This window comes from Nicrophorus vespilloides, unplaced genomic scaffold (genome assembly GCF_001412225.1).
Source record: "Nicrophorus vespilloides isolate i.1.1-1 unplaced genomic scaffold, Nicve_v1.0, whole genome shotgun sequence".
NCBI classification, from domain to species: domain Eukaryota; kingdom Metazoa; phylum Arthropoda; class Insecta; order Coleoptera; family Silphidae; genus Nicrophorus; species Nicrophorus vespilloides.
In genome coordinates this window covers 1-110626 of record NW_017098835.1, presented here as the reverse complement: position 1 = coordinate 110626, position 110626 = coordinate 1, and the positions used below count along the sequence as shown (strand labels likewise).

The 110626-nt window shown below is 33.4% G+C and overlaps 20 protein-coding genes across 26 annotated transcripts; 9 read left to right on the top strand and 11 right to left on the bottom strand.

Moving 5' to 3' along the window:
• Window positions 1-11506: 11506 nt before the first annotated feature.
• Window positions 11507-33482, top strand: LOC108563316 (the record flags this gene model as incomplete). The annotated part of the gene is made up of 5 exons (XM_017921953.1): window positions 11507-11718; window positions 27457-27614; window positions 27678-28074; window positions 30962-31138; window positions 32579-33482. Coding segments are annotated over 5 exons (1145 nt in total), but the record flags the coding sequence as incomplete, so codon positions are not given.
• Window positions 33483-34340: 858 nt separating this feature from the next.
• On the bottom strand, window positions 34341-35707 carry LOC108563319 (60S ribosomal protein L23). The gene is made up of 3 exons (XM_017921959.1): window positions 35612-35707; window positions 35324-35407; window positions 34341-34753 (listed from the first exon to the last, which is right to left on the bottom strand). Exons 1-3 carry the CDS (start codon window positions 35622-35624, stop codon window positions 34428-34430), a joined length of 423 nt encoding a protein of 140 aa, XP_017777448.1. The 5' UTR covers window positions 35625-35707; the 3' UTR covers window positions 34341-34427.
• A 917-nt stretch (window positions 35708-36624) lies between these two features.
• LOC108563322 (metaxin-2-like) lies at window positions 36625-38199 on the top strand. The gene is made up of 4 exons (XM_017921962.1): window positions 36625-36755; window positions 36835-37172; window positions 37223-37464; window positions 37946-38199. Exons 1-4 carry the CDS (start codon window positions 36719-36721, stop codon window positions 38106-38108), a joined length of 780 nt encoding a protein of 259 aa, XP_017777451.1. The 5' UTR covers window positions 36625-36718; the 3' UTR covers window positions 38109-38199.
• A 396-nt stretch (window positions 38200-38595) lies between these two features.
• Window positions 38596-41338, bottom strand: LOC108563330 (digestive cysteine proteinase 1). Its single transcript, XM_017921971.1, has 10 exons — window positions 41193-41338; window positions 40630-40741; window positions 40205-40570; window positions 40037-40152; window positions 39757-39981; window positions 39518-39700; window positions 39340-39466; window positions 39171-39279; window positions 38928-39115; window positions 38596-38864 (listed from the first exon to the last, which is right to left on the bottom strand). Exons 1-10 carry the CDS (start codon window positions 41239-41241, stop codon window positions 38678-38680), a joined length of 1662 nt encoding a protein of 553 aa, XP_017777460.1. The 5' UTR covers window positions 41242-41338; the 3' UTR covers window positions 38596-38677.
• Window positions 41339-41949: 611 nt separating this feature from the next.
• Window positions 41950-43360, bottom strand: LOC108563321 (39S ribosomal protein L39, mitochondrial). Its single transcript, XM_017921961.1, has 5 exons — window positions 43132-43360; window positions 42896-43078; window positions 42597-42839; window positions 42097-42539; window positions 41950-42028 (listed from the first exon to the last, which is right to left on the bottom strand). Exons 1-5 carry the CDS (start codon window positions 43211-43213, stop codon window positions 41954-41956), a joined length of 1026 nt encoding a protein of 341 aa, XP_017777450.1. The 5' UTR covers window positions 43214-43360; the 3' UTR covers window positions 41950-41953.
• Window positions 43361-44658: 1298 nt separating this feature from the next.
• On the top strand, window positions 44659-45899 carry LOC108563323 (NADH dehydrogenase [ubiquinone] 1 beta subcomplex subunit 9). Its single transcript, XM_017921963.1, has 3 exons — window positions 44659-44847; window positions 45447-45589; window positions 45661-45899. Exons 1-3 carry the CDS (start codon window positions 44747-44749, stop codon window positions 45852-45854), a joined length of 438 nt encoding a protein of 145 aa, XP_017777452.1. The 5' UTR covers window positions 44659-44746; the 3' UTR covers window positions 45855-45899.
• An 812-nt stretch (window positions 45900-46711) lies between these two features.
• On the top strand, window positions 46712-48109 carry LOC108563315 (potassium/sodium hyperpolarization-activated cyclic nucleotide-gated channel 1-like). Its single transcript, XM_017921952.1, has 4 exons — window positions 46712-47126; window positions 47181-47492; window positions 47542-47765; window positions 47819-48109. Exons 1-4 carry the CDS (start codon window positions 46712-46714, stop codon window positions 48107-48109), a joined length of 1242 nt encoding a protein of 413 aa, XP_017777441.1.
• A 963-nt stretch (window positions 48110-49072) lies between these two features.
• On the top strand, window positions 49073-51888 carry LOC108563318. The gene is made up of 4 exons (XM_017921958.1): window positions 49073-50143; window positions 50871-51008; window positions 51065-51305; window positions 51361-51888. Exons 1-4 carry the CDS (start codon window positions 49120-49122, stop codon window positions 51503-51505), a joined length of 1548 nt encoding a protein of 515 aa, XP_017777447.1. The 5' UTR covers window positions 49073-49119; the 3' UTR covers window positions 51506-51888.
• A 409-nt stretch (window positions 51889-52297) lies between these two features.
• LOC108563325 (low-density lipoprotein receptor-related protein 1) lies at window positions 52298-72936 on the bottom strand. Its single transcript, XM_017921966.1, has 12 exons — window positions 72396-72936; window positions 66239-66865; window positions 65355-66173; window positions 64371-65303; window positions 63797-64318; window positions 62035-63741; window positions 56212-61770; window positions 55517-56150; window positions 54231-55435; window positions 53891-54171; window positions 52532-53830; window positions 52298-52468 (listed from the first exon to the last, which is right to left on the bottom strand). Exons 1-12 carry the CDS (start codon window positions 72478-72480, stop codon window positions 52343-52345), a joined length of 13797 nt encoding a protein of 4598 aa, XP_017777455.1. The 5' UTR covers window positions 72481-72936; the 3' UTR covers window positions 52298-52342.
• A 2711-nt stretch (window positions 72937-75647) lies between these two features.
• LOC108563327 (trafficking protein particle complex subunit 12) lies at window positions 75648-77920 on the bottom strand. The gene is made up of 8 exons (XM_017921968.1): window positions 77462-77920; window positions 77231-77407; window positions 77041-77174; window positions 76788-76992; window positions 76583-76726; window positions 76334-76524; window positions 76046-76277; window positions 75648-75987 (listed from the first exon to the last, which is right to left on the bottom strand). Exons 1-8 carry the CDS (start codon window positions 77711-77713, stop codon window positions 75742-75744), a joined length of 1581 nt encoding a protein of 526 aa, XP_017777457.1. The 5' UTR covers window positions 77714-77920; the 3' UTR covers window positions 75648-75741.
• Window positions 77921-78179: 259 nt separating this feature from the next.
• LOC108563328 (GPI ethanolamine phosphate transferase 2-like) lies at window positions 78180-79001 on the top strand. Its single transcript, XM_017921969.1, has one exon. The coding sequence runs from the start codon at window positions 78313-78315 to the stop codon at window positions 78976-78978; it is 666 nt and encodes a 221-aa protein (XP_017777458.1). The 5' UTR covers window positions 78180-78312; the 3' UTR covers window positions 78979-79001.
• Window positions 78934-80735, top strand: LOC108563326 (GPI ethanolamine phosphate transferase 2-like). Its single transcript, XM_017921967.1, has one exon. The coding sequence runs from the start codon at window positions 79020-79022 to the stop codon at window positions 80733-80735; it is 1716 nt and encodes a 571-aa protein (XP_017777456.1). The 5' UTR covers window positions 78934-79019.
• Window positions 80709-81151, bottom strand: LOC108563329 (probable splicing factor 3B subunit 5). The gene is made up of 2 exons (XM_017921970.1): window positions 81068-81151; window positions 80709-81011 (listed from the first exon to the last, which is right to left on the bottom strand). The coding sequence occupies exon 2, from the start codon at window positions 81000-81002 to the stop codon at window positions 80745-80747; it is 258 nt and encodes an 85-aa protein (XP_017777459.1). The 5' UTR covers window positions 81003-81011; window positions 81068-81151; the 3' UTR covers window positions 80709-80744.
• A 220-nt stretch (window positions 81152-81371) lies between these two features.
• On the top strand, window positions 81372-82897 carry LOC108563317 (40S ribosomal protein S7). Of its 3 annotated transcripts, none has more exons than XM_017921955.1 (4): window positions 81372-81441; window positions 81835-81996; window positions 82352-82684; window positions 82784-82897. In XM_017921955.1, exons 2-4 carry the CDS (start codon window positions 81835-81837, stop codon window positions 82859-82861), a joined length of 573 nt encoding a protein of 190 aa, XP_017777444.1. In that variant the 5' UTR covers window positions 81372-81441; the 3' UTR covers window positions 82862-82897. The 3 variants fall into 3 exon arrangements, with proteins under 3 accessions (XP_017777444.1, XP_017777443.1, XP_017777445.1); XM_017921954.1 differs by lacking the exon at window positions 81372-81441 and adding an exon at window positions 81448-81531; XM_017921956.1 differs by lacking the exon at window positions 81372-81441 and adding an exon at window positions 81469-81492.
• A 498-nt stretch (window positions 82898-83395) lies between these two features.
• LOC108563314 (WW domain-binding protein 1-like) lies at window positions 83396-84093 on the top strand. The gene is made up of 2 exons (XM_017921951.1): window positions 83396-83859; window positions 83915-84093. Exons 1-2 carry the CDS (start codon window positions 83490-83492, stop codon window positions 84091-84093), a joined length of 549 nt encoding a protein of 182 aa, XP_017777440.1. The 5' UTR covers window positions 83396-83489.
• A 125-nt stretch (window positions 84094-84218) lies between these two features.
• On the bottom strand, window positions 84219-85284 carry LOC108563333. The gene has a single exon (XM_017921978.1). It carries the CDS (start codon window positions 85221-85223, stop codon window positions 84312-84314), a length of 912 nt encoding a protein of 303 aa, XP_017777467.1. The 5' UTR covers window positions 85224-85284; the 3' UTR covers window positions 84219-84311.
• Window positions 85285-85516: 232 nt separating this feature from the next.
• Window positions 85517-86880, bottom strand: LOC108563332 (PIN2/TERF1-interacting telomerase inhibitor 1-like). Its single transcript, XM_017921977.1, has 2 exons — window positions 86670-86880; window positions 85517-86591 (listed from the first exon to the last, which is right to left on the bottom strand). The coding sequence occupies exons 1-2, from the start codon at window positions 86740-86742 to the stop codon at window positions 85525-85527; spliced, it is 1140 nt and encodes a 379-aa protein (XP_017777466.1). The 5' UTR covers window positions 86743-86880; the 3' UTR covers window positions 85517-85524.
• Window positions 86881-87478: 598 nt separating this feature from the next.
• On the bottom strand, window positions 87479-89290 carry LOC108563324 (protein Fer3-like). Its single transcript, XM_017921965.1, has 4 exons — window positions 89172-89290; window positions 88036-88174; window positions 87793-87977; window positions 87479-87721 (listed from the first exon to the last, which is right to left on the bottom strand). Exons 1-4 carry the CDS (start codon window positions 89214-89216, stop codon window positions 87554-87556), a joined length of 537 nt encoding a protein of 178 aa, XP_017777454.1. The 5' UTR covers window positions 89217-89290; the 3' UTR covers window positions 87479-87553.
• A 5708-nt stretch (window positions 89291-94998) lies between these two features.
• On the bottom strand, window positions 94999-98665 carry LOC108563331 (protein Malvolio-like). Of its 5 annotated transcripts, XR_001891088.1 has the most exons (12): window positions 98468-98665; window positions 97745-97882; window positions 97502-97691; window positions 97284-97443; window positions 96984-97228; window positions 96712-96920; window positions 96603-96650; window positions 96158-96540; window positions 95825-96100; window positions 95653-95697; window positions 95451-95522; window positions 94999-95385 (listed from the first exon to the last, which is right to left on the bottom strand). XR_001891088.1 is itself a non-coding variant. In XM_017921975.1 (11 exons), the coding sequence occupies exons 1-10, from the start codon at window positions 98474-98476 to the stop codon at window positions 95682-95684; spliced, it is 1674 nt and encodes a 557-aa protein (XP_017777464.1). In that variant the 5' UTR covers window positions 98477-98665; the 3' UTR covers window positions 94999-95385; window positions 95653-95681. The 5 variants fall into 5 exon arrangements, 4 of the variants coding, with proteins under 4 accessions (XP_017777464.1, XP_017777462.1, XP_017777465.1 ...); XM_017921975.1 differs by lacking the exon at window positions 95451-95522; XM_017921976.1 differs by lacking the exon at window positions 94999-95385 and having other exon boundaries at window positions 95397-95522.
• Window positions 98666-102107: 3442 nt separating this feature from the next.
• Window positions 102108-105727, bottom strand: LOC108563320 (inositol oxygenase). The gene is made up of 6 exons (XM_017921960.1): window positions 105596-105727; window positions 104469-104655; window positions 102992-103200; window positions 102799-102935; window positions 102513-102743; window positions 102108-102452 (listed from the first exon to the last, which is right to left on the bottom strand). The coding sequence occupies exons 1-6, from the start codon at window positions 105605-105607 to the stop codon at window positions 102344-102346; spliced, it is 885 nt and encodes a 294-aa protein (XP_017777449.1). The 5' UTR covers window positions 105608-105727; the 3' UTR covers window positions 102108-102343.
• Between the last annotated feature and the right edge of the window lie 4899 nt (window positions 105728-110626).

Genomic DNA, 110626 nt, shown 5'->3' with positions numbered 1-110626 from the left:
CCTGTAGTTTTCAGTCAAAGTTGAAAAAACGTTTTTTAAGCCTATGAAAATCGAGTGTCTTCACAAATTATCAATTTTCTCAATAACTAAACATTACACAATTATAAATGAGCACGTAAATTAAAGCTAAAGTTTGTGATTTTACTCATCATATTTGAATACTATTACAACTATTACAGTTTTCCTGTAGTTTTCAGTCAAAGTTGAAAAAAGTTTTTTAAGCTTCGGAAAATTGAGTGTCTTCACAAATCATCAATTTCTCAATAATTACATAGACTTACAACTTATAAGTATTCAAATAAGAAAGTTAAATGTTTGTGCATTTACACTTTCCAAAGTGTCATAACTAAACATTACACAATTATAAATGAGCACGTAAATTAAAGCTAAATGTTTGTGCTTCTAACCATCATATTTGATACTATTATAACTATTACAGTTTTCCTGTAGTTTTCAGTCAAAGTTGAAAAAACATTTTGTAACTATTGCGGATTTCCTGTAATTTACGGTCAAAGTTGAAAAAACGAGAGTCTTCACTAATCATCAATTTTCTCAATAACTATACACGACACAAATTACGGTCAAAGTTGAAAACGTTTTTTTAGCCTCGGAAAATCGAGTGTCTTCACAAATTATCAATTTTCTCAATAACTATACACGACACAATTATATAATGAGCACGCAAATTAAAGCTAAATGTTTGTGCTTCTAACCATCATATTTGAAAATAACTATTACAGTTTTCCTTAGTTTTCAGTCGAAAGTTGAAAAACGTTTTTTCAAGTCTCTGAAAATCGAGTGTCTTCACAAATCATCAATTTTCTCAATAACTAAATATTACACAATTATAAATGAGCACGTAAATTAAAGCTAAAGGTTTGTGATTTTAGCTATCATATTTGAAACTATTACAACAAGCGACTATTACAGGTTTCCATAACTTATGATTAAAATTGAAAAAAACGTTTTTTAGTCTAAAAAATCGAGTGTTATAATTCAGTCAAAGTTGAAAAAAACGTTTTTTAAGCCTCTGAAAATCGAGTCTCTTCACAAATCATCAATTTTCTCAATAACTAAACATTACACAATTATAAATGAGCACGCAAATTAAAGCTAAATGTTTGTGCTTCTAACCATCATATTTGAAACTATTACAACTATTACAGTTTTCCTGTAGTTTTCAGTCAAATTTGTAAAAACGTTTTTTCAGTCTCTGAAAATCGAGTTTCTTCACAAATCATCAATTTCCTTAATAAATAAATATTAGACTTTTAAACTTATATATTCAAGAAAGCAAAAGTTATCTTTTGTCATTACTTTACACTTTCCAATTTCTTCTTTGTTCCTAATTTGTTATTTTCCTTAATCCTGACACTTGCGACGAGTTTTCCGAACGAATTTTCCGTTGCAAAACAGATGCTCTCCCCCACTTTCAAGCAATTAATTTCGAAAGGAAAGAAAAAAAAAACATAAAAAGTTTTAATAACAAAATTTTCGACAGCAATCGACTTTCGTGCATTTCTCATCCAACTTTAACAAGTTCTCTAAACTTTACCAATAAAAAAATTATAATATTTCATTTTTCATCAATGACTCTTTATTTCATTGCAATTACTTTGAAAGTTAGAAAAAGTGAAATTTTCGTTTGTGAAGACATCAAAATAATTGAAAAAATATCGTCATATAGTCAGAAAATATACAAATAGTTGAAAATTGAGTTTTCTTATTCAAATTTTACAGTTAATAACAAGCGTATGATAAATCTATTATTTAGTTTTTCTTTTGGAAAGACCATGTTCCATAATCTAGTTAGCGTCTGTTATCAAACAATTTAATAATAAGTTAAAACTGTTTTAATATCTTAATTTTTTTATTTAATTACTCGAAAAATCCCAATATTTCAATCAATAATTAAGATTACGTTAATTTTTTTATATCAATAGATGCGTAATAGAATATATTTCCTTTTATTCAAATAAAATATTTAAATGAAAAATGTTAATAGAAGTCAATTAGTAAAATGCATTTAAATGTCCAAATGGAAAATTTCCACCCAAAAATTAAATTACAGCAGAACAGAGATGAAATGATAATAAAGCGAAAAAAAAAGAGAAATGAATGAAAATAAAACTGAATCCAATTAATCGTATAATTATAATGATGATTATGATGATGATGTTGATGATAATCATAATGAATAGAATAGAAACGGTAATGTTTTTCAATTGGGTTTTCCATCGTCCGCCGCTTAAATTGCTCGCCATTATTTATGAATTAATTGCCTTTTAATTATATTTACATCGCATTATTGTTTTATTCGAATGGACGTGGGGCCACGATTTACAGTGCAAATATATATATATAAAATAAAATTAATTAATGCGAAATTATTATTTCGCTCGCATTAGTTTCGAATGGATTATTCATATTGGCAAAAAGGTTTCGCTTCTGCCTCTCTATTCGCGATTTTATCGAACATTTACCCATTCGGATTTTGAGCAAAACAGACAAACGCGTGTATTTATTACAGTTTAAACGATTTATACAATTACATTTCAGCTATTATTTATATAATTTTAAACGTAACTTTTAAGTGAAGTTTGTATTTGCATTGTAGAGTACCATCATATTTCTAGTAATTTCCTTTCTCAAGAGTTTTATGTTTTTCTTCTTCTGTGTGTGCTCGAATAAATCCGGCATAAATAATTACGAAAATTGAAAGATGCAAAGAAGCGAAATTGCGTGGATGAGGGCAGGGCGGTTGTTGAGGGATGAGGCGTATGCATTTAAATATGTAATTTATTCAAATCTCAATTCCCTCTTGATAAACATCACAAGAATTTACATGTAATTATGAAACTCGCGGTTTAAACCCCGGTAATTCGAGCCGGAGACGCTTTTCAGAGCTTTCAGCGCGATTCTTGCTGAAGCTTTGATGTGAGCAAATTTAATAAACCGACTACTTTAACATAAGCATACACACACATACACATTACATGAAACTAAATGTGTAACGTCGCAAATATGTAGAAAAAAAAGTTATTTTATTTCATTTTAATTGAAAAAATAATGATTGGAGAAATGTGAAAGTAAACATTTGCGCAAATTAAATTTTCGATAGATTTAATTAAACACGCTCGATTATCATCAATAAACAAATACAATATTTGCGCGGAAATCAAATGTATATAATGTATTTTCGTTATTAATTTGCAAGAAAATTTCGTTTTTCAATTAAATATGATCGGAGGGGGCTGCGCAAATACGCGCGCCTCGGTTTCAAATTAAAATTTCATAATTAATTTGCAGACGATTTAATTGGATCAAAATTTAATTCATTATATGAAATTCGTTTTGCGCGAATCGCGTTACCGTATTTCGTTTATTTTTGTTTTCCTTTCGCCAACGTTGATCGCCATTATTTCTGCATATTTTATCATTCAATTCAATACTTTAGTAACAGCGATTTATTGCTTTAGTAAATTTCATTTATTTAGCAAAAAAACTGCAATCCTTATATAATGATTCTGTTTTACTAATTAAAACAGGAAAATCGATGCGGAATGCGTTGAACGTTTCGTGTATTACTTTTTTTTTTCTCTCTTAGTTTCTTGCTGTTATAAAGAAGGAATGCATTATTCGTTTCACAATGTAGCCACGATTAAATCTACAGTAAATAATTCTTGTTAACCCACTTTTCCGAAAAGTTGCAACACATTAATTCAGAGAGAAGTGTACGAAGTTAAATGGAGGGAAAACAAGGCTCTCTCACTCGACCTTCCAAACGCGTAATAATCTTTGCAATTAGTACAAAAAAAGAAATAATTAAAAAAATAACATAGCATGAATTTATTAAGAACAAAAGCTAAATGATAATAATGTTTTTAGTCTGTGTAAAAGGAAAATGAAAGAAACTCTAGTCGAGATTTTTTTTTATGCGGAATAAAGCGAATGGAAATTATTTTTCATTTAACTTTGGGTTATTACAGATGGAAAAAGTTGGAGCTTTCGCATAAAATTAAACTGCTCGCAAAACTTATAATTAAAGGAAGACTTGATAAAATATAGGTGTGTGTAGAAAAGTTCGCTTCGTAATTGTTTTTTTTTTCTTCTTCTCTTGTTTCGATCCGTGTCTTCATTAACTTTGCAAATAGAGAATTCAAAGAAGGTATTAATAAAATTTACTTTATATTTCATTTTAAGTTAATTAAACAATAATTCTATATTGATAAATCAACTTTAAAGTAAACGTCAAAGTTTATGACTTTTGATGAAAAACAAAAACAATCATGGCCGTCCATTAAAATATACATTTTTTTCTTTCAGTAAAATTAGGTTAGATTTGCATCAAAATCGAAATATCTCAAACGTAATTGATTTAATGAACGGAATTTCGCGATTAAAGTCTATTAAAATAGAATCCCGTTGTAATTAGAAGCTTTAAAGAATAATTTTAAGCTTCGCCATTTTCATCTAAAGTTGATTATTATCTCGAAAAAGTTTACTTTTCTCTTTTTTTCGTAAATTTATAATGCGATTTGCGTTAATTAGGTTTGTGTTTAATTAGCTAAAATCTTATTACGCAGACTCACGCAGAAAAGAAAATGAAAAACTTCCCTCCATTCAAGGGACTCGTTTTTTATCGTTTGCGGACATTCGTAATTAAACACGCCGCAATTAATAATTGAAGCGACGGATTTAATTGATATCCTTTTATTATTAGCATGCCTTATTTATTGCTGAATAGTTTGCACGGACACGGGGATTAATTATGGTAATTAGTGTACTAATAATCTGATTATTATTATTGACTTGTAATGATTACAATTTGCATATTTTGTATTTTAATGAGTCAATCACGAAATTACGTAATTAGATATAATATCCGTGCAATCATGAACAACAATAACAAGAACAAAAAAAAAATGTTAATGAGAAAAGCTCCATCTATTTGAAAGCACAACAAGTTCGGTATGAATAACATTTGTATTACCAAATTTAAATAATGAAAATTAATTGCTTCGTTTGGTAATTTGTACGTTTCAGCTCCATCTAACGAAAGATTAATAAGTTCACGATTTGTGTAAAAAATGACAGATGCAGTAGTTGCCTTAGTAACCTTAGTTACGAAATAAATAATCAGTGTTTTTGTTACTTTTATAACAGGAAAGTATTTTTTTTTTCTTAAAGAAAACTGTGTTTAATTTGTTAATAGTGCTTTTGATCGGTGCACGAAGACACTTTGCATGTAAGTTTCATATTTATAGATCACTTTAAATATTTTACGTCTTCCATCATTTTATTAAAGCTCGTGTATGAATAAGGGGGAAAATTGTACCAAACACACCCCCAACCTCGTGTATTTCTCGTGGGACCACTTCCGGTGCATATAACATCCATCGATTTCGAAATACGGATTCGAAACTCGAGACATTCGAATCGGAAAGATGCACTCTTACGTCAGATGAATGTCAAAATTTCAAATATGGCAGTCAAACAAAAATTATCGTGGCCATCTATTACATAATTTTTGTTGTATAATTTTATTCACAATCTGTTCATCATTGAGATCTTAAGATGAACAGAGAGTAAACATTGAGAACATAAGATCGCGGTTGATATTCATTAATTGTTCTGAAACTTTTTTTTGTAATATTTAAGTTTTACTTATTAACAATCAAAATGTTTGAAATTGAAATTCTATAGGTTAATTAAAAATATGTATATTTTTTAAATTTAGTGTTTATGGGTATAACGAATTGCCTATGCATTTTGTTTCTGCAATTTTCTTTAATTGTCGTTGTTCCTTGATTAAGCGCTAACTGAAGTGATTTGTTTGTTGCAGCCGGGGCGTCGACAGTTACATAACGGAGGCAGCAGCAGCAAAGCAAGAGGGGAAGCGGAGAAGGATTAATTAAAGAACTGCATCTGAATATCGCGTAAGTTCTATTTCCGTGCAATTTTCTTTCATTGGATGACCCTTGCAGATCTAAAGATTAATGGAACACTTACAATCTGCTCCGAGGAAATTGATTTTTTGTTGCTATGCTAACTTTTCAAACTTATAACATTATTAGCTAATTTGTAATTGATCTAATAGAAATGTTATATAATATTCTCTCTTTTTTAGTTTTATAATCAATGTAATATCATAATATGAGAAAAGGGGGAAAACCATCAAACGATGTTGTAAAATTTTGAAAAAAATATGTAATTTCATATTCGTTTGCTCTGTTTCTTTTTGCAAAAGTTGTTTTTACTCTCGGTAAAAGGAAATTACGTAGCGCACGAACTTTACATATATACGTTCAATTTTATTTTTATTTTTTTGTTTATTTCATCTTTCATTATATGTATCGCAAAACGTATTTGATTCGGAGGCGAACTCAAAGGCTGTTTGTTCGGCGAAGCTTTTGATCCAATATTTATACTAGAGTTACGTCCTATCAGTGATATTAATATTTGTTTTAATAATTTCGCATTTCGCGTACAAATTGTTGAAGAAGAAAATACATTTGAAAATAAAAAAAAAAAGTTGCGAAGAATTGAGTCCACGGTTCTATTAATAAACCCAAATCTATTTCGGAATCTGCTATTTTAATTTCGTCGGTTTATTGATTCGCTAATACCTCAACATTTCTTCCTACTTCATTATTTGCAGAAATGTTTCATAAATTTTAGCTAAAATTGTGTTTGAAACGAGTGAGTCTAAATTAGTATATTTCGATGATAAATTTTCTTGGATTCGAAAATAGATTCGTGATGCAATAGTTTTTTAACTTACTGGGATTTACGATCTAACGCTTCCTGTGTGTTCACAGTCGTTTTTTCTTTCTTTCTTTAATTAGCATTTATATTAATGATAATTGCTTTTATGCATGCTCGAAGCCTATATTTAAACCAAATTAATTAATTTGCTATAGATATAAATTAACAAACATGTGAACCGAAATAATTTAATTGGAATGTTTTCATCGTAGAGATTAGGTCGAAATCGTTAATTGACTTTCACACGCATTTATACAAATGATTTTTGTTTTGGAATCGAATACCGTGGTTATTGATCTGTAAATGCAGCTGGATAGAAGAACATTAACTTAGAAAGTTTACTGTTTCTTAAATGAATACGAAAAGAAATGATAGGTTATTGGATATTTTGATTTATGATTAAATAGGTTAATATTATGTAATGATCGATTAATGTTATCTGCGAGGGGTCAAACGGAATAACAGAATAAAGTTAATTCACTCAATCTATTATAGATAAAATTAATGGATCATAATGTTATTTTTTTTTTGGTACTTGGGTGAAGATAATCAAATAATATTTTATTGTTAAAATGGGAATATTGCAATAAATGTGAACATTTCAGGAATAAACGTTGTTAATAAATGATTATCGAATCGTTTGCATGATGTGAGTAATATTATATAATGGTTGGAGTCGCTTTTAATCAAGCCGGCTCCGCTAATTTTAGAACAATTGGTTAACAAATAAGTGTAGTCTGTTCGATAGTTTCGCAGGCATGTTTAAATTTATTATCGTGTTAGCCTGGTTTCATGTTTAAATAAGTAAATCAGTGCTTGGCGTGTGTACATTAAGCGTTGATTGAATGCATGCATTGTACGTTTGTATCTATTACAGATAATTCGGTTTACATCGGTTTTCCACTTTAACATCTCAAATCCTATCCAATATATTTAATTGTTAATTGTTTAACTCCATAATATCCATTGATTAATACAATATTTTTTAAATTGAAAGAAATAATTCTGAAATTCAATTAATTATTTTGTTTGAAAGTTAATGCTAGTATTAGATTTTCTTAATTTGAACAATATTATTTTATTAGTATTATTAAATTTAACATTAAAGAAAGTAAAAAAAAGTTTTTTTATAGTGATTTTGAATGCAACATTGGCGTTTGTTATATAAGCATAAACAGCTTAATTGGACCATTCAGGACGAAGTGTTCAAGAGCAATGTCGTAATTTTTTCGTCACTCTATATTTGCATTCAACTTAAAGTCAACCATAAAGTTTGTAATTCGGTAATACAATTTTTGAATCGATCCCATAAATGTGTCATTTCTATGCTTCGATGCACATGTGTACATGTACAACTTCTTTCTTATTCCTACTATTACTTTCATCTGCTCTCTTCAAACTCCGGAATGGTGATGTTGAGTTACTGCAATCCGAATTTATCGCCGGCTTATTATTATGTAAGCAATTAATTGGAGGAGTTGTGATTTATAAAAATGATTAGGACGGTCCCGGCTTGACATCAAGTGGCTCGTAAATTTATTTTTATTTGTAACCATAAACCAGATATTGCACGCACACTACATATAGATTTACAGACACATATAAAGTATACACTTGTATTTATACATGTACTTGTGTGTGTAGTCGCAGATACAGGCTCATAATGCAAACCTCGAGCACGGTTGGATCGATGCGTTTACCTTTTCGCCGTGTAATTAGTAATAAGATAACATAAATTGATCGTATCATTTTCGTCCGAGCCTTACTTAGCCTTTGTTATTACGCTGTCAATAAATAAGGTTGTCGAGGGTGGTCGAAGGGGGGGGAGGTTTAGGTTAGCAGGGAGCAGATAAAAACGGATAGTCGTAAATACCCATTTTGGTGAAGGTAATCATTTTCTAGATGGTAATTAACCTTTTGCCTAGAGGCTATTACACGGAAACAATTGTATATCATTTTGCTAAGCCTATTGTTTCATAACTTGGAAAGTTCTATTAGATCATTTCCAATATGAATATTGTACTTTCCCAAATCGATACGAATTCCAATATAATTTCAAAATCATAACTTATTTATTAGAAACATATGTTTTTTTTGTTATAAGTAAATTAAAATAGATCAGATAAGAATATACGTGGGGTCTAACAAAAGTTCGCTAAGTTCGCTGGAAAAAAACAAAATAAGAACAATTTCATTTTAATATTTAAAAAAAATTGAAATGAGAACGTTCGAAATAGCAGTGTTTTTACATTTCATTGATTTTCTCGAAAACTATAATACATAGAATTAATCCAAAAGATGCATATGAAAGCTAAATGTTTGGGGCATGTAGCAAGTATCGATATATTACTGTGCTCTTATCCATATTGCTGTAATGCGCATTCGTTTTATGAAAGGGGAGGCGCCAAATGATTACATACTTTTGAGGGAGGCGTAGTAACTTCAAGTTTGGAAACCACTGATTTATACTATGAAGTAGCTACGCCACTGGTTGTCATGGAAACTATTGTGTTGCTACCATGTAACATAAAAGTTAGTGAACCTTACACCGCACTCTATGTGGATGCAACATTAAATAATCAATCAAATATTAAAAATCATGTTGTGGACAAATTGTAAAGAAATATTTTATTTTAATTTAAGTATGTTGTTGTTAAATTATGATTGCAAGGAATGGAAGTAATAACAATTTCCTTACGGTAAAAGACGGAGCTGATCGTATCTTAAATAAGAACGTCTCGACTCTTGCTGAATATATTCCACGCAAGAAGGCTTACATCATCTCACGTAATTTTCTTGACTTTCGACACTTTTTTAAACTGCAAATGGGACGAAAAACAATACATCGCATGTTCATTGAAGTGTTGCAAATTATATGCATATCATGAAAAATAATTTCTAACAAAAAATTTAAAAAAACAAAAATGTTATTATAAATTTAAAATATAATATTCAATTACATAATTAATTTCATCTTTACACCAAAAAAAATGCTATTAATTTTAGTATTTATGAAACATGAAATTTGTAAATTTAATTACAAAATTTATTTTGTTCTCAAATCAAATATTTTCTAACAATTATTAATCAAAGTTTATTGCTATAATTAAGTTTAACAAAAAAATTTAAAGTTAACTGTAAATTATATGTAAAATATAAAATTTATTCACGGATTTGCATTTTTGATCAAAACATTTGGTTTTGTTAAAAAGAAGCGTACTGATTTTTTTTTATTGAGGTCAAAAAGTGCGAATTCTAGTGATTTACAACTGTACAAAGTTGAGTTTAATAACAAACTGAATGCCAAGGTTATTCACTAGATTTTTCAAATTCTAATCTAGTGAGAATATATATTCTTGAATTGAGTCAATATTAATCAACATGAGATCATCATACATTTTTTTTATTAAAGTTCTAATGGATAAATCTTCAAAAAAAATTTAACTAATTTTGTAATTAAAAATCAACTTAATGTGAGCTATTAAATCAATCAATTATAGGTTATAAATGAAAAGTAGTATAAAAGATAAGCGGAAAAATTACATATAATTTGGATTTTTTGTGCTTTATCCTTCGGATGTGGAATATAAATTGTCCGCCAAACCCTGTTGGCATTCAAATTTCTCAAGGAACATTTCGTGACTTTGGCTTTGGATAAATCTTTGAAAAATATTCTCATCTACCTTGACTACGTATTAATTTACATCAGTGCATTAGGTGTGAATTACAATATCTCAACATATAATTAAATTACATTAGTTAATAAAATAAATATTTAATTTTATACAAATTGACGATTAAATAGTAAAATTTGTAAAGTTTTCTATTACAAACTTATCTTTCAACATTTATTATATGTTTACTTAGCAAACTATTAATACACTATGATTTGTTTCATAAATATTCAACTATATCAAAACATTCAAAAATAATAACTTTACTAATAAAAATACAAGATTTCTGGTACAAAATTATGATTGAATTTTACTTCAATTCTAAAATAAATAAAAAATGTTTATTGTAATTCATTAAATAATCAATATTAAAAAAAATCAATTCTTATTGAAAGTCATCACATAAAATTTTAGATTCTAACTGTAAAGTAATTAGAATACTAAAAATATTTATAGTAAATGATTAATTGTTTGAATCAAGTATTTAAAAAAAAATGATGTTAGTACAAGCTTATAAATAAGTAACTGTAATGTCGTTGACTTTTGATATATTGATATAAACAGAAATAACCATGATGCCCATTTGTGGCATACTTTTTTTTTGTTATTGGAAATGGGACATAATTAAATTTTTGCTAGTAAATTTAAATGAATTCACCGGATGAATCCTAATTTGAATATTGTCTTAAGTTGGTCAAATTTGGTCATCTAACTGTGTTTAAACGAAGCGCGAATTAGATTGAAATAAAATAAGAATTGCAAATTTATACGTTATTCGGGACGAACGCACTCTCGTACAGTTTGCGAAGAAACGACTAAGGTGGATCCCACGAAGGTAGAAAAGAACCGTGCAACGATCCCACCTGAAAGCAATTCCGCTGCGTTATCCATATTATCTCCATGGTGGAACGCAGCTTATGTAAATAAATCACGTACAATTTCCCCGACGTACATAGGGGCCTTATGGTCGTCACATCCTGTGGTGTTTCTTTAATTATTACTTACACTTTTCTTTTATTTAATTTTTTATTTATTTATTTTTCTTTTCTTTCTTCGATTTGTAGAAGCACCGGAAGTCGCGTCGGACATACGCGTGGAATGCAACAGCGACGAAATGGTCGTAAGCATCGGCACGAAGACGGGACGTTTCAACGGTATGATCTATCCAAGAGGACTCTCCAAGAACAGCACCTGCATGGGCGAATGGGTTCAGAGGAAGGCACCCATCAAGTACACACTTCCATTAAGAGGTTGCAACACGATGAGCACCGAATTGGTAAGTCATCATTACAAATTAAGGATTTTTTACAAAAACCGGTTTTCCAATTTCAATATTTCCAAATAAACCGGTTTAAATCAGTTTTCTAAATTGTACAAAAAAAAATACAACAAAAATAAATATTTTGGAACTACAAAATATTATAAAATAAATTAAAAAATGTTTACAATTTTTATGGAAATTGGTTGGTTGCCTTAAATACTGAAAATGTAAAATATAATTGTTTTAATCTTTTTCAAATTTATCCGAAAAACCGGTTTTCAGAAAGCATATTTACAGACTATGCAAATATCTGTTACCCAATAATTGCAACTCGCTTCTCTCAAGATCACAAACGCACACACTTCTCAAGATCACTCGGTATAATATTGTAAATAGGTTGGAACCTTGAAATGCATTCTGTTACATACATATAGACATACGCGTGTGTTCGTGTCTGTTTTCTTCTATCACAGCTGTTATTGTTTTGTTTGTTAGTTTGTTGGCTAGTTCAGTTAGCGAACGTTCGTTTCTTGCATCGATTCCTTATTTAGCCGATGAACACTGGACTGATGCAACTTCAAAGGCAGAAAATTCAAGGCGGTCGTCGCACGTTGCGCAATGTTGTTGTTCGTTTGTTGTTGTTGCTTCTTCTGCATTTGGTGCGATTGAGGAAAATTGGATTTCCAGGCCGAATGCTTTGCGCGAAGAAAGTTTTTTAATAGACGTAAACGGCCAAAGCAATTAAGAAAATCCGAAGAACAGCATTTCTCAATTACTATGCTTGTACATTTCGATTTCTTTCATAAATAATGAAATAGACATCAATCGTTATTTACAACATTCAACAGCAAACTTTACTTGAAGAAATATACTAAAATTGATTGATTTATTAGTAATAATAGTTTCATGTTTATAATAAAACATAATGCAAATGTGATTGAAGGAATATAGTTATATCAAATTTAAATTTTTAAGCTTTGGAAACTTCTTCACAAATCATCAATTTTCTCAATAACTATTCAAGATACAATAATGAGGTTACACGCATATTGAAGCTAAATATTTGGGCTTTCAAACGTATAATGTGTCACATTTGTAACTATAACACTTTTTCAGTAATTTACGTTCAAATGTCGGGCGAATGTCAAACAGTACTGGTTGGGTCCCCGAATCATTAAAACTATTATTTCATTATTTAATTTGTTGACACAATTGCATACTCATTACTGAATGCAAAGATATATTTCTTAACAATCTCTCACCTAGAAAATCATTTAGTTCTATTGAAAATCTCATTTAAATTGTAAATCAATGCCTAGAAATAAGACTGATGTGTTTTCCATCTTACCATTAATTATCATTCAATTAGTAAGAAACTGTGAAACAAACAGAATTAATACACGTTTAAACTTTAAATATTTTCTTTACTTTTTATATGCATATATAATTATACAATATAAATATAATGCAAAACAAACTTCTTATTACCATCACATCTTCATTGCATATAATTCTTGTATATAATTACAAGAATTTAAATAAAAACACCAATAATTTTATGTGTTTATCATTAGTTTCTTAATAATTACCAATTACCTATTTCTAATAATTATAAATAGTTATAAAAAACAATTTGTTCTAAGTAGCAAACAAAATTTCATTATATATTTAATTTTTACATTAAGTTCAAAACTATTATACAAGATTTCCGTAATATATTTTCCAAATTAATAATTTTATCTTAAGAAATATTTAATTAAGAACAAAAAAAATATTTGATTATAAAACTAATATTGAATTAGATGACTAATGTATTTTCGTTTCGAAATGTTGTGAAACGCGTTCAAATTGTTCCAATCCAATTTCAGTGATTTTGACTTTCCAACGTCTTTGCGAGCTCATATAGCAAATTTAAAATCACCTTGGGAGCAACAATTCGTAACGAGATCTTACCTTTTTTTTTGCAGACACAATTGCACCACTTTTGCTTAACGCAAATGACCATAACACTTGCAAATAAAAAGTTAATTGTCGTTAAAGCAATTAAGAAAACTTGTTTATTATTTTGAACAATGAATCATATCTTTACATAATTCCTAAAGTCCATTTTTTATTTTTCGTTAATTATCAAATAATCTTATAATTTCTTAATCATTAGATTTAATACTAATTAAAATTCAAATTTCATTCATAAAAATAATCAGTTATAGTTAATAAACAAAATAATCAAAACAATTATAAACTGTTATGATTATGTTAAATTCAATATTCTAACATTTATTGTTAATTAAAAAAACTTGTATTTACCAAATAAGTTCATACACATATTAGTAAAAAAAAAGTAGTAGTAGGTTGTTGATATGAAATGTATGCTAATTACTTTACAATCCATTCAAAGGTCATTTAATATCAATTAGAACCAGATGAATAAGTAGACGTAATATCTGGTGAAAATCTAAAAAATACCAAAAAGTATATAAATAGATTGCGTCTGCACAGCATCGGTCATGCATTAAATATGTAGCTATTCCATATTCGTGCAGGTATCATTTGATTCGATGAAATCCTGCAACCCGGATCCAATGACGCCATTTGTTTCTAAGCCATGTCTGAGCTCAAGAACGGAATGACTCAGAGTAGAGTACCAAAAGCGCCAACGCTCGCTCACCTCAGTTCTCTCCTGTATCGTTCGTTGGTAGCTCGACACGCAGAAAATGAATGTGTGCAATTCGCAACACATACATGGAGGGACCGCACCCACCTACCACAGTCGGATCGAAAGAAATTACCTTCGCAGACCATTTCGAACACCTACAAATACTTTTAGTTTATTGTTTGTATCTTTTTGGCAAAACGATTTTTGTACTTTCAAAATAATATATTTAACTTACGCAAAAACCGCTAATTCCACGAAATTGCTTATAGGAATCTATCTAGATTTTTCTTTAATATACTTATTTAACAGTAATTCTATCTATATTACTTTTTAAGTAATGAAGTAGATTATTATAATTCTTCAACTTTGACAGTTTATTACGTAAAACCTAATATCACCACGATAGTGACTAATAGCTCATTAGAATATATGTAAATTTTACATAAATATTCATCTTTAATCTCTACTCTAACTAAATCATTTTTGGAGTAATTAAGTAAAAAGTAGAGATCTAAAAATTATGTCTTCAAATTTGACAGTTTATTATATAAAAACCGCTACAATTAAGAAATGAAAGATAGCTTATTTCAATCTTTGTTGTTTTTTCTTTAATATCCATATAAAGCGTCTATTTTATCCTTATTAATTTGCGAATAATGAATTAAATCGTAAAGATACTATTTTGTTGAGCCAACTTTACGAAAAGTGTCTGACAGGTCAATGGATTTAATTAATGGATTGAATAATTTCTCGGAATAGTTGATTGAAATAATTGATTTTGTTCTGGTTTAATTTTTTATTCACGTTACCAGTGTTATATAAAACCGAGACCTTCGAGCTCAATGTCGGCCCGTTTTCTATCCGCACAGCAGAAATCCGCATAAATTGATGCAGCGCATGCGATGATGCGTTACGCAACGGCAATCATCCATACCCGCATGTGAAAAAAGAACCAGCCCGATCCATCACCTCAAACGCTTAACGTGAAGCTTTTCCAAAACAAAAGAAACCCACTGGATGGTCGTGGGATGATCCGAAAATGGAGCTTCGAACAAAATTTTGAGAGCGCAAAAAGGACACGCGAGAGCAAAATGCGAGAGAGAACCCACAGACACTTTCGATTTCACATTTAAGAACCGCGGCAAGGTCGTCCGAGCATTATTAACTCTTTAGTCTTTAAGCGTGGGACTTGGAAAGGTCATTTTTAACTCCCAAGTTGTTGTGTGTTTTTTTTTTGTTCTTTCAATTTGAAAACGACAACAACAAAGGAAGGAATATGAGCATGATAAAACTGTTCAGTTTTTTTTAGCTGTTTCGCTTCATGGTGTGTTATGTAGATATTTTTTCTCTCTGCATGTAATTTAAAGTTTATATTGTCTTCGGAGTGCTCCGTTCTTTGTCTTCAGACCGGCTCGAAGCTGTGTCGCAATGTTCAATGGGATCGCACGTATAATGCCAATCAATTATGTATTGCCTTTAAGAAATAACAACCACGTATCCTTTCATGTCCAACAAATAACCCATATAATTTGATTACATTTAATATAATTTACCATAACATTGGAATAAATGTTTTAATTGTATTATTTCTTATAAATTAAATCTTTAGGAATTGCATCAAATATAAATCAATTAGGTACAGTACCTAGGGCCCACGGGGGACCACAAAAAAAGAAGTAGAATTCACTAAATAGATATTTTCTTGCATAAAAATAATAAGGAAAAGGATTTATATAATATTTTAAACCATAATTTAATAAGAAACGAATTTATTAATTTAGTTAATATTTAGATATTGAAATTTTAAATAAAATACTTTATATTTGAAAATTAATTCAAATTAATGTATATACAAATCAATGTTACCATTATTATTGATACAATAAGATATATAACTAAAAAAATAAAAAGAATCAATAACTAACTAAATATTTAATCGATCTTTAACAAGTGTCAACTGAAGGAAAACATCGATCATGCTTATTCAAATCGCAACAGGTGTTCTGCAATTGCTCGTTTGATCTTTTTGGAAAGTGCAACGAGAAACAGAAGATTGATGCGTCCTAATCAAATCAGCGTAACCTGCTGAGACCACTGCAAACTACGACCGCAACTATATTTATATAATCGCCGATTGTGAGTTTCCTCGCTGATTCTCAATCGCGCTGCGTTCCATCGGATTGTTGGATAATCGCAGGGAATTTGTTATTTATTTATTATTTTTTATATGTCAGTTGTTTACCATAAACAAGAGATCTTCCAATACCAGAAACGTCTAAGTACCAACATGCGGATGCTCGATGTATGCAATTATTTTAGATAATTCGTACGTTGTTCAGCAACTGAAGACTCATCTGTCTTCTGTATAAGCAATATTTAGAGATCGTTGATGCGCACGTATTTGTACATCCTTATGTATATACATTGTAATTTGAATTTCATTTATTTCTAATGGATAATATCTACAGTTTCCTATTTATTAAAAAAGACGTTATATAATTATATAAATTAATTTAAAAGTAAACCTACTATTCAATTAATAATTTTAAATAATTCACATTAAAAATATTTGGTAATAAGTTATTAAATTAATAAGTAACTATTTTTAAACTTGAATGATGCAATTAAACGTATTTGTAATATGCAAACAATTAAGTCTGGTGTCTTGTATAAAGGTCATCCATACAATCGGACATGACCGGAATAAGTATCGTTAATAACAAATCGAAAATTAATATTGCAATGGAAATGCAATTGAGTTTAGGTCATCGTGTTTCAATTTTATGCAATCAAAACGTTTCTGTAATGCTCAATTGTGATCAATTTTTATTATATTTTGTACTTTGAATGAATAAAATTTGTTGTTTTGGTAAATTTAGTAATTGTAAAATTTTTAATATTTTTAATATTTTATTATCATTATTTTTTTGTTTGTATTATGTTTGATTTATAAATTATTAATCTTCAATTAAAAAGACATTTTTTTGGAAGTATTAATTATCGTACATGTTTCTTCCACATTTATTGCTAATTCTTATAATTTTTGAAATTGATAAACTCTGAAAATGGTAACGCTTCTTTTATGACACTTATGGGAAAGATGTCATTAATCCTAATATTTTTTAATCATTGTTAAATGTTACATGTTTTGATTCGTCATCAATTTAATAACTTTATTTAATTAAATCTACATTTTATAATAAAATTATTTATTATTAGTATTTATGAAAAAATATGTCACAAATCTTAATAATTCCATTAATTGTTTAACATTTCATCATTTAAGTTGATTAGTTTTCATTGTAACAAATTGATTTAAAAAAAATGAATCTACATTTCATGATGAAATTGGTATACTTCTAAAATGGTAACGTTTAAGTTTTATGAGACTCCACATTTAGATGGAAAAAGGTCAACATTTCTAATAACTTTTAGTTGATCGTTTCATATTAGTACCATTAATATCTCGTCTCGAGTCTTGCATAACCCCAATAACCCAACTTATCTGATCCGAGCGGACATAACCTCGCCCTGAAATATTTGCTTTCTCGACAAAGTGTAAACTGATTTTAATAACGGCTTTGTGCAATGTTTGCTCGGCCGATTAACGAGTTTCGGTGGAAGAAGAAATAAAGCGTTTTCAAGAAAGCCTGACAGAATATTAAAAGAGAAGAAAAAGAAATGTATAGTGGTAATAACGAGAATTGGAAAAAGCCGCTCGCCACCCGTATGCACCTCGTATTTACCTCCGCGCATGAATATAAATAGTTACGTTACGTAACATATTTGTAGTTGTTACGAATGATATTCAAAGCCGGTAATTATACAAAGAGAGAGATTTGTGACAGAAAAGTGAATGTGTTTTAAATAGCCGCGAGGTTCGAGCCCGCGCCTTCCTGATCCCAATTGATTAAAGATGTAAAAAAAAAAATATTAACAATTTTTGCATATTCCAAGCAGGTGGCATCGGGCGTTTCGCAATTTGCGCATTGCGAAAAACCCGTTTCGCATTGATGGGACGGGATGAGAAGAAGGCGTAAAAGTCCATAAATCCGATGCGTTTTTTGCGTAATTAATTCATTCATTTCGCTGTTGAGAAACTGCCCAGAAGCGTTAGCTAATTCCAAACGACTGCTATATTTCGATGAAGCTATCTTGGAAAAGTCTTGCGGAGGTGTCTCGGTTGGTAATTTATCGCAGCATTCCAGAGCTTCTTCGATCTGCTCCGATATTGGGGTGGAGAAGAGTAAATAATTATATCAACAACAACAAAAATAAATATAGTGAAGTTATTTCGTTGGTAGCGCGATGGTAAATTAAGATTGCACGAATGCTGTGTATCTTTGATTACACATCTCGATGCATTGCGGACTCTCCTCTTCTGCATCGGAACGTCGGTGAAGAGGTGGAGGAGGCTGCACAAACTGGACGCTGTCTACGCAAGAGCAAAACGAAGGAACGTACAGCCCAGACGACCGGTTCTTCAGGTTCGCTCATTTTTTTTTTGCTTTGCTTAGCTTTTGCTTGCGCTCACTCGCTTATTTTTGCGCAAATTCTTTCCGAAAACCGATCCTTCGGACATCGCTGAAATAAGACAAAAAGAAAGGAAGAAATGAGCAACAAAAGAGGACGAAGGGTGCACGCTTGTATATATATACCTGAGAAACTGAATTATTCATGCGGATAGCGCCTTATTCTCGTTGTTTCGTGATGGGATGTATATGTTTAAGGCCGTTTTATCTTCTCCAACGGCGGAGAAATTATGGACACGCTAAAGTAAACATAACGGACCTCCAAGGAAAATTACATATAAATAACGCACATCGTTGCGTAACACGCAACACAACGAAAACGAAATCACGATCTTTCTAGCACCTCTCTCGTTGTTTTTGTAGACAACTCGAGCACGGGTGGAGTTACTTTTACTTGATTCCGATCCACGCATCTTATATAATTCGATTCGTTATTTGAAAAACGACTTTACATATGTCGGAATTGGGAATTTCTTCGTCTCGGTACTTTCTATTGTTTCTACTGGATTTAAGCCAGCTTTGTTCTCTTCCTGTATACTACGCTGTAATAGCGCAAATAGAAAGGGGATAGGCTTTAAATTATGTTTCCTTTAATTACCAGATAACAACTAGTCTCACGGAATTATATAATAATTATCTAGACTTTTGCTCGCAATTTCAAAATCTAATTTATTAAATACCAATTTCCAATTATCTTTTATCAAATTATTAGTTAATCTTAGAATCTAAAATTAATTATTTTATCAACATTTTTTTTTCAAAATTTGACAAATACATAACTTCTTTCGTCTAAATTTTTGTTATAGTGAATGTAATTTTATCATCAAATAAGTTTTCGTTCAAGGACGAATTTTATTTTATAAAAAAAAATAGATAAAACCACCTATAAATACATGGATTCTTTGCGGCAGGTTTTTTTATCATCATCGAAGAGCAATAACTGATGTAAATACGTCGCAATTACGTAATAAAACAGCTTTTAAACCTAATTTTAATGCATCTATAAACGTTCTCCATTCGACCGTCGTCAGAATGAGCCCAAGGGATTCCATTAGCATCCTATACTTCAAGTAAAATAACAATAAATAAATAAAAAAAATAGACAGAAAAAACTGTTTTATGCACACCACAAATTATAAGTAATTGAAAACCAGCTTTATGTTGTTTTTTTTTTGTTAATTATCTTTCACGTAACTATTGTCATTATCATCACTTACATTACCCATGGATCAAAGATTTCCAACAATTATTTTTACTCTTGTATATCTTCATATTAATAATAAAGGATATTTTGATCCTTATTAACATTATGAAATACTATTGATTATTTTTGTAAGTTTTACTCCTTGAAAAGTATAGTAATAGTCCTGATAATCGTTTCCATCAAAATCCCGGATTATTTGAAACCGGACTAATCAAAGACATCGAAAAAAAAAATAGTTTATTTATCAAAAATAATTTTGTGTATTAATTTATTTTGCTCAATTAAAATTTAGTTTCTTTTTTTGAAAATCCGAACTATAGTGAATCCAGGTTGATTAAAACCGGACTATACGAGGTATTGATGTATGTATTTTAGTTGAGAAGAAGAAAAAATATTGTTTAAAGTAAAATTTCGTTTCTCGTGCAAAATATTTGCATATCTATATAATAATGCTAATAACTTTCGTTTATTGCAAATATTATTTTAGAAAATATATATTTTTAAACAGTCTCTCAAAGGTGAATCTTATTAATACAGAAACTGATCAATTTACATCATAATCTGGTAAATATTCTATTAGAAACGTATATAAAATAGTAATAATACGGAAGAGAAATTAATTGGCGCATTGTTATAAAATGTTAATTATTCACATAACAAGCATAAATTAAACATTGAGTGAGAGAACAAAATAATATCGTTATATCATCAGAACATAATAAATTTCACTTGGAAGATGCTGCGAATTTCTCCTTGTTTCCGTAAAGGGTCAAGTGTTAATGTCAGGAAACGTTTGATTTAAAGCATGTATAAAGAAGAAAAAAAATGTTTTTTTTTTCCTGCTTGTTTTAAAAGCCCGCCGATGTTACGTATTAAGTCGATACTCGGGTCCGAAATTGACTTTCACTCCTGCACACACGAGATAAACATTTGAAACCAAAATCGGTCGAGAAAGTCGAGACTCGCGAACTTGTCTTTCGGTGGTGGTTTCGCAACAGCACGACTTAAGATATTTAATACGCAATTTGTGTAGAGAGACCCTTGCAATAATAGAAGAAAAAGAGAGCAGTTTTTTGTTGTTGTTGCTGTTGTCGAAGTTAATTAATTTATCGAATGTTACTTTTACATTTATTTTCAAGGACTTTCTACCGTTTCTGGTCAACTAATTTGAGTATTACGTGTGTTAATTAATTTATTTTCGGCAATTCAGGTTACGAAAATCATTGGGAAATGATATAAATCAATGTTTTATGTTGTGAAAATAAAATACAGACAACATTTAAAGATATATTTTGTTAAGATTTTTAATCATTAAGAAATATAAATTAACGTTTTTAGTCGTAAAAATTTTTGTAAAGCGATTTTTGATATTTAAATCAACGAAATTGCTACAATTCACTTGAAAAACTTATTTTTATCTTAATTAATTGAGAACAACAATGCGCAAATTTATGCAATGAACAATTAATTACTGAACTTAATTAAAAGTTGTTTAATTCTATGCCAAATTTACTTAATTTTTACTTGAAACTTGTTTTTGTGGCAAATCAAATAACGTTCAGTTTTAAAAATAATTTATAAATAAAATTTACTTTTTTATATAATATAAATACAATTAAGAAATGATGTTTATTAAGGAATTAATAAAAAAAGGATTTTAATAATAAAATATAAAAAAATCTGAATTTAAGTTTGATTTTTATATTACGTAATGAAACAATATTTACAATCACTGTTGAAAGTCTTTGAATCTATAAAAATGATTACTACTTTTTTTTTGGTTCGTAATCCAATTTGTTTCGAAAGTGAGTGAGAAATAATACAATTCACAATTTAGTGTCGTGATGGAAAGAAAAACACTGTTCAAAAGTCCTTTTTTTATTGAGCAACGAATTTAGATCATCAATAAAAACCTGTTGTTGCGAACTGGAAATTATTATGATCATTGCTCGTAACTTAATGATTCCAAAGTCCTATGTGCCGTTTTACAGTATTATAAACGGCTCGTTTCATATCTCCCAACAACAACATAAGCAAACAACAAAAGCAAACAACATAACGCTGTTGTTGCAAAAGCATCTCTTTACGAGATGTTCAAATGGGAGTTACGAAAAGCCGAATCACCGTTAGAAATGTTAATACCATAGAACTATTATTATTATTGTTTTACCCAAAAGCGTTATTATTACTTCCCATTCCTCACAACCTTAAGATTGTTTTAACAAATATTGCAATATCGAAGGTCATCGACCCATTTCCGCCCATACATTTTCTTAATAACGAAATAATAATCTCGAAGGTAATTAAAAAAAAATAAATCGTGGTACGATTTTCTGTACGGTTTCCGCAATTGAATCCTCCCGGATTGATATTGCTCTAACGAGCTTCAAACTACCGTTATTTTACGAAAAGAAGAAACAATAAATTAAAACAATCTTCGTGATTAATTAATTTTTTTTTGCAAAACCATTAATGGGAAACAAAAGAAACCTTTATTAATTTTGCAGCTCACGTGTAATTCGACCCACACATCCGAGTGGGCTTTACATTTTTTTATTAACTCCATTCTCTTGTTCATAATTACGGTATTAATATAATATGAGCAGGATCAAATCACTTCACGTCATATACATCCAACCATTCCGAATCTACATCCATCACCAAATCAATAGCTTTTTTTTGTGTTGGATTAGTCATGATCGGATGTAAGCATAAAAGAACGGAGCCAAATATGAAAAAAGAAAAAAAGGAACCGTTCTTCTTCACCTTAAAGATATTAAAGATACCGTTAAGTTTCAGCCGAGGAATAAACCGCACTCACACCGAAAACGCCTCAAGCCGTCTCGTCCTCTTTATATTTTTTTTATTATTCTTTTTGTTTCATCTCCTTCAACACTTTAGCTCGGATTTTTATAGTTTACGAAACGCTGGGAATACATCATATGGATATGCAATTACGTTAATTGTAATATAGCAAAGCGAATTTTGTGTCATTAGAAAGTATTTAAATGTGGGAGCGTTTGCAATAATTAGAAATGAAAAAAAGCACTTTAATTGTGCGTGTGAGTGTATGTGACTTTTTTTTTATTAGTTTTAGTAAAAATTTACAATCAATCTCCGCTCTCTTAATATGTTACACAACGCTGATTCCTATTCATAATGCGACAGGAAATTTCCAATTTCTTGAAGCCAATCCAGTTTCAAATCATTTACTAATTTCAAATCTCTAGAGTCTTATGTAATGTAATTTACATTGAATTCGCCACAATCGTTAGGAAATTGTATCTATATTTCTATTTAATAACTTCAAGAAAATATATTTACCACAGATATTTCAATCATAAATTACAAGAAAATAAAAAAAAATCAATGGAAATTTTCATACTTATATTGTAGAATTTACTTGAATTGTGATTGTGAAATTATTTATTATTAAGTTATTTAGTTAAGCTTTGTAATCAAAGATTTTTAATTACAGTTATTTCATTAGATACTCTTAACTTCTTTACTTTCTTAAAGAATTATGAATATTTACAATGATTGACTAAAAAATTAGTTAGTAATTAATTGAAGTGAATAAAATATGCAAACAATTCAAATATTTTTAATACAAGCATTTAGTATAACTCGGATAAAAAAAAATATGCATCATAAACATATAATTCAAAATTTGTACTTATTTCCATTCAGTGAGATTTTTCAATTGAATAAGCTTCATCTTTATCCACGATTTCTTCTTATGTTCTTCATTAATATTGCGTATCTGAACTTTGTATATTATATTTTTAAATTAAATTATAACTTTTTATTTGATTTACTGTCAAAATTGTTATTTCGGTACTTTAATAAACAACTTTTCTTTAATTCTTTAATGCCGACGGTACTAACTTATTACGCCATCTTTCGGCTTGTTTTAGAAATTTTCCAGTGTATCTTATGCAATTTAATGAATAAAATATTATTATATCATTCTCAAACATTAATTACTAGACGATAGAAAAAAAACATATTTTAAACTGATATAATTGAGGTGTGTCCAATCTTCATTCACAAAATTATTAGTATGAGATGCAAAAGTTTCCACGGAATTCTAACGGCTTTTGGGATTTAAATTACGGTTTAATTGGACTGGATTGGGAACTGGATGTTTTCTGTCTGGATGGAAGAAACGGATTTCGTTGAAAAATGTAGTGTCAGTTATTGCGTCTCGGAGGCAATTTTATTGGAGGATTATGCATTGCTTGTGCAGCATTCTGATTGTATTTCCTGGTGAATTATAAGTCAATTATTCATACTCCCAACAGGTTAATATATATTAAAGATTCCTGAGATGCAACAACGATTACCTACGGATATGCGAAGCTTCCTTTATATATTTATATACAACTGACAGATTCTCGTTATCATAATTACAGTTTATATTCATTCATTTTATTTTACCTTTTACAAATCAATATATTAAAACATGAATCAAACAATAATTACTCACAAAATTCTTTAGATATTTATTTTTTTATTATATTCTAACTTTATCTTTAAATGGATAAAACTTATAAATAATTAACATTTAAAAAAAGTCATTTTTAATAATAGATTATTGATATTATAACTGTATTAGTTACAAATAAGTAGTGATCCCACACAAACAAGTGTTTATTATAATTCATTTATTTTTCACTTTCGAAATTCAATAATTACTTATTCATTCAAAGTAATAGTGAAAATATGTTATGGAATTATGCATCATAGCATTAACGGACTTCCGCTTTAATCACGTTTAGTTAGAATTAAATAGTTATTAATGGTTTCGCTTTTACTATAATGTTTAATTATTGGTACAATTAGTACAATCAGTTCCACCTTTAAATGTTTACAATTTATAAATAATTTAAACTTATTTACTGATTAGTATTCGGTATCAGTTCGATTTTTGATAAAATCAATCATTTTTACAACTTTAATAGTAGATTAATTTGAGAAATATCTGTAAATTTAGCTTCTAGAAACCAAAATAATTCGAAGATTGATAGTCTACAGCTAGGGGTTGGCAACCTTTTGGTAGCAAAGAGCCATTTCTAAGATATTGCTTATTATATCGAATCGCACGAAAGCTATTTGTACTTGTGAAATTAATTTTGGAATACAATCGCTATTTGAGCTGGGAGCCGCAAATTATCATAAAAAGAGCCGCAAGTGGCTCCAGAGCATTAACTAATTTTTTAGAGAACGCTATATGAGCTGGGAGCCGCAAATTCTCTTAATAAGAGCCGCATGTGGCTCCACAGCAGCAGGTTTTTTGTACTTGATTGTAAACTACTATAAACAGATACTCTTGAGTTTCTGATCATCAAAACAATAATATCTTCCAAGTTACTTAATACACTCTTAATGATATATTGGTAAATGGTGAACTCTGAACCTATTAACTGTAATAATTTACTGAAATAATTTCGTTAATAGTTATACTTAATTGTTTTCAATCGAATTACATCAAAGTATCTTCGTAGAAAATACTTTTAGTAATTTCATGTTGACCTTCAATTCTTTTTGTCTTCAATTACGTTTTATTTTATTTTGTTATTAAATATGGATAGTTTTTATGAATCTCTGTTAATGCATGCACTTAAATGTGTATTAGCTACGAACCGGTAAGTCTAAGTGTGTGAAAATTGAAATGATTGTAATGCGATGACTGGCATACCGAAATGCACTTTCAATTCAGTAATTCCCATTATATAAATAGCAGAAGACGAAGCAACAATGACAACAAGAACAACAAAAAAACCTATCCAAATGAACCGAACGTATTAAGTGAGAGAATAATGTCCTCGTCCCACGGAAAACGATAATTTCGAAGGACAATTTGCCGTTTTCGAAAGGCTTTTGCGAATCGTTTTGTAGGTGTTTTTATTTTGTTGTCTTCTCTCTGAACGATTTGGTATAAAAATTGTCACGTGGGCTGTGTTGGATGTTAAGAAATCTTCAGTTGGAAATATTAATGTCTTTCGCCCACTTCTAAGGACGAATTTGATGGTGATGATTTATACGCTCTGTAGGTTCGGTTTCATCCTGTTTTTATTGGATTTCTCGGAACAAGTTTATCGAGTATTATTTAGTATTCAATTCGATTTATTAAAATATGTCATTTAGTGTTGAGACTGAATGAAAGTTATTAAAGTTTTTCTTTAATGAAGGAATGTTGATGAAAGCTTCTATTTTTCTTGTTGTTGTCAAGTTTTTGTCTTCAATAAGGATAATGCCGAGAGCAAATGCATTAAAATAATCCGAATGACCTTAGTCGAGTCAACCAATCACAGAGCCACGGCTCAACGGATTCGAGTTCGTGATTGGTGGAATTAAATGACATCAGCGATAAAGTCATGTATCGCATTCTTTATTTAATCTTTAAATCTGAAACTTCAAATCAATTGATTAATCAATACATTTCATAACAGATTTCCAACCAAATACTTAATTATCTGGATGACTTGCAAATAAACAACTTAAAAATAAAACCTTAAGAATTTTTTTTTTATAAAAATAATTAATTTAAAACTATTTAGTGTGTGTATTAAATGCAAATATTGTTTACAAATATTCTTGCTTTAAAATTTTTTCATCAAAAAAAACTTGTTCACATCCAAATATCGCCTTCATCTTAGCCGTTGGATCTGCGAAGGTCATCCGGTCTATACACTCACAATATTCGAATATTGGTGTAAGCATGAACGTTCCATACAACTAAGAATTGCATTTTTTTCAATGCACAGTCATGAAAATCATGCATATGGTAAAGTAACTCACGTCCGAGTAATGCGAGTAAAAATAAATAGAAGTCAAGGAATGTTTATCACTATTTCTTTATTTTCTTAAATACTTCTTAGAATAAATACAATCACTTGAAGGACTTTTAATTTTGTAGCATTTCTTATGTAGAATTTCATGGAATTATGAATACTTTTTAAGTAACTAAAAATATTTCAACTAAACTATACACATATAATCTAAAGATTTATTTTTGCAATTATTCATATTGAAATTTATGTAATAATAAATTGAAGAATTTCTGATGTCGTTTTATTAATATTTTTAGAAAGTGATGGAAAATTAATGTTGTAGCTTCAATGAAATCAATTTAACTTATATTAAATTGAAATATATGTTTATTGAAAAACTAGTTTTAACTGATAAATCAATACCATATTTAGACCAGTAATTAATTGAAATATTTATTGTAGTTTCAAACGCTCCTTTATTTTAATTACACTATTAATGTTAATTGAAAATCTGTTTTTTTTTATCAATGTCGTATTTTTTATATCTTATTCTTAATCTGTGTATTTTTGTCCTTGTTTTTGCAGGACGACGGCGGCATTGAATACTTCAACACGATCGTGGTCCAACCTCATCTGAAATTAGTCACGAACCAAGGCAAGGGTTTCCACATCAGATGCAGATACAACACCAGGAACAACACGATAACGAACACCATCCAATCCAACGATAACCTGAAAGTAGAGTAAGTTTAACAATTAGAACTAATCCTGAAACAGTTTGAAAATAATTGTAAACTTTCGTGCAGTTTGATGCAAGCTGATCCGGTGACGGCATCCGCCACGATCCCCGGCTGCACCATGAAAATCTTCTCCGGCGATTCGGATATGAAGGAGGTGGCTGAAAACGTGAAGATCGGAGATCCGCTCACCCTTCAGGTGACCATCGATCCTCAAGAGGTGTTCGGCATTCGCATCACCGATTGCTTGGTTCGGGACGGTTTGGGCTGGGGCGAGCAGAAGCTCATCAACACTGACGGATGTCCTCTAGATCCGGAGATCATGGGCATGTTCCAATACTCCGTGGAGAAGACCAAGGCCGTCGTCAACTTCCAAGCGCACAAATTCCCGTACAGCCCTTCGGTCTACTACCAATGCAACGTCAAGTTGTGCTTGAAATCTGACGGTGGATGCGACAACTTAACGGTAAGCTTTTGTAACAATAGCAATTGTGATTTTGACGAAACATTCGTTGGTATCTTTTATTATTCGGAGACGTCGCATTGTTTCGGCTACTTCAAAAGAGAAGCAGTTCATTGATCCGGTTAATGTCGTTCAACAATCCAACGTCTAATTGCTACAAACCACGTTTCATTTGCGAAGTTGTTGTAGTTTGGGACTGTTGTTGGTTGAACCATGCGCGCACATGTTAATGACATTCGCGCAAACGAAGACATGCATATATGATCGGGTTCACCTCTTTAACCTTCCCATAAACTAAAAGCTAACGGTGCTCTCTCTCAGACGGGAATTTTGTGCGACCTCTTGAGCATTGCAACTTGCGAGGAGAGGAGACCGATGATAATAAATATCATTTTGCGCTCGGAACGGACGACGTCGGATGAACTGTGCGATTACGCAAAACGGCGAACAATGCATATCCGTATGTACCCACCCATTCCATATGGTTGTAATATAATGATCGGCGTTTATGTTTCGTGGATTTTCTCAGCCGTTTCCTGATCTTCCCCATCGGCGCCGCGAAATTCATTTAGCGCCGCAGCAGCGCTAGGAAATTGCCCAGAAATTGCACATTCTCGTAATATACATAATACGTAATATATATATTTTCGAAGCGTCGTTAACCGGCCATTTTTAACGGCCGACGGATTATACTAATCCACAGGTCAATTGCTTTTATATATGTATATACATATATACCTGTGATGTGAAGAACACGCGAGAACACGACACACGCTCAACGAGATTGCCATTGCCAGATTTATGGCTTTACTGTATCTTCTTCAACCTCATATTCTTCATCCATACACCATATCCTCCGCTCTTCTAATTCCATGTCTTTATTTGCTATTATACGCTACATCCCACACACTTTTTACTTCCTGGATCAACTTCCATTTAACACAATATACAAGTTATCCACATTCTTACTACAAACTACAATTCCAACACAGCAAATTCAGTATTTATTAATTAAACTATTATTTATAATTAAAATTTATAATTATATGAAACATAAATAATGAATGAGAATAAGACTATTCAATATTATTTATCTAAATCCTCTAAACGCAAATAGTAATCCAATAATTCACCTCTTGCATTTATACTTCAACTCCATTGATCTTTGCTTCATGCAGCTTCGTCGTAAATTGTTAATCACAAGGAAACTAACTAAAAATTGAAAGCAAACTTTCCTCATTTACTTTATAGCCTTAATAAATCAACGTAATTATATGTCAGATCGAGCAAAACGAAAATTTACTGGTTATGATAATTATTTCACAAATCATTCAAAAACAACTTGCTTATGAATGCATCTCCAAATAAATACCCACACTTGATTATTGTGTAATCTCTTCAATTAATGATGCATTTTGTAAAATATGTCTAATTTATTATACGAAATTTGCATACTATTTTCCTGTTATGTAATGTCTTCAATTGATTGAGACGTTTTATAAAAATATTCAAACTTGATTACATGAAATTTTAAGATTGTGTAATCTTCTCATACAAATTTATTGTATGAATTTTATGAAATCCATTATTCTCATCATTTTCCATATAGAATTTCGAGTTGTTTCATAATAAGTTTTAAAAAAGAAAAAACGATTGTAATTAAGTGTCTTTCTTAATATGCACGTACTATTGGAAATAACTTGTTGATTGACGCACTTCGTTTTAATAGTTGATAATTAGGATAATTTCTAATTCATGTATTTTGTTGACTTCATAGAAAATTTGTGAAAAGTCAGGTTTTAAATATTTATCATAAAGTGATAGTATAAAAAAATAATCGTAGGAAATTTCCTATTTTATACATCAATTTTATATATTTACATTTTTAAAAAGAAAAATTACTTTCACATGCAATAAGATTCGATTGCTTTACATATTGGATATAAATATTTTATGGATACGTTTCGCATTCCCGAATTCATTGAATATTCTGAAACATGTTCAATTGATGATGTACTTTACAAGACTAATAAAATATGCGAGATTTATTACATGAAATTTGCTAAAAGTGATGAGCGAGGAAGTGATTTCACAAAAGTTGCAGGCCTTTCCACCAGGACTTTCTAACGGCGCAATAAAAACGCGGATTTGCAAAAAAAAACAATAACAACAGCAAACATCAACCAATTCATCCGACAAGTAGAAAATGCAAAAATTATAAAAAACATATTTGAATTTTGAATATTTCATTAATCATAAAATATATAAATCGTTAAATAATATTAACATTTAGTTGAAAATGCAGAATTTTAAGTTTTAATTTATTGTATTTTTGGATAATTTATTCGCGAAAAGAAATTTTGTAAATGAACTTTCGATTATCAATCGAAGCGAACTTTCGTTTTTTGCCTATTGTGTTCGAATTTTAGAGACTAGAAAGAAGTTATTTGCATGTTACACCTGCGACATTTTTTCAAAGTTATATCTCTTTCCGTTTGAGGATATGTAAATAACGCCTTCTCCGCGGTGATGAGATAATCAACTTTCTTTTTTTCCATGTACATTTTTGAAGGAAAGTGAAGGTGTTCCGTGATATTTTGCTCTTCAAAGATTTATATGCCTTTTAACTTTATTTTTTTGTCAAAAGGTCAGATATTTTGTGTCTGTGTACCTTTCGAATATTCCAGTAAATTCCGGTGTCCATCAAATGAAGATTTATCTCTTGCATAGTGGTTGTTGTTTCAGCGAGGATAAATATTTTTCCTCTTCGATAATATATGCCTTTGTTTTGCAAAAGGTTACATACATATAAAACTTTTCGAATTTAACTGCGAATTCCGATGTTCATTGAGTAAGATTTATCTCTTGTATTTTTGTTTGTTTGTTACAGCCTCCAAACTGCGGGGGAAACAGATTACGTAGGCAGGCGGTCAACGGTGGAGGTGGTGCTGTTGAATCCAGCGAAGGGACACCAGCTACCATCGAGGTGTACAGCGGTCTTTACGTGAACGAAGCCAATGACCTTTCCAAAGCTGGCTTGGACGAGGATTCCGTCTACAGTGAGAAGGTAATGATATTTTTAAACACAACAATGTCGCATGCACATGACACGGCCCAATGCAATTACCGTTTCTGCTGCTATGAAATACATGTTTTACGATCGGAGCCCAAAGAACAATGCTCCTGTTGCTGCAGTGCTGAAGAAGGAAGAATCGACGGAACGCACGAAAATCGCGAAAAAGGATGAGATGATGATGGTGCGGCGAGTCACGGTTCGAGGAACTTACAGTCGCAGGATTCTTGTGGCAGAAGAAAGGACTCTCTGAACATCGATGATTACTTCCTTGTACTCGCTATATGCCCTTAAACGGACGTACAATGGGATGGAATTCTGTATTTCCTTTTTTCTCCCCTCCGCATCTCTATAGCTTTATATACATAACGCAATCCTTTTATCGCGCATTTCAATGGAATTCTATCTTTAGATTTTCCTCGCTTCCACTTGTCTTCTCTCTAAATCCGAATAATACTTTTTAAATTGAAATTCCTCCATATGCAACAGAAACACATTTATCAAACGTTTCCAGCTATTTCATACATCCAATTAACAACATCTTGGAATCAGATCAATTTCACATTAATTAAAATTTCTTTATCAATTAAACAATCAAAATTCAATTATCTTTATAGTTTTACAAAACAATATCAATTTTATATTATAATAAATAAACGTAAATTTTCATAACCAGAAAATTTACATTTGCAATAAATTTGTTATTACACTATATTTTTTTAAATATTTGACAAATATTGATTGAGATTCCAAGCTGTGGTTTTTCAAATTTACTTCACTTCCTGCTGTACGAAGAAGTTATTTGGAAACAACTCTGCGAACACCTCGCATAATGATCGTAATATTATTTCCTCTTCTTAACCGATCTTCTCTTTTTTTTTCTTTGGCCGATCACCTAATAAACTTGAAAAGGAATGGTTCGTTCCTCGCGAACGAACATCCACAACCGTACAACCACAACAATGCAAATAAATAATAAAATAGAGCGAAATAAAGATTCACCAACTCTTAAGAATCTCTCGCTCGACTTGACGTCTCTATTCATGACGATCTTCCATGCAATTTAAATAATTTGAAAACTCATTCATATATATGTTTTGTTGTTATTCTTCAACTTTGCAACGCAAATATGATCTCATCCTTCTTCGAGAATTGAAAGTGCAAATATTGGCGCAGCAATGGAATTTCGAAGAAGACGTTGCGCAATATTCACTCTCAGTGTCAACTGCCCTGTTCGTTTTTATTTTTTGAGGTCTATCAAACAATTGCACATTTGCATACATTTTAATTGCATTTATTCCAATATAGCTTTCACCTCGTCGCGTTGTGCAAATTTTTTGCAAGGCTTCAAAAATTTCAATAATTGCGCAACGGCGCCGATTTCCTTATCCGATTTATTTTTTGATCGAGTTTTTCGTTTTCTTTGTTTTTCAGACTCCGGAGGATAGCATCTGCATCTCCCAGAAGAGCTTCGCTATCGGCATCTGCATAGCCGGTCTTGTTCTGATGCTGTGCGTGATCGCTGCTATCCTCTTCCTTCTGGCTAGGAGGAGACACAAGAAGACCACATCGAATCCGAGCAGCTCCATCTACAGTGGTCCTTACACCAACACCGCCTACAGTCATAGCAGTTAAACGATAGCAAGAAGAAAAACGAAATTTTCGAATACTTATAGGTGCCATTCCAATCAAACAATCAATCAAACAATCCCCTATCCTCAAACAAAGTCCTTAATACTACGTTTTTGGCACTAGCAGAAAGTTAACATAACTGAAAACGAAAACCTCAAAGTTTCCTAAATAATTTATATACACACAACTTTTAAAACGCGTGATATAATATTTAATTAATTCTCCTCCTTCCTTGGGTCCGGTGATGGGTAAACAGAATATTTAAAACAATACTCTAAAACAAAAAAGTAATTAAAAAGTAAGCGAATAAGCAGAACGAATGTAATGGAATTTTGGTGAATCCAATTTTCGTGAAAATTCGAATTCGGTTCACCAAATTTTCTTTTTGAGTTTAAAGCTACGGGGATTTTCGGAGGACTTCTCTGAGAATCCCCGTCGCCGAAGATTCTGAATCACAGTCACAACATTTCTCTTGGCAGACGGACAATAAATTCTGTAAATATTCACTCCTGACGCTGTCAAATGTTGCTCTGGTTCACTATCTGTTCCTCTTTAATCATTTTACGTTTTTCTTATAGATATTAACGATATCAATTAACAAAAATAATCAATGAAATGTTAATCAAAAGTTTTTTTTTAATATATATATATATACGAAAAAAAACGGTGCTTAAATAGAGATGAACATGAAAAGAAAGGAACATGTGTATGTAATGTAATTCGAACAAAAGTAACTAATTATTTTTAAAATGTGAAAAATAAAAAGAAAATTTAATTTTATCCCTTTTGTCGTTATTTTTATTTTACATCCAATGAACCTACAATAAAAAAACCAAAATCAAATAAATACATATTTAATACTGATATTTGCTAATTAGTTACAAAATGTTACATAATTATTACTAAAAAATGTATATGTGAATAAACAAAACATTTTAAATACATGGCGGTAAAAATAAATAATGAATTATATGTAACTACGTTAATTTGCAAAGAAAGAAATCGAATTGAAGAATTTAGTAACTAAGTATTTGTAATTGAAGACTTAATTATAAAGTATTAAGAACAGCGCCAAAACTAATGAACTATAGTCTTTGTTAAGTGGTTTGCCTTCTAACTATGCGTTTACGCCATCTATGATAGAGTTACCAAAGATAGTATTTTTTGAGTTATTTTAATGAAATTGTAATTACTAATTAGTAATCAATTTCGATACCATTTAATGTTTTAAAGACTTGAAGGAATATCAAATTGAAAATATTGAAGTCAAATTTATTGATAATTCTGTATTCAAGTGTTCATAATTATCTTAAATTTAACAAATTGTTAAATTAGTATTACTTCAAGACTTACTGATGAACAAGAAACAAATCACGAATTGGGAAATTTTGTTTAATTTCTTGTTGATTAGTAAACCAACCCTCAAAGTTTGCTTTCGACCACGTGTTCTTCAACATTTGACCAAAGGGAAACAACGTTATTTTTGCAATCTGCTATTTTCTGTTGAAACAGGATTAAGGAAGAGGATGGAGTAATGTGAATAGGATAATAAATCGAAACATGCCGTTTCTATCTCAAAGGATAAAATGCGTATATTTACCCCTCAAAAACTTTTCTTTTATTAAATAATCAAAAAACTTGTGGAGGAATCTTAGGCGATGCTGCTGGCATTGGACGCTATCCTAGGCCACAAATCGGCGCATTCCTTTGCGACTGGTCCTGTGATAGCGGAGCCCTTCATCTCACCCTTGTTGTTGACAATGACGCCCGCATTATCCTCGAAGTAAATGAACGTTCCGTCCTTCCTGCGGAAAGGCTTACGCTGCCTGATGACTACCGCAGGCATAACCTTCTTACGAAGTTCTGGTTTACCCTTCTTGACGGTAGCGACGAACATGTCACCAGAGCCAGCAGCTGGCAGACGGTTCAAACGACCGCCGATACCTTGTACAGCAATTACATACAAGTTCTTAGCTCCTAAAAAAAAAGAAACGGAAAACATTTTAGTATTGACACTTCAATATGAAAATAAATATAAATTTGTTATTTAATCAATCTACCTTTCCCATGCATAATTGAATCAACACATGGTTATGGCAAATTAAATCAATTTTCACACATGCAAAAATTAAAGGTTGAATCTTTAGGTTATAGACACATTACAAATCTTTAGGTTAGTGCATTGCTTGTGCTATGTGAATTGCTAACTATGCATGTGTTTTTAAAGAAATTTGTAACTGAATCTTTTAAATTAAAATTCAATAGTGAAAAAGTAATTAATTTATAACAAAAATCATAACTATATTGAGTTTAAAATATGTGCAACATGTATTAAGTTATAGCGCCAAATATCAAGTATTTGGTATAACATAAACAATATGCTTAATTTGTACAACTTTTAGATCATTTCTAAGGCTTTAAAACATATGAAAAGCTTTAGGAAATGTTCTAAAGAGATTGTTCGCAAATTAATCAAACAAGCCAAACAAACACATGTTTAATGCATGCAAAAATTGGTGAACAAAGTAATGAAAATATGTTTCTTACCGGTATTATCAGCGCAATTGATAACAGCACCAACGGGCAAACCCAGGGAGATCCTGAATTTGGCTCCGGCGGAACCACCACGTCCTAAAACAAAAATATACAATAGTACATAACCTCACCAAAACTATATCGGCCGAAAATCCACAAAACATCGCAATCATCGTTGAAAATTTTGCCGCACATCGGTTCATCGTATAGATGATCAACGTAAAACGTAACGATTTACTTCATATTTACGATGATGATTGGAATATTCGAAGATTTAGCGCCGGAGACCGAGAAACGTACCTCTCTTCGACATTTTGTTGTGTAGAAAAGGAAGTTGACGGCGGTCGCTGCCTGGTCCTTCTCAACGCTGACGAAAATGCCGCAAGGGGCGCTGTATACCGGTTTGTCAGTTTGGCGGGCAATTGAAATTTTACTGAACGATGGATAATCTGAATAATAAAATTGATACTATCGACGAGGAGACGGAGGACACCTTGCATACAGAACCCACATTGAGTACAGACAGTATTTATGGAGACGCCAAATCTGATCCAGGTTCAAATTAATTTATTTTTTTTAAATTTCCTGAAAATCATTAATTGACAAATTACTTCCAACGCAATCTTAGCTTTAGCCCAGGAAAGATCTTCTCAAACCAAATATACAATAACCCACGCACCTGAGGAACTCAATCAGAATGAAAACGATGATATTGGGTTCGGCACCAGCGAACTTAACTTGCCCTTCGTCACCAACGTGAAAAGCTTGCACAATTTTCAAATAGAACAAACTATGGAAGATGTGCTTAACGAGCTTCAGCAGGAAGGAGTCCTGATTATACCAAGCGTGCAGGATTTGAATAAAATCCCATCCACCGATGATAATTTGGATCAGTTTCAAAGTTTCGAAGACATCTGTGTTCAGAGTTGTGATCAAATTAATAGCATCGGATTGAAAAATGAAGCTAATCAGTTGGAACATACGCATAAAGAAGTTACAGATTCCAAATTTGAAAAGAAAGATTCCAAAGTTACTTTACTTTTGAATGAAATCAATAAGCGCATATTTCCGGATACCGGATCAATCGGAAGCAATGTAAAAGAATGCGAGATTTGCAAGTATTGCAGAGTTATTGGAAACGAAATTATGTACAATCACGGTAAATGTTATAAATTAATTATCGTATTTAGTTATGATGCAGAATTGAATAGCTTTTAATATAACAATTAGCTTTCTATTTGCAAGCTGATTTTTTTTATATTTAAATTGTAATGCATACAGGCAAACAATTAGCAGCAATGTATAGTTGGTTGCATGACAACATATCCAAATATTATCTGATCTGTCACATTTATTCTTAAAAGAAAGAATATTATTGCAATATAGTCAAACTGAAAAAGTGTAATTATGTCGCTTTACGATAAAATCCAATTGGAAATGAAAGGTAATCTATTTCACTGTTTTATGTTCATTCAGTAAATCAATTTATTTGTGATGTTTTACATAATAACACCCTGCTTCAGCTCAAGAGCCTTGGCCTAAAGATGTGAGACTTTTTCAACCCTATGAGGTGGAGCAAATCCTGCTACCTGACAATGCCAACTGCTTGGCTGTGCAGACATTCCTGAAGATGTGCAATTTGGAATACAAAGTTGACCCGAGGCCCAATGCTGAAGCCATGTCACCCACTGGTAAAGTCCCATTCATCAAGTGTGGGGCATTCATCATTGCTGAAATGGAACCAATTGTGCAATTCGTCGGAGGCAAAGGAATCACATTGACTGAATCTATGTCCATGGAGGATAAGGCAGATATGAGGGCCTACATGACCCTTGTCAATAATGTCCTTGGAAATGCTGAGGTAATTTATTATATTTAGATTATCAGTGTGTAATTGAATTGAATTTTCAGATGTATATTTGTTGGTGTGATGATGAGACTTATAGAGAAGTTACAAAAGCTAGGTATGGGTCAATCTACCCATGGCCATTAAACCACATTCAAGTGTGGACAAAGAGGAGTGAAGAGCTTAAGAGGTTGAAGGTTCTGGGTTGGCAGCAAAAGACTTTGGAGGAGGTGTACAATGACGTGGAGACGTGCTGCCAGGCTTTAACGGATCGCTTAGATAAAAACGACTTCTTCTTTGGATCTAAGTGAGTATTAATTTATCAAAATCCATCCTCCAATCCCAATCCTTTCTCATCCTAGGTTTACAGAGCTGGATGCTCTAGTATACTCCCACCTATTCCTCATACTGAACATACCCTTGCCAGCGCATCTAGGTATGATCGTGAAGAAATTCGACACGCTCGTGAAATTCTGCAAAAAAATTGATACTGAAATTATGGGAAGGGAAACTGATCTTACACCTCGCCAATATTACAAGCAAACCAAGCATGTTGCATTCCGAGTAAGATCTAAAGAAATTAAAGCAGTATCTCTCAATATTTTATTAAAATACTTTGAAGGAACGACCAACAAGCAGCCGTCCGAAGTCCGCAGTGAAAGTGCGTCGCGAGAAAATCCTATCAGAATCCTCCCTCTCCATTCAAGTTTGAATCCAATTCGTTTTGCAACATTCATCATCTTCCAAACTGCATATTTATAAAAATTCTTTGTTTATTTGTCCTGCAGACCTACCGAACTCGAGGCTCTCATCTTTGGACATCTGTACACTATTTTGACAACGCCATTACCAAATTCCGCATTAGCCGATACAGTTAAAAACTTCCCGGAGCTTATCAATCTCATCAAGAGAATTGAAAAGACGTACTTCAAACGGGAAACAAATCATTAATGTTATATAAATACGACGAAAAGTAGGTTTTATTTGTATATACAATATATATTTAGTCCATCCAAATACATTGCAATTGTTAATTCTTTGTTTGTTTTTCTCTTCTTTTTTTGTTACTTATTGATTTAACCTAAATTAATTGTAATCATTTTTATTATTTGAGTTAAGTCAGTGACTGATTGTCATTAATTGTTTTAAATAAATATATTTAATACAATCTAATAATCATTTTTTATTACGTGTTTCAACATTTTTAATTGTAGCAACACAGGAGAATATATTTTTTTGTATCACATTGAATACTACAGCTTTTTAAATCATCAATATCGTGTTTTAATAATTAATAAGTTAATGGAATTGATGCCAATCAATTTCATAACATGAAAAAACATATTTAACTTTAATAACTTTGTAAGATTTTGTAGAATTCTATTATTTCTAAAAAAGACAGGATTTTTTTTGCTGGGTAAATATATAAAACAGGGTAGTATTAGTTGTAGAAATATTTGTTATTTATATTATATTGCTTTCGTTAAAATCACTAATATTGTAAACTTATTTAGTTCTTCCTACATAGTCACGTAAGTAGGCGTAGTCATGACGCCGCAATTGTTGTTCTCGGCCGACATCAAAATGTAGCCATCGTTGCCCCAATAATTGGACCAACTGTTCTTAACCAACCAATAGTCTTTACCATTGATGCTACCGTATCCAACAGCGAGAACGGCGTGATCCAATTCGTCCAATTTGTTTCCGCTAAGAAACAAACAAAAAATATAGAAGTTTATAAAGAGACAAGATTAGATAATCTTAATTTACCATTTGGGTTCGTAATAAACACCGTTCGAATAGAAGCTGAAGGAACGTGGACTGGCGTCAATGGCAACGCTGATTGGTCCGTGCTTGAGCAAAGCCAGCTTCAAAGCGTTTTCATCGCCGGAAGTAACGTTAACGTAACCGGTGATCTTAGCAGTCAAAGTGACATTGTTGACGTGGCAATAACCATCCTAGAATAGATATTATTTTGAGAAATGAGCGTTTTGTCTTGTGCAGAGAACATACTTGTCCCAAGTAAGGTCCATATTCTTCTTCGGTTGGAACACCTCCGTGTTTAAGCATCCATTGGTAAGCGCGGAAGTCTTCACCACCATCGCAACCATTATTTCCGTATCTTTAAAACAAAAAAAAACAAAAATTAGTATATAAGCAATGGTCACGTTTTAAATCTTACCCCCAAGAGCAATCAACCAAAGCTTGCTGAGACAAACGAACCAAGTTACCCCCATTCTTCAAGAAATACGCGCCTTCAATAGCTCCGATGGTACCGAAAGACCAGCAAGAACCGCAAACGGATTGATCTGAAAAAACAATCAATTAGTATCACCTACATTCAAACGATTGATAATTACCTTTAACAGGGGTCACAGCTCCGTAAATTCTCCAATCGAATTGAGTTGGTAATTGATCGGCTTTGATATTGGTATAAGGGAACTTGTCTCCGCCGTTGTAACCTCCGGAATTGATGCGACCTCTCAACGCCTTCAGCTCGACCGGAGTGCGATCGGCCAAGTGATTCACGGACATAGTGAAACCTAATCAAAAGAAAACATTTAAAAGAAAATCACAAAAAAATACAATTTAAACTTACTCTTGCGTTGCCTGTTGTGTGCGTGGATATATCTGATGTTCTGCCTGAAGACTTCCTTGCGTTTGAAGTGTTCCATGTTGCTGTATTGTTTACCATGCTTGTTCACAAATTTCTTGTACTCAAAATCGACGTGCGTGGTTGTCGCCGGATGGATGAACTCCTTCATCGGGTTAAAGGTGTAAATGTGACGATCTCCGGGTCCCGGAAAAGCACTGCATTTCATACCTAAAACATATTTGTTTAAATGAAATCAATGAATTAGGTTGAAGATTTAATTTACCTTGATCGACTTCGAACGTGTTTGGATCGATGTTATTGATGTCATAGTAATCGTATTCCAAGTAATAATGGTCGTAGTGCGAACCTAACAAAGTGTTATATCCCTTCATTTCGTATCTGAAATAAATCGTAATTAGATTATGATTAAATCTGATACGATTTCATTTACCTGACTGGAACAGCGTATTTAATGTCCTGATTGTTCTGATCGTTCTTCCATTTCATCCACATGGTGTATTTGTTCGATTTTTGGCCGATCTTCTCGGTCATCACCCATTTTTCGGTAGCGGTTCCATCGATGATCTCTTCTCCGACGCATTCGAATCCGGTGAGGCTCGGAAGAATCGCTTGTGGTTCGATCGAATATTCCTCGGTCCCGTTCACTTGCAGACAAGTGTTGGAGTTCAATTCGGTTTCGGTGGTAACCGGAGCGATTTTCAAACTGGTCCCGAATCCTCCGCTAGTACCAAGCTGATAGGTCTTCACCATTCCACCGTAATAGTCGATACGAGATTGCTTAGCCGGAGCATCGTACCTAATATAAAACGAATCGATAGAAACTTTCTAATTCTCAACTTTTGAAAAATACATTACCAAGCGTAGAAGGGTTCGCTGATTTCCGCGTAAGGTATAAACAAAGTGCCTTTTACAGTGTAAACTGGACTCCAATTAGGATTCTTTAGTTTACGCAATTTCTTTGCTTCACCTACAAAATAAAGAAAAAATAATGCGTATTTATTAAACAAATCATAATAAACTCTTAAAACGAAAGTAATAAAAAGAAATAATTGCAAATAATTACGTCAAGCTTTGCTTTTAAAATAAATAAACAACTAAGATATCGAAAATGTTTCTTCAGCTGAAAAGAAATTCTTTCGATAAAGACGTATTTAAAAATAATCGGAAAAGATTTGCAGTAAATATTTTGCATGCGCTTTGCAAATATAATCTAATCTGTTTTTGTTTGCAACAGAAGAATTATTGTTGCATTTAAACGTTTCTCGGTGAAAGCAAAATCGATAAGACGTGTAATTTTAGACGTGCTTTGGTTAGGATGAGCAATGTCGAGAGAACGCAATAATTGTAATTCGCACGACATTCTTAATCGAATCACACCGCGTTCGTAAACCCATTGTTCATTAATATAAACCAATTACCTGCAAGAACCACCAAAGCGAAAGCGGCTAAAACGAGGATCGTCTTCATCTTCGTTGCGAACAGTTCGTGCCTCGGATCACAACTGATGAGGAGTACGGACGGCCGGAGAAGCGGAGCGAAATTTATTTAAAAATCCTGACCTCTTACAGAGAGCAAAACAGATGATAAAAGTGTAGAAGGAGGTTTAGATTGACGAGCGGCGCGTCAGCTTTTTACGTATCGAAACCACTTTTCAGGCTCAATTATAGGGATTTCTATTTCAGCCGTGCACCTGCATATGTATAATCCTACCAGGTAGAAAATTCAAAACAAAAATAAAACGAACCCTCCTACCTACTTTTAAGAAAACTACTATTTTCTTTTAAAAGCGCATTATTGATTTTGTGAATACAAAAATCCCACTGGGTTATCTCCGCTCATTGTTCTTTGTATTTTTGTTTGTTTAGGTTTTAATTCTCTTAACGCATTCCTGCATTGGAAGACTTTGTTATTTCGTATGTCTGTTTACTCTATGAAAAAAAATCTATTATCAATTTGTGTCGTCGGGGTCAATAAATTAATAATTTTATCAGAGAGTTTACACGAGCAAGAAGTTTCCGTGTTTCGTTTGCTCAAATACAACACCAATATAAAAATATTTGTTTTTTTTTACATTAGAAATCGGTTGCATTGTTAGTAGTTTGTAAGCGAAAAGGTAAATATCGTAATATTTAAATTTATTTAAAAATACAAATTACTATTGTAATAAATAGAATTGGATTTAGTTCGTCGCTTGAGCCATGAAACTGTTATCCTCTGTGGTAACGTCCTGAGAGCCTGGAATCCTTGCAGAATTCTAAAAAAAAAATCAAATTTGAAATCAATGAATCCTATATAAGTAGACTTTTATCAATGTAAACTCACCAAATTCTTCGCTCGTTCTTCCAATAAACCATAAGCGAAATGATTCAAAACGATGCTACTCGGCAAGGCGACACCCTGGAACCTGTAAACTGGACTTCCTTTGATATCCGTGTCCAATTTAATAACATTCGTCACGGTCGTTCTGCCCAGCTGATTGGTATTAGCGATCATCGGGCCTTTCGAGATATCCACATTAGGTCCAGCTCTGAACAGTGTAACTTTTCCATTATTGTTAGCAGCGATGTCCGGAATTTGCATCGTCTTATGCGGATTCTCCTTAAACAAAACCAACGCAAAATCTGCCGTCACATCGAGACACTCGATCGGATGAGCCTGTTGACAGAATTTGATCATTTCCATTGATAACACCCTGAGCTCACTGCTTGTAGGAACCCAATTGTCCAAAGACAATTGTATATCATAAACGAAACTTCCGGATTTGACTAAAACCAATTCAATCTTATACTCATCAAATTATTGTAAACTCATGTAACAATCACCATTTGGTATGGGGAAACTGTGCAGTTGAACATCAACTTTATCTTTGAATGCATTGCTTGCTACAGCACCTAGCAAAAAGCTGCACGTCCTCCAGAACGCCTTATTCACCTGTCCAGGCTGAGATACTTTGTAATCCAAAAACTCCAATTTGCAAGAATCTGGTAAAGGTTTGTGCATGTGCCAAAGAGTTTCACCATTGATCAGAGCCACAGCTGTTTTATTCATTATGGTTTCATTAAGATCTGAAAAGAAATACAACTATAGTTTTTTTGCATTTCAATTAATTAAGTTTGCATACGCCTTGCACAATCATATGGAGTGGAAATTAGTTTATTCATGACATAAGTCTTTGACTCGGATTTACATTGCACTTCTACTTCAATCTTGTCAATCCTTCCAATCTCTTCCCTCTGCCTTTTCTTCTCCAAATCAAAGAGTTCATTTTGTCTGGTTGATTCACTTTGCAAGTTACCCAAGAATCCTGAAAAATTATAATAGAAAATTGTATTTCTTTCTTCAAATTTTATATCTTACTTTTATTCGTGCATTTATTCAATCTGCTTCTAACGAAAAGCGAATACATTTTGCTGGTGGATAAAGTAATTTTCGAGTTCATTTCTATTTATTTTCATTCATATAATTCAATAATTCTAACCTATAAGAAATCTTAGGTTAGGTCCAGCTGTTAGAAATATGCATATAATGGACCACTCATATACTGGACCATCAACAGAGGGCGCTGCACGTACGGGCACTACCAACTGCAGGACTTACATCACCAACTGAAGTACCGAAACCAATTAGGAGCCTTATGCAAATCCAAGCGATAAATGTGGCCCACATCAGCCCTCATACCGAGCTTAACACATCGATAGTCAGCTTTGCAGATTGTCCTCTATTGGTGGTTCGGCATAACAGTGGTCCGTAGTACGTATATTCCTAACACAAAACCTGCAATTTCGACTATGGCGCCATCAACCAGAGAATACTGCAATTAATGTAGTAAACAAAGGGAATTCAAATTGTTGCAATTGATTTTAACACATTTCAGTGCTTATTCAATCACAAATCGACCCTTCCATAGGTCTATGAGTGCTTAAATATACAATGATTATTATTAAGTTTACACCTGGGATATTCTTAAACTTTTTCATTTATAAAAATGCTAAAAACTTGGTTGCAGTTCGGCTGATCTGCTGCATCTTAGAAATATAATATCATGACTAAAACCGCGTGTTATCGGAGGGTTACCTGTACTGTCGAGTACCAGGAGATCAGAGAAGCGAAGAGTTTGTCTTTGTCGTTTTAAAACGCGCGCAAATTCTTTAGAACATTGCATGAATTTCAGTTTCGAAATTTTCGTACTAGGATAACATGAGTTGAGAGATGTGCAGCTGCTGCATTCTTGATGGTTGTTAGGCGTGCATCATATGGGTTAGAACTAGCTGTAAAAGCGACCTCTTCTATTCATAAGCTCCTGATATTCAATTTTCTAAAATCCCGTTTGAACTCATTTACTTATTCTGGGGAAAACGAGGAAAGTTTAGTTTGTAAATAAATAAATGTAGAAAATAATTATAGTACAAATATTAAGTTTTTGAAATATTTTAACATAAACTTTGGAAATAAAGCATTAAGGTAAAGACAAATTATATAAATAAGTATGTTTATATCATATAAAAGTTCCATTTATTGATCCGAATAATTATTATATTGATAATTTTCCAATTGGATTATAAATTTTATCTAATATGTTACTTTTTATATTATTTCTACTACCAGATGAATACTAACAATTTATTTCTTATTATACGTATTTTATATCAATATTAGATTGTTCTTCGTAAGGATAGTAAAGTTTTTAATTATTAACATTATGATGTGTAAATTAAGTTGCCTATCTAGAATTATAAGTTTTAAAAATTATTAATAAAACTTGAGTATTAGGTACATTTAATGATACAATTAAAGAATATTTCTGGTTATTATAGCTTCTTGCAATATTCTAGAAAATATTAAGATCTTTATTTTGAGCTCCATCTGAATGAGATACATTTAATTATCCTGACATCAGCTGTCGTTCGTTGACAGTTGAAGAAATTCAGTATTTTTTTAGAGATCCTAAGGGTGCGCTAAATTTGAATTAAGAATGGCCCAATTACCTGTTTTGGGACTAGTCTCCCATACCAGGAAGGTGCAGAACTTATACAAGAGATCCCTGCGTCACCTGGAGAACTGGTACGACAGAAGGTGAGTTTGAGGTTATGTTACATAACCCACTATGTATAATAATGAAGAGATCCACTCGTACAGAGCTTCCAAAAGGAAAACCCTTGAATGTTACCCATACCTAAATCCCTATTTCCATTTATTCTTATAGGAAGAAATGCCTAAGGAGCTGCAATTATCCTGTTATGCGAATGGAAGATTACTTTGGCTTGTTGCAGATACAGGAAAACTATGATAACCAAGAATGAAATAGTGAAAAGGGTCATTTTTATTGAGTGCCAATTGTTTACATATCTTCTGAATTCAAGTTCTTCCACACCAGTATGAAAAATGAGAAGAGTGCACAAAATTTAAGGAAAACATACAAATCTTGAGGTGTCTGTATATCAAATTCAAGAATATCATTTATTACTTCACCAAATTTCGAAAGGCACTCAAAAATGTATTCAGATACCTGGAAATATATTGAGACATTAATATTGAATTCGATATTTGCAAATAAATTTACCATCTTATATAATTTGAAATTTTTGACAAGTGCCAAAACTTGAATTTTTTGACTTTGCTAGAACAGTTTAATTTTGAATTTTATTGGAAATTTTGTTGTTGTTTTTTTTTAGAGAGGTCTTCAGATACCATGCTGTGCTTATGAGGAAGAAGTTCGATGATAATCGCGAAATCAAAGATATGCGTATCGTGAAAGATCTTATGAATAAAGCGGAAGACGAACTTTTCCAGAAGGCTCATTGGCACCCAAGGAAATGTAAATATTGCTTGTTTATAGGAAAAAAAAAATATTACGAAGGTTTGTTATTACATTCTAATGATTTTTAGTCCCGGAATCGCCCGGAGGTGTTGCCTACGCAAGAGAAGTCATCCCACCAGATTGGGTCCTCGACTATTGGCATCCATTGGAGAAAGCCCAATACAAAGATTACTTCGCAAGGAGGGAACAACGCAAGATTGAATTCATCAGGGAGTGGGACAAGAAGTACGGAAAGACTTCGCCGGTCCCCGGAGAACATTAAACTGTTTATAGACAAATAGAAAATAAACACATGTACATTAGTTAATAATAATCGTTTTGCTGTTTCCTTGATTCGTGTATGCACTCTGTTTAACCTTCCCAGGAAATACCGGATAATTAACTAAGAAACATGTTTACTATGAAGTCACGCTTATTTGAAAATTAACCAATTTGTTTTTTTTTTAAATACGTTTTATCTAACTGGTTACCATAGATTCAAATAAACATTGAGACTTAAAGTTTTATCTGCAAGCAGAATTTGCCGAAGAAGCGATGCATTTCTACAGCAATCACGTGTGCACTTTGGATGATGACACGACGCAAGCTCTGAAGAACATGAAACGCTGGAGGTTGAACTTCTGGAGCATCAAATTAATTTCGGTGCGAAATCCGATGACGAAGTTCTACTTTCGCAGCTTGGATTCCATCGACAAAGAGATCAAACGCCATATGTCTCTTAAATACAAGCACATTATTCATCCGTTCTGTTTATTCAGGTATTCCTTTTTGTTGTTGTCGATAGGTGAGTGACTTCTTAATGTTTTGCAGAGTTTGGTGGGAAGCTATTTTCTTGGTGATTTTTTACATATATCTGTTCATCGTCCCGATGAATATTCTTTTTATGCCCAGTAGCATTGACACGAATATCGTTGGATATTTTGAATATACCTCGACAACAGAAGTTTTTCTAGATTTTCTTAACCTTCTGGACTTAATTCTTCAATTTTGCACCGGTTTCTGCATACAGAATAAGAAAGAGGTCATACTTGCGCCTTCGAGCATCAATAGGTGAATAATTTTTTAAAAATTTAAATGGATTTTAAGTATATTACATAATTTATATAATCTAGACATTACATGGCTTCATTCGGATTCTACTGCGATTTGGTGTGCTCAATACCGATATACTTGATAACTGGTGTAATTTGTAAAATATACCCGAGTTTGCGGATATCGAAGGTCCTAAGGATCTGCGAGATTGTGACCATGTTCAAATTTCTTCGCATCAAGAAGTTTTTAAAGTACTTGGGTCACACCACTGAACTGATCAGACATTACTACTACTCTAGGCGAAGCCTCAAGTATCTCTTAGTTTCCCTTTTGGCGCTTCATTGGTCTACGTGCATGTACATCTCTATATCCGAATGGTTTTACTACTTCAATCACGATAATGAGTACCCAATTCCCAGTTTATCAACGAGAAACGCGCTTCTCTACGATTACCTATCCATTTACTGCCAATCTCTGCATAAGGTCAGTTCGTATCTCTTAGGTAACTACTTCGAAAACGTATCTCGCGTAGGTAAATAAGTTGAAGAACTTTTAGGCGTATCGATTGTGACTGGATTTCGCAGAACAGTTTACTTCCAAATTACGGAACCCCGCGAGCTCACCTGCTTCTTGATTTTCTCCCCAATCGGTTACATCTTCTGCAACTTGCTTCTGGTGTTGGTTCTTCAGATGATCATCTCCATGAACTCCTCCGAGATCAAGTACAATGAGATTCTATCGCAGGTGAACTGCTACATGTCGCACAAAGATTTGCCTAACAACATGAAGGAGCGAATCCTTTCTTATTACGATTACCGCTTCCAGAAGAAATATTTCAGGGAGAGCACCATAATGGCTATGCTTTCCGGTGAGTACTACTAACATTGCCATCCTCAAATCACAAATCCAATTTGCAGAAACTCTTCGGAGAGACATCAATTTACATTCTTGTCGCACGCTTATCGACAGTGTTCCACTATTAAAAGACTTACCTTCCGAAATCATCTCGGAGGTCGTTCACCATTTAAGGCACGAAGTCTTTCTGTACAATGACATAATTGTAAAGGCAGGTGCAATCGGTGATTGCATGTACTTCATATCTAATGGAACTGTAGCAGTATCAACGCCAACCGGAAAAGAAGTTAATGAAACATTTCCATTAATTTAACATAATTGTTAAGTATTACCTTCCAGATTTGCCATCTGCAAGATGGGGCTTACTTTGGCGAAATCGCTTTAATATCCAAAGATCAGAAACGCGTTGCCAATGTTGTTGCAATTGAAATCTGCGAGATTTACAGGCTGGACCGAAGGAATTTCAGAAACTGCTTTCCCACTAATTCAGTGTTCTACAAGAAAATAGAGCAGATCGCTCAGGAGAGAATGGAGAAGACGGTTTTGCTAGAAGAGCTACATAAAAAGTATGTTTTAGAGAGGACAACGAAGCACAAAGCAGAGGAAGCTCAAAATATAGATATTTTCTAATTTCGTTTTAATTATTTAATTTGAATAACTTTCATTAATAAATTAGTTATTTATTTGTATTAATATTTTAATAAACAGCGTATTTCTATTTATTTAAATTTTAAGTTTGATTTATTGCAACAATAAATTAATTATTTAAAAATTACAAATATTTAAAGCATTTGAGAAGATATAAATAATGTTACTCTTTATTATGTTATTTTTTAATTATAGCGCTTGATAGAATATAAAAATAACTTTGTGAAAAGTTACATTCATAATATTTATAATTTCTTTTAAATGTGAATGAATTGTTTCAATTATATTTTATTAATTTATACAAAAATTGTAAATGAAAGTAGTTTTTTTTGTAGACTAATAAATTTAAAATGTATACCTTACGTAAAATAATTGGAAACTTTTTAATTCGAAATATGTTTATGATTTGTTCTATAGAAATTTCGATAAGCAATAGGTTTTGAATCTAAAAATGATTCTTAACGAAAACAATCTCTTGCGTGTTTGGTATGAGCGCAAGATTTTTCTCAATGCTGTTGGAAGTTTTAAATCCTGTTTTCTTTTACGTGCGATAATGTTAATAAGTAGAGGAAATGATGTGTATAAATTCCACATTATCATCAATAAAATTCTTACACAATTTGATCACTAATTCGTTTGTAATTATGCTAATTCCATATTTTCAAGGTAACAATGAACAAACGAAAACAAACAAACAAATGCGATGTATACACATTAGTGCAGCAAGAAGATGATTCGGCCTCAAAGCGAGTGCGATTGCCCAAAAAATCTGTGTGGAATGTTAATCGAAATGCCAAAGGTTGCGTGCTCGATGGATGTTCCGAACGTTGAATTCGGGTTTGGGCCCGGAACGGCGCTCGTATTTTATTATTTTGAAGGAAGGTGAGGGATGCGATGAGTTGAGATGAGAGAGAACAGGTTTAAAGGCATCTAATTATATATATACGATGCGACGGTGATTTCTTGCAGTTTGTGCGCGGAAAGTGAATGAGATGGAATTGCCGGAGAGCAAGCAGGATGAGGCGGAAGAAGTTAAGAAGCGGACTTTCTGGAAGATGAGCGCCGGGGAGAAGTTTAAACATCTGAGGGAGGTGATCACGGTGGAGCCGATGCTCGCTTTATACATAATCGCGACGGCGATCTGCATTACGTCTATTTATAGTCTGGAGATTGAGAAAGGGTGCAAGGCCGATGGAAATTTCACGGACGAAGTTTGCGATGCGATCCTCGAAGGAATGGTCAAAAACTACACGACGGAATACAAGAAGGTTCAAGTGGTGATCACGGATATGAAGACCTGGAATACTCCGTTTCAGAGCGCCGTGCCTATCATCTTAGTGATCTTCTTGGGATCCTACAGCGATCGTCACAAGGTGCGGAAACCCTTGATGATCATCCCGATTATCGGAGAAGTCTTCGCTTGCATCAGTCTCCTAATAAGCGTCTTCTTCATGCGGGAACTACCGCTTTGGGTGAACGGTATTTGCCAGACTGTAATCCCTTCATTCTTCGGTGGTCAACCGATCCTGATCATGGCTCTTTACACGTACATAGCTGATATAAGCACGATGGAAATGCGTACCGTGAGGATCGGTATTGTTCAAATTGTTTTGAGCGTGAGCGTGCCCTTGGCCCAATCTCTCAGCGGAATTCTCTACGAATTTGTAGGATACTACGGGGTCTTCACTTTGGCCCTGATTCTGTACGCCTGTGCCGTTCTCTACGGAATATTTTTCATCAAAGAAAAGAGGGAATCCAAACTTGAATTCAAGAAGGACTGCCTCGTCGATATGTTCAATCCCACGCACGTTCTGCAAACGTTAAATTTACTCGTGAAGAAGAGTCCGAACTTTAACAGAACCAACATCATTTTGCTGATGACCGTCTCGTTTTTGATCAGCGGATATTTAAGCGGCGAAGGGTCTTTAGCTAATCTGTACTTCCTCGAAACCTTCAGCTTGACCTCTGTTGGTTTCGGATACTTCCTTACCGTTAATTTTTGCGTACATTTAGCAGGTAACAATTATATTAATACAATTAAATCACAAACACTTAAATCAAACAGACAAAAATTCCAATCACATTAAATATTTTAGAAAATTTCTTAACATTTAGATGTCAAGGTTGCAAAAAAAAGTAAAAGTATTCACAAATACAATAATTTCTCATAATAATATTGCTTATTCTTAAAGCAAATAAAATTTCAATAATAAATAAAACAAATTCAATAACAACTCATCAAATTCTTAGTAACTAATAAATAACAATGCAATAATTCTTTACTTCTAAGAATTATATAAATAATCTAATTATCATTGAAATTGGTAATCTCACGAGGTCAAAGAAATAGTCTTTGATAAATTTAGATAACTGATTTTTTTTTATCAGCATTATTTTTAACATGTAATGATTAATATACGTGAGCGAAAAAGTGGATCATTTCGCTTCTTTATTTTTTTCTTCTTCTAAATTTAAAGAGTTGACATTAATCTTAATCACAAAGAATGCGTATTAATAGAGTGGAAGTCGACAAACTCACTTTCTCCCAATTAAAAACAGAATTTTAAAGGCTGTTCTTGCATCAAACACTTTTTTTATATTATTTATGTTCAATAGTCAAATAAAAATATATTTTAGTTATTTCTTAAACACTTAGTTTCAATAATAATTAAAGATTTTATACAAATCTAACTTAATTACATAAATTTGTTGATAAAAATGATCCAATTCCGTTTTATTTTAGGTGTTATTGTTGGAGTTCCTTTATTTACGAAACTATTGAAATTCACCGACTACGGCATCATAATCTTTAGCATAGTCGATAAGATGATCACTGTGGTGATATACGCTTTGGTGAAGACGATGACCGCAATTTACATCGGTAAATCGAACAAATAAAAGCTGTGGGCATTTTTCAAAGAAACCTCTCGATTCCAGGCACAGCCGTGAGCTTCTTCATAAGCTTGTACGTCGTAGGAATGAGATCCTTAGCAACAAAAGTCGTCACCGACGATGATTTAGGTAAAGCCCAATCGCTCTTCACGTTGTGCGAAACCTTAGGTGCTGTCATCATCTTACCGATCTTCACGAAGTCCTACCAATACACGCTAGAGTATTTCCCAGCGTCCTTTTTCTTAATGGGATTCTGCATGTACTTAGTGTGTCTGGTAATTATAATGTAAGGTGATCGTAATAAGTAAAAGTTGAAGAAACTAACGAAAGTGAAATTTCAGCTTTATGTATATAATGAATAGAAAGGAAAGCGCAGCCCCGAAGGACGAGGAAAAGTCTAATCAAATGCAAATGTCCGAAAACGTCGGAAAAGGATACGAGAACAGCGGCCTCGAATTAGACGAAAATAATATGACGCACATATAAAGGAAATGAATGTAAATTGTGTACATATGTATTTAAATGGTAATTTTAAACTGTTACTTAATGTAAATTATATGGAAATGAATTACCTAGATTTAAGTTTTAAATAACAAATGTATGGTATTAATGATGGTGCAACGAAGAAGGTGGATTTATTTGATTTATTAGTTCTCAGTTAACACAATACGTCAATTAATTTATTCATCGTTTAAAAATAAAACACGTAAAGTGATATTAATACAATAATTAATAATCGTATGTATATATAAAAAAGTCTTATGTGTAAATATAATCAAATTTGAGCAAAAAACGTACAAATTTACAACCACAAATCACAACTATTTTTTCTTCCTTTCTCGTTAGTATATTCATCCGAGATGAATCCTCTTTGTATATATATATATATATATATATTTATTTATAAATATGTGTCTATCATATTATTGGCACATACAAGACGAAAAAAGTATTTACATAAAAATATATTTATTAGTATTTTATTTCATATTAATATCATTTTTTTTAAAAAATCAGTCACTCGATTTGTTTTCATTCTTGGACGCATATCAAATGTTTGTATTTTTTTTTATTCGAGGGAGGGAGGGCGCTCATTTTCTTTTCTTCTTTTCTTCCGGGTGGCAAGAATTCGTCAAAGATTGTAAGAAGAAAAGTAGAGGTAAAAGATAGAGAGAAACATGGAAAAACCTACTCTTACATTATATCTAAATTACGACGTAAAAAAAACATAAAGAAACAAATGGCACATTTCACAGCAAACATTCTCTTGATTTAAAAAAATAAAGAAAGTTAAAATATGATAAAACTGATATGTAAACCATTCTATTGCTCTTGGATTGTCGGAGGGATGTCTTCGGTGGATTGCTGCAGCAAGCCGGTCTTTTCGTCTTTAGCGCTGCTCGTTCCGTTGTAGACCGTTTCGTAAACGGGGTTCAGGAAATTGTTGGGCTACGAAAGATTACAAGTTATTTATATTTACTGTTGTTTGAGACAATTTCTTGATCCTATTACCTTGTCAGCGTCTAAAGAGAAGGGTTCCGCGTCTCTCTCTTGATACATTGGGTTATTGAAATCGCTCTCTTGAAGGATTTCGTGAGCAAATGGTCTTCGCTGTCTGCGAATGATGTAGTGCACGAGAACAGCGAGAAGAATTAAAACGAAGATAGGGGTGAGGGTGTACGTGAAGATCTTCCAAACGTGCGTGTCGCCGGTTTTCTTCATTGCCGTTTCTTCGCGATTGTCGCACTGGGAACCGCTGAAGTTCGGAGGACATGTGCATTTCGGAGCGTCCTCAACGATGTTGCAGATGCCACCATTCTTGCAGAAGAATCTGCACTTGATGGGATAATCGCATAACTCTCCCGTCCACTCGTTCGTGCAGTGACAGATAGGAGTCATATAAACACCACCTGTCTGACAAATTCCGTCGTTCTTGCAGCGATCCTTGCAAACGTTATTGTTTCCAATGTAATTATCGCAGGTTTCTCCGCCCCAAGTATCAGGACACTTGCATATATTCATTCCGCCTACGGTAACGCATTCTCCGCCGTTTCTGCAGTTGCAGCCTTCCTCCGAAGCGCACCCTGCCGGAGGCGAAGATCCTTTGCAGAGATTAGTCTCGCATTTGCGACCTCCGAAGAGAGGTGGGCACACGCACTCTGGTTGTTTATTGCTGATCTTACAGGTTCCACCGTTCTTGCAAACGAGACCGGTGCACGCGTACTGCTGGCATTTATTCCCAGAATATCCCGGTTCGCATTGGCACGCAGGACCTACCCTTGGTCTTATAACACACGTTCCGTGATCGCCGCAATCGTGGTCCTTGCAGTCGGACACTTCGCAATTCGGACCGCGGTAACCGGCAGGGCATACGCAGTATTCCTTACCGTCCTGTCGCGAGCAGACGCCACCGTTCGAGCAGGTGTGATTCCAGCAATGCTGGCATCTGAACCCGGAGAATCCCGGTTTACAATCGCAGGAAGCGATTCCCAATCTCGCACTGTAGCATGTACCATTATTGTAGCAGCGATCCGTGCAGAGATCCACCGCAGTTTCGCATAGTTCTCCCGTCCACTGAGGTGGACAAATACACTTAAACGGAGCGACTCCATCCGGTCCTTTAGCCGACAGAAGATCCGAGTAGCACATACCTTTGTTGCGACAGAACTGTGAGCAACGATAGTGTTCACAATGAGGTCCACTGTATTGTGCGGGACAAATGCATTTCGGTCCAGTCGCGGATAATTGGCAAGTGCCTAAATTGCAGTTCAAAGTGCAATTGGGAGCATTGGAGTTGATAACGACGCAACTCTATAAAAATAATAAGATATTAATATAACTACTAACCATATGTGAAAATGGAATACTAACATTGTTGTCTTGAAGAAGGTAACCATCCGGACAAACGCACGTTGTTCCTTCCGGTTGCAGCAAGCAAAACTGTGTTGAGCCGCAAGCATTCTGACACGGATTCGTTAAATACTTCTGCTTCTGCTCTTGAATGATCAAAATATCGGCAAGTCTAGGTAGTTCTTGAGCCAAATGCGAAGAGTTGCCACGTCCGAATTTGTTCATACGCAAAACATTGTGAGATTGATGCGTGGTGAAATAAACGAAATCTTCAAAAACGTCCAGTTTGTACGGTCTTTCACCTGCAAATTGTTAAATTATTAAGAATTATAATAATTGAATAATAATAACGCAAACTTACTTAAAGCTAAGCGTTTGGCAATTTGTCGATCGCTTCCATCGAACTTGGCCGATTCGATTACTGATGCTTTAGGATCGGACCAGTAGATACGTTCTGCTGGATGGTCTATGGCTAATCCGCTTGGCCAGAGCAAATCTGTTAGGCGAAGAGTTTTCCTGAAGTTACCATCCATGTGTGACGATTCTATCCTAGGTATTAAACCCCAATCTGTCCAGAACAACAGTCCTTGATGAGGAGCCACTACGATATCGCGCGGTTGCTGTATTTCACCAGAAACCAACGTGTAAACGCGCGATCCATCCAGAGAACAAACCAAAATCCTGCTAGAATCTGTGATGTATAATCTCTTCGCAACCCAATCTACCGCAAGACCTCGAGGATCTTTAAGACTCTTCAGAATGATCTTGATGTCGCTATCGCGCGTCGACCTGCTTGAACCATCCAGAATCATCAGTTGCGTACTCTGCACCTGCTTATTGTGATGATCCGTCCAGAAAGCTGTTATCTGCTTGGACTGATATAGTATATCAACGGCATCAAGTTTGTAATTCGGACCTGACCCAACCTTCTGTTTGTTGAATTGACTTGTCGATCCGGAAACGTAAGGAGAAATCAATCTCAATTCGGCTTCCACAACGACGACCAAATTAGCAGCGTGTCCGGTAGCTTGACAACCTCCATCTCTGGACGGTTGAAAACCTGATATGCATTTGCATATGTGGCTACCGTTCTTCCTCTCGAAGCATTGCTGAGAGCAAAGCCCGTAATGGCAGATTGAATTGTTGCAGTCCACCTCGTCTGAGCCATCGCCGCAATCGTTTTCTCCATCGCAGCGAAGTTTCTCGTCGATGCACTTAAAGTTGCTGCATCGGAATTGATGAAGAGGACAAACGCCTAGGACTTTGCAGGTGAGGGATTCTTCGTCGCTGGAATCGCCGCATTGATCGATTCCGTCACATAGCAAAGACATCGGGATGCATTTGTTGTTCCTGCATCTCAAACGACCGGGAGGACAAGCCAAGCTCTCGCACATCTCAATTTTCTCATCAGAACCATCTTCGCAGTCCATTTGTCCATCGCACCTCCATTCTTCGTTGATGCACAGTCCACTTTCACACTTGAAACCGTTATCGGGGCATCGATCGCTACAGTTTACTTCATCGGAACCGTCTACACAATCCATGTCACCATCGCACTTCCAATAGCTAAAAAATACAAATTATAATTATGTTATTTCATAAATTTAACTGACTAGATAATTATTATTTATTTTTTAAATTACTTACTTTGATATGCAATAATGTGGATTTTGGCATTGGAATTCTAGACTTCCGCATTTCGTGAAGCAATCCTCTTCATCGCTTTTGTCCTCACATTGGAATTCCCCGTCGCAAATTTGATTTCCCCTAATACATTTACCATCTCCGCACCGGAACTCGCTTTCAGAGCAATTCCTCGGCTTACATCCGATTTCATCCGAACCATCGACGCAATCAGAAACGTAATCGCATCTCCATCTACCCGGAATACATCGATTCGTGTTGCACTTAAAGTAGGTCGGTTCACAGGTGTGGAAATCTGCTAATTTACATGATGGAGGTTCGTCCTCGTTCTCCGAGCAATCTGAATCGCCGTCGCATTTCCAGGACATCGGGATGCACCGTCCGGAATTACATCTGAAGTTGTCCGGAGAGCATGTACGGTTTTTACAAGTCTCAGGTTCATCTGAATTATCGCCGCAATCGTTGTCCAAGTCACAGACCCAAACCTCGGTGATACACATGTCGTTGTCGCACTTGAAGTTACGCGGAGGACATTTCGATGGTGGACAACCTTCCTCGTCCTCTCCCAGTGGACAATGTTTTATTTTGTCGCATCTTTGATCTCCAGGTATGCAGCGAGGAGACACGGTCGAATTTCCTAAATTAAATACAATTATATTAATAATAAATAAAAATTATAAAAAATAAATATAAATTACCTTTACATCTAAATTGCTTATCGAGGCACGTATAATTTTTGCAATTCTTCTCGTCGCTGTTATCCTTGCAGTTGTTTTTACCATCGCACAGATTCGATGGATGAATGCATTCACCGTTGTCGCATTGGTACTCTCCTGGTGAGCATTTGAAGACGGGACAATCTTCCGGTTCATCGCTGCCGTCGCCGCAGTCGTCCTGCGTATCGCATTTCCACCAAAACGGTATGCACTTGTATGTTGTCTTACATTCGAAGTGTGCCGATGTGCAATTCGAAATGCAACTCTTTCCGTCCACATCCAAGATATAATTTTCCGGACAAGCGCAGGTATAACGTTCCTTATTCGGTGCTAATAAGCACAGAGCTGAACAGTTTGCGTTCAGGCAAGGATTATCAGTCTGAGGTTGCCTTAAAGGATGAACGACCCTCAAATCCATCGGTCTGTGAATAGTTGTTAACACAGTTTTGCAATCATTTCCATGGTACTTGTGACATCTCTCGATGGACTTAGTCTCCCAGTCGGTCCAGTACACGTAATTTTCCCAAACTGCGATTGCGAAGACGTGATGCAATTGCAGTTCAGCATTTTTTATTCTCTTAGCAATGATGCGAATGTTTTTCCCATCGAAATCGGATACGGCGATGTAATCTTCACGTGCATCCGCCCAGAAGAGTTCTTCAGTGTCGAAAGCGATTGTTAAAGCGTTTGGCCATCCCAAGCTCGAATTAGCGTCGAGCAGAATGGATGGATTGGAGCCGTCCATTCCTGCTTTGCCGATGTGAACATCAGAGCCCCAATCCGACCAATACATGTATCCCCTGATGGGATCGACCGCCACGGCTCTGGGTTCTTGAAGACCGGAAGATATCAACACTTTTCTAAATTTCCCGTCGAGCGTGGAAACTTCGATCGTATCTAAGCCCTTGTCCGCCCAGTATAGATTCTTTCCGACCCAATCAACAGCCAGACCATCAGGATTCTGCAGTGTGGCAGAATGAAGGAGAACGGTGTTGTTTTGGACGGTACCGTTGCACAATTTCTTGATGTGACTGCTGATGGGAGAAACATCTGACCAGAAGATGCACTTTGATTCCCAGTCGTAATCAACAGCTACAGCATTTGATAAATTATGCCTCAGTAATGTTGAATGACCGTTCAAATTCAATTCTCGTATGTAATACTTATTGGCAAGCAACAACTTTGGAGTCACATCACTATCGGCGTGGCAGGAAGATCTGTCCGATAGAAGGGTGTAATTTTGAACGCAGCTGCAAATGTATGATCCTAAGGTGTTTCTGCAAACCTGACTGCAAGGCTTCTCCAAGCACTCATTAACATCGTCGCACAGCGACTTGTCTTTTACGCTGACTTTGTAACCATCGACACAAGCGCATTCGTATCCAACTGGTTTTTCTATGCATTTCTGAGAGCAAGGACTGACCGCCGTCTCACATTCGTTTATGTGACATTTACTTTCATCGCTGTAATCTCCACAATCATCCTGACCATTACATAAAAGAGTCTCGTTAATGCAAATTCCATTATTGCAATGGAAGCAATCCTTATCCAATACAGGCGTTGCGTTTGGACAATTCTCCTCGTCGCTATTGTCTCCACAATTGTCTGTTCCATCGCATCTGAAGATTTCCAAGATGCATTTCAATGAGGTGCACATAAATTCTCCAGAGTAACACTCATGCTCGCACGATGAAGGCTCATCACTTTTATCGCTGCAATCAAAATCTCCATCGCAGTAATACATTTTTGAAATGCACGATCGATCTGCGCATTGGTACTGGTTATTATCGCATGTAGAAGGTCTGCATCCCTGATTCAAGTGTTCATCAGCACCATCAGTGCAATCCTCCTTTCCATCGCAGATCCAATTCATCGGTATGCAACGACCGGTCGAGTTGCAACGGAACTCCGAAGAATCGCATTCCCTCTTCAAACAATGCTCAGTTTCATCCGAGTAATCAGCGCAATCCGGATGACCGTCGCACTGCCAATCGAGAGGAATGCATACGTTATCCTTGCACTTAAATTGGTCGTCCATACATTGCTCTTGGCAACCTCTCTCATCGGATCCATCCTCGCAATCCGGCTGTCCGTTGCATCTAAAACTACCGGGAATGCAAAGACCGTTCCCGCAACTAAACTGATTCCCTTTACAACTTTTGCAGTTCAATTCGTCCGAACTTAATGCAGCCAGATAGGAATCCTTGCAATCGGCGTGTCCGTCGCATTTCTTCGATAAACTTATGCACTTTCCGTTTGAACAACGGAATTCCAAATCGGTGCACACCCTGTTCGTGCAATTCTGTTCATCCGAGTTGTCCCAACAGTCGTTCTCGCCATCGCAGATCCACTCCGGTCTAATACAAGCTGTAGTATATTTGCAATTGATTAACGTTAAACAATCCACTGGCTTACACCCAATCTCATCGCTAGCATCGTCTTGACAATCGGGGTCCAAATCGCATTTGAATCTATTCAATATGCACTGACCGTTTCCGCATCTGAAATGCGTTTCTTCATTGCAAGTGCAGTTCATTTCGTCGCTGGAATCACCGCAATCGTCGATATTATTGCAAGTCAAGTTGAAGGGTATGCAGCGTTTGTTCAAGCATTGGAACATGTGAGGGCAATTCCTGTTGCTACAATAGCCTGCATCTTCGTCGGAGCTATCGGCGCAATGCGCGGTACCATCGCAAGTTAACACAAATGGAATGCAACCCCCATCGGAGCAACGAAAGGAATCATCTCTGCAACTCGTGGCAATAACGCAAGTTTTTCCATCCTCGGATATAGTCTTTCCATCGTCGCAACTGCACACTGCTTGACCGGAAGCCGAAAGACTGCAGAACTCTTCGCAGCCTCCATTAGCAATGCTGCAAGAATTCGAAAAGCAATCATCTGTATCATTGGCGACCGCAATTATTCCCATCGGTCTTTTAACGTCTCTCCTCAACCAAGTAACATCCTGTCCCGTCAATTTGTCGGCTCTTAAAACGGCGCGCAACATCCAATCGGTCCAATAAATTAGATTACCATAAACTGCTAACGCGAATGGATGTTGAGGCATAACTTTGGCAAGAACAACCCTATTAGTTCCGTCGTATTCGCATCTTTCGATCTTATCCAAACGAGCGTCACTCCAATACAGCTTCTGAGCTTTATGATCTAAAGTCAATCCATTGGGCATTCGAATATCCGTCGTTATTATAAATTCCTTATAGAAACCGCTGAGTAAGGCGCGTTCTATGCTCGGCTCAGCGGAATTCCAATTGGTCCAATACAAACGTCCTCCGCAGCTGTCCACAGCAATACCCCTAGGTTTATCACGAGTACTAAACTTAATCACAACTTCAACTTGAGTCGCATTCAAACCATCCACCGTTAAATTCACTTTGCTAATGCTAGGATTATTATTACAAGTCCAATAAAGAGCGTTATTAATTTGCTCGTAAGCTAAACCTTCCACAGAACCTTGTCTTTCAACAATAACAGCATGACCGCTCCCATTGAAATAAACAGTATTTATCAATCCGTGCTGAATATCGGAATAGAATATCCTCTGCTGTTTGTAATTGAACGTTAAACCGATGGCATTACGCATGAAGCACGAATTTTTGATACTCGGGAACGGAGCGTTCAATTCTCCAGCATCCGTCATGTGTATAGAATCAATGCTGCTGACCTTCGAAAACATCACGAAACTATCGTACTCCTGGCAAGACTTTCCATCAGGAGCCAAATTACCATTGGAACAAGCACAATTCGGATGCGTTCCATTGAAAAGACATAGCTGCTCGCAATCTCCATTATTCTTCGCGCAAGCATTCTTACCCATCTGTCGCCGGTTCGAAAATATCTGTATATCTTTCAAAGAATCTCCGGCTTGTCTCAGCAACACTTTGTAACTTTCCAAATTGTTTATATTAGCAGATTTGATGCTTCCCCTATCGTGCGTCGAATCCACCCAGTACAATGTATCGTCCAAAAGCGTCAAAGCCACCGGGTATTCAAGCGAATCGTTTAAGAGCACTTCGTGATCGGTGCCGTTGTAGCTGATCCGCTCGATTGTTTTACTGGCAGAGTCGCAGAAGTAAATGAATTTCCTCTCCAAATCCAAAGCAACGTCTTTTATATCGCTGTTGGTGCCGTTGATGAGCACCATTCGATTCGAACCGTCCAAAGTGGCCTTCTCAAGTTTGTTTCCTCCGGCCCATACCATGATTCCGGATAACGGATCAACGGCTATGAAATTAAGCCTTCCCACGTCATCAGAAAGCACGACGTACCTCGAAGAACCATTCATTCTGGCGACTTCAATCACCCCGTGTTTGGGATCGCTCCAATATATATTTTTGGCAGACCAATCTATCGCCATTCCAGTCAAACAATCCACTCCAACAGATTCAATTCCTTCCGATTGTTCGACAATAGTTTTACGCAGTGTTCCATCTCTGTTAATGCTGGTGAGCACTCCGTGATCGCTGTCTCCCCAAACGATCTTATTTTCACTCGCCAAAAAATCTATCACACTTGCCATGGATACTCTCGAGATGGGACCAAGTACTTCGGAGGTGTTGCTACCGTTCAGAGGTAATCCTCGAATCTCCCAATTTAGGGAATAAAACAGGAAGTCTTCGTATCCCAAACAACCCCTACGTTCCCTGACGTCGATATAAAATCCTGTAGCACATTTACATGTATATCCGTTGGCCGACATCGGCAAGCAGAGATGTTGACAACCTCCCTTGTTCTTCCCGCAAGGATGTTCTCCAACTTGTTCGGACGGATCGTAAATTCTCAAAGCCAACACCCCGGTGCTGTTCCTCAAGAAAGTGTCATTGGCTCCGGTCGTTTTATGAGCGGACCTCACCGACTGATCATCATCATCAGCATAATAGATGAGATTCTTGTAAACTGTAGCCGCAGCAATACTGCTCTTATTTAAAACCAATTTAACGGATTCACGAGAAGTCAAATTTAGGAAAAATATCTCGAAGTCACTAACATAATACAGCCTGTCCAATTCATGATCATAACTCAAACTCTTCGTGGCCATAGTCATATTGTAAATAAGCACTTCGCGTTTGCTGCCATCCATTGCGCTCGTTTCAATTTCGGAGTAATTTTCGAAAAGTGATATCCAGAAAAGCCTTCCGTTTTTAGGATCAGCAGCTAAGCTAACTATGCTAACCTGATCGATCAAAACCGAGCTCAATTCCCCATCCAAGTTGCACACTAATATACCGGATGGTGAGCCGACGAACAGTAATCCTGCAAGCCAATCGACGGCCAAACCGGATGGATGTTCGATGCCTGTGTCGATGAGAGTCTGCGATGGGCCTATTGTTAAACCTGATCGTTTAATCTCGTTGGTTTGAGAATCTATCCAATAGAGAGTATTGTTCGAGGCGAGATATTCTATTTGATTGGGGCTTAACACTTGCGGTATGCTAATGGTTGGAATTGTATGGTAATCCGGTTGCTCCAAATCGACTCCCCTAATCTCGTTCGTCCTTGCAATCAGCAAAACTCTTTCATTCACTGAAACAAATTATAACTATACAATTTAAAAGTAATTTTCAAATAATCTAAACTTTATTATTCAAAAAACACATTCTTGGCAATAGTGGTTGATTGAGTTAACTTGTCAAAGAGCATAAAAATAAATTGTATAATAAAAATTAATTAAAGTTTTGAGATGTGAGTATGCATGCATTCTATACTGATAAGAAGTTCATCGGTTCACATTTCATTGAACATAAAATACAATTTGCTTCGAATGTAAATGTTTATATTTCAACTTACCGACGCATGTTCTATTATCGGAATTCAGTCGCATGACGTGAGGACAATCGCATCTGTATTCCCCTTCGATGTGGAGCAGACAGAGATGAGAGCATCCGCCGTTGTTGGTGCCGCAAGGATTTCCCGTTCCTCTCGGCTGACGACTCGGATGCAGAATTTGAATATCAAAGGGTTGCGTTAAGGTTTTCTGCAACAGGAAAACGTTGCTGCCATTCCATTTGTTAGCCCTGACCACGCTGTTCGTCCTCCAATCGGTCCAATACACGTTATTCTCAAAAATGTTGATGGCGAAAGGATGCGACAACATGTCGTGATGCGACATCACCACCCGATGATCGTGTCCATCGTAATCGACGGTATGAATGGAATCCGACAAAGCGTCAATCCAGTAGATTCTTCTTGGGATGTAATCCAAGGTCAATCCGTTGGGCCACAATCCGCGTGCAACCAAATCCACGCGAACCACCACCGATCGGTTCAGACCTGCTAAAGAGCAACGTTCGATTCTCGGTGCGGATTTGGCCCAATCCGTCCAGAAGAGCCATCCATCCCTCGGATCCAAAGCCACAGCTCTTGGACTCTCCATGTCTCCTGCGACCAACGTTCTGCGGAAGCTACCATTCAGACGGGCCACTTCGATCTGATCCAAATTGCTTTCCACCCAGTACAAATTTTCTCCGATCCAATCCACTGCCAATCCCTCAGCCGTAGCTAAACCGCTCTGAACGACTGGCTCTATATTGCTCAAAGAGTTACCAACTAAAGTGCCTCTATAAATTTTATCATCGATTACATCAGTCCAGAAGATCATATCAGTATCATTCGTATGGAAGAAATCCAGAGCTATAGTATTCTTCAAACTGGAAAGGAACGATTTCACGTTGAACGTATGCAAGTCGACTCCCTTAATTTCGTGCCGATTGCTGAAAATTACGTAGGGTACTCTACTATCCAAACTTTTGCAGCTGAAACCATCGCTCTCCAATGCGTAACCTGGCAGACAACTACATTTATATTGACCACCTCTAGTCTCGCAAGTTTGTGAGCAAACACCCCAACTATCGCAAGGATGCGTCTGCAAGCAATTTACTTTATCAGACTGCAGATGCAAAGGTTGAGGACACGAGCAAACAATCCCTTCTGGAGCATTGTGGCAATGATGCGAACACTCCATGCTGTGCTCACACAACTTTTCACTACACCGTAAACCCTCATCGGATCCGTCAACACAATCAATCCTATCATCGCAAAGTTGTTTAACATCAATACATTTGGTCTTGTTATCACAGTAACGCGAAGGATGCGCGCACATTAACCCATCAATCGGAGGCTTAACTGTCGTAGAATTATGCAGATGTTCGCAGTTCTTCTCGTCCGAACCATCGACGCAGTCCACATTTCCATCGCAATAGAAAATCTTCGGTATGCATTCCAGAGTCTCGCAAGCAAATTCATTCTTCTCACAGATCGGCTTATAAATGTCGCATTGCATCTCATCAGATCCATCCGCGCAGTCCTTGATTTTATCGCATTTTTTACTCAGCGGCAGACACGTATCGTTGCAAGGAATTGAAATTGTTAAATTGCATTTACAATTTATCTCGTCGGAAGCGTCCATGCAATCGTCGATTCCATTGCAAAACAAATCCGATGATATGCATCGATTGTTGGCGCACGTGAATTCGGTTATATCGCACTTGGGGACTTCTGCAAATAAATAAATATAATATTTACATTTCATTTAATATTACTTTCAAATTACCGCAGTTCTCTTCGTCGGTTTTATCATCGGATCCGCAATCGAAAGCACCGTCGCATATCCAGGACTTGTGGATACATCTTCTGGTAACGTTGCAGATGACTTCGTCCGATGCGCAAGCTGTCGGACAATTCTTTGGATCCTCATCGGTGCCGTCTTTGCAATCTTTATCGCCATCGCACAACCAGCTCTTAGAAATGCATAGGTATTTATCGCATCTGAACTGGACTTCGTTGCAAAGGATGTCCCGACACGGACCGCCCTCTGCCATACTTTCATCTGACCCATCGCCGCAATCGTCCGTCCCGTCGCACACGTATAATTCGGTGATGCATTTTGCAGTTGATTTGCATTCGAAGTAATGATCCGGGCATAACGAAGGCATCGTATAGTTCAACGATTTAGTGCAGCTCTTCCCACCAGGCGCCAACTCGAAACCATCCGAGCAACCGCATACCACGGTATTAGGAATGGTCAGACAAAGCTCCTCGCATCCAAAGTTATTGTTCTTGCAGTCGTTCGTACCTAAAAATCAATACAGTAAATAACACCAAAATAAATCATTTTGAAGAAATACCTGTTTGCGATTTAGCTCCAAATATCTTTATCTGCGACAAGGACGATTTGAAATTGTAGATTAAATTTGACGTTTTATTCATTAAATCATAATTGAATATTTTACCACTTGAGTACTCAAAATAAAAGAATGACTTATTCCAAAAGTTTACGCTGTGGATGTAGTGCTTGTCGCTGAACGTTATAGTTTTTCGATTCTTCCCGTTATAATCGAGACTTTCGATAGTGTTCGACGTTCCATCGGACCAATAGACCACTTTGTTTTCTGCATCTATCGATAAACCGCTGGGCCAACTGACTTCGATGTTGATGAAGACTTTTCTATTGCTTCCATTCATCCAAGCACTTTCGATCGAACCGCTTACCGAATCTGTTGGTGGCCAAACGGTCCAATACATAATGCCGCGTTTCGGGTCTAAGGCTATAGACATTGGATTCTTAGATCTATCCACGATTAAGGTCCGCTTCAGTTTCGTATTCTTCATGCTGACCACACTTATGGAATGATATCCTTCATCCGTCCAATATAAATTTCTTGCCATCCAATCATACGCTAATCCGTTACACTTATCCAATCCCGTATCCACAATAACCGTCTTTTCACCACCTTCTATCATAGCTTTTTCTATCCCCGTACCGTCCGCATAGAATATAGACCTTGTATTCACGTCCACTTCGATCGCTGTCGGTTTTGTCAATCTCGTTATGGGAATCATCGTTTCTGAACCGTCCATCAAATCAAGACCCTTAATAATAGCAGGTTTTCTTCTTGCCACCACGACAAAAGATGGAGGAGTCTGCACAACGCACTGTCCCTTATCAATTAGTTTGTAGCCTGCAGCGCAAATGCACGTCGGAGTCGCGACATTGCGATTCCAATTCGGCACGCAAATATGTTGACATCCACCATTGTTGGTTTTACACGAATGCGCAACTGAAACAACAAATAATTAATTATGATCCAAGAGCCGATGGAATATATTACCTTCTGGTTGCCTCTGTCGATGGAAAATATGTAAATTGAATGGACGTGAGATGTTGCTGACAATTTTGTTGAACGAAGAGTTTTTCTTGTCGTAACGCCAAACTGTATGGTTGTACCAAGAAGACGTAAATAGTTTGTTCTCGAAATAAACGATGTCGTAAAGATTTATCACAGGAGATCCCTTCTCGATTGTTCTTCTATTTTTACCATCGTAATCGATTTTCTCGACGTGATCCAGGTACGTATCTACCCAGTATATATGACTGGTGGCGAAATCGCAGGAAACTCCGTACGGATAAACAATCTTTTGTGTTACGAGCGGCTTCCGTTCCGTACCATCCATTTTGCTCCTTTCCAGCATCGCAGGTGAGTGTCCCCATTTCGTGAAGAACATGTAACCGCGTAGAGGATCGAGAGCCAAAGATCTGGGTTTCATCAGATCGCTGTCCATCAGGATGTTGCATTTTTTCAAGTCGTTCGTGCACAGAAAGAACATGTCGCGAGTGTCGTCCAGAAAGTACCAGTTATTCGTCACCCAATCAAGGGCCATCTGATGTATGAGATCAACTTCCGGGAAGATGGAGGGCGCATCCAACGTCCATCTCTGATTCAGGTCATCGATATTCGAGCAGACCAAAAAGGATTTGCTCACGTTATGGTGCACGTAGCAGACGGAACGATTCCTGTGGGAGAACTCCAGGGCGTTGCTGTTCAGGAGATTTATCGTAGAGTTTCCAGGGAACGGACGTCCGTCCAACGTGACCCTTTTTATCATTGAAAGAGTCGAAATTAGGAGAGACGGAGGTTCGGAAACCGGAACTGGAAATACAGTTACAAAATATGTTGAAAACAATTAGAAATAAGTTATTTCTTTGAATTCTTACCATTAACTGCGATGCATTCGTTATCAGTCTTCTGGTATCCTGGGACGCAATCGCATTTGAAGGATCCCAGAGTATTCGTGCAGAGTTGATCGCAGGATTTCTCCAATTCGCATTCATCCGCATCCACGCATTTACTTCCCTCTGGTCTGTAGCCTTTGGTGCAATAACACTTTGGACCATCAAGGGTTACCTTGCATTTATATTCGCATGGGAAATTGGCGACGTCGCATTGTGTCGTGTTACGACACTGGTCCCATTCGTCGCTGTTATCAGGACAATCTCCTTTGCCATCGCAGAACACTTCTAATGGACGGCATTCGTTGTTCTTGTTGCAGCGGCCTTCGTTCCAAGAGCACGTCCTGTGCACGCACATCTTCGGATCTTCATCGGAACTATCCTGGCCATAGGTAGGCGATACTCCGCAATCCAATTCTTCGTCACAGACGAACCCTTGCGACAAACACTTGTGCGTGTACGTGCATTGAAATTGTCCTGGACTGCAAGAAGTGATGTTCTGACACTGCATCTCATCTTTGCCATCGTCGCAATCCCATTGCGAATCGCACACCCAATGCAACGGGATGCACTTTCCTTCATTACATTTGAATGAGTCTTTTTCACATTTCACTAGAAACACATAAAACAATTATACAAATATATGCAGCTAATTAATCTAAATATAAATGAAATTGAAAATTTCAATACAGTACAACTTCAAGAGAAAAAAAAACAGATACTTCTGATCAACTTAATATAATTAAGTAATTAATTTGTGATACAATTGATGCGATTGTGTTATTTTATGGGAAATGCTTTTAAAGAGTGTAACTATTATAGCAATGAGTCATTAGCTTTTAAGTGGTAAATGGTTAAAGACAGGTGATTCATTTAGAACGAAATGAGCTAATCAATTTAAAAGAACTAATAGACTCAAGATATTTAACGAAGGATTTTGGTTTTTGTGAAGCGATTACGGTTTACGTTATCAAACGTATTCGGAAATGTAAACCATTTTACGACACTTCCGCAGCGCGAAAATGTGGCTAAGTAAAAATAGAAGGAAACGACGAATGCATTTTATTTATATCCATCTACGCGCGTTGAAAACACATTTTTGCAAGAATCATAGACGATCCGTTGGAAGCTTGAAAACCGTGGCGGGCGGTGATCCACACGTTCAGCGTGTCTCAGTTTCCATTCAGGATTATTGCCCGACGACCTGAAAACCCGTTCTCCTCTCATCGACACTCCACCTTCTCCTTCGCCACCACCAAAGAACCAATTTAATTCTCTCTCGTTCTTTGTTCCTTTTCCATATCATTATTATTCTCGTCCAGTTTATTCCTTCGGCGCAGCAGCAGCAGCGCCTACTTAGAATACGTCCTTGCAGCAAAGTCTTGAATTGCCTTGTGCGAGCCAACAAACCGCAAACGCGACGGTATTTATTTCCAATTTCGATTTCAACCGCGAATTTCGACTTGGCATTCATGTGTTCCGCATTCGATTCTTAACTACTTTTTGTAAATTCGAGGTGGACTTCATTCGAATATTTTTAAATAATATAGTTAATGATTATTTTTGTTTTGTTCTTTTGGCGGAAAACATGGATTACAAGTCAAAGACACGATGATCGAAACAACACGTTTCAAAAGTTTCTTAGATGAGAAAAAAAGAAATAATAATAGCAGATGGTTTGATGTCTGAACATGTGTGTTGATGAGAGAAGAAGCTTCAGCATCAAAACATGATACGAAATCTTACTAAATTATAACGAATTTCAAAAGAAAACAATAATTATTATTCACCAAACGAAATTTAACATTTAAACTTCATTACGAGGAAAACAATTATTAAGATAAATAATAATTTCGTCTTTTCTGTTCCGGCGAATTTGCTTTATCGAAGACATTCTTAGAAGAACTCATAATGTATGCTCGTTACAAGCGTTCGTTTACCATTTATATTTACGACTTTGCATCGACGGCCTTTTGCAAGCGATAAACAACGTTCGAATAATGTAAAACAAGAGGTCCAGTTTAACTTAATGGCCGAGTCACGTCGTTTAATGTGAATCCATCAAAAGCCCTGCTTCCTTCTTTCTTTTTTTCGCTCACCGCAAATTTGCATACAATTTAACATATATTTACGTCTTGTTATGATGGTCGGAATATCATTTTTTTTTTGATACATTATTTATTTACTTCTTTGTCTGTACAACAAGTGCTCATACTCGAGCGGAAACCAGATAAATAATCGCGCGTCTCGTCGCTCGTTCATTATTCAATAAACAAATGTAAGTCTGTTCGTACGGAGAAGATATCGTTGTTGATTTTTACCAATTACTCAATTGACTCTTATAAATTCACTCAATGAAACTTATAATTAAATCCAATTATAATTAATTTAATTGGAAGGAATTTTATAATGACGACATTAAAATATAAATAAAGTAGATTTTAATTCGATTTAAACAATGAAATTATAATTTATACGAAAATCAATTATTCTTTAATCCATGTCATTATAACATGAACATAAACATTAATAAGTTGTCATTTTTCAAGTGGAAATATCATTACTGTCTACTCATTTTCACAGTAATTCAATTTTCAGTGGTTCAGAGAAGCAGTTAATCTTTAAAGTACGTTATTGCAACACGAAGTTGAAAAATAATAATGTGTCATTATCAAAGAGGAATGATTATCAATGTTTACTCATTTCTTCGAATTATTTTCCATATTAATTTGCACAGCTGCATCGTTAAATCATTATTACTTTACTCAACAAACTATACGAACAAAAAAAGAACTTTATAAACATTTACGTAACAAACATACATAGTTGTAATTATAAGAAAGGAATTACATAAATCGATGAAAAGAATGAGTTAAAAATTAGCAATTTTTATAGATTTTAATGAATATTTGTATAACATAATGCAAGTAATCAATTATTTTAGTCCACAAACATCTAAATTCTTTACATTTATAATAATTACTCTTAGTGCATTTGGAAATGAAATAGGTAAGATCTTAATATCAATTAAGAACTATAATTCACTCATTTTACACCTATAATAGTGAATTTCTATTCATATTTGGAAGAATATTAAAGATTTTAAGTATTTTATACACAATAAATAGGAAGAAGTTAAACATTGTTATTACAACGTTTATTCCTTGTGATTATTGGGAAGAATATGTTAAATAAATATGTACTAGTCCACTAATTCCTGAATTGTTTACCAACTCTTATGTGGAAATCTTGATGCGTTACCGTATTGAAAACATAACTGCGTTTTGCATCGTTCCACGAAAATCTTGGCTAGTGAACATTATTGCTGTGTGTATTCGGGTTTTCCTGCCGTTCACCCGAGCTATTCGCGTTCATCCTATTAGCTTGTATATTTCAGTTTATTGGCAGTGGAAAACTGGTATGCAAGCAGCAAGCAGAGGCACTCGAACCAATTCTTACTTCCACACCGCCGCGCTGCTCTCTCATCCCGCGAACGCCTCTTGGCACGAGACGCAACTCTCCAAATCACCGAAGAAACATTTTCCTCGCATCATCGCTCCCTTTTATAATGTGTGTGTGTTTATATTACACCATCATTGTTCGAGGCTGTATATGTATTACCATCGCAAACTAGATGGAAGCTTGTTGCTTCCTTTATAGGAGAGAGTATATACATTTTAACTAGGAAAAGTCACGCCACTCGAGCGCTTCATGCAAAAACATCGATAACTTCAATTTGCAAGCATCCATTAGATTTACAAAATCCCTAATCGTTTAATTACAATAGACGCAAATAAATTATCCAATTAATGCAACTAATTACGACTATTTACAAGCTGTAAATTACATGTATAATAAACATATATTGAAGGATGTTGATGGATCTATCTATGTTAACTTTTTGAAATTGGGAGCGAACAAACAACGACTTTATGAAGTTTATAGACTGAAAAATTGCAGAGTAAACTTATTATTTGCGTTACCTATACACACACACACTATATACACACTTAAAGCTAACAGTATTTGTGTGTTGTTAACATAAGCAAACATCGAAAAACCGTTCTGTAATTTATATTCATATTTAATAATTTAAATGCTTTTCACTAAAATCTCAAATTATAGGAGATTTGATTAGATTGTAGACGAAACATTTTAAGCAAACACAATAGTAAATATAGTAGCAGTATTTGTTTACCTTTAGTTCTTGTTAATTTTATGTGTTTATTAAAACTGTTCTTTAAACAAATCTTAATCTTATTATGCGAACACCAATACATGAAATTTCAATTTACGTTCCTTAACTTTGTTAAATAATCAAAAGCAGAAAAAATCGTTCAATAACTTCTATTTAGGTGTGAATTAAATACAATTCGTTTTCATTATCAAAAAATTAATCGGATATTACAAAATAATCAGATTATATAAGAAAATAAACTTGTTTTTCAATATCATCAATTACAAATGATTAAAATTACAGAAGTAAACTGTTTATGCTAATCGAAGTAAATATAATTTATCATCGTTATTAATAATAACTGATCGTTAATTGTAACACTTCAGATAAATCTCGAAATTATTTCTTTCTTCGATTAATTTAAAATAATAAATTTATAAAATAATCAATGGAAATTGCTTTTCTTATATTCTTATAATTTTTTCTCTCTCTCTCAGCACTGTGATTTATCATCGCTGTGGTAATTTATCATCGTCGTCCAGAAGACGGGGGCATCCACATAAATTACCATTTCAAATTACGCAGATACTAATCACGCTCATCCTCCGAGTTGAACAGTTTTTACTAATTAGGAGGAATCGTTTTTTTATGCATTGTATTTCCACGATCGCGCGAATAATTACGCTGAGAAAACACGTCTCTTCGGTGATCTATTCCGATCATCGGACTAAAAATAAACTTTGTTTATATTTACATGAAGATTAGACAATGTTTCATGGAAACGTGATCATCGTTCCAAGCGATCATTAAAGCAAACGAGTCTCAAATCTAAGCAATAGCAATAATTTTGCAATTTAAATTATGTCTTTTTAAAATAATTACTATGTTGTAATTTGAAAAAAAAATAGTTTAATAAACTTGCTCAAGTTGTTTGGAAATGTACGAACTTTCCTAAACTTTACATAAAGCTTGACAAATTATTTTTCATTTCAAACTTTGTATATCTTCAAATTATCAAATATCTTTCGCTATGAGGATAATCAAATAAATTTCAAAGTACTGTTCTTTTAGGATTTTTTTAAATACGTTTGCCAGTTTTGAAATTAGTTAAGAGAACGTTGTTGCAGATTGTTGTTTTATTCAAGGTTTCAACTCAATGTCAACGGGGGGAATGAATGATGGTAATTCTCATGTACTTCCTAGGAAGCGGACACAATTTCTTGTAGAAATTGTTAACTGAAGAAGGAATCCTTGTTGCATGTGAACGAAAAAAGAAAACGAAATAATTTGTACGATAATTGAGCGTGTAATAGAAACGTCCGTGCAATTAAGATTGAATGCATTCGAAGTGTGTAATGGGTTTCCGGCTCGCCGACTAATTAATATTAATTAAGTTTGAATTTCGAAGAAGCCAATTGACCAAAGTGGTCTTCGCATTAGTGGACATCAAATGAATCGTTGCGCAATTCCGCGAAGATTTTTCTATTGTTAGTATAAAATTTTTCGTTTGCCGGCTGCAGAGGAACTCAACAAGTTGTACGTAAAGCGGATCCAATAAACAAATAATGATGATGATGATTGCTATCGTTCGGAGGAGGGCAAAAGGCCAATTGAATTTTATTTATTCAATCGCGACGGTCGTGCATCACAAAAGGAAACACTTGTAAAGTTTAATTGTGGCGAATGCAATGCTTCAATCAATTCAATATGCATATTCGCATTCGCAGACGAACACACACGCACTGCTCAACCTGTTAATTATTTATTTATTTATGAGTGGATGGACGTAGTATGAATGAAGATTAACAACATCCTAGGTTTAAAATTGTGTGTGTGAGTGTGTGTATATCATCAATAACCTTTCATCCTCGGCAGATAATCGCTCCTGAGATTAAGGGAATAACATATATTTCAATTTTGAAAGAGAGCTCGATGAGCGATAGTAATTGGATTCTTCCTAAATACCTGTTTCATGTAAGGGTCTGTCCTCCTGCAGGGTCCAGGCCGAATTCAAAATACACAGGAGTATCACGTCCGCCCGCAATTTCATTGCGTTAACAAGCTCATGAAAACGCTCAGCATGCAAATATAACTATAAACATAATTTAGTAGTCCATCCACGGCACAAAGGCAGCAGCCCCACCGGCGAATCGCGATTTTTTTTTCTCTCGTCAGAGTACAAGTCCTTTCTTCTATGCCGGCTTTAGATGATGAACTGATGCTGTTGTTGTTGTTTTGATGTAGCTTCTTGCGAGAGGAGATGATGGTACTGAGGTTGCGAAAGACAATATGTATTTGATCTTCCAATTGAACTATTCGATTATTACGCTGCAAAAACAAACTAAGTCCTCCGCGTTACAATATACACATGTCAGATTCTGCACTCCACTTGGTCGGCCGCTCCGCTAGAGCAAAATGCATCCAATCCCCACGAGCGAAAGCTATGAATTGGAATCGGGAATGAATGGGACGGATGCCTGCTCTCGGCCAAAGAAGAGCATCGCCACTACAAGAAATGTTAAAAGCAACTGTTGGTACTGTTTATCGATTTTATTACCCTTCGGACCATTTCAACAACGCTTCGTTGATCGTAGGCCTTCATCGAGAGTTATTCTTAGTCCTACCCAATTTCTCCTACGCGATTATCCTTCGCTTTGTTGCACTTCGAATTTTGCAAATTTCGCATTATCCGCGACTACGTGGACGCAACCAGTCGAACAACCGTGTATCAATGGTCAACTATAATAAAGTTTTCAAACTTTTTTCCCCTTTCCAATTAAGAAATTTTATCATTCTGGCTCAAAATAAATCACCTTAAATTAAGTTTTCAAACTTCTTTTCACTAAAAAAAATATTTAACTAACAATTTACTATTAGATACTTCCATCGACTAAAAACAATTAAAAATTATCTTATTTGAATACGTTTTTCCTTTCATATTATAAGTTTTCACCAATAATTGCTCAAATAATAAAAATTCCTTTTTACCTACTTTAAATACGGTTTTCAGCTCATTCGTTTAGTTTTCATCTATCTAGAATGGAAAGTTTTCTTTCAGAAAAAAGGGTAAAGCCGTAAATCTGGATACTTCTAAGCACATGTTTTTACTTCAAGCATTATTATTATGATGTCATAAACGTCGGAACTTTTTCCATTCTAACAAACTTCTTAGAAAACTTTCATTCATAAAAAATGTTAGAAAATTTATTTCAAACATTTCTGAATAATGTAATAAAATAAAAAAAAATATACTTCAATTAAAAATATTAATTACACATCTATTACTCCATTACTTGGCAAGTGTCGAGTCGCGTAATTTTGCTATTACTATAAATCATGAATGAATATTAGAAAAAAGCATTATTTAATAATTGCACCTCAACTGTATGAATTAGATTTTTTTCCATTACAACTACAACTTTATTAAATTTATGAATGGAAATTCTTGATTTAACTAAAAAAAAGTGTAGTTTTTGAATTTAAATGTGCTTCAATCGATTAAAAAAATTTACCATTTTATAAATTTGAATAACGTTTTGTGAATGAATTAATGAATTAAATAATAATAATTGCTATTGAATTATCATTGTTATTTTAGTTATTGTATAATTAAAGAAAACTGTTGCTAAGTGACAAATATTTCATTGTTGTTATAGTAATTAACTACAACATAACAATTGTAACCATGGATTTGTATGCTGGCCAGCTCATATTCAAATCGATCAAGTCATTTACCTGTGTAATAGAATAACAGTTCTCAAGGTTTCGTTCGATCAATCAATTTCGATAAGCTCGAGGAAAGATTGTGCGAAGTGTGTTTAATAAATCGTATTTATAGATCACGTTGTTGATATATCCATTTGCTGGAATCATTTATACGTGACTTGGAAGAAAACCAAAATTCACCATTCAATAAACAAACCAAAAAAAAAAATGTATTTCAATCACAGATGTTGAAGAGTAAAACGAGAGAAGAAAGAAACTTGCGTTTCGCAAATGTTTATTCAGGTTTATCGAATAATATATCGCAGTGCGCTTCTAAATATAAAAAGAAAAAACAAACACTTTGCTCATTGAAACACGTGTACGCGTGTAATAATGCATCATTTTATTGTTCTATATAAGTATTGCCTACGTCTCATTCCGTCTCTGAACGCACAACCGTTATTATTTCACCTTTGGCCGAAGTCGAATTAACCCTGATCACCCAAAACGAAAGTCCTTAAGAAACGTGCCAATAAATTCGAAATTTAATAATCCTCCCACGTAATATCATTCGCAAGAAAACATCGCAACCCCTCTTCGACGCGTTCACATCCAATCGCACACATCAAAAGAAAATAATGTTATATGTGTATATTTAACTAACGTTGAATAATTATATTCAACTAATACTACGAATGTGATTATTCAATCGGAGTTTCATCACCCAAACATTTGGTGATTTTAGAAGCGAAATACGTGTTTGGTCATTATTTTTGAGCTCGGCATTTTCCTGATACCTTTGGCATCAGTTAAACTTATATCTGATGGTAATACCAATGCTAATAGTATTTCTGTTATAACTTGATTAACTATAGAAATCGAACAAATAACTTATAAATCCAGTAAACAACTAAAACTATTGTTAAAATATATATATAATATAATAACAAGAACTAGCTTTCGAAAGCGCCTATTGAAGGTCGATTCACTTTCATATTCAACACACGTGTAACAGCAGCACACTGTGAATCGACCTTTTAGCTGTTAACAAATATGGCAACAAGAAGTTAGATAAATTCATTTGAAAATAGATTATTCAATATTATTATTTCTTGTTCAAATGAATAAATCTCTAAGTACTAACGTCTTAAGAGTGCAAGGACTATTTTCACACTTGACTAAATAAATAAAACTATAAACTGCTCTGTCTAAGGAAGAATACAGCTCTCTACTTCTCCAAACGGAAGAAAAGTAAAGAAAATAAAATGAATTTATTGGCCCTTCCCTCCTGAAACTGAAACCGTGCGGCGGAAATAAAACGAGTAAAAAAGAAACGAAACACGAAAAAATAAACTAATAAATAAATATAATAATAAAGCAGTAATCGTAGCGGTTCAAAGAAAACAAATAAGTTATAAGATTTCTCACTAAAATCGCGTAACAAATAAAAATTCTCTGTTAAATATCTCTTCTTTTTTTTTTCTCTCTTTCAAAATCTTCAATTTTCTTCTGTGTAAACTTCAATTAAATATGTATATAAAAAATAAATACATTTAAAACGTAGGTAAAATTGCAATAAAATCTGTTCTACTGTTCTAACTGAAAGTTATCCGTAAAGCTTCTCTAAAATTGTAGTCGGTGCATCTGCGTGGTACCGTGAAATTTGTCTGAGCAATGCGAACTTCTTGAGACGTCCCTTCGACGATTCCATGTCGTACAGCGTGCACAGATTCAGGACCAGAGACTCGTGCAGACCCTGGACAGGATTCAGCGTGATACCAGACTCTAACACTCCGATAGCCTCCTTCAGTTGGCCGGAGTACAGCAAGCACACTCCCATGTTGTTCAGCACCTGAACAATAATTGTTAATTGATTTACATGATTTACAACAAAATTTTAAACTGTTTACCATCACGTTATTCGGTTGCAATTCGCTGGCTTTCTCGAAGAACAGATAGGCTTCGGTGAAGGCGTTCTGGGCTACAGCTATGAGGCCTCTATCCACTAGCTCTCTGAAATTTTCCGGCGTGTTTCGTAGAGATCTCGCCTTGTTAAAGCACATCTCAGCTGCGGAGACATCTCCCATTTGAAGATAGAGTCGTCCCAGAGCGGATAACAACGAATCTTGAGGTGTTTCGTCCCTAAATTATATACTAGAAATGTATTAATGCTATTGATTAAACTATAATATACTAACCTATCGCATAATTGTTCTAATAAATTGGTGGCCAATTCGTAATCCTTCTGAACTAAGGCGCAGTTGATGATCGAATGCATTATCCTAGATTCGCGACAGGACCAAAGCTTGATGGAATCAGCGCGGTCTGCGGCGCTGATCTCAGCTGGAGTCCCGTCTTCGCACAACTCTCCACGTAGATTTTTCAAAATCTTCAACAAAAATCAAATGATCAATCTACGAATTATTATTAGTAACAATAATGAATACCTGTTTGATAGTTGCTAAGAGGTTGAATAACTTCGTCAAAGACTCTTTAGTTTTGCTGCAATGCATTGGTAACTCTCCTAACAGCAGACGGAACGAGAACGAAGCTATCGATCCCGAACGACCTCCATACATCTCCGGATAGAACTACCGAGATTATTATTAGATCATCAAAATCAAAAGAGCAACCGCAAATCAATAATCCTACCTGATAGAATAAATCGGGTTTATCTAATTCCCCAAATTGCTCCGCCTCGGTTTCGGCTATCGAATAAGACTTGATTTTTATAAGCAAAGCGATTCTTGTGAACCACAGCTGCAAAGATCTGGGCGAATGTTTACTGGCAAACCCAGATCTTCCTTTTCCTTGCCCATAGATATTTAACAACCTTGCAGTTAAATTTATAGCAGCCCTTAAATTAAATTGTTTTAAATGAGTCTTTCAGTTTATTTAGGTTTACCTATAGGATCCAGCTTGCACCAATTCCCTCAAACCTCTCTCATCCTGAGTCACATCATTGGCAGTCAAGATTCTTCTCTGAGAAGCCTCAGCTTCACCCAAACACATGGAAACAGCATCACCAACACAGTCACCCTGAAAAATCACATGGTTTAAATATAGATAAAATAATTATTAATATAAAAATTTACCAATTCCTCTTCTAAAATAACACCTGGCATAGTGAGCTGATCCCTCTCTGGGAAATAAGTCCCAGCAGCTGCAGTGGCATAAGCTATCAAACATTGCCTGGTGCGTTCTGTAGGAATCCATGCATCTCTTCTTCTATCAATCTCTGAGCCTGAAGCCAACCTAGCATTGTAATTATCCTAAAATTATAATAATGAATTAATTATTCTACAATTAATCAACAATCCACTCACTTCAATGGCATTGCTCAATCCCAGATCATTAATAATCCCAGTGTTGGCACTAGCTGAGGTCCCAATGGAATCGAAGAAAGCTGCAGTGGGATCTTTGAGGACGGAAGGCGTCTTGGAAAACAGACGACAAACGTTTGGTTCCTCCTTGCTGTTGATGTTATTGGCAACTTGATTGCCCTCTTGATCCACTATCGCCTTGTTCTCGGAGTCCGAGAAATACTGGCTTAATACTGGCGTTTCAGATTCAGACATCACAAGGGCTGCAGCAAAAATTTGCTGCGTGAAACGGAAAACTTATGGAGAAAACAGAAGAATTTTAAAATCACTGCATTCGGGAAAACTAGTTTCCATCGAACAAACGTCAAATTAGAAAACAAATGACAGCTGCAAAGGATGTAATCAAATGAAGCGAACTCGAAAAAGAGATGAGGCGCAGTTTGGAGGAGGACGATCATACAATTCAATACATAATTTAAAGCAAAAGGTTTTCTCCAATCGATTTAAACTTCTTTTTTTCCTCATACTCGTACTATAATATTCAATAAACCCTTAATTAGGAATAGTCTGGAACATGTCGTTAATATTCTATGAACTAGAAAATTTCCCATCAAGTTTGCTTAATAACTAACTAACGTATATTTATAATGAATTATTAATAATAATCGAGTTTCAAGCATCTCCTAGCTCTAAAATGCATTACTGTAAGTTGCAATTGCATTTCATGCTTTTATGTTCTCAAGTTCGTTGTTATATTCACTTCTATTTACAGGATCATAACCTAACATTCATCCTTTTAAATAATAATTCATTTAAAGTTATCGAGAGTCTGATAAGAGCATGTGGCAACGAAAATGATCTTCCACCAATTCTTCCTTGCAATTATAAGTGTTTTCATCTATTTGAAAGGTTATCTGCCCATGAAACAAAATGACTTTGAAGTCATCAAGCCCCCTAGCCAAATACTCGACTATAAACTCAATGTATCGACTCTATATAAACCGAGAATCGAACGTTTGATATTCGTGATCATAGACGCTTTGCGCGAAGATTTCGTTACTTTGGATAACATGCCTTTCACTTACCAAGAGAATAATCGAATTCTGAAAGTTAAAGTTGAAGCTCCAACTGTTACCCTACCAAGGATCAAGGCGTTAACCACAGGTGGAATTCCGCAATTCGTTGATATCATATTGAATTTGGGAGCAACCACAAAATGCGATGACAGTTTCTTGGATAGAGCCAAAGCTGCTGGCTTGAACATGATCTTTTTTGGAGATGATACTTGGATAAGAATGTATCCAGATTTATTTATGAGAATGGATGGAACAACGTCGTTTTTTGTTAACGATTTCAAGGAGGTCGATGATAACGTCACAAGACATTTAGATGAGGAGATGCTGAATGATGATTGGGATATCATGTTCTTACATTATTTAGGTTTTATTGATGCAATTGCAATGGAATTTGTAATTGTAATGGATTTAAATTTTCAGGTTTGGATCATATTGGACACGTGAAAGGCCCATTCAGTCCCTTGATAAAGCCCAAACTGAGGGAAATGGATGTGGTGATTGAACAGCTGGTGGAATCTTCTAGGAGTTGGGACAAGGAGACTTTGGTTTTGGTAACAGGAGATCACGGTATGAAGGACAGCGGCGGACACGGGGGTACGACTTACGCGGAAACGCACGTTCCATTGATGGTATTCGGTAACTTCACTTCAAGAAGTAACGAAGCCATCTCGCAAACTGATATTCCTACAACCTTATCCACTTTGTTCGCTATAGAAATACCACCTAGTAGTATAGGAAAGACGGTTCAATATTTCGTTAAAGATTACGAGCTCGAAGAGCAACTGTACATTTTATATTATAATTTGTTGGTGCTCAGGAGAAATTCCAATATTTGCGAAGAGAATTTCGTAAAAGCTACACAAATGCACAAAGATTATTTAAAACACTACGATCCAAAGAAAGGGAAGCAGATTTACGATTTGTATTATGGATGCATCAATACTATTAGCGAAAACTTGGTTCAAAGTTCCGTACAACAAAACACCGTTTTCCTAATATTCTCTATGATTTTAAGCATCAACTGCTTAATTTTAATTGCAACAAAAGTCAACGCATACAACGTTTACCTTTACGTCATCTTACTGAGCTTCTTCTTAACTTGCAACACTCAGTTTTATTACATTCCCTTGATTTGCGCTATGATAGCAACAATCAAAAGCCTCAAGTTTCAATCATATAACTTAATTCCGACTATTCCAATTGTGCTTCATGCAATTTTATTGCAATCTTCTAGTTTTATCGAGGAAGAACATCAAATTTATTTATTCTTCACGTGTTCAGTAAGCTTAATTTTATCGTATTTATCACTGAAGACTTCTATTCTTACTTCACTGATCCCTCTTTTAATCATCATTAGCTTTAGGTTTCTCAGGAAAATGAATTCGACTGGAGATATGTGGGCTTCTTATCCTGATTTCAGTGATTGGCTTTTACGAGAAGATAACTTCAATTATTATCAAATCTTCTTTGCAACATCTTTAATTTTCAATTTAATCATTTTAAGTTATTTTTATAAGCCGAAAGTTCTGCAACGCTGTTTTTTCGCAGTCACGTTTTTCGCCATTTTCGTCTTCAAAATGCATTTCACAAACGATCCTCAATTAGGGAAATTCATTTGGTTTATAATTGGTCTTTCTTCTATTGCGTTAAAAGGGAATTTGTTCAAGAAGCTTATAACTACTTGGGTACTAATAATCACGTTGTTATTAAGACCTTACAACATTTTATTGATCCCCGCGTGCATCTTAATTTCAGCAATTTCTGTAAAACGTGTTCAATCCATTGAAATATTGAATTTAATCCATTCCTGGCTCGGATTTTCTTTATTCTTCTGCCAGGGCCATAGCAACAGCATTGCTAGCATCGACTTGGCTCCAGCCTACATAGGATTAGAAAGCTACATCCCCTTTATAGTTTTCACTATAACAATATGCCACACCTATGCTTTCCAAATACTATCAACTCTACTTCTGATGAATGAAAAGAAGTATGAAATAGATGAAGTCTTACAAACAAATGTGATTTATAGATTAGTGATTCTAATAACAATTTATTCAGTGACTTTCATACAAAGGGGACATTTATTTGTGTGGTCTGTGTTTGCACCAAAGTTATTGATAGAAAGCGTTCATTCAGTAGTATTATTTTTTATTTATTGTATAGTTATTGTATTACAAAAAATTGTCTTTAATAAATTATAAAGAATATACTTAATCTTCTGGTTTGTCTGGGGGTGGTCCACAAGGCTGAAGCATTTTCTCCATCAAATTAAATCTGACTCTAGCCTTTGCCTCATTCTCAGCAATCGCAAAATAGTTGAGCAAATCTGGGTGGCCCAAATAACTGGAGCAACTGTCTCTGTGTTGATTTACCAGCCATTCGTATTTTGTAGTATCAGCATGACCAGTACCAATGTATTTTGATTGGAGATGCTCCAATTGACTGTGGATGTTATACCTATCACCCATGTTGTAACTCTAGAAAATTTACTAACGTGATTCTTTGCTTGTATTGTTAATTAATTATTACTTACTTGTATATCTTGTACTAACTTTATCTATGTATTTAAAAGAAAATATAAACACTGAACCGCTAACCCAACAATTTGACAAACAGCAATACCAACTGGTTCAGTTTGTTTCTCAGTGTATTTCAATTGAAGAATTTACTTATTACATAAAGTAATCATAAACAAATGATGTTAATATTGAATATTATTGTTATAGATTATTATTGTTGCAATTAAAGTACATTATAATTCATATTTCTGTAAAATTAAAGTGGTTAACTTGTAGTGTCTTTTAAATCTTGCAAGTTGGTATTGCTTCTTGCGCATGCGTTCGAAGTAAGAGGGCTTTTAGCATCCTTGTCCAGCCGTTTCCTTCTCTTTTAGAAAAACTCGACAAGGTACACGTTTTGGTTTCAGTGTTTTCGTTAGTCTAAAACACAATTTTACTAGTAAATACATTGAATGTTTAACAAATATTAATAGAAAACGCAAGTATATTTATCAGCAATCATTTTACACTGAAATTCATTTTTTGATGGTCGAAACTGTTGGCGATATTCGAGGATGAAATCCTAGTGTTGTCTTGTGTTGTGACTACCTAAGTGCATTCATAACCTTACACCGGATATTTCACTGTTTTCGTAACTTGCGACCGCTTTGCTCGTAGATTCTCTTAAAGTAACTTATTATATTATTAAATTTTGTTCTTAAAAATTGTTGTTTTCGTCAGCTGCAAACATAACCTTTAAGTGTTTGGGGTGAGTTTATGCTAATATTGTTTCGTTTTACAGATGTCGACGAAAATCATGAAAGCGGGAGGCACCGAGCCCGATGTCTTCGAGACCCAAGTTGCCCAAGCCATTTTGGAGCTGGAAATGAACTCCGACTTGAAGGCCCAACTTAGGGAATTGCATATTACTAAAGCCAGGGAAATCGAACTTAACAACAAGAAGGTAATTACCACAGCTATTACTGTTTTATTCACTCAAACTACTACAGTTTGTAATTACAAATTTCTCTTATTGAAGACTTGCATATGCAACTTTCTATCCATAATTAACTTTATAGTCTCTTCAATTACATAAATCTTTACTATTAACTGTTTATTGCAATAATCAATATGTTCACTATTGAACAACTAATGCATCACTTTGCTTTATAAAGTAAAATATGTAACTACAACATTACTATTGAATTTATAATAAAATTCAGTAAATAATGATATTGGGTTCTATAATCTGTTAACTTTTGAACTTTATCAAATGTAAATGAGATTTGATTTACAATTTTTTAAATTTTTATTTGCAGTCGATTATCATCTATGTGCCGATGCCAAAACTTAAAAAGTTCCAAAAGATTCAGACCAGGCTGGTCCGTGAATTGGAAAAGAAATTCAGCGGAAAGCACGTCGTCTTTGTTGGCGAGCGCAAGATCCTTCCTAAGCCAACCAGGAAGACCCGCAACAAGAGCAAGCAGAAGCGCCCACGCTCTCGCACCCTGACTCACGTTTACGATGCCATTTTGGAGGATCTGGTTTATCCTGCTGAAATCGTAGGCAAGCGTATCCGTGTAAAACTTGACGGCTCCCAGCTCACCAAGGTTCATTTGGACAAAAACCAACAAACCACGATTGAGCATAAGGTAATTTTTATGCACTAAAATGTCTTAAAAATACATTAATGATGACATTTCTGCAATTCTATAATTTGAATAATAACTAATGTTTTTTTTTTGTTACAGGTGGACACATTTTCGTCTGTCTACAAGAAACTCACAGGCAGGGAGGTCACTTTTGAGTTCCCTGAACCTTACTTGTAATTGATACAGTGATTCAATAAATAACTATTTGGAAATTTTCTGTGGTTCTTTATTTATGTTTTTTTATTGTTATAAATAAACAATTATCAACTTCAAAAGCTTGTTCTGTTTATTCCTATAATATTTACATACAACTAACATACTATTAACCTGACTGGAAACTAATTCGTCCTCTTTATATCATAAAAAATTAAGAGCTGAAAAAAATAAATTAGTCAATGTTTTCATTAATTTGTATTCTGTCAACTATTTGATATTAATTATTGGATTTCTCTAGTCATTGATGAAAACGTATGCGATTTCATAATTATATTAATGCATATTAATTTTATTGTAATTAATATTAATTACAAAATACAATTTGTATTATTTTTCATAAGATTTAGTAAAAGTGCTGTGTTTAAAATTGTTTTTTTAAATCAATTATTAGATATGAAATAAATTGTGTATAATGTCATAAGTCAGAAAAGCAACTTGCATATCATATTTGTTTTGTATTGATTCAATTTGAATTGAATGCAATGACCCTGCGAAATATATACGAGCAAATTGCAGTCTCTCACGTGGACGTTGGTCTCGTCCATCGAGACTTCTACACATCCCCTAATTGCAATTATATTTGCAGGTGATGTATTTCAAAGATTGCGAGTATTTGCTTGGTGACAACGAGATCATCCCTTATTTTTGTTTGCGCGGAGAAAGTTGTTGCGATTATGGATGCTGCATCACCACATTCAGGAAGATGGCACAGTTCTGGTACTTCTGGTTGATCCTGATATTCATCTGCATGGGCAGTTTAGCTTGCATTCATTACTATCGCAAATTACGAGAGGATCGAGTCCTTTTGAGGCACGTGCACAATCGGAGACATCGCGAATTGGCTAATCGGATTTTAGTTGATGAAAGATGCATCTACCATCTGCAAGACGTTCCCAATCGAACCTTCCCCGTCCAAATTCATCACGAACCTTCTACGGATGATGTGGTGGCTCCTTTTCGTAATACTTAGATGCTTTGGTATCATAAGATTTTTATAGTTTGTATTGATTTTAGCTGGTGTTAGCGCACCTCCAGACTATTACACCACCGTCGAGAAGGATGCCGCTTTGTATACTGAACCTCCACCAAATTACAGCACGGTTTGCGGACGATGTCTTCAAGACAACGACACCAAATTGGAAGTCGATATACCTGGTGTCACGAATACAGATAATTCAAAACCTGAAAATTAATGTATTCAAAATAAAGAATTTGTTTTCCAATAAAATTTCAAATAATTACTTAATATTGAAGATGTAAAATAAAAATGCAAATTATTTGTAAATTGTATGAATTTATTTATATAATAATTCCCTAGTAATAAATAAATGGTATAAAACTATAACGTTTTGCTCTGTATAATAATATAAAGTCAATTATTAAAAAAAATATTAATATTAATAACATAAATTTATTCATTATGTTCAGTATCCAATTTAATACCATAGCCAAAGATTTGATGTAAATTGGTGTTCTTAAATTCAAGGATAAAATCTTTCTTCAGATGCTTCCTGATGGAACTTTTTGGGTTGTTAATATCATCACATTTAATGTACTTGGATTGCTCATTCAAGACAATCCCCTTTACACCAATTTTTATACATCCATCATCCAATATCTCATTGTTAGCAGTCAAATCAGCTTCGCACAACTCCAAATCTTTATCCTTATTCAAATCATTCTCAATCTCAGCTTGGAATGTTTCAATGCTCTTCTGCATGTTTTCAACAGTTTCCTGAACATCATTGAAACAGATATTTGAAGTGCCTCCAGCTTTGATTGATCCACTTCTCACCTCCAATTCTTTTTTGTATGTGGATTCATCTTGTCCATTTAAAGTGAAGGCTGCATTTACCATTCCAGCACCTTTCTCCTTCACATGTTTCTTAGTTTCTGGTGATTTCGCTTTAATATCAAATGCTGCATTATCAATCCCATGTCCTGCATTCTGAATTGTATCATCATTATTTGGAATAATGCGTTCTTCTGTGACACTGCTGAATCTCACTTTTTTGCTTCGTGCATCTATTGTTTCATCATCAGAATCAGACAAAGTCAATCCTGGATTATCTGTACCTGCATTTGATATCTTTTCACCAAAGAAATTGTAACCTTTCTTTTTGTACACTTGAATCAGCTCACATTGTATGCCAAGTTCTACACTTGTATTGCTGTTACTTAATTCTGTATTCTTGTTCAATTTCCTCTTCTTTGTCTCTTCCACAGTTACGTCTCCATTTTCCCTCAATTTCCTCTTGTTTTTCTTTTTATGGAATTCACCTTTGAAGTCCTGCAGAAGGTCACGGAATTTCGTTGAATGCATCTTTGTTAAATGGTAAAAACAGACTGAAACAAACTCAAGTTGAGAACATAAAGTATGGTTATGGTTGTCTAACGAACGAAGCACATGTTTAAATCTGACACAACAAGGTATGTAACCTCAACATTTAAGAGATAGTTTGGTTGCCTATCTTGAGCAAAGTTTGAATAACTTCTTCAATTAAAATTATATATATTTATATAAGTATGTTTACAAAAATCAAGGAACTAAGTGATTTATCGCATTTGCAAAGTAGTTATATTTAAAAAATAAATTACATTATTATATTTCATATCCAAAATTATTATAAATCTTTATTCTTTTTCTTCTTCTTTTTCTGTTTTTTAGAAGGCTCAGTTTCCTGTTCAAGGGATGGAATATTCTCTGAAGTCTCAACAACATCATTGGATTTCTTCTTTTTCTTCTTCTTTTTGCTAGGCTCTGCTTCTTGGTCAGTTGCAGGAATGCTTTCAGATGTGCCATTATTGCACACCTCTACATCTTTGCATTTCTTCTTTTTCTTCTTCTTCTTATTTGAATCACAGTTATCTTCAACTTCATTTGCATCAAGTTTCCTTTTCTTCTTGCCCACATTCGATTCATCAACTTCTTCAGGTTCCACTTTAACAGCAGAAACGAAGCCTCTGTACAAAGCGTTCTTGCTGCAATCAATCTCTTTCGGTTCTTTAACGACGCTAGTTTCTTCCTCCGTTTTAGCAGCAGGCATGAAACCTTTATACAATCCTTTTTTGCTGAAATCAAAACCCGAGTTTGTATCATTTTCCTTCTTCACAGAAGCCCCAAAACCGAAACCCACTGTTCCCAATTCCTCCTCTGAATCATTGCTCTCTTTCTTAATATTGATTTTATTCAGACCAGTTTTAGCCATCTTCTTTCTAAAATAATCTGCCATAGATCCACCATTCTTCAGATTATCATTTTCTTTTTCCTCTTTAACTTGGACCTCTTCAGGTTCCTCCTCTTTCACAACAACTTTCTTTTCCAAAGTCGTACGGCCAAATATATTTGCCAGATCCTTCTGAGAATAACGGCTCAAATCTTTACCCCTTGTGAATTTATGGTAGTGCACGCGTTTCTTTGATTTTTTAGATCTCTCTTCAAGATTCAACTTGCTGTCTTCCTGTTTGGGCTGGACAGCATCTTCACTGTTATTCAGCTCTTTGAGCAAAGCAGCAAATTGATCTTCATGCTGTGTCCATTGCTCTCCATTATCCTGGAAGCCCATACCTTTGCTGTCATTCTTGTAGGACACCTTCACATGGTCAACCATTCCATCCAGCTTCGATCCTAAACCTTTGCCCTTCGACCAACCCATTTTCTCCAACATCTTTTGTCCAAACTTAGATTCATCTAAAACAAATGATTATTAATTTATTGAATATTTCTACAATTTTAGTAAATGCAAATTATAATTAACGAAAATATTACCTTTGGACCAATCATTGCTTTTTGGGTTTAGAATGTATTTGGTTTTGTACCGTTTCTCTGCCAACATAGCCATCGTTGTATATATTCTAATTAACACTTAGAATAATTGTTAAAAAATAAAACTACATTGAAATAATAACAAACACGTTAGTGAAGTATGGATATATCTTTTCAAAACAAGGTTATGTAAGGTATTTCAAGCACGTGTATTTCTGGCAGATGTGTAGATGCAATTTAAGTTGCATACCTCATTCATCCAGCAGTAGATGATAGATGCACTAAGAGAAAAAGAAGTACCTGGATGAATTACCAACAATTCATATTTTCAAAATTATGATTTTTTTTAATTTGAATTTAAAACAAACTTAATTTTTCTAATCAAATAAAAAATGTCATTCATAGTCAACAACATAAATATCTAAAGGTATTTACATAATTCTTCATATGTATTATGTAGTGAGCTACAAATGTAGTAGAAAAGTAAATTATAAATAATTTAATGACATATGTGTAGAAATATAAAATCTGTGCGATATATAAAAGAAATGAGAAAATATTCAGATGGAAGATGAGTTTGACTATACAATTCAAAAGAAGACATTTTTGCATTTCTTGGAGTAAATTGTTATACAAGTAATTTTCTTTTAAGGTAAAATGAAAGAAATACTGAAGTTTCAAATGCTTTTAATGTAATTTCAATATTTTTCATTTAAAAACAAAATCATGTGGTTTACAACTATTAGTTTAAATGTTTTTTTTTTTAAATAATTATAGTACATTTATTGGCAAATATATACTGATTAGCCACTATAAATATCAATTTATAATACACATATCACAAAATGGAAGACTAGACACGTTCAGAAGAAAATATAAATAGAAGTTCAATTGATGATTCCATAGGGCACGTATTCTCTTTGAGAATACCCATCCGAATTCTTGTGTTCAGGCGTGTGACCGTGCAGCAATTCGGCCATGAAACTGATGTAGGTGATGGCCAATCTCAAAGTTTCGATGCGCGACAGACGTTTTTCGTATGCAAACGTAGGCACCTAAACATAAGTTTCATTACAATTTCACCTGTTCTATTATATTTTCACTTTATATCAAAAAAAGAAACTACCTTTCGTCTAAGTTTATCGAAAGCTTCGTTCAAATTGAACATCCTCCTTCGTTCGCGGATGTTCGCAGCACGTCTTTGGGCAATAGTCGCAACGCGACGTCTTGTCTTCTTCTGACTGCTGGAGCTACTTCCGCTTCTGGACATCCTGTTGGAAACCATGCCGCCGCACTGCTGCCTCGGCCAAGCTGTATAAGAAATACAGTGTGAGCAAAACGAAGATTTTTTGTTTTGATGAGCTGTTACCAATGTCGGGGTTGAATGCGGTCAGGATCTCGGGATAACCGGAAATTGCAGGATTCTGACCGCCAAGACAATGGTGAGGATCCCAGATGCCGCCGTAACTCGCCAATTCGTTGGGATAATTCGGAGGAAAGTCACCACCCTAAGAAATAATTTGTTGATATTTAACGAATCTACATAAGTAATTATAGTTTTTTCTTATTATTTAGAAGAAACAAACATATTCCTAGTTCTTAAATAAATCAATTAGCAAGTATTACATTTCAAAATACAGTGGAACCTCGAAAAAATGACTCTCTTAACGAGCGACGTTTCGCATAACGAGTGGCGATTAGAAGAGAAATCCCGGATTGCATCATTTTTAAAACTTGTGTACACATATTATGTGTATTTTTTAATATATTTCACTGTACGAGTAAAAATCTGGAAATTTTGGAACGAATTAAACTCGTTAAGCCAGGTTCCACTGTACATGAAAAGAATCTATTTGCAATACTAATAACTATGGTGGACGCGCCGGGAACTTACTTACAATTTCTTTAATTTTTGGTAAACTTGTTAAGATATTTAAGAAAAAAATGAAGAGTAAAGAAAAGTAAAAATAATAAATATTATTTGTTATAAAAATTGACCTATAAAATGCAATAGAATTGAAGAAAAAAACAAGATTAATGAAACTTAATTAAGAGTTAGTTAAATTAATTCGGATATTCAATGAAATTTACTTTCTGTAACTAAAAATAAAACTAATTGTAAATTGTTAGGAAATAGTATGCAATATAAAAAGCGTATTAAATATATTTAAACAAAATTAATGAGTATGAAGTAAAATGTTATTTTGATTACATGTGAATAAAAATGAATGAATTAGAATTAAACTTAAATAGATTTATTCTTGAATATTTAATAGAATGAATTTAATTTGAACAAAATACAATAAAGTGAGAATGAAAAATAGATGATGAGGAAAAATATTCAAGCTGAATTAATAGAAAATAAACATAATCAAAACGCACTAAAATCAATTGTAATAAATTATATAGGAAAAACTTAAATAATTGATTTAATAAATAAGTCATACTTTTCTACTTTAACGTATATTTTTTTAAATTAGTTGTATTATAAATTTATTGACTTACTGTATTAGTATCCCAGTGATCGTTGGAATTAAAGGACATTTTCATGAGTGAAAAACTGTGTGTGCGGATCGAGATTACCCGAAAAAAAAAACAAACAGTGTACGGCGTACGCTTTCGGCGTCGCGACGCAAAGTGCAGTAATATCCAGCGGACGTTTTCGACGTCGTAGTCATGAAGGGGGCTGCGCCCTTGCATTTTGATTGGACGAAGCGCGGCGGGGTGGTAACAGGTGCACCAATCACAACGCAGAAACCTGTTTCCACTAGGTGCTTATGCAACGATTTTAGCACTTAATGAGAATGAGCTTAAGGGTTGAAATTGAAAAGAAACTGCGTTTTGGTGGATATCGACTGGGTGGTAACAGTTGTTGCGAACGTTCTGCTCTACATGCAATATTTCTTTTTACACTCGTTATTAATACGTAAATGTTTTCAATCGTAAACGCGCACTAATTGAATCCAATATACAAATTTATGACATTATCTGCTAGGTAAAATCATAGAAATCAATTTAAATACGTTAAAACAAATAAAAATATGATTAGTTTACAGAATTATTTTATTTATTTATTTTATTTAATTACACACAACAAATACATTAATTAGAAAACTTGAAACACTTAATTAATAATATACATTAATTCTTAAACTATACACTTTTTTTTTTTAATTTTTCCACGTGGAATCTATATCGCTTTTGATCTCCTCGAATGCACGCTTCAATTCTCTGTAACATTTTATAACATTTTTCAATAGAACTTCGATCCATCTCTGCATTTCTTTCGAGTTATCATCGATGTAATTGAAATGATTCAAAATTTTCGTAGCTTCTTTCTCGAAAATAACAACCATATTTTTGGTGGCCGACTCCAAAATCGTAATTTTCTTCGCAATCTTAGCGACGTCACCGAAAGTTTTCGACAATTTGTTATTCGATAACTTGTATATTCTCAATATAATATTCACTCGATCCTTGTACTCTCCGCGAAATTCCACACAGTTATGTTGCTTTAAAACCAACAACAACTTCTTCAGCACCTCATGCAAATCCACCAGGTTATTCGAACTTTTACATTCCATCAACGATTCGATTTTCAACAAGTTATATTTAAAATCTTTCGGAACTTGATCAAGGATCTTATGGTAAACTTTTGTGACTTCAAATACAGAAACGATGATTTTCTTGGTCATAACCGAAATGCTTTTGATGATGAGCATTTCTTGAACAGGGGCCGGTTGGAAATTGTCGGTGATGTCTATACGATTAACAATCGTCAGAGTTTTCTCCACTTTGTACTCGTATTTCTTATAGAAAATCTTGATTTCTTGCACAAACATTTTTATTCTGAGCACCAAATCATTGTTAATTGTTGTCGTCTTTTCGATCTTCTTGAACTGCGCCTCGTAAGTTGATGACAGTTTGTTTTTTCTAAAAACTTGTAGAAGATTCCAAATCAATTTTCTGATTTCCTCGACGTCGCATTTTCTTAAGCAATTTCTTAACAAAATTGTATGCTCCACTTTTGTGATATGTGAATCTATCTTCTTGAATTCATTGAGATCGTGATTCTCGAGCGATTCTTCGTTGAAGTACAAGTATTTGTCGTTGGTAATCTCCATGACTGTTTCGTTTGCTGGTCTCAAGCAGAATGATGATAGTTTGTGAACTGCGACGAGCTTATATACGAGAAATGTTTTATTACGGCGACTACTCTTTTGCAAAAATTCACAGAAGTATTTCAGGTAGCCAAAGAAAACATTTATTGCATCCCAATTAAATAATATTACTCTACGGTTTTACTGATTCAGACAACATTTGCAGTATAATGACCAATTTTTATATTTATGAAAGATTTCCAAGAAATTATGAAAAATTCATGCTGTCTTCACATTTTAATGATTTTATTAGAAAATATAATAGATAGAATGAATCCAAAAGTTACATATGAAATTTGGATATTTAGGGAATGCAAAAAATGTTGAAATATTATTGTGGTTTCATCCATTTTTACAGCAAAGTGAATTAAACTACTTCCAAAAATGGAATTATGAAAAATGAATGCTCGAAAAAGCAGTGTCTTCACATTTTAGTGATTTTCTCAGAAACTATAATAGATAGAATGCTTCGAAAAGATTCACATGAAAGCTGGATGATTGGGAAATGCAACAAATGTTGAAATATTGTTGTGGTTTCATAAATTTTTACAGCAAAATGAAGGAAAGCACCTTTAAAAATGAAATTATGAAAAATTAATACTCAAAAAAGCAGTGTCTTCACATTTTAGTGATTTTACAGCAAAATGAATTAAACTAATTCCAAAAATGAAATTATGACAAATTTATGCTCAAAATAGCAGTGTCTTCACATTTTAATGATTTTCTCAGAAACTATAATAGATAAAATGCTTCGAAAAGATTCACATGAAAGCTGGATGATTGGTAAATGCAACAAATGTTGAAATGTTATTGAGGTTTCATCTATTTTTATAGCAAAATGAATAAAACTAATTCCAAAAATGAAATTATGAAAAATTTATGCTCGAAAAAGCTGTGTCTTTACATTTTAGTGATTTTCTCAGAAACTATAATAGATAGAATGGATCCAAAAGATGCATATGAAATTTGGATATTTAGGGAATGCAAAAAATGTTGAAATATTATTGTGGTTTTATCCATTTTTACAGCAAAATGAATTAAACTACTTCCAAAAATGGAATTATGACAAATTTATGCTCGAAAAAAGCAGTGTCTTCACATTTTAGTGATTTTCTCAGAAACTATAATAGTTAGAATGCTTCCAAAAGATGCATATGAAAGTTGGATATTTAGGGAATGCAACAAATGTTGAAATATTATTGTGGTGTCGTCCATTTTTATAGCAAAATGAATTAAACTAATTCCAAAAATGAAATTATGACAAATTTATGCTCGAAGAAGCAGTGTCTTTACATTTTAGTGATTTTCTCAGAAACTATAATAGATAGAATGCTTCGAAAAGATGCATATGAAAGCTGGATGATTGGGGAATGCAACAAATGTTGAAATATTGTTGTGGTTTCATTCATTTTTACAGCAAAAAGAATGAAATCACTTCCAAAAATGAAATTATGAAATATTAATACTCGAAAAAGCAGTGTCTTCACATTTTAGTGATTTTCTCAGAAACTATAATAGATAGAATGCTTCCAAAAGATGCATATGAAAGTTGGATATATAGGGAATGCAACAAATATTGAAATATTGTTGTAGTTTCATCCATTTTGCAGAAAAATGAATGAAACTATTTCCAAAAATGAAATTATGACAAATTTATGCTCGAAAAAGCAGTGTTTTCACATTTTAGTGATTTTCTCAGAAAATATAATAGATGTTTCCAAAAGATGCATACGAAACCTGGATGATTGGGGAATGCAACAAATGTTGAAATATTGTTGTGGTTTCATCCATTTCTACAGCAAATGAAACCACTTCCAAAAAAGAAATTATGAAAAATTAATACTCGAAAAACCAGTGTCTTCACATTTTAGTGATTTTCTAAGAAACTATAATAGATAGAATGGATCCAAAAGAACGACATGATAGTTGGATATTTGGGGAATTCAACAAATGTTCAAATAATACTATATTTAAATGCAGATGTGGTTTAATTTATTTTGCTGTAATTAGCTTTAATTTATATAAAATTAACATTCGAAAATCAGTGTTTTCACATTTTAGTGATTTTCTCACAAATTTAATGGATAAAATTGAAAGTTTTACTACGTCCATAATTGATTACAATCCATGATATAAAATTCACATTTCTAGTAATTTAGCTGGAAAATATAAATGTGTTGTAATTTTAAATTTTCCGAAAAACACATTTTTGTGTACAAAATATGAATGTTTAGTTATGAAGTGAAATTCTAAACTTTAATTGAAAGATCTGTATAGTTAAATAGTAACGATTCATACCTTAAAATTTAGTAAAGAGAAAAAGTATTTGTTAAAAATAATAAATGATTAAATATTATTAGTAAGAATTTTTTTTGCCATAACAAAAATGAAAATTTTCTACATGGAATTGTTGAATTTGGTCCGGTGCAAGTGTTCAGACGAGCAATAAGTCCGATTTGTTTTGGTTGGGGTCGACGTTGCCCAATATTGTATAAATTTGTATCTAGTTGAAAGGGGCGCGCGCGGGCTTATTAACTTTCCTCTCCTCACGGTTAGAGCGCATTCAGGAAAGCAGATGTCCCCTTGCTCCATGCACCATTGCAAACAATATCCGCATCAAATGTCACACCGAAATAAGGGAGCGACGAAATCAGAATTAATTTGATTATAATTCTAACTTTTACTACGCACAAGTGCACATCCTTGCGAAAATTCATCAGTATACAATTAGATTTTTATATAGAGCAATTATTGTAATTAAATGATAATCTTTGTTGAGAGATTGATCATTTTCTTGAAAATTTTATAATAATTTAAATATGAAAAGGTACATCTGAATAAGTTAGTAAACTTGGAAATAGATTCTTTATTATTGAAGAAAAAAGGAGTTCAAAATTAACAGGATTTTACAACATGTCTCAGAATAAAGGGGTAATTATGTCATTGTACATAAACTATATAATCTCTTGATTAACGCCATTATACAGTTGAACGTATAACAAAGAAGATTGCATTAATCTGCTTTAGAAATTTTCGTTTTGGGGGAAATTGTGGATTTTCGTAACATTAGCTCGATGATTGAGTGACATATTTCATATGCTTGATGCGGATGGAGAGAAATTAGGGGTAGGCCAGCGTGTAATGCGATTAAAATTGCACCCCACGTGGGGATTATATAATAAGGACACTTGGATCTTGTTTGCGATGTTATTCTTTGTAGGCGGATTTACACAGAGAAAACACTTTAGTATAATTTACTAACGTTTACTAAAATGTTTCGACCGGTTTTAAATTGAAAATTTGCATAGCTGAAATTAGTATTATATTTAATAATAATTTAATTATATCAAAATCTGACGTATATTTCAATTGCTTTAAATATATTTAATTTATTCTAGTTCATTTACATTCTTATTAAATTAGGTACATTAAGTGTATTGATTAGTTTCAATATGAAGAAAAAAACAAATCTGATCAATTTTGGAATAAGTATACCAAACATTAATTCGCATTTTTTTACGTAATATTTAATGTGACTGTGATTCTAATGATGTCTGATGTTCCACAAGGAAGCGTACTTTAACCATTGCTTTACAAATATCGTCATAACAATCTAAAAGCAAGACAACAACAACAAATTAGATTTAAGTCATGTAAAATATCATTTTTCGAAATAGCATTCTTGCAATGATGATATTAAATTTAAAGATGAAATAAAGCAGGAAAATCAAGAAGTAATTATTATACCTTTCTCAGTCTATATTAATTGAATTCTAATGAAGTTCTTTTTTTATATAAAAATAATTGTTTATTACTTACAACTTTAAAATCCGATTCGTTTTGAAGTTATCCATCGACTAGTTGTATAACTTAATTCTCTTCAATTCCTAATAACATAATTGTAAATACAACAATGCAAAAGAGCGGTATATATCCTATGCTGAAAAAAAGGTATATCAATTGATTTTCAAAGAAAATTAAAGTTAGTTTTATGGAAGAAAATAATAGAAAAACGTGAATCATATTTAAATGTAACAATTTTTTTAAATATAAGGGATGTGTAAGGATAAACATGAAAAATTGGAAGATTTTAAGAACTGTGTATTTATTGAATCAATTTATAAAATGTTGATTAGGCAACCAACTGAACATGTATATAATTTAATGTTGACTAATTAGATTCTGTTTATTGTAATTATTGATGGCCACAAATTAAATATATGGTTTTAGAATTAAAATATTTCCTAAAGTAGCGTCAGAGATCTACAATACAGTTATCAGCCAAAACGTTCGTTCATTTTACAAAAGTTAGAAAAATAGAAAATCTCTTGTTCCTCATTTCCCAACAATTCACAGAAATGGAAACTTCTCATTTTTCTATACAATAATAATAATATCTCTTAATATTTAAATATCTATATATACAATAAAGTGTTTTTTTTTGACTAAATTAAATAATATTCCTTCAGATCGTGAAGGCACTTCATTGGTGTTAACTTTATTACCTAATATCAATAATCTACTTAACATCTAACCCTGGATTGTCAATTCCTTGAGACCTAAAACGGCAATAAGATTGATTAAGACGATGCACGAGCGTCGGATACACCTGTTCGCATATTACTTAATGGATGATTAAAGTGGTTGTTAGTCTTTGCTTTGAGCAATTTGTTGTTAGTGGCGTCTGCGTTTTAAGCTAAAATAGTGTGAGAGAAGAAAATAAAAAATAGGTAGATTAGTATAAAAATATAGAAAAAATATTGTTAATAGAATATCATGCAAAAGTTTAAAAACTACTAGATCATGCGAAAGAAGTGTGTGTGCACCTGAAAATAGATCCAAGAAGCAAGACGACTTAGGCCCTCTCAAGACTGAAAAAAGTTTAAAAGCTTATTTACGACCCAGAGTTTATGGATATGAAAATAACCTCGATAATCCGATTAAAAAAATAGAAGGATTATTGTGGTTTTTTTTTGTTGTTGTTGTGTAAAAACTCACCTGGAGTAGTTGCTGGGATTGCTGGAGAGTTCCGAATCGGAATTTCCCATGATGTACTTATTTACGAAACCGTATTCGAGAAGACTAATGTTTCCCATCGAAACGAGCATGTGTATCACTAGGTAAGCGCAGAACAGTAGGTAGATGACGCCGACGATTACAATTAACGTCAGCAAGGCCCAATTTGGATCCAAATCGTTCACCTGATCGATGACCACGTAAGTGTTTATACTTATCACGACGATGCTCAGAAGAATTGCCACTGCGGTATTGGCGCTACAAAGTAATCTATATTAAGTACGCGTCCTTAATAGATAGGTGGACAAAATTTACTAATTATTGACGAATTCACCCATGATCTGTTTGTTACTGGTAAAAGCTATTGTGGGAATCGTTGCGAACGGCAATTGAAGACTCATGACTGCATTCAAAATGATATTCATCTTCGTTAAATCCTCGATTTCGCTGAAGAAAGCTAAGAAGAACGTTGGCACGATTGCGATGGATCTGGTGAAGAGAACTCTCTTCCATCGAGCCCACTGCAAGTTTAAGAATCCTTCCATGGCGAATTGACCTGCATAAGTTCCGGTCATCGTCGAACTTTGACCGGCTGCCAAAATGCCGATAGCCCAAATGTACATGGCCGCAGCTCCGAAAGTGCAGCCCAAGAAAATACCGCCTTTGTACAAATCCGCTTCAACTATATCATCGTTCGCCTGAAACCATCAATTAATTAATCCAACATAAATAGATTGAATTAAATCTTTGAATGACTCACAGGAAATACGGATCCGTTCATTGAAGGGTACTTCTCGCATTGTTCTCTCTAAAATTCGAATTATTTGTGTTATTATCTGCTGCCAAAAGTTAATAACCAAGTTATTTACCATTTCGTTATTTGTAACATTAAACAAACCCACTGCGAAAACAGAGACTACAAAGACGTTGATCACGAAACTGATGAGAAGAGCTATGGAAGCTTCCAGGAAATAGTAGAAATTAGCCTCACTGACTTCCTTCGGTTTCGATCTATCGACGTCGCGAGACTTCACCAAAGCGGAGTGCAAATACAAGTTGTGCGGCATTATAACAGCACCTAAAATAATTTAAAACATATTTTCTCCTTTCATCTCATCAATGCTGGGTCATAATATAATACCAACTATTCCAATAGCCGGAATTAGAGCGCTCGAAGTGCAGTCTGTGCACCAAGGATAAAACATTCCTTTCATAACTTCCAACTGATTCGGTTCTGAAATAACGTACTCGAAACCGAAGCTCACAGCCATGACCAAAATGAGCGACCCGAAAAACAGCTCCAGCTTCCTCAATCCGTACTTATCGAGGAACAAAAATGTGAACGTATCTGCTATAGTTATCAGCACACCAACCCACAAAGGAATACTGAAACGTTTAATGTTAAAAAAAATATAGCTACATTTAAACGCAATAAACTCACTGTTTATTTGATAGTAAGAAAAGCGCAATTGCAGTTCCGATAACTTCTTGCATATCAGAACCGATAATCGCAATTTCTATCATAATCCATAAGATAACTCTTGGAAATCTCTTGTATTGTCTGTAACACATTTCAGCCAAATGCAAACCAGTTACAACACCTGAAATATTATTACATGTACTTTATTTATGTTTTAAAAGAATATTTAAAGTACTGACCCAATCTCGCTGATAGCCTTTGCATTAGAAGTCCCAAAATTGTGGCGCCAAGTAAAACCCATAGCAGCTTGAAACTCGTCACGCTGCCGCTTTGCAAATCGCTCTCAATATTGCCAGGATCCAAGTAAGCTATGGACATCAAGAAACCAGGTCCAGTGAAAGCCCACAATTTTCGAAAACTGAATTTCGTCTGAAATCATAATTATTTAATAGTTTTCTAAATAAATTATTTATGGAACTTACATCTTCAGCATTTGGAATTTGGATCCTCTCATCAGCAAAGTATGTTTGAGCTGGGGTGAGCAGAGTGCTCTCACTTCGGCCGGACATGTTCTCAGGAAAAACAATCTCTTCACCTAATCCTTCATCATTATCTGTATTCTGAAAAAGTGAAAGGTAACTTTATTAATAATCCAATAACACAATCTATTTGCACTGTGATTAAGTTTTAAGTTTAAGATAACCTATGGTCTACCTTATGTCTGTCTTTCTTATAATAAATTTTGTGTGCAACATTCATGTTCGATGTTGCAGCAATGTTTGATCAAACAGCCAATTCAAATATCCCCCCACGCTGGACAAACATATTGATCACTATCAGTCGCCCATAACCAAATAGAGGTTATGTCATTTACATTTAATCTCAGTTATCAGTTCAAGTCTATTGATAATAGCCTACAGATAATCAATTAATTGATAGAGAAAAGCAAGAAAAGCGATTCAAAGATTACGATGTGCAGTGGGCTGCCTACTTTTCCGTTTGAAAGTTTACTCAAATCACGGAATTACCGTGATGTAACCGATCGTTGTGTTAATATACATTTGCACTCTTTGCACAATTGAATTGCATCTGCTCGTCGCTCAGCTGCTTTTAAAGTCCTCATAATTGGTGTAATTTTAGGTTACGTCTATTTGATCATGGCTAATTGTTATCTCATTATCCCCTCAGAACGATTCAATACTCACTTGCTCCATTGTTGTTGTTGATGTTGTACGTAATCCAGATAATGTTGGAACCACCGCACTATCACGTTTTGCTCATTTGGCGTGAAATTTCCACCAGCGAAGTGTTGCAACTGTAGTGAACTGTAGCTGCAGGAAACTCAGCTCAGTCGAATGCTTCACAGATTGGATTGGTACTGTTTTGATGACGATCGCGAGCGATTCAGAGCGATTGGTGAATTCCCACTATTTCAAATTGCGTCCTTCGCTTATTTACAGCTCTCGATTCTAAACATTTTTATTCATTTTTTCAAAATAATCCATATCGAACAGCTTGTTTTCAATAAATATTGAAGATCTGCTTCATAATGATTCATTAGTGTTATCAATTTAATTCAAACATTTTTGTTAAATGATTCATTTTTATTTTCAAATTAGTGGTTTCAGTTGGAAACGATTAGAATATCACATCTAATCACTATTTTTCAATGCCAGGGACATTGTTTCAGTTTGTAGATAGATAAAATAAATATTATTACTATAAGTAGTTTTCTTTAATCTTTATACTTATTAATCTTATATACTTATTGTACTAGTAAACAATCTATTCATAAATAAAAAATACTACTGATGAATAGAGTTTAGTATTTAATGTGCAATCATTATGTGTTAAAGCAATAATACATAAAGTATAGAATGGAAAATGAAAAGGCATTCAGAAAGTTGTAACAAATTTCAGACAAGGACGTTAAAACATTAGATCGATTCACAATGAAACAACTATTTATATAAGGAAATACAAGTTTATTTAATTACAATGGAATTAGAACATGAAAGCTTAACAAATCTGAACTGAATTTGAATATTTATATATATGACGAGAATTTATCATACTGACTTAGATCAGCATTTCTCAACCTTTGAACCACGCGAACAAACATATTTTTTTTAGTAATTGTACTAAGATTGTTTAAAACAGGGTTTCTCAAAGTATCCTAAAACGTAACACTTCGTAAATCCTGTTTTTTTTTGTTATGGTACAAATAATCAATACTATTAAACATTCATTATTTATTGAAAACTTGGAATGAAATAATTTTTCCATGTTTTAGCCTATTAACTATTTGAAAAACATTGTTTAGAATATAACATTTTTTGGGGTCTATATCGCAAGCCCGACAACCGTCTATTGAAATCCCGACGTTCGAAATCCCGAGTGTATCGAAATCCCGACGTTCGAAATCCCGGCTGTATTAAAATCCCGACGCTTGAAATCCAGACTATATCAAAATCCCGACTACCATAATCCCGACAATCAAAATCCTGACTATATCAAAATCCCGACTACCATAATCCCGACAATCAAAATCCTGACTATATCGAAATCCCGGTTACCATAAAAATGTTATTGTAGAAATTTATAATAATAAAAGACACTGTCGGGATTTCGAACGTCAGGATTTTGATACACTCGGGATTTCGATAGACGGAATTTCGGTTGTCGCGACCCATAGGTTGAGAACCGCTGCTTTAGACCATTTGTATAATAAAATCATTAAAAATTATTTTTATCAGCAATGTTGAGAAATTTAAATAAAACGTAAACATATTTTTTTTTTACTATTATCGAAAATTATCAACTAATTTAAATATATTTAACTAAATTTTTAAACCATGTCCAAATAGGACAAGTTTACTAAATCTAAAATACAAACATCATTTATTTTGGTTTAAACTCCACTTCCAAGTATAACTAAATATGAACTAATTAACTAAATCCAATTATTCCAATCTCTAAAAAGTAGATATTACAAAGAAAAATGCACTAAACTTGCAACAGTTGGAAAATCAATAAATAAATCTGTGTAAATAATTAATTGATTATAATTTTGAATCAATATTTTTGATTCTAATGTAATATTTACATGTGTGATTATTGTAAAATCAATTATCTTATAATAATCATTATCATTGCGACAGTAAAATATTCGCTACGTTTTCACTGTTGTTGTGCAAATTTCAATTTCAAGGTGTATTTTTATAAATTGTCCGAAGGTGACACGTTCGAAAGAATTACGCACAATTATATTATACATTGATAACCAAAACTTTATAGATTTTATTGCATCCATAAATAGATTAACTTCTGTATTGGTTACATCAATCAATTGGTTTATACTTAAATTGAAACAAAAAAAAACAATAATTTTATTTACATGTTCGTTTGTACTTTAAATTTGGAAGTGTTATTGTTCGATTTGTTTACTTCTAGACTTGGCACATATTCAAAATGTAGTTATAACTGGAATTGAAGGATCTGAGGCCAATCTTGTATAAGGAAAATGAATTATCAAAAATTGCAAATTGTTTCTTTATCCTTGTTAAAATATGATTCTCGTTGCACAACGAAATAACATTTTCCTTGAAGCAGATTAACATTACATAATCCGCGAATTGGAATTAACACAACACGAAAAGTGAACCTTGAACCAAAACAAAGGAAACAAAACAAACGTTGTTGATACGCCTAACATATCAGAGATTCAAAATGAGTTCAGCTGAACTTTGTAATCTTAGCTTCAACCCTTTACTAATAATGTATAAAGATGTCTTAAATCATCTTTACGTTTATCAGCAAATTCCCCAAATAGCAAAAGGAGGTTTTTCCTCGCGGTAATCATGTTTATTTAGCAGATACGTGATTCACCGGGTCGTGTCATTGTCGTGAATTGTTTCCGCCATTTAAAACATTGCGCGGCGCGATAATACATCTGTTTATCAACACTTGAAAATCATTTGCAATAAAAAAGGAAAAATAATTGCTTATTTGTGTTATATCCTGAACATCATGTTTTGATAAACAATCTTTCTTGTTTGAAAAATTTTCTTTACTTTTGAAACTAAATTTAAATGATTGATTGAGTTAGTCATAGTTATATTTATTAACAAAAGGATTATATTATAAGAAGAAACTTTGGATTTTTCGGTATTCAATTATAAAAACAATTGAATTTAAATACAATTGTACATAAATATTTTTCATAGAAATGAAATCGTTCTAAGAAAAAAATGAAACAACAAATACATTATTCATTATTATATATTTAGTATTATAGACGCATGTAGAATAGTATATAATCAACATTTGCTTTGTAAATTACAAAAAAAATGAACAATCATATTTGAATTAATCCCTTATAGTATACTACCCAAGATACAAAGTTTTATTAACAAACATTAAAATTGCACAAATGATTGCCTAAGTCCATGTATATAGTTTTTGATCATATTAAAAGAATAGTTTTCTGTTAGGTCATAAGTAGAAATTTTAAGTTTTTGTTATTTTATAAATTGATTTAAGTATTGTTTTTTGTATTAGCAAATTATCTTTAAGAATTATTTGAAAAAGTTTAATATGAGTATCAGTGGTAGGCAACCAAACATACATTTTGAAATATAAATCTTAGTTCTAATCCAATTAAATCTTATATAATATTGATTGTATTTATCGAAGAATTAAGTCCTTGCATATATTTAGTAGAAAGTAATTTAAAGAAAACTAATTTTTTTTTAAAGAAAGTCTTATTTAACTGTTATTTATTTTATTTAAATTTAAAACCTAAATTAATTGTATATTTAAAGTATTTATATAATCTTAGGAGATCTTAGCGAGAATTATTATTGAAAACTAGGAAATTTTCTTAATCTTATTGACTTATTTGAGTTTCCAATTTGATATTTGAGTATATTTAATATTTAAGCTTAAATTATCAGAAAGATTAATTTCTTTAAAAATATGTCTATTATAATTTGAATATGTTTGTAGGTAACTTTCTGATGATGTGCTAACTTGTTAGCAGGTGGCAGCAGCTGTACGGTTTTAAAGCGCTGATTTGAAATTTACCATTCCAAAACACCTGGAATGTATTTCTCGATGAGTCCTTGATAGTACGGCCAGAGTTTTTCGATGTCGGGAATTTCGAGGCTCTTGGTATAGAGGTCGTATTGGCTGAAAATATATTGAAATTAATTAGTTAAATTGCTGTTTGTAGGAGGTAGATGTTTGTACTTGAAGAGGAGGACCCATTTCTTCATTTGCTCATCGTTTTCATTGGTTAGATGAGTGTAATCACCGCCGGCATGCCAAGGGTAGAAGCTATGGTATCTAATCATGTAGAGGGCTTCCTTCGGTAAAGTCGACTTATTATGTTTCAGAACTCTGTAAAGGTACTCGTCGTGGCCCCAAGAAAGCGTGAGTTTATCCAAACCGCAGTTGGGTTCGTACATTCCGTACTTAGTGCTGAATAAGAATAAAAAGTTAATACAAAACATCGATTTTATTTTTGAAGGTTTACTTGTATTTGGGATTCTTGCCATCAGGGTTGTCCACGAAGGAGGTGTCTCTGTAGACGATGCTCTCGGACCAATTGCATCCGACAACGAAAGTATCACCAACGACGCACCATTGCGGCTCTTCGAAGAAAGCCATCACCTGATTTAAGACAAAATTAGGGCTTGATTGTAATTATGATTATGGTGTGTAGTTACTTTGCCGAGGTCGTGTAGGAGACCCGTTAAGTGGAACCAATCCATGTCCGGATAGTCGTGACGGATTCTTTCTGCCGTTTGGAAGGCGTGAACGATATTGGGGATGTCGACGTCCGGGTCACTCTCGTCGACGAGCTCATTGAGCTTTTCCAGAGCGTCGCGGATATTGGACTTGAAATGGTCGAACGTCAACCACTTGCTCATTTTCGCTGCGGAAACAAAAACCAGACCGACACATTTAGAACTCATATCAGGAAGTTTCATCCAATTAAATAAGACGAACAAAAGACCAAAAGAAACCGGACGACGACAGAAATAGAGAGTGCGAGGGTTGAGAGAACGAGGGGGGGACATGAAGCGATCTACGGGAAATGCATTTCCTTCTCTCACTCGCTGTTTTTATCGCTTTAAGTAATTGAACTATTACGTGGATACAAAACGGCACTAGTACTCGAAGTAATAGAATTTCGGAAACATATGAATTGACCCATTTTTACCGTTCATTATACAATTATTCTCGTTCTTTGCTCATTTATTAACATAATTGAATATTGCTTTTCATAACTTTTCAATTCATCTTAATCAATTTTTATTTGAAAATGCATACGTTTTATTTAATATTTGCAAAAATATAACATTTAATGTAGTTTATAGGAGCGTTTTTCAACACAATGACAGCTGTCACCTTGTGTCAAAACTCAGTTTCCCGTGTTGACTTAAAGTGACAGCTGTCATTGAAACACTCTTAGCAAAAAGCAGAGTTCTATAAATTTAACGATTATATAATTAGATTATAATTCATAAGAGATTGAGTTTCATTTTATAAGCAATTTGTAAGTAAATTTGTTGATTTGTTTGATAAGTTGATAATCGAATATTATGGAAAATTTTGAGGTCAAATTTTAATTTAGATAATTTTAATTGGAAACACAAACGATTATCGTTTTTCCAACATTTGAAAAATATGAATGAGATTGATAAGATTATAAGAAAGTAAAGAAGTAAAAGAAATTATTTTGGAAGTTGAATAAAGAAATTGTGAGAAGGTAAAGTTCAAATTGAAAAGTAGCGAGTACTTAAATATGATTAGGACGTTCCATAATTTTTGATAATGGGATTTTGTGAAGGAAGAAAAAAAAGTAATCATGAAGAGTTGGAAAGAGTTTGTTGGATAATTGAAACGGAGGAAGTTTCTGCGAAGGGTTAGAGTCGCAATAACTCGCATAAGTATGATTTGATAAATGTTGAACACGTTAAAAGTTGATTAAAGTCTAGGAGTTTCGAAAGCGCGACGGAATGAAAGCATTAACAAGATTTGGCTGAAGATTTGCGAAATCCGTTTGTCTGCTGGAGTTTAAACGTGTGATCGATAATATCGCTGGGGATGAGGAAAAGTTGGATGATGATGATGATGATTTCTTGTGGCTTGAAGGCATTGAAGCGAGAGGATTAGTGTTTTCGTTTGTCTCTATGTTACCTTTAACAAAATCAACGGTTTGATTTGTGTGCATTTCGTAATAAGTCCTTCGCACCCTCTCCTTAATCGGATCATTCTCATCGATGCTATAATCCCTGAACTGAGCAACAGGCTTTTGTGCGAATGCCGGCTCAGGCCTCAGCAGCTCAGAAGGATCCGTCACCTTCACAACCATTTGCTTTCCATTCTGAAACACAATGAAAAAAAATATTACAATTTTATTAATTAGAAAAAATTACATACAAAGAACAATTCTGTTAAATGAAAGTAAAAAATTACAAATTATAAAATTTTCTAAAAAATTAAAAAAAATAATTTAATTTCATCTACAAAAATGTAGTAACTTAGAATCATTTGTTTTTCGTATATTTACTAAAATTCTAATTTAAATTTTTTAACGAAAAAAGTCCTAATTTTATGTATAAAACTAAAACATTTTAGAAGGATTCGTCACATTTGCGTCACTTTATGAACAAAACTGAAGCAACTTAGAAGGATAGTCAAATTTACGTCAGATCATTCATTTGTTTCGTATAAATCTAACTAAATATTACTAACTTATAATTTAAAATTTTTAAAAGAAAATTTGAAGAAAAAAAAACTTAATTTTGTGATCAAAACTAAAGCAACTTAAAAGGTTTCACCACCTTTATAACAATTTAATTACCATTCTGAAAAATGTCAATCCAAAATACAAACTACAAAAGTTCAAAACAATAAACTAGGAAAATTTTGTAGTTAAATGAAAAAAAAAAACCTAAAACGATAAAACACAACATCGTTAATTTAGTTACAGAAAAATATAATAAAATATTCTATTCGGATTCTTATTAAATTTTATTGAATGGGACGCGACGCAACGATGGATAATTGAAACAACAGAAATTCGTTTGACGCAAATTCGCCGCAAACAAAAACACATTGCATTCGATTACGCAAATAAACAAAAGCTGAATGGATTTAAAATTGATTGCGCACGAACGAAATACTCTTATTAAACAAAAAAAAACACAAACAATACAATACCAAAAAATACATAACCAAATGTATATTTTCATTACTATTATATTATCTTTCATTATTAAGAGTGAAAATCTTTTAGAAGCAAAAAAAAATGTAACACTTACGAGTACTCTCATCTCTTCAACTTTCAGTGACAACTTGATATGATTCAATTTTTTGCGAAACTCTCTTTATATATGCGTGTTGAATGCGAATCGATGATCGTCTTGTGCATAGATTCGCTTTTTATCTATACTTATTATGATTGCCGCGACGTATCTAAATCACATTTATAAACGCAGAAATGTAATTTAAAAATGATGGGAGAAGGTCAATTCCATTAACACCGAATGTTGATAAGTTGCAGAATTGAAATCTGTTTTGATCGGTTCTCTCTGCGAAGAAAAGAAATGAAAAGAAACAAAACACACAAAAAAAACATAGCAAAAATAAAAACAAACGAATTGAAATGAAGCAGAGATAACGTTTAAATTACTCGATCGACTTTAATTAGTTTTCTTTTCATTTTTGTCGAGCGATAACAAATATTTTTTTTTTTATAAATTTTCATATAAATTAATTTAATTAAAATATCCAAGTAATTACAACAAGTATTTTTTTTTAAAATTTAGTTTGTATTGAAATTTTCAAATTTTTTTTTTGTGAATCCGGACTGATCGAAACGGCAATATAAGAGGTATTGTTGTTGACAAGTGTCTAGTCCATTATCACATAAATAATGTGAATTGATGGTTTTATTATCAATATTATTCTTTGTAAAAATTAAAATCTAAATTTAAATTGGTTTACGGAAATGGTCTCAAGGCGACACGTGTCATAAATAGAAACCCAGCAATGGAATCATTTAAGTCCAATAAATACTATATCCATTGAGCGAATTCTGATTGTGTATCATAGTTCATAAGTTCGTAGTTCATAAAATACATTCCAATATTATTAATAGTCTGTAAAAAAAAAAACTTCAAAATTAAGTTGAAACTAGATTAATTTATGAAATTTGTTAATTTTTCTTAGTGAACATCAAATTAAAACTTAACTGATTTTAATTAGTTCAGTCTAATTAGTATTATTTTTTAGGTTTCAATTGTTTAGTGCTGTTCCCTCATTAATATCATAATTTTTTTTTGAACATTTTTTTTTTCAAAGTTTTACAAATTTTGAATGAAATATTTAAAAACATAAAAACAAAAGCTAAAATCGTACACAAAAAATAACTTTTAGTAAACAAAATTTTCTCATTTTTATAAAAATATGTAAAAAAAATGATTTTTTTTCAAATTTGACGTGTGCATTAAAAATACAAGCAGCTATGTTTTGACAACTTAAGTATTGTCTCTACAGAACTAACGTCAAATTTAAAACCAATTAGTATTCTTTTTTAAGTTTCAATTGTTTAGTGCTGTTTCCTCACAAATATTGTAACAAAACTATCATTTTTTTTTGGACATTTTCTATTTTTTTTCAAAATTTTACAAGTTTTGAATGAAATATTTAAAAAAATAAAAACAAAAGCTAAAATCGTACACAAAAAATAACTTTTAGAAAACAACATTTTCTCAATTTTATAAAAATATGTAAAAAAATTTTTTTTTTTGCAAATTTGACGTGTGCATTAAAAATACAAGCAGCTATGTTTTGACAACTTAAGTATTGTCTCTACAGAACTAACGTCAAATTAAAAACCTGACAACTCAGTGTAAACAAAAAATAAAGGTTGGGCGAATATATCCGCCACTTTTTCGAAAAGTGTTAATATTTAAGAATTGTTTTGTAAATTTATACAGACAAAAGTATTGTTCAGCTTTTTTCTAAGACAATAATTACGTAACATTTTTATATAAACTTTCAATTAATGAAAGATATTTAGATCGAGTTGTTTTCTTTTTTAAATCGAGTCACAACACATTTCTTTTCTTAAGTTATTAATTTAAATTAAACTAATAAATTATTGATGAGTTAATTAACAATAATCTTTAGAAATATGACAACCCAGCAATGGAATCATTTAAGTCCATTGAATATTTCCATTGACCGAATTGTGATTATGTGTGATAGTTCATAAGTTCATAAAATAAGTAACAATAATATTTATAGTTTGTGAAGAAAACTTAATAATTAAGTTGAAACTAGATTAATTTATGTTTTGTTATTCTTATAATGATACATGATTCATCATTATTCATGAAAACTTAACTGATTTTGATTAGTTCAGTCTAATTAGTATTCTTTTTTAAGTTTCAATTGTTTAGTGCTGTTTCCTCATAAATATTGTAACAAAAATATCATAATTTTTTTTTGGACATTTCTATTTTTTTTTTTTCAAAATTTTACAAATTCTAGGACAATATTTACGTAACATTTTTTATAAACTTTGAGATATTCAGATCGAGTTTTGTTTCTTTTATTAAATCGAGTCACAACACATTTATTTTCTTAAGTTATTAATTTAAATTAAACTAATAAATTATTGATGAGTTTATTAACAATAATCTTTAGAAATATGACAACCCAGCAATGGAATCATTTAAGTCTAATGAATATTTCCATTGAGCGAATTGTGATTGTGTGTCATAGTTCATAAGTTCATAAAATAAGTTACAATAATATTTATAGTTTGTGAAGAAAACTTAATAATTAAGTTGAAACTAGATTAATTTATGTTTTCTTATTCTTATCATCATGATTCATCATTATTTATGAAAACTTAACTGATTTTGATTAGTTCAGTCTAATTAGTATTCTTTTTTAAGTTTCAATTACTTAGTGCTGTTTCCTCACAAATATTGTAACAAAAATATCATATTTTTTTTTGGACATTTTCTATTTTTTTTTTCAAAATTTTACAAATAAAAGTTGGGCGAATATATCCGCCACTTGTCCGAAAAGTGTTAATATTAAAGACAAAAATATTGTTCAGCTTTTTTTCTAAGACAATACTTACGTAACATTTTTTATAAACTTTGAGATATTCAGATCGAGTTTTGTTTTCTTTTTTTAATCGAGTCACAACACATTTCTTTTCTTAAGTTATTAATTTAAATTAAACTAATAAATTATTGATGAGTTTATTAACAATAATCTTTAGAAATATGAAAACCAAGCAATGGAATCATTTAAGTCTAATGAATATTTCCATTGAGCGAATTGTGATTGTGTGTCATAGTTCATAAGTTCATAAAATAAGTTACAATAATATTTATAGTTTGTGAAGAAAACTTATTAATTAAGTTGAAACTAGATTAATTTAAGTTTTGTTATTCTTATAATGATACATCATGATTCATGAAAGCTTAACTGCATTTGATTTAATTAGTTTTAACTAATTTATGTGAGTTTCAATTGTTTGCAGTTGTTTCCTTATAGAATTTTTATAAATGTTGAATGAAATATAAAAAAAAAATAATTCTGAGCTTAATTAATTAGTTTGATCTTTTTATTCAGTTTTTTTTGTAATTATTTCAATATATATTGTAATTATTAAGTTTATATAAAAAAAAAATGAAACAATTTTGAGAGAAACTCAAATCGACTTTAATTTTGGCTAAAATTGTGCCAAAAAAATAATATTTTCTCATTTTTATAAAAAGTTTAATTAATGAATTTAATTTAAAAATAATAGAAAAAGTTTTAAATATTTTGTAATACTTTTTTTTAAAGATAATTAGTAAATAAATATTAATTAATAAAATGATGTTTTTTTTTTATTTAAGATTTTTTTGTTTTAAATTTCTATTAGTAATATAAAACATGTAAAGAAATGAAATGTTTTATGTTTTTCTTTTACAAAAGTTCAATTGAAAAGTGTTTTGAGACATTTTACGTACATTTTATTACGTAAAACAAACACATGCTTTAACATTCGTTGCGACTGACCTATTAATGTCTCTGGATGGTTTATGGCTCCAGAAGAATGCATATAAACATAGGAGAAGAGGGACATGATTTGTTTTTGCATATGCACAACTATCTCGTGTTGTTCGTTCGGTCCCAGCAGAAGCAGCAGCAGCAACAGCGAAAGGCGTATCTTTTTCTCACACGTACGAAAGAAGAGTAATGATTCACTGCCTTCGGTCTGAAACTCTCCTCCTTCCACATGCATATGCAAAACACATCATCTAACAGGTTTCATATAAGAAAGTGTATGCAATTTATTACATTCATCCAGATTGTAATTCTATAAAAAATAATATAGAGATTCTTTTAAAACACAAAATTATATTCATTATTAAATTATAAAATATTTCCTATGCAGACTTTAAATATTACTACTTATTATCAAATTCTTTTAAAAAAATGGATTCAAATTATGATAATTCTTACTTTTTGTTCTAGTTTTTGATAAATTACCTTTAAAATCAATTAAATATTTACAGAAAAAAAAATAAATGTTTTATTCATAATATTGTGAAAGAAAAGTAAACAATGAAGTCAGAATTTCTTTGTGAATTTGATAGTTTCGTGAATTGTAAAATTATTAAATAAAAGTTTTCAACTTGAAGACGAAAAATCATTATTTATAAACGAAATGTGTACATTTTTAGTTACTTTTCTGGATTTATTGATAGATTATGTTTAAAACTTATTAAATTCCTATTGGATCATAATTTTATCAAAATAAAACTTAGATTTGTTAATAATATTTTCATATGAAAGTACATAATAAAGTTAGAGCGTTTTTGTCAATTTGATAATTTTGTTAGTTATTTGTTAATTAAGAAAAAGTTTTGAACTTGAAGACAGAAAAAAGTATGAAAAATCATTATTTATTAACAAAATGTGTTAATTTTTAGTAAATTTCCTGAAATTATCATTAGATTATGTTTAAAACTTAAAATAAAGTAATTTTTGATAATTATTATTAATTTAATATGAAAATAAATTAAATAAAGTCAGAATTTCATTATAATTTTGATAGTTTTGTGTGTAATTTTCTATTATATTAAAAAAAAAATCAATTAAATAAGTTTTTAACCTGAGGGGATGTAAAATGCATGAAACATATTACGAAACAATTTATCTTTTTTAATTCGAATCGCTGCTGCGGGCAGCACGAAATGAGCGCATAAAGCCGTTGGAAGTTTGTAAAGAATCTGCACATGATCTCTCTTTTTCATATATATATATATATATATATA

Bases quoted from the DNA above. Each gene is read 5' to 3' on its own strand.
- LOC108563324 (XM_017921965.1), bottom strand. From the start codon at position 89,216: ATGAAAATGTCCTTTAATTCCAACGATCACTGGGATACTAATACA. The intron at 88,175-89,171 runs GTAAGTCAATAA...ATTATTTCTTAG, and splicing joins ATCACTGGGATACTAATACA to GGTGGTGACTTTCCTCCGAA. The intron at 87,978-88,035 runs GTAACAGCTCAT...TTTCTTATACAG, and splicing joins CGCATTCAACCCCGACATTG to CTTGGCCGAGGCAGCAGTGC.
- LOC108563319 (XM_017921959.1), bottom strand. The intron at 34,754-35,323 runs GTAAGAAACATA...CTTTTTTTTTAG, and splicing joins CAATTGCGCTGATAATACCG to GAGCTAAGAACTTGTATGTA.
- LOC108563326 (XM_017921967.1), top strand. From the start codon at position 79,020: ATGGATGTGGTGATTGAACAGCTGGTGGAATCTTCTAGGAGTTGGGAC.
- LOC108563323 (XM_017921963.1), top strand. From the start codon at position 44,747: ATGGCCCAATTACCTGTTTTGGGACTAGTCTCCCATACCAGGAAGGTG. The intron at 44,848-45,446 runs GTGAGTTTGAGG...GTTTTTTTTTAG, and splicing joins GAGAACTGGTACGACAGAAG to AGAGGTCTTCAGATACCATG. The intron at 45,590-45,660 runs GTAAATATTGCT...AATGATTTTTAG, and splicing joins TCATTGGCACCCAAGGAAAT to TCCCGGAATCGCCCGGAGGT.
- LOC108563320 (XM_017921960.1), bottom strand. The intron at 103,201-104,468 runs GTAACATAGAGA...TTGTTTCCGCAG, and splicing joins AACCGTTGATTTTGTTAAAG to CGAAAATGAGCAAGTGGTTG. The intron at 102,744-102,798 runs GTAAACCTTCAA...ATTCTTATTCAG, and splicing joins GGCAAGAATCCCAAATACAA to CACTAAGTACGGAATGTACG.
- LOC108563325 (XM_017921966.1), bottom strand. From the start codon at position 72,480: ATGAAATTGCGGGCGGACGTGATACTCCTGTGTATTTTGAATTCGGCC. The intron at 66,866-72,395 runs GTATTTAGGAAG...ATGTGTTTCTAG, and splicing joins CAGACCCTTACATGAAACAG to TGAAATGTGAAAAAGACTCA. The intron at 63,742-63,796 runs GTAATTTGAAAG...ATTTATTTGCAG, and splicing joins AACCGACGAAGAGAACTGCG to AAGTCCCCAAGTGCGATATA.
- LOC108563322 (XM_017921962.1), top strand. From the start codon at position 36,719: ATGTCGCTTTACGATAAAATCCAATTGGAAATGAAAG. The intron at 37,173-37,222 runs GTAATTTATTAT...TTGAATTTTCAG, and splicing joins ATGTCCTTGGAAATGCTGAG to ATGTATATTTGTTGGTGTGA. The intron at 37,465-37,945 runs GTGAGTATTAAT...TTTGTCCTGCAG, and splicing joins GACTTCTTCTTTGGATCTAA to ACCTACCGAACTCGAGGCTC.
- LOC108563314 (XM_017921951.1), top strand. From the start codon at position 83,490: ATGTATTTCAAAGATTGCGAGTATTTGCTTGGTGACAACGAGATCATC. The intron at 83,860-83,914 runs GTAATACTTAGA...TATTGATTTTAG, and splicing joins TGATGTGGTGGCTCCTTTTC to CTGGTGTTAGCGCACCTCCA.
- LOC108563321 (XM_017921961.1), bottom strand. From the start codon at position 43,213: ATGAACTCGAAAATTACTTTATCCACCAGCAAAATGTATTCGCTTTTC. The intron at 43,079-43,131 runs GTAAGATATAAA...ATAATTTTTCAG, and splicing joins GAATAAATGCACGAATAAAA to GATTCTTGGGTAACTTGCAA. The intron at 42,540-42,596 runs GTGATTGTTACA...AATTGGTTTTAG, and splicing joins CAGTTTCCCCATACCAAATG to TCAAATCCGGAAGTTTCGTT.
- LOC108563328 (XM_017921969.1), top strand. From the start codon at position 78,313: ATGATCTTCCACCAATTCTTCCTTGCAATTATAAGTGTTTTCATCTAT.
- LOC108563327 (XM_017921968.1), bottom strand. From the start codon at position 77,713: ATGTCTGAATCTGAAACGCCAGTATTAAGCCAGTATTTCTCGGACTCC. The intron at 77,408-77,461 runs GTGAGTGGATTG...TTATAATTTTAG, and splicing joins GATTGAGCAATGCCATTGAA to GATAATTACAATGCTAGGTT. The intron at 76,525-76,582 runs GTATTCATTATT...TTTTTGTTGAAG, and splicing joins TCTTAGCAACTATCAAACAG to ATTTTGAAAAATCTACGTGG.
- LOC108563317 (XM_017921955.1), top strand. From the start codon at position 81,835: ATGTCGACGAAAATCATGAAAGCGGGAGGCACCGAGCCCGATGTCTTC. The intron at 81,997-82,351 runs GTAATTACCACA...TTTTATTTGCAG, and splicing joins TCGAACTTAACAACAAGAAG to TCGATTATCATCTATGTGCC. The intron at 82,685-82,783 runs GTAATTTTTATG...TTTTTGTTACAG, and splicing joins AAACCACGATTGAGCATAAG to GTGGACACATTTTCGTCTGT.
- LOC108563329 (XM_017921970.1), bottom strand. From the start codon at position 81,002: ATGGGTGATAGGTATAACATCCACAGTCAATTGGAGCATCTCCAATCA.
- LOC108563331 (XM_017921973.1), bottom strand. The intron at 96,541-96,602 runs GTGAGTCATTCA...TGATGGTTTCAG, and splicing joins TGAACGGATCCGTATTTCCT to GCGAACGATGATATAGTTGA. The intron at 96,101-96,157 runs GTAAATTTTGTC...ATTACTTTGTAG, and splicing joins GGTGAATTCGTCAATAATTA to CGCCAATACCGCAGTGGCAA.
- LOC108563315 (XM_017921952.1), top strand. From the start codon at position 46,712: ATGGCTTCATTCGGATTCTACTGCGATTTGGTGTGCTCAATACCGATA. The intron at 47,493-47,541 runs GTGAGTACTACT...TCCAATTTGCAG, and splicing joins CATAATGGCTATGCTTTCCG to AAACTCTTCGGAGAGACATC. The intron at 47,766-47,818 runs GTTAATGAAACA...ATTACCTTCCAG, and splicing joins CAACGCCAACCGGAAAAGAA to ATTTGCCATCTGCAAGATGG.
- LOC108563330 (XM_017921971.1), bottom strand. From the start codon at position 41,241: ATGAAGACGATCCTCGTTTTAGCCGCTTTCGCTTTGGTGGTTCTTGCA. The intron at 40,571-40,629 runs GTAATGTATTTT...GTTTTATATTAG, and splicing joins AGCGAACCCTTCTACGCTTG to GTACGATGCTCCGGCTAAGC. The intron at 40,153-40,204 runs GTAAATGAAATC...GATTTATTTCAG, and splicing joins AAATACGCTGTTCCAGTCAG to ATACGAAATGAAGGGATATA.
- LOC108563332 (XM_017921977.1), bottom strand. From the start codon at position 86,742: ATGGCTATGTTGGCAGAGAAACGGTACAAAACCAAATACATTCTAAAC. The intron at 86,592-86,669 runs GTAATATTTTCG...CATTTGTTTTAG, and splicing joins AAGCAATGATTGGTCCAAAG to ATGAATCTAAGTTTGGACAA.
- LOC108563333 (XM_017921978.1), bottom strand. From the start codon at position 85,223: ATGCATTCAACGAAATTCCGTGACCTTCTGCAGGACTTCAAAGGTGAA.
- LOC108563318 (XM_017921958.1), top strand. From the start codon at position 49,120: ATGGAATTGCCGGAGAGCAAGCAGGATGAGGCGGAAGAAGTTAAGAAG. The intron at 50,144-50,870 runs GTAACAATTATA...GTTTTATTTTAG, and splicing joins TTTTTGCGTACATTTAGCAG to GTGTTATTGTTGGAGTTCCT. The intron at 51,306-51,360 runs GTAAGGTGATCG...GTGAAATTTCAG, and splicing joins GTGTGTCTGGTAATTATAAT to CTTTATGTATATAATGAATA.